The following is a 129,573-nucleotide window of genomic DNA, read 5'->3' on the forward strand; positions in this document are numbered from 1 at the left end:
AGAAACTCTTCAACTCCAACATCTTCAGAGAGTCAGGACCGGTCCACCACTTAAAAAAAATTTAACTACTTCCCTGGCCCTTATAAAGGGTCAAGAAAGTAGGGAGGCAGTATGTTAGGGATAAAAATTGGTATACATGGTACCGACCCTCAAATCCATCCTTCGTCATTCGACTAGATCCCGTTGACCTCCACAAGCAGCACTCCTTAGCGAACCACACCCATAAGACTACGCCTTCATACGGTAACGAACCTCAAAAGAAGTCAAGCGCAATCACGGGAATCTCGCCATTGTGCGACCAATCCGGACTAACGTTGCACGCCAGGCGCGATATTCAAATTTCAAACATCCCGCCCAAGCCACCATCCAAGATCTCCGCCCAGAATCATCGGAAATCATATCTCCACGATTTTATTCTCCATCCATCACGCTCTACGTGGGCTAAATTAAAGGCCTAATTGATATCTCCAAGATCGTGGATCTCCCTCCCTATAAAAAGGGGTCTACACACTCAAGCGAGGGCATTCAGTCACTTCTTCTTCTCCCCCTTTGGTCTGGTAACTTGACTTGGCTTTCCCCCATTCATCGTCTATTGTCTGTGATTGCCTATTTCTGACTTGAGTGTCGAAGTGGCCGTCCAGAGCCACAATTCCGGGTCCACTGACGCTTTTTCTGTAAGTGCAGGATTCCAGGTTCTGCCCAGCTAGTTCACGCACGCAGTCAGATTTTAAACGTCATCATGTACCAAACAATACATTAATGACTATTTTAACTACTCAACATGTGTACAAAATAATACATTAATGACTATTTTAACTACTCAACATGTGTACCAAACAATACATTAATGACTACTCAACATGTGTACCAAACTAGTAGTAGTGGCCTACAACATCATCAAATACATTACTGTATTAGTCTTGCTCGGTATATGTCTTTCTGAGGATAACTCTACAGGAACAGAGCTGCTAGGAAGGCACGCCCCCTTTGAGAAAGCTTCTTAAAAGCCCTCTATAAAAAGCCACGTACCAAACAATACATTAATGACTATTTTAATTTATTAATAGTAACACTAATTGTTAGGATTTGCTAGGCAATTTAGCGGAAAGCCGTTTCGCGGTTTGCAGATTCTGCATGAGCCTGTATGGCTATTTTCGCCTGCAAAGTGAGCCGTGAAACGACTTTCCGCGAAATTGCTTAGCAAATCCCTTTTTTGTTTGATAAAAAGGACCATGTATCAAACAAATAATTTTATTTTAACAAGAATACCCTTCTTCTTTTTAAATGGCTATTGTCGCCTGCAAAGTGACTCGTGAAATGCCTTTCAGTGAAATTGCCTAGCAAATCCATTATTTGTTTGATAAAAAGGCCATGTATCAAACAAATAATAAATAAAAAAAAGACCAATATAACCCTATTTTAGCAGATAGAAAATTTTGGGATGACTCTCTACCCTATCAACTCTCTCCCTCACCAACCCATCTCACCCAATTAGCCCCACTAATATTCCATGGAATCAGGTTTGGCAACTACAAAAAAAAAAAAAAAATCCATTGAATATCTGTGGGGCCAGTTGTGGGCCTGAGTGGAGACAAGTACTAGAATGATCCATAACTCACTTTGAAGGTCCTTGGTGGTGGTCCTTAGTGTGAGATTCTGAGTCTTCTTGTAGATATATTTTGATAAATAACGTTTGGAGTAAAATATTGTAAAAATATTTTATATATGTGTGATTAAATTTGTGTCTATGATGTGATCTATGTGATATACTGATCAGCTCCTGACCTGAGTCATCATCTCCAAGCTTCCAGAGAGAGAGAGAGAGAGAGAGAGAGAGCTAGTTTCATTGAATGGTGATACAAGTTGGTGCCATACTGCAATTATTGAGAAGGGACAAATCAAATATGGCCCATTACCTTTCCAATCTCTCTCTCTCTCTCTCTCCTTACTTTCCTCGGACATTGCATGTGTTTAATTTCAAGAAATAGAAGATTAGCTTTAGGCTCGGTTTGTTTTGGATTTTGAGAACCGACTGAGTTCAAAACTGATTCTTGGACATAAAATTTACGATAAATTTTGAGTCCAAGAATCAGTTTTGGACTCGCAGTTGGTTCTCAAAACGTAAATTTTGAGTCAATTAATCAATTACGAACTCACAATCGATTTCCAAAATCCAAAACATACAGGGCCTATAAAATATCTCAAATGTCAATGTCCCCATCACTAATAGACCATTATTTGAGGAGAATGGTAGGCGGCCCATCCATGACCAAGCATTGTGTCTCCTAGCAGCCTGACGGATCTCACTACCAAGCTTTGTTTTGAGCCATATAATAGAAAATTGATGTGTCCCATCACCAAAGCTTTATACCCCACACTTTCGAAGAACCCTTTAACACATTCGGATGAAGTCAATTAGTTTTTTAATTGACAATTATCTTATAGAAAGTTCTCAATTAGTTGCTTAAATATAAGTTTTTGGTTATTATCGTGGCTCTCATTTTTGGTAATGGTGAATTGCCCAAATTAGTATTGATTTGATTTGAAGTGGGAGGATCATCCTATGGCCCCTGTTGATTGGGTGTGGCATATGTACGGTTGTGACATTTCAATTTTCTATAGGGCACCATCAATTTCAGTGTGAAATTTCTACCTCCAAGAATACAGGACTTCCCATTGAGAACAGGACTATTATCAATTATAATGAGGCTTTCTTATCATCCACTTTTCAAAAAAAAAAACCCCAGTGTCGAAGGACTAGAACTTCCTTGAGTTCTAGTCCAAGTCTGAGTTTCGACCTACCAGATTGTTATTGGTGAAGCTTGATCTCAGTCTAATCTGGAAAGTACTGTACACTTTATCCCGACTGCGGCGGTAGTTTTGTACTTTCATGAATTAGGATTTTTTCCTTTTATTGTAACGCGTCTCTGAACGCCATATAAAAGGATATGATATCAAGAGACGCCCTACAGAGAGGCGTGAGGGTTTGTAATCTCTTCTTCAGAATAGTGGAATCGTTGGCTTGTCGCTCTGCCATGGGCGTAGCCCATACCATACTGGTTGGGTGAACCATGTAAATCTGTGTGTTCTGTGTCTGAATCTTACGTTTATCTTTTGCGTATTGTTATTCTGCTGTGTTGTTAATTCCTAATACAGATCAATCAAAAACTCTGTGACTCAACCAAATTAATGAAAAGTTGATTGTATCAATCATTGGCTCACCTAGGTCAAGTCCTTACCTTCAGCCCTCCCCTTAGTGATTTTGTCTTGCAACAATTTTTTCTAGGGTTTTGTCGAGCAAGTCATCTTTTTAATCCGATCTGAGCTTACTTCGGCCTGCAAGTTCTCATCCAAGTCCAAGTTTTTAAAAAATGATAATATTCTCAACATTGGGTTTTACAATGTGCAATGCTGGAAGTGTATTTGAATGAATCATCTACGTGGTATACTGTTGTACAACTCATTGTTACCCGAAACGCTATGAAAAAGTGGGAAATACGTTTCCTCAAAACGAAACAAATTTTAAAAAGTGGAAAACACCGGAAACATCAGGAAAATGAATGGAAAACATCCGGGAAACGCTTGAGAAATGCCAGGAAAATGAGTCGGAAAAGTGCATGAAACGTCGGGGAAACGAGTTTTCGTTTTCTTTGAATCCAGTCAACAGATTTTAAGCTATGTTCTGTCCAATTGTTTTCTGTACAATTGTAGCATGTAAACATGTACCGCCAGTTTTTTTTTTTTTTTTTTTTTGAATGATGAATGCCAGTTATGGTTATGGTAAGCTTTTAATATTAATCAATAACATTTGCACCTGATAGAAGCTTCTCTTACCTTTCATGTACAATTTCCTCTATTTTCCCGAATGTTTCATACGCACTTTCTATACTTTCCTTGTTTCTCGTTTCCTTAATTTATTTATTTTTTCACACATTTCACATTTCTGTTTCAAGTTTTGCTTGCTTCCTGAATTCGTTTTCCGACCCGACCTGGCAACTATGGTTCAACTGTTAGGAATCTAGTGGATATTCTGGGTCTTCAGATAGCTTATTTCATGATTTTTGCTCTTGCACCCTTTTTTACTCAGGTTTTCAGTGTCCAATCTACCTTTAGGGGTTCTACAAAAATTGAGTTACTCCTTGGTACTTGATTGAGTGTTTAAACGTCAGAAGTATGTTGGATGCATGCAGTGGCATTTTTTTTATCATTCCCTAAGAATGCCCAATGCTAGAATTGACTGCATTTGCACAAATCTTCTTGTTGGGCCTCAAATAACTTATTGTCTACCTCACATAGCTGGACCCTAGTGGTGATTCATGCGAATACAAAGAGTTCTCCATGTACTACAAATAACATGAGGCATTTAATACCTGTTGCTGCTCCCAATCCCACAGCAGTTGTCAATTTCTTGTGCTTTTAATATGTGTATTTCTATCAGATTGTATGGTCCACGTAAAATTGCAACATTGATGGTTTGGTTTATCCAGCTGACCTGCAGCTGGAACCTGTATGCCAACTGCTATTAAATCTAGTCGAGTTCACCTCAACCAACCTCACATACAATGAATGTATTCCATTTTATCCCAACTATAAAAGCTATACTCACAATACATAGATGTTTATATGGTGCAACTTATCATAAAAGAGTTGATTCTCTTGTTGATTAGGACTTTCAAAGTTTGATTTCATCAATTGATTAAAAATAAATAAAGGGAGAGAAACAAACTAAATATAATCAGGATTTAAAGATGCAGTTAACATCCATGGTTATAAATTAGAGGAATTACATGATGCCAATGAAGAGATGCATTAAAAAGTTACATAAAGTTAAGAAAGAAGAAAGGGGAATGCAACAATCTCATGAAACCCAACGCAGCCAATGAAATTTTGAAATGATATTCCATGTAGAACATATGTAGAGCATACAGATGTGCAACTCATGAATCCCTTGTCTTGGAACCAAAGAACTCTTTGATTACAAAATATAAAATGCATAAAATAGTAGTCAGTATAGCAGAATGCATAAGGTAAGCACCGACATTTTTGCTCTTTAGAGTCGACAGCTTAAATTGAGATTAAAGATATCAATTGATTAACAAAAAAATCACCAAGTAACCTAGCCAAGTTTCTTCCCTCGACTTTAGTAACAGCAAAGGTAAGCTCAAGTTTGGAAAGTCTAAAACTCCTCCCTCATTCTCTCAAGGTGCCTGGGGCAGTGACATTCAACATCCAGATGCACTCAAATCCTTTTCAAGTGTCTAGGGTCCACTTTGCCCTCCAACGCTCCAATTAACAACTCTCATTCCATTATTCTGCATATTGCACATCAGGGTCCTAAAGAGCTAGACATGTATCCAGTTACTAAAGAAATCATCCCAACTCCAAGCAGGTTTACAACTCAACTCCAACCAGGTTTACTGAAGAAAAAAAATAGTTCAAAGTTTTTTTTTTTCATCATTCAAAAAAAAATTCCAACATTGGCTGTTCCGAAATCTACTCTGGAATAGAATATATCTGAGGAAAATGAAAGAGAAAGGATATGTGCACCGAAAGGTGGAAAGAATTTTCCAATTAGTACCCAAGGTCCTTAAATCCAACCATTTGGAGTTTCGAAAAATCTTAGTTTTACTTATCATACAGTGCTATTTTATTGATGGACGATATAGTCATTGACTATCTTTCTAGCTGTGGGCTTGACATTTTCTTTTTTCAGCGTCAAGTGATCAACACCGAAACTTATTTGTCTGCTTCTTCTGTTGAATTATTTACTCAGATAAATAAAGACGAATGCATAAGCTTGATTTTTCCAAGTGAATGATAATCTGAATTTCATCTGAATTCCAAGTCATGTAAAATTTCAAAATGCAGAGTATGCTAACTGTTTCAATCTACTTACCTTTTCACCTGAGGGAGCATGGGATGTTTTCTGATACTCTGCGAAAAGCCTCCTCTTTTCCCCTTTGAGTATTTTCGGTGCAATTTTCCTTGTGGCATGTGGTCTTAACCAGAAATCCAGTCCATGTGGCCCTAAAGACTCAATTAAGATCTTCGGGTTATTTCATTCCCGGACTATTCATCAATCTGAAAAGATCGTCTTCTGTTATCTCCTTGTCCGCATTCACCTCCAACTTTCAAATCCCAACAAAGTGATCTTAAGTTACACAATTGTCAACAAACAATACAAACCACCAACTCCTTTCAAACTTAAATTTGATCCAAGAACTTGACTAAATATACAACCAAGAGGAAAAAGAGGGGAGGAAATAGTAGCTGTAGCCTGTATAAAACCCTTTTGTAGTTTGAAAAATACTCTGAAGAAACGATAAATATTTTTATTCAATTGACTTAAGTATCTACAACATGGCAAACAGCTCCTTGCCTAAATATACTTTTGGAGCAATTCCAGCATATTTTAGTTTCTTGATTAGCCAAATTAAATCCCTCATCAAATCATTCTATAAAAACTCAACCCCTTCTGATCTAACAAAATTTCTTCACAACAAAACTTCTATATTTTCAGGCTATTCAACCAGAGAAAATCTCCAACAAATCATAGTGACCGTAACCATGAAACAACACCTTAATAGGGCCATTCTTGTCCTTCCCATACCCCTGACCATAGCTTGCAATGGTTACCAAGCCACCTGAGCTTCTGTCTATCATGAAGACGGATATCTGTGTCCTGCAATCATGGATAAAAATAAATGTATTATATTTATGGTTCTGTGAAACCCATGAGAATTTCATTATGTGCCTAGAAGTCCAAGTGCCAAAATGAGAAAACATGAAAAGCATTTTACAGCACTTGGGTCTTAGAATCCTGTTTATTCTGAGAGGAGCGATTATTATAAGAGGAATGCTAAACCGAGGGACGCCCTTTCAAAAACAGGATGAAAGGGCGCCCCCATTGGTAAGGCTGTTCAGTATTCGGTTATAACCAAAATAACTGACCGAACCAAATTCGGTAGGTTATTTTGGTTCGGTTATGCAGTGTATCGGTTCAGTCTCGGTTCTACAATTTACATTTTTCGGTTTTTCGGTTTCGGGTTCAGTTTCCGTAAAAAAAATCTGATTAACAGAAAAACCGAAGTAGAGATGTGGGTGCGAATTATCCTATACAGGGGGTGCGCATCGCCCTTTTTATAATTTTATATGAGGGGAGCCTATCTGTATAAACTATAGTCTAAAATGACTAAATGACAACAAAACGTCAAAACCCACGGTCGCAAGTCGCAACTTTGAATAAGACTAACGAGAGAGATAACCGAAAATCAGTCCTTTTTTGTATGGGTGTTCATTAGTCGTTTTAATTGAATAACCGAATTCGTTGTTCAGTTTCGGTTATTTCGGTTTTGAGAGAATTCGATTTCGATTTCGGTTCATTAAAATAGGTAACAGAAATGTGTTCAGTTATTTCGATTCGGTTAATTTGGTTCGGTTATAACCGAATGAACACCCATTGGTGGAAAGTCCCAAAAGTGGGGGCTTTCCACCAATGGAGGCGCCCTTTCATCCTATTTTGCAAGGGCACCCTTTAGTCTAGCATTCCTCTTATTATAATCCTTACAATTTATTGTTTTCTTGTGGGAAGCTGGGAGTGGAACTTACTGAAGAACATGAGAAGCCATCAGCAACTCAGGCTCCCCTCCCCATGTAGAGGGTTGTTGGATACTTTTCACATACGTATCGAAATCTCCTTCAATGAACCTGAATACAGTAAGGAGATACTAAAGTGAATTTAGTGCTAACCATTGAAATTTCCATCCGATACTGATGTATCACCAATCCAACAAAAAGAAAACTCACCATTCAATTTCATCACGCCTCTTTAAGAGCTCGTTTGCAACCTACAAAGCATGGATAAATTGCAATGAGAATGCAATTACACATACGCCTGGTTTTTTTTGTTGCTAAATTATAAAAACTTTTTGAAGGGAATTTGAAATTTGAAGGGAATGGGGGTATAGACAGGGACTGACTTGAGCTCTTAGGTCATCAGCTAGTTCTCTCTGACGGGTTTCATCAGGAGCTTCTGCCCCACTTCTCAAGCAATCCCCATGAGCAAGAGCTCTAAACATGCATCGACCATCGGCTAGGACACCTGCAATGCCAAGACATATTTTCAGCCTTGTTCTTCACCATTTTTTCATCATAAAAAGTCTTTGAAAACCTACATAATCTTACTATTAGGGTGATGCAGCATCAGGTAAAGATAATTCTCCTATAAAAAACACAAAAGAAAAACTTCCATAGATTTTGCTTCAAAACCACCTAGCAAAATTGACATTGCAAATTCAAACATGAAAAGCCATAAAAAGGAGAGGCAAGAAAAACTTTTCTTTCCTGAGGTTCTAAAAATTGCCCAATTACTCATTAACTGCGTAGCATTATCCATAAAAATAAAGAGCGATCTTGACTTGCAGGAACAATATAAATAAAATGCTCCTGACAAAATAATAATAATTAAGGAATTAGTAGACAAGAAAGATCATAAAGAACTAGATATTATTTCAATGTTCTATGCAAAAAATAATTAATCAAGCATCTGGATTATGGAAACCCTAAAAATAGAAATTATAGAGAAAAAAATATCCAAAACCCTGTAAAGATGATAATCACCAAAGATGTACCTATACACATAAAAAGCAAAAAAGTGAAGCACTTTCTAGAAAGTAAGAAAAAAATATATTAGAAGACTATCCTAAGAAGTCTAACTAGTTTCGCTTTCGCCACTCTATGCAAAACAACATTAATCGTGAAATTCCTATACAAGAAATCAGAAGTAAAAAAGAAAAAAAATTAGGAAACACTCAAGCCATTATTAAGTTAAAAGCCACCAAAATCAAACACCACAGACGCACAACAGAGAATTCTGATTTCTAAGATAAGAATTCATCCCCATTCGCTCTTGCATAGAGGAATTCATTAATTACCAAGACCCAATTGATGATAATAGTAAGAGTCATTTGATCAAGAAATTTCGGCTGAAGACGAGGACCATAGAATATAAAGAAAGGAAATACCCAATCGGTGATATTGTTAGCTACTATCTCGGTACTTTGGAAAGAAAGAAATGCCCGCATTTTCAAAAGCACTGCCAAGAGTCCGGATTTAATCTACATGAAGGCCATATCGCTTACAATATCCTGGGTGAAGATCCATCCTGATTTTAAGTTCATATCGATCTCTGATCTTAGACAGAGATGGAGAGAGGTTTGCTTAAGGAGGGAGAGAGTCGAGGTTTCCATCCCCAAGCGGATTCCTCCTGACCCGAGTTTTTTTTTTTTTTTTTTTTTTTAGCCCGAAATTTTGCACTGAGGTCCCGGGACGGACCCGATGATTTTATTAGAAAAATCCAAAGACCAAGGCCCTAACAGGCTTATAAAACAATGAGGACATGTGCGTCTAAAGCTTATTTAAAAACAAGAAACATGATCAACCCTTAAGACGGAGACTAGGGATCCCCACACTATCACATCTCATTACTAATTTTGCCTCTTTAGGAAGATCCCTCCAGAAGAAGAATGGTTGATTGGTCTGACTTTGGCATGCTTCATTGGCCAAAGCATCTGAAACTTGATTCCCCTCTCGATATTCATGAGAAATAGTGGAGGTAAGCTCTTGCATTAGGCAAGAAATTTCTGACCAATAGTATTGAATGACCCAAGGAAATTAAGCTTTATTTAGGACCATGTCTACTAGCACTTTGCTATCAGATTCAATCTGAAGTAGATTTATATCCAAAGACTTAGCAAGTCTTAATCCATCTAAAAGGGCCCTACATTCTGCTTGCATATTGGATCCTTCACCATAAAATGTGAGAATGCCATACATCTTTGCTTTATCATTTCTAATAATGCCCCCTCCGCCTGCCTTTCCTGGATTACCTTTAGATGCTCCATCAACATTTAGCTTGAACCTTCTATTTCTGGCCTCCTCCACTGAATAAGACTGATTTTATTACTTTTGTGATATTGGGGAGTAATGTCCAACCATCTTAGAACTTCACATTCAAACCTGTTATTGGGATGTAATGTAAATTTCTTACATATGCTTGGTGAAACTAAACTTCGAAGAAATGAGCATGGTCAAAACGGGCCCTGCCAGTGTAGGGGGTTTCCTTAGGTTGTTATACTCCTTCATGACCTGATGCATACTGTTGTGCATCAGTATGACTATTGTGCTTTGTGTGGATTGTTGTGTTGTTTTATGCACTGTGATGCCTCTTTTGAGGCTGATGTTATTTTGCTTCCCAAGTTTGTGCCATTGTGTGGAGTAGCTAGTGTGTTGCGCTACCCAGTATATGTGTTGGGAAAGTTGCCTTGTTTCCCACATAAGTATTTCCTAAATCAACTAGTTACCTAGTTGTCGTAGGAGAGAAGTAGAAATAGGAAAATAGGTCTCTTTAGTTTTTTCAGAAAACCTAGATATAAAAGATACCAACTCCTACGACCAAGAGGCAAGAGGCAAGCGGCAAACAAGAGAGGGTTTTCTCTTGGTGGGGCATGAGAGAGAGAGAGAGAGAGGAAGAGAATTCTCTTGGGTTTTTTCCCGGGTCTCTTGTGTGTTTTTCTACTGGGTTTTCTCTCAGGTTGCTCCTGTGTACGGTCTTGGTTGAAAGAACAAAGGGTTGCGGCTTGCGGGTTTTTTGGTAGGTAAGCGGGGATTGAACATCTGACCTCTTGGTTGAGGAACAAAGCCTTTAACCAATGAGCTAGAGGTTCAACCCTGGATTTGCGGGTTTGCAGGTTAATCGCGTCTTAATCCTCGTATTTTGTTTTCTCATGGTAAAAGATTGTGTTCTCACTTGTGGATGTGTATCTTGGTCGAGCCAGCTAAATCTCAATGTTCATCTTGTGGCCTGTTTAATAGCAATATACAATAACTTGGTCATGTTCTTTATTCCAAGAAAATAAATACATAACAATAGGATCGACCTTGAACACAATTAACTCATACTGACTAGGAAACTCAAAGTAATTTCCTGATATCAAGGAGTCAATTGGATGTTATTTTTATTTTTTGGCAGGAGTCCATTGGAATTAAACCTCCTAAGGATAATGAGAAAAGGAAATGAGTAACCTATTGCTGGAAGATACCTTAGATAATGGACATGTTGGTTACATGTGCGTCCCATACATGGATACATGTATATGAATGTAATAGAAACGAATATAGGTCACTATAGGCCCCTTGAAAGTCACATGTACAAAATGCTCATTGAACTGCGAACTGGTGGGCACGGCAACCACAAGTCTAGCCCATTGTAGTTGGTTCTGTTTTATTTTAATGAAAAGACGTATTTCAAAATCATGTTAATTTTTGTCCTTAGTTTGTCTTTTGAGACCAAGTATTCTTGTCATTGGCTTTGTCTTTAGTGACAAACTTTAGTCTCACATTAGTTGCGCACAAGAGACACCTTGGGCATATATAGAGAATGGAAATTTGGTTGCCATAGGCTAGAAGATCATTAGCGTTTCAAACACCGCTAATCTTCCAGGCATCTTCCCAAGCATGTTTGGTTGCCAATTTGCAATGAAACTCCCTCTGACTCCCAAACATGTTTGAGACATCATGATTGGCTTTTTTCCTATGCAGCGCCTATGTTGCGGAAATGTTCCCTCCTCTAATCTTCCAACCAAATTTCACCATTTTTGAGGAATTTTGGTGGAAGAAGAGAAAATGTCATGTCTTATTCTCTTTCTCTCTCTTTTCTCTCTCTTTTCTCTCTACAAGCCTCTATATTGGTAATGACACCCCTACTCTTCCACTAATCTTCTAGAGGATTGCCGCCCAACCAAACACTAGTTACCAGTCTTCCAATAATCTTCTGTACGTCTTCCATGCTTGTTTACTTCCCTTTGACTTCTTCTTCTTCTGCTAATCTCTCAGTTACCTTTGAGCAACCAAACAGAGCATAAGGGTTGAGATTTAAAGAAGACTAGATAGCCTTAAGGAAGAAACTTTTCACATGTGCACGCATCGAGCCAAGCCGGGCCTTTGGACATGGACGTGGACGTGGTGTGGCATGGTGTGTGTGTGTGTGTGTGTTAGTTTCTACCTCAGATAATGGACATGTTGGCTGGGTTGCATGCACATCCATACATGGATACATGTGTGGGACTGTAACAAAAACAAATATAGGTGACTATAGGCCCAATGCATGTGACACGTACATAATCAACCCCATTAAACTTGTGGACAACTAAAAGTCTAGCCCTTTGTAGTTGGTCGTGTTATCTTTAATGGTTTTTAAAAGTTGTATTTCAAAATCGTGTTGACTTTTGTCCTTATTGTCTTTTGAGACCAAGTGCTCTTGTCCTTGGTTTTGTCTTTTGTGTCAAACTTTAGTCTCACATCAGTTGTGCAAAAGAGACGTCTTGGGCATATAGAGAGTGGAATTCTCTAAGAATTGGGATTTAAAGAACAGTGGAAATTCTTGGGGAAGAAACTTTCCACAAACACGAGCATGCCAAGCCGGGCCGAGTCGTGCCTGTGGATGAGGACATGGCGTGGCATGTCTGTTGTAAATCTCCTGGACGCCACTTTCCTTTATTGATTTTTTTTCCAATTTTTTTTTTTAATGGCTCCTTCCTTTATTGATTTTTATTAATCTTTTACTTTTATTAATCTATTTATTCTCCAAGTTCTCACAATCACAAAGGAATCTGGGACCGTAAACTTTACAACTTTGCAATAGCAAATGACCGTGAAACTGGTCTAATGTTTAATTCTATCTTTAATCACTTAACCATTTTGCAATGTGTTTGAAATTACGAGTGGGACGAGTGCTGATGATACATTGGTTCCCTATTTAGTGCTTGCTTTAATAGGGTGTTTAAGCATAGAAGAAGTTATCGTCGTCTTTATAAAATAAAAAAATTTTCTTATGGTGGATTACTATCATGCAACAAAGGATTTTCTTCTTCTTTATCATCTTTCAAGTGATCAAGGCACACAAGGCATGTTCTCCAAGGCTGTGTTAGACATTGGTGTGGTCTTTCAGTCAATTTTACTTGGATATGGTGAATGCTAACTATCTTAAGCATGTTAAAAATTATGATTATTTCTGCTCAATCTGTGGAAGCTTATTTTTGCTTATTATTGCATTGTTGTAGAAATAGATGTTAATGAACTAGGATAATTGGTTAGTTTAATGTGTAATTAACTGTTGATCGTCTGGTCTGCTACTCGCACAGTGAGTCCAACCCTGTTGAGCGGGATGAAGCTGCTCATGCGTAGGTGATAAGCCGCCCTGATTCCTCAAGAGATCGGGATAAATGGATGCCTGTGTATATGCCAGGATGGGGTATTGATGGGGACATCAACAATGGGCGTGGATTCAAGGTTTACAAGCGTAGATGTGGACGAGACTAGTGGCGGGAACTCTAGCATGGGTCACAGACATTGTCGTCTTTTTTTTATTATTTACTTTCTATTTTCGTCATTTTATTTGTAGCCTACTTATAGGCATCAAATCTCATCCGTTTGGCGTGTTTTTTGGTATTATTAGAAAGGTTGTTCAATTACCTATCTAACGGGCCCAAGATCACATGATTTTGATGTATTTTGAGCAAGTTATGAGTGTTTTTAGGAAGTGGTATAGGTCTATTACGGGATTACAATTTTAGGTAAGTTTTTATCTTTACTTAGTTTATTTTGGATTAGATGAATAGTTGAGATTAGTTTTTAACTTTAAGTTATCTTCTAGGGTTTCTTTTCTTATAAAGACATCTTATGAAAGCAATGTAAAAGACTTTTGAATATTGAATAGAAATGAGAATTTTGTGAGAGCTATTGTGGCTTGGACTTCTTCTTCTCTTCTCCTCTTGGTGGCTTGGAGTCATTCTTCTCTCATCTCATCTATTATCTTATATTTCTTCAATCAAATCAACACAAACAAAGTTAGTAAATCAAATTTTCTATTTTCTTTGTTCTTGAACCCTAAAACTAGAAAACCCAAAATCCATAGATCTCCCTTGTTCTCCAAGATCTTGTTATGAGATTTACTTTAAACCCCTTTCGCAGCCAATTGAAAATTCGCACCATTTTCAAGTCCGGAAACCCTTTTTAAAGATCCGTAGCCTAGACCTACATCAAATCAGAGCCTAAACCCTAGATTAACCTTTCTTTTACCTTCTAAACCTTAACCTAAGATTTGGACAGCAGTATTAAACCAAAATCCCAGATCTACCAAATTACCAAAATACCCCTACAGCCCAAAACTAGACCGTTTTGAGCCTTTTACTGCTGCTAGACATTTTTTTGTTTTTCTTCATCGGATATTATTATTTCCATGCTTGTGTTACATCTATTTCAATGGTACTTGCATTAGCTTTTAGTTATTTTAATTGGTTGCATGAGTAAAACATAATTTAGGCCTAATTTTGTCATTAGCAATTCACCTCAAAGAGCTTTACCTATTGGTTGATTTGTATAAGGTTTATTTCAGGTTAATTATATTCCTTCTAATTATTGAATGCATTCTAAGCCTCAATATTGCTGCTGCCCGTTAATCAAACCTTCATTAAATCAACTCTAGGTTAGTCCCTTTAGAAATTTTGAGTCTTTCGAGTTAACCCTAAGCCTTTCCTAAAACCATTATCCCATTAGGAGTGTAGGATTTTCCCTAGATTAGGTATTGTCCTGCATCAACTTGGTATAGAGTTATTTTTTAGGAAACCTTTTAGGGTGTTAGATTAGGAAAAAAAAAGAGTCCAAATTTGTGTTTAGTTTTCCTTTGCATGCCCACAAGGAGTGATAAGGATTACCACATAATGACAACCGATAATCAAATGTCGATTGAGGAGTTGTCCCAACTTGTTAGAGACAGCCGCGAAGAGATACAACTTAGTAAAGTGGACAGTGAAGCTCGCGGTCAGGAATTACAATTTACAAGCCATTAGCACTCAAATCCAAGCCGTGCAAGTAAGGCTTGCTGCGTTAGTAGGCCTTAGGCAGATTTATCCTGAACAACCAACTGTCCAGAATAATCAGCCTAGGCAAGGGAATCAAGGATTCTATAATCTACCACCTAATCCTGAAATTACAGTCAATCAAAATCAAGGTGGCCAGGATCGGAATAGTATAGTGGACAACTTCGAGAATGACATGCAATTTGGTCATTATAGGATGGGGAACTGGAATGCTCGAGTTGGCAGAGGAAGATACCGCTAGGTCATCACAGATATAGAGCTCCCTATCGCCAGCAGCATGGCGACGATTATGATGATGATCAAGAGTATGATCCTGAGATCGATGGACCCGATTATGTTGGAGACATTACCAAGAAGGTTAAAATTGATGTTCCAGACTTTTGATGGAAAATACAACCCTCAAGTATTTTCTGATCAGCTAGTGGCCATGGAACAATATTTTGATTAGTATAACATGTCCCAATCCCGAAGAATTAGGTTTGCTAAAATAAAGTTGACAAGTCCAACCCGAACCTATTGGATTGATTTTGAACAGCAACTTACTAGGAGAGGTGAGGATAGCATCCGGATATGGGATGAGATGAAGACCAAGCTCAAAGAAAAGTATTTCCCAATCACCTATAAACAGCAGTTGATAAGCCACATGCATAGGCTTAAACAAAACAACTTATTTGTTGGCAAATACATGAATCAATTCGATAAGGCCAAAATCCATAGCGGAGTCCGAGAAGAACCTAAGCAAACTCTCACCAGATTCCTAGATTGACTTAAACCAAAAATCAGGAGGGAAATGAGAGCGCATCTTTTGGGTGATGTTAATCAAGCTTTTCAAGAGGCTTGCGAAATTAAGAAGCACCAAAAGATGTTCTTCCCCAAAAAGTTTAGCAACCAAGCTGGGGAGGCTTCTTATAAGAAACCTCAACAATCAAATCCCAATTATCCTAAGTCCAACAACAATTACTAACCTCCAAAGGACTTTAAGGGTAAAGGAGTTATGGACATTATGCACGTGATTGTCCGAACAGTGTTGCATTTGTAGAGCCCCGACAAGATGAAGGAGAGGACTATGATGAGGAAAATTAGGTGGCCAATGGTTATATTACTGAGGAAGAAGAATTAGAAGCGGATTAAAATCCAAACAAGGTTAGCATGATGAGATGTATGAACGCGCAACCGAAAGTAAAGGAGCAGCATTTTTTTCACTTTCACTAAACATCAAGGCAAGAACTGCCCCATTATTATTAATAGTGCAAATTGCATGAATGTGGTTTCTCCTAGTGGAATTAGTAAATTGGATAGAGATAACTATTTGAAGCAAAGAAGGATAGAGATAACTAATTTTATCAAACAAGGATAGAGACTAACAGTAATCCTACCATTAACTACTAGTAATTACTCTGATAACTAATTTAAGCAAAGAGAGTACCAAATAAGGATAGTGATAACTAATTTTAGCAAACAAGGATAGAGAATAACCAGTAATCCTATAATCTTGCGCCGCACGCCTCTCCGTACCACCACTCTCTCCACCCTCCTCCTCCTCCTCCTCCTCTCCATCTACCTCAGAATTTCCCTCCAACGGTTCAAAACACCCGCAAACGCCGAACAGAAGCCAAGCCGAGTCGGAGCCGTGAAGCCACCTAGCCGGGCGTACATCCCAAGCCGCATTCCACGATCCCTCCTCCTTCATGGCCACCGCCTTGAGGAGAACATTCCGGCGAATCTCCCCCTCGCAACTCCCTGACGGCAGGGTCACGTGCCATATAGAGGCGGCCCCACCTGGGCACGTGCTGGATCCACGGTGGCAACAGCAGTGTTGTTGCCGGAGTTTTCTAATCCTTCCGTCTCCCTCTCCGGCGCCGGTTAGTGAAGTACGGCGGCTCGGCGGGAGTCGATAGGCTAAGGACACGGGCGAGCCTACACAAGGCTTGGGGCGTGCGCACTGTAGCCCAAGCATTCCCGACTCCGCTATCCTGCGCCCCCCTCCCTAAACGTGCGCACCCATGGTGGAGGTTTTGTTCACTATAGACGTTCTGTTAGTTTAGAGAATGTGAGGGAAGGAGGAGAAGAAAAATACTAAAATAGTGAGGTGAGGTGAGGTGAGGTGAGGTGGGGCCCAACGTAACAAAGCATCTGGTCTCGAGAGAATCGTATATTTATTATTCTCAAGGGTATTCCTGAGAATACTACTGATTGTCAAGGGTATTCTTGACCAAGCAAATGTAACTTGAAGCTTCTATCGGGCCAACAGCACCAGAAACCGGTATAGTGTTAATTACATAGCTATGACTCCTAATTGGAACTGATTTTTTTGGGCCCAGCCTATTTACGCTGTGGCCCATCACATGGACGGTTTGGATCATCCTATCGTGTGGTCCGTACATTACTTTTTGAAAAATACCGTATAAATTCTCAGTATGAGATGTTTTTACGGTGTATTATAAAGAGAGGAGTGTATTTATGAAAAAAAACGCTACATTGTTTGTACTCGGGACAGACGCCTCTAGTATAAAAGAGAAGTCGTAAATACGCTGGAGGGGTGTCCCAAGTAAAAAAAAGGGCGAATATATCACTTTCCTTTTGAAAAATGTTTTTGAAATAAAAAAAAGTTCTATCTTAAAAAAAGAGAATAGAGTTCCTAAGGTGTCACCTCATATAGCTTATATGAGGTGGCGCTTAAAAACATAAGGGGCCCACTTTGTCTGGATGATCCAAAGCATTCATTTGATACGCCCTCACATAGATAGGGTGTGCCCAAAAAATCAACTTCATAGGATCATCCTAACCTTTCCATTTGCGGAGGTTGAAATGGATGGGTATAAACCTCCATAAATCTGCCCATTTTTAACCTCCATAAATGAAAGGGTTAGGATGATCCTATGGACCTGATTTTTTGTAGGCACATATCCATCTAAGGGCCTTTCAAATGAGTGGTTTGGATCACCTCAAAAATGTGGGCCCTTTATGTTTTGTGAGCGCCACCTCATATAAGCTATACGAGGTGACACCTTAGGAACTCTATTCTCTTAAAAAAAATGTGGGTTGGCAAATTATTCAATATAGAAAAATGAGAAGAGCGAAGAAAAGTTAATAAGTACCCTTCCACTCCTCTCACTTGCTTCTAAAGCACATGGCATTTTGTAAGTAGTGGGGCCATAGGACAAAACGTGCACGCCCGTGATGTGGTTCAGTGGACGCTGGATGCACTTTATACTTCGCGTGTTGAGCGATTGGGAGCGTTAAATTTTCGTTCTGATTGGATATAGGCCATTGATCATGATCCGTGTTGATCTTGGTTGGATAGTGATGGGACGATGATTGGATGAGATCGATCTCAAACTAGCTGTTGTGATCAAGACTATAAGATAGCACCTAGATGTGTTCCGATGGTTAGATTCAATCGAGTGCAATATGGGCCGTAGAATTGTGTGGTAACATTCGAAAGCTGGTCGAGTGGATCTAGACCATAGGATGACGACGGGGACACGTAGTAAAGATCGAAACTCAATCAAGTGGGATTTGGATCATAGGATCATGACGATTTGCATACGAACGATCAAATCTCGATCGGAACCAATCTGGGCCACAGTTTGGCAATCGCTCAAAATCCAACGATAAAATGACTGTTACAAGACAGACTATGGTCTTACTGTAGGCAACAGTCACGATCAGAGTCGATCCAACCCATAGAATCATGATTAGGTCCGATCTAATGGTCAGATTTCAGTTGCCATTAGAAGTTGTATTTCAAACAAAAAGAACACCAGAAGCTCTATAAAAATGATTGCAGATTCACCATTTGAAAAGATATACAAAATTCCAAGTGGAGATTATCGAATTTAGAGTTTCCAAAGCACTTTAACATTCTCTCAAAGCCTCTCTTTTCGCTCTTTACCCTTCTTTATCATTTTATCTTTAGTTATTTGTTATTCTCTATAGAAACCAGTATCCCACTGACTTGCAAATTCCAAAGTTGTATTCGGTTCTACTTCGTTTTAACAGTTAATGATAGTGAATATTGTCTCAAGAAAAGCGACTATAGTAACAAGCCTTGATGTACTTTATCTCCGTTCACCAACCATATTTTTCAACTATATGTTTTATGATTAAAATTTTGCAAAATAATTATAGAAGCAAAGCCTAAAAATGAAAGGTGATTAATTTTTATAGGGAAATTTATATATATCTTTACTATATATGATGGGAAAACTTGGGTAGCCACGAAGGTTATTTTAATCCTTATGGATCTAGAGTTTTCTTTAATTATTAAATACCTTATAAATATGAGAATGTTTTCCTGCACAGCTGCTTAAATAGCTTATCTAAGCAGTTGCTTCAAAAACTCGTGTGGCCCCACATTTTTTGGGTGATCCAAAGCAATATTTTGGAAGCCCCTTTCATGGATAGGGTGTGTACCAAAAAAATGCCCTTTATGATCATCCTAACCCTGCCATTTGTGGAGGTAAAAAATGGTCAGAAATAGTGTCTGTCCATTTTCTCCTCCACCTTTGATTGGGTTATGATGATCCTGTAAGGCTGATTTTTGGCACAGACCCTATCCATGGAAGGGCCTTTCAAATGAATGCTTTGGATCACCCCAAAAACATGGGCCACATGAGATTTTTAAGCAGCTGCTCAGATAAGCTATCTAAGCAGCTGCGCAGGAACACTATTCTCTATAACTATAAATATGTAAGCTACTAAATATCTCATACATTTAAGTTTATTTTATAAACATATAAGTTTCTCTATAGCTATGAAAAGACGTATACCTACCAATTTCCTCGTAAATATTAAACACCTTACATTTTATGCTTCCTCTTTATTCTTACCCAAATAAATTTAGTCATAAAAACTAGTTGTTTTGCATGATTAATGTTTATAAGAATTTACTAGGGACCATTCCATAAGGCATTTCGCGGACCAGCTGTTACACGAGAGAGCAGCCACATAGGATGGAGTAAATGAATAAGACAAAAAGTGAGCCTATGTGGCTGCGCTCTCATGCAATAGCTGGTCCGCAAAAAAAATTCTGCGATGGTCCATAGCAGACCCCATGTCTATAAGTTTTTTAATGCTTACAAATGATAATTTTACTTGTATATATAATATATTTAATAACCTCTAGGCAATTTCGCAAATGACATATCTTAGCCCCCTCTTTTTTAGGAGGGACGAGCTACTTATGGAATGCATAAATTAAACACCTAAGACACTAGTTCACACCTAAGATTAACTAGCATACCTAACTCTCTCGGCCTTCTCTCTATCCTAGTCACACTGGGAAACAAAAATAAAAAGGGAAACTCCCCTTTCTACTTTACATAGTAAAAACAAGACACCTAACCCAGCAGTTTAAGATATGAGGAATAGTTGCATGAATCTTCTTCTTCATAATAGGGCAGTGCTGACCATGGTGTTGTTTATGACAATAGGGTTTGAGTTGGTAAAACGTCTTGGTGGTGGTAGTGTTGTTGGATGAGGATTGCATAGTCTATCTCTTTCTGTCTTTCTTTTTCTTCTTCAATTATCTTCTTTCTCCCTTTACTAGTCTTTACCAGTGCAATCAAATAGAAGAGAGGGGTGGAGTGGCTGGGAAAACTTGGTTGGCTAGAGGTTATTTAAAACCATACCAATACAAATTTCTTTTAACTATTAAATACCTTATAAATGTATTTTTTTTATAAATATATTGAATGTAGTGGGTAAACATTGGTGGCCCTTGGGGTCATTTAGAACCTTAAAAATGTAAAGATTATGAAAACTTATTTACACCTATTAAATACCTGATAGATGTAAATTTTTCCATAGCTATTAAAAACCTTATAAAAGTAAATTTCCTCGTAGTTATTACACAGCTCACATTTTAAAACTCGCTGAGGTCGTCCATGCCACAGCCAGCCAACATGAAACATGTGTTGGTTTTCATGTGTATAACGCCAGGTTCCTTGATTTTCTGCTTCCACATAACTTGTTCATTGGATCTGCCCTAACGGGCTATAATTCGAGCACGGCCCATCCGCACCTGGCGTTTGGGGTACACGTTAGTGTGGATAGGAAGTCATAGCTTTCTGTTCCTACGGACATACTATCAGAGTTTTCCAACATGACTTCATCTTTGTGGTACAAGCTCTTTGCTACTTAAATCATGGACACTTTTTTATTTGTGGGTACTGGCAGTAACTAGATCAACCATGCTCTTTGTCCATTCATAGGCTTGCAATTTTTATTCAACTAATTAGCAGTTTATTCCACTGCATCAACTAAAGAACTGTTAGACATGTTCTAATATATAAGCCCAATAGATAATGGACTAGGTGTTGTGGGCCCACATGGGCTGGAGCCCATTAGCCTTTAAAAACCCGTATTTAAACTCTTAAATAGGGACTGGGGCAGCTGTCATTCTATTCCAAACTAGATAGAATTGAGAGCAATGCTTCAAGTCTCTCTTTTTTAATTAACCGACCTTTGGTTTTCCCACCGCCCTAACAGTTCTTGAAGCATCTTGCTGAGTCTCTCGTTTATTTACGTTGAAGTGGTGGCTGATTTGGTATTTTCATCTAAATTGGTTTTTTTCCGCTCTCTCACTCTCGTTTATTTTAATTCTCCTCTAAGTGGTTGAGAAAAAAAAAACTGCTCTTGGAGTGGGAGGTGGAAGACATCTCGTCAATTTTGGCAGTGGGTTTCCTCCACTTCAAATTCATTTTGTCGTGGGTTATATTTCCCCACAAAAATAGTTAGGGTGTGGGTTTCACTCTCACAGAACATGTGTGGGTTGGATTTGCACATTAGAACCGAGTTTTCTTGTGGGTATATTTAGTGGTCGAACCCTCTTTGCACCAAATTCTTGTGGCCGGTTCTTCTTGCCGTCGGGTTCACTGTCGGTTCTTGCTATATTTCGCATTCTGGTTCGCGGTTCAGTTTGATTCTTGCGATTCGGCTTTCACAATTTGGTTCTTCAACTCAGGTGCACTCTTTCCAATTTATTTTTCATAAATAGCCTAAAAATGGACAAGACTGCAGTACCCTTTGAAATGGTCAAACTTCAATCGTTTGGAGGATCTGAGTTTAATTCCTGGAAGCGAAAGACTCAATTCGGTCTGAAATACATGAATGTTTGCTACACCTTTTTGAGTATCTTTGCTGAAGCTGATTCGATTGAAAGTGTTGAGGAATCTCAATGGATCCGAGATGAAGATTTCTGCAAAGACTATTTGTTGAACTGTCTGTCAGATCGTCTTGTAGATACTTATAGCAAATTTGAAACTACTAAAGAAATTTGGAATAATTTAAATGCTCAATTCATAAAGGATGAGGAATTTCCAAGACTCACCTGGTAGACAAATTCATGGATTTCAAGTTCCATGAGGACATGGAAATCACTCCTCAAGTAACTGATTTAGAGAATTTGAGATCTAAATTAACCAATGAGAAAATAGTAGTGTGTGATCCATTTTTTATGGGTGCAATCATATATATGTTACCATCTGCGTGGCACTCTTTCAAAACAGAAATGTATAGAAAGAAAGTGCAACTGGGACTGGATGATCTCAAACGATTCATTCGAATCGAAGATGAGAATAAAGCTAGGAATAACTTGGAGATGGTTAGACAACAACAGTCAGCTGCTAACACTGTGATATATCCCAAGAAATTTCCTAAGAAATCCAAGTCACCTAAGAGTGATATCCCCAAGTTGGAAGCCAAAAAGACTGTCTTTAAGAGAAAGAAGGGCAAGTGCTACAACTGTGGGAGATGGGGTCACTTTGCAGCATATTGCAGGCTACCTAAGAAAGTTAAAATTGACACACCACAAAAGGAAACTGCTACGTGTGGACCCCGATCCTAGAGAGGCGGGGGACGAGCCACCTAGAAAGTCTCTAGATCATCCACGTGAAGGAGAGCTCTACCAAAGAACTCTAAAAAATGTGCCTCTCACAGCATGAGTAGCGATGTAAAGTGGGATACCTCTCGATTCGGGGACTAGCCCGGATTCGAGGCGTACCTTAAACAAAGAAAGAGTCGTCATCCAAGGAAGTAGGCCCTGGATCTCATACTATGTTCTGTCACAACAGATGACCAGAGATACAAAAGGTTCCTGTCTGATGACGAATGGGGAAGGGGTTAGGCGCCCCCAATTCGCCCAAGTGAAAGCACCTGGTCTCTCATGCTATTTATTATTAACCTTGAAGAATTTTGGGCGAAAATCATGTGAAATGGGAACGAATATCCCCGAGATAACGTCTAGCTAATCATGCATGTCTCAGAGAGGAATAATAAACACACACAAAAGAAATGAAAGAAATGCCACCTAAGAATAGCTAGGTTATGAGTGTCATGCCTAACTGGTGTCTAAGTTCTAATGGGCAAATACATGCATGCTAAAGCTAAAAGTATAGGGTCTGTACATGAAAGTAAGAAAACACAACAAAACACGCAGCACGACTTGACTCCACACACAATATAACAGGACAAACCCTAAGACTCTAATATGATACTTGACTCGGACCAAGATGGCCATCCATCCCGCTGCTCTACGTATCTCGGCCTCGGGAAGAATCAGAGTCAACATAGTTCGGCGGCCTATTCTAAACTACAATGCTTAAACCTCTAGGACCGCTATCCTAGACTCGATCAACTAAACCTGACTAGTTTTTAAAGCTTCTTGCGCCATTACTTAAGTTCAAGTGAATGGTAATTTTTAGGACTCTCTATATGCCCTAACTAATGCAAGTGGACCCTACACCCTATGTATGACTGGGCTGTGAGTCCTAAGGAAAACCATGGGCTATCTAAGTGCGTTCTAGTCTAGCCATCGGATCGACTAAGTGTCTAGCCGACCACGACTCGAGGCCTCCTAACTCTAGGGACACTCACACGACCAGACACGGTAAATCAAAACATCCAGGACAGACTCCTAACCCCACACGCCTAGGACTGACTCCTAACTCTATGGGAAGATCTTTTGAAAAATGAATTTGCAAGGTTATTTTGAAGAATTTTTGTAGTTTTGGAAGGTTTGAAAGGTTTTGAAGCTTATAGAAGTTTTTGAAGTTGTGACTGAACTCAGGATGCCAGCTGCAAGCCTGAGCTGCCTACGTACCCCTCAGCTAGGGATCAAGCCATCCGTAGTTCGGAAATTTTCTAAACTACGAAACCTAGGAACATGCCAAGACCGACTCTGAAAGATGGAAGGACGGAATCCTAAACTTTATGAAGGGATAGAACAAAATCCTAAACCCTAAAACGGTAGGACAGACTCCTAACTCTATAGGTGGCAGGACAGACTCCTAAACTCTATAGGGGATAAGACAGACTCCTAAACTCAATAAGGGTAGGACAGACTCCTAAGCTTTATGAAAGCAGGACGGACTCCTAACTCTATGAGGGTAGGACAGACTCCTATTATTCTATGACGGTAGGGCAGACTCCTAACTCTTTATGACGGTAGGACAGACTCCTAATTTTCCCTAAAGAGGAAGAGACCTCTCAACCTGTGAAAACTCTAATACAGGGAGGGAAGGATTGGCTCAAGAAGCATTCCGTCATAGCCTGAGCCAAAGGGAAAGCTCCCTAAATCGGTGAAATCCCTAGAGTTGAAGAGTATCTCAAAAACGCACAAAGAGAGGATCATAACTCGAAGAAAACCTACAAATGATATCGAGAGGATCGCAAAAGAAGTCAAATTTCCACAGGTTGCCCAACGAAGAAAAGGAAACTTGAAATGAAGTTTATGAATTACTTGCAAGGTAACTGGGTTGACAATACTCCTCATGAAGTGAAAGAATAATCCTTAAAGTGAATAATATTCTATATCAACGAATGACTCTCAGCAACCCTAAGAAATACAATTCACGCCGAATTTAATTGATATAAGTCTATTGAGATTCAATTTCATATGATTCACATAGTATTCCATACAGCACAACAGGTTATTTGTAGACAGATTTATACGATTATGTGAGTACAATTCATTTTTTCAGCATTGGAATGAATAACCCTGGGCAATGAGATTATGTCTAAGAAGATAACCCCAAACATCAAGTTAAATCACATCTCCAAGTGACATTTTAGAACCTTAATAATCCCATCATTTTAATAGTCACTCTCGAAATTATTTTAATAACAAAACACAGATGATCAGAGAATATTAAAGAAGCTCTAAATTCTTAATGAATATCATTCGCGGAGACAAATATGTATAAACAAAGAACAAGTGTAATAAATCATGAAATCATTTAAACAATGCTTGTCAGAGAGCATAATAGCTAAGGTTAAATGACTTATAACAATTCAAACCTACTAGAATGAATAATGTTCTACACACGTGCAAAAGTTCCCATAAACATGCCTTCAACACCACTTTAATTCACCTTGCTTAAATTCGCCATCTCCATTATGCATGATCATTACAGTTCTCAAAATGACATTAAGCACAAGAAACTGATCATGTTAAAAGAGGTAAGCTAAGAGGTACGGTGGCAAACATGGTAGTGCGCATGTCAGAAGACCAACATCAGCACCACCCTATTCAAACAATTGTTTTCCGCTCATCTTATCCCTCTTAACAGATCATGAGAATTCTCAAAGAGAGAACGAGAAAGAAATTCGTCTAAGCAGCAAAGATAAGGCTGCTTCATACATGGTAATGCTAGCATTAAAACCTAGCAAATTGCACTACACACTTCATTTCTCATTACTAGTGAAAGGAAGATGAAATCAAATAGCCAATAGCTATTACCATTTACAAATGCTACAATGAAAAAGAAAACCAGTCAATAGCCTAAAAGAAACAAGTCAATTTCATGTAAATTTTAGAGCTTTATAATGAAAAGATCATATGCCAAAGGAAAAACATTACCTGCCTGGAAAAAATTGCCAATGCAGAGGGTTCCCTGAAATTTTAATGCCGGCACCGGAAATGATGGTCGAGCATCTCCGGGATTGCGACGGTGTTGGATCTAAGTTTGAATTGCAGAAATTTTTATTCGGTGGCAAGATCGATGAATCGATTGCCGGAATTTTTGGGGATTGCCAGAATAAATGGCAAGGTGGGTTTGATGAGTTTTGAAATGAGTTTGAAGATGAAAATCGAAGTGGGTTTTGGGAGGTGGAGATGGTGGTAGGGGTGGTAGAAAATAGTGGGAGTGGAGGTAATCGGAGCTCCGACGACGGTGCCGGAAAGAGGAGGCTAAATCCTCTCTTTCTCCCTCTATCTCTCCCCAAATGAAGATCCCTAAAATCCAGAAAATCAAATGAGAGAGTTAAGGAGGAAGAGGGATCTTGCGTTGAGATGGTGGCTGTGATGGGTGATGGAGGTCGGAGCTCTAGCGGATTTGTCGGAAAGAGGAGATTGGGGTTTGTAGGAGTGGAGATGGGTGCGGTGATGGGGATAGAAGAAGGTGGTGGAGGTGGTGGAGATGGAAGGGTGGAGAAGAAATGGAGTATGGTGGCTGATATAACCGGCTGGATTTTGGAAGTTGCAGAGATGGGGTTTTGAGAGTGGGTTTAGTATATGTTATGAAATGAGTTTGAGTGGAGAGGTGAAGAAGATGGTCGGTAGATTTTTGAAAATGGGTTTGGGGAAATGGCAGAGGATGGCCGGTGGGGGGAGGTTGGCCGGAGGAGTGGCCAGAGGTGGAAGAAAAAATGGGTTTAACAAAGGTGGGGATTCGGTGGAGGAGATAGGGATGGTGGCTGAGAAGAGGGAGAAGAAAATCTACAGAGGGTTTGAGAATGGTGATGGGGGTCGGATTCTTGCCGGATTTAATGGTGGATGGCCAGTGGAGTTGGGGTTTGGGTTTAAAGGAAGGGGTTTAAAGAGGTGGAGGTTGGAGATCGGCTGGCGGGAATGGAGTTGGCAGGAGAAGACGGCTTAAACCTCTCTCTCTCTCTCTCTCTCTGCTATTCACTCTCTAAAAATCTGACCTCTTCACCCTAATTCCCTTTGGGTTTTATAAAGGGAAATGATATATTTACCCCCCTCCTATTTACTTGGACAGCCCCCCTTAGTGTATTTAAGGTTATTCATTTAGTTAACAGGGGGTGCTCTGAGTAGAAAATAAGATAAAAATAAAGAAAGAGATTCTCTTCTCCCTACTCAATCCTAGCCCTCTGATTTGATCCAATGGTTCTTAGAAATTGCTTACAACAAAAGCAATACCAAAATTACAATATCACCCTTGTAGAGGTTGCAAATCCCCTTTTTACCAAACAAAAATATCTTGCCTTTTATAGATAAAGGGAATTAATATCAGCACACCCAAACTGGATGATTCACTCCCCTTCTGCTTCCTTTAACAAAGACAAAACAATACAACATTGATAATGGCATAAACTTGACTTGTCTTATTTTCCATTTTTCGTCCGATTGCCATGAAATTTTGCAGGGGTGTCCTTGGGGTCATCAATAATCTCCTGGGGAATTTGTACCCACAAATACGCACAATAAGATGCTCAAGAACTCAAACCTTCTTCTCATTTTGGGTCCATTCTTCAGGAATTTCTTCACCTCCGAGACCTCGACTCTATTTTAGGGGTTTTAGGGTCTGGTCAAAATGGGGTGTCTACACTATGTTGGTAGATAAGGCTGAGCCTAAAAGTTTTGTTGCTATGATGGGCAAAGATAAGGCCAGTACTTCTTTAGAGTGGTGGTTAGATACAGGTGTGACTTGTCATGTGTGCAATTCAAAGAAACTTCTCAATGATGTTACCAAAGTAAAGGAGACTGTTACAATGGCTAGTGGAGCAGATGTAGAGGTCACTCACACTGGTACTGCGAACTTGGCCCTTTCTTCAGGTAAAATACTAACTTTAAAAGCTGTTAAAGTAGTTCCTCATATTCAAAAGAATTTGATTTTCATTAATTTGCTTGATAATGCTGGTATGTGCACTTCATTTTTTATTGGTAGAGTAACTTTAACTGTTAACTCATACTATTTTGGTTGTGCCTTCTTAATCAATGGTATGTATAGATTGAGTTTAGCAAATAAGACTATTAATCAGGTTAGTTCACCACTTATTGATCCTAAGTTGTTACACAACCGATTGGGACATGTGAACTATCGGAAAATGGTCCAACTTGCTAAAACTTATAATATCCCATTAGATATGTCAATTAAGTTTGATAGGTGTGAGGTTTGTGCTCAAACTAAGATTATAAGAAAACCTTTTCTCCAGATTTTTAGGAGCACACAACTTCTTGAGTTGATACATTCTGATCTCTGTGATTTTAAAGTTTCACTACTAGAGGTGGTCAGAAGTATTTAATCACCTTTATCGATGATATGTCAAGATATTATCATATTTATTTGTTAAAATAAAAGGATGAAGCTTTTGATAAGTTTAAAGTTTTCAAGAATCGAGTTGAATTACAACTGAACATGAAAATTAAGAGATTTATGAGTGATAGAGGAGGAGAATACACAACGACAGGGTTCAAGGGCTTCTGTGCCTCTCAGGGTGTAATCCTTGAAACTACTGCTCCTTACTCGCCTCAATCTAATGGCATAGCTAAATGTAAGAACATGACGTTAACAGAAATATTAAACTCTATGTTATTGACAGCTGACATGCCTAGTTGAGTAGTTGTTATTGAGGAGAAACAACCTTGACTGCAAATTACATCCTGAATAGAATGTCAAACTCAAAATGCTCCTCAACTCTTTATGAGTTATGTCATAAGCATTCTTGTAGATATGACACTCTTAAGACTTGGGGCTGTATTGAGAGCAATGCTTCAAGTCTCTCTTTTTTAATTAACCGACCTTTGGTCTTCCCACCGCCCTAACAAGAACAACTTATTTGTATCACGGTGGCAGTGCATCTTCACGAAAACACACAATTTTGGTACGAATAATGCTCACCCATCACGCATGCGGCCTTTGAGGTTTTTTAAAACCTTATAAATGTGAACATTATAAGGACAACTTATGATGTCACCTTCCGCCACATCAACTGAAGAACAACTTATTGTATCAAGGTGACAACCCCTCCACACCAAAAGCACCTAGTTTTTACATGATCACTGTTCACACACATGCATGTGGCCTTCGAGGTTTTTTTAAAACCTTATAAATGTGAAGTTTTTTTTTTTTTTTTATAATTATTAAATGCCGTACACAGATAAATTTATTTATATACAAGAAAAAGGAGCACATTATTCATGTGAAAAATATGTGCTTCGATGATTAAATGTTTACGAGGTAGAAATAAAGACATAGCTTAAAAATAGAACATTTTTAATAGCTATAAAGCAATCTACATCTACAAGGTATTTGATAGCTCTAGAGAAATCCACTTGTATAAGATATTTAATAGCTGCGAAGGTATTTACGTTTATAAGGTATTTAATAGTTAAAGAAAACTTTACATTTATAAGGTTTTAAATAACCATACAGGCCACCCAAGTTTTATCATTATGCATAATACAGATTAAATATCTTATACATTTAATTTTTTAAATGCGAATTTCTTTGTTGCTATTAAATACTTGATTTTAAGCTTTATACTTTGACAAAATAAAATCAAGTATGCATGCGAGATTTTACATGGTGTGTGGATGTTACATAGTCCAATATTTTTTAAAAAAAGTTCTCTACGGCCCATTCCATAGGATGATCCAAACCGTCCATTTGTTGGGCCACAATGTAATTAGGTTGTATCCGAAAATCATTTCCATAGGATGATCCTTGGACGGCCCACTCCATAGGATGATCCAAACCGTCCAATTTGTTGGGCCAAAATGTTATCAGGTTGTACTCCAGAAATCATTTCCATAGGAAGATCCTTGAACGGTTTGGATCATCCTATGGAGTGGGCCCTACAGTACATTGAAAAATAATGGACAATACAGCCACACACCGTACAAAAACTCGCATGTTTTGCATGAACAAGTTCGGGGAGATGATAAATTCGCAGCCACTCCAGAATAATTCGCACCACTTGTAACGTGATTTGCCCAAAAAAACGTTTCAAGTCTGCCACAATTCATGTTATACCTTATCAGGGGTGCGAATTATCCTACAGGGAGTGCGAATTTATCATCTCGCTAATGTTCGCTATAACGCTTGCCGTTTTGACCTTTATTCCTACAAAAGATTCCGTTTTCTTGTTCATGGGGATGTAATTAGCTGAAACTGTCCCTGTAGGGCCCGCCCCTGTGGAAACGGTTAAAAAATAGATGAGAAGGTTAATCAACGGCTCAGATCATATCATTTTGCTTTTTGTCCGTACCGTTTTGCTACTTGCTAGCTGCTACTGCGTATTTGAGATAAACATAAGTAGAGAGAGAGAGAGAGAGAGAGAGAGGGAAGAGAATGGACTTGGACTCTCTTCTCCTCGCTTTAATCCCTTCATGGAGTTCGGTAAGCAAACCCTAAGATCCAAAACGCATTGGCTTTCTCTTTCTGTAAACCTAATTTCGTTTTCCTCTCTTTTATTTACATGTTGTTTACTTTCTCATTTTTCCTTGGCCTAGGTCATCTTGCTTCTATCATTCTTCGTGTACTTAGCTATAGCAGGATCTCTTCTCCCTGGCAAGATCATCCCTGGCGCGATTTTATCAGATGGCACTAGACTCCATTACCGATGCAATGGTGCGAATCTATGCATTTTGCTTCTTTTTCTTGTAATTAGTTTCAATCAGATTGCTTTGCTTTTCTGATATTTTCTCTGATTGTTTGGACATTGTAATGTCCGAAGATATTGTGGTCAAATGAATGTTCCGTTTTTCTGTATATTTCTTTGATAGTCCCTTGAGAAAAGGATAGTGTTGAGTTTGGTGATACAAAATCATCAGTTCTATTTCATTCTTGGAGCGGGTCCCACTTGGGATGTGCTCTCTCTCTCTCTCTCTCTATATATATATATATATATATATATATATATATATATATATATATATGGTTTGTATAAGAAAGAGAGGGTTTGAAGAAGAAGGGAAAATGTAGGGATGAAAGGAGAAAAGGCTAGAGCAAGGCAAGATGGTTTTCTCTTAGACCCTGTTTGGTTGCAAAAAATGTGGAAGACGGCTGGGCATTTCCCGGAATATGGAACGCATGATGTTGTTTGGTTGCCAAATTTGAGTGCAAATTCCATTTGACTACAAGACATGGAGGGGACATCATTATTAGTTTTTTTCCTATGTGGCTCCTATGTGGCGGATTTGTCCCCCCTACTAATCTTCGAACCAAAAACCTCCATTTTGGTGGATTTTAAAAGGGAGAAGAGTAGAATATGTCTTGTCATGTGTAATCATTACATTTTTCTTTCTTTCTTTCTCTCTTCTACTATCTATCTATTTTGGTAATGACACCCCTATATTTTCCACACTTCTTCTAGATGTTTGACGCCCAACCAAACACACTACCGCTCTTCCCCTATTCTCCTCTAGACAACTCTACACATCTCTCATCCTTGTCACCTTCCTGTTGACTACTATTTCCACTACTCTCCCAGCGAACCAAACAGGGCCTTGGGGGCCCTTGGAGGGCTTTTGTGGTGGAGCAAAAGCAAGGTTCTTCTTGAGGAGAAAGTTAGGGCAAGGTAAGAGAGGTTTTCTCTTGGGGGTTCTAAGAGGGCTTTTGTGGTGAAGCAAAAGCAAGTTTCTTCTACTCAAGGTTGAGGAGAAATTAAGGGCAAGAAGAGGGTTTTCTCTTGGGCTCTTGGAAGGCTTTTTGCGGTGAAGCAAAAAGAGTTTCTCCTCCTATTCTTGTTTACTCAAGATGCATTCTTCTTCTTCCATCTTTTCTATTGGATTTTGTCTATTGTAGCACAAGCATTGTGTTGGAGGATTTTCCAACTACTTCTCGAACGAGGGTTTTTCCATGTACTCGGTGTAGAGTGTCTTGGAGGTTATTTTGTGGTTACATAGAAGGTTGGAGAGAAGGGTTTTATTGGTGAATTTTACTGGTGGAGGTAACATTGTACTATTCTGGTTCTAAATAGTGGATTGAGTGTTGCCTTGTCTGTGGAGTACCCCATTGTGGTGAATCACGTATTTCCTTGTCTTCTTGTGGTTGGTTGTGATTTGCTCCCTTTGTGGTTGTATTTTGTTGGCATATATTTTCTCCATCTATTTCCATGTGTTTGCCAGTGGTAGATTGGCGGATGTTATTGGCAACGGGTTCTTGCCGCCTACAATTGGTATCAGAGTATTCAGGTTTTGCACACAAGGTGTTTGTGAAATTGCTTGAGAGATGCAACGTTTGAGAAAATGACTAGCCACATATTTAAGGTGGATCTTTTTTGATGAGAAGACGGAAGGATCCGATTGTTGACAGTGGAACCAAAGTGAATGTGGCAGGCATGCTTACTAAAACGGTTCAAGGAGAGAAGTTGGACCTGTGTTTAACTTCTCTTGGCTTCAAGAAAGAAGGCTCGACATGGCGGTGATTATGCATCAAGGTGGAGATTGTTGAGTTGGTGATACAAAACCACCGGTTCTATTTCATTCTTAGAGCGGGTCCCACTTGGCCCTTTTAAGTGGGATGTGTTTTTCTCTCTACATGTAGGATTCTATATGAAACAAAGGTTTTGAAGAAGAAGGGAAAATGCAGGGAGGAGAGGAGAAAAGGCCAGGGCAAGGCAAGAGGGTTTTCTCTTGGGGGTCATAGGAGGGCTTCTGTGGTGGAGCAAAAGCAATGTTCTTATTAAGAAGAAAGTTAGGGCAAGGCAAGAGGAGTTTTCTTTGGGGGGCTCTAAGAGGGCTTTTGGGTGAAGCAAAAACAAGGTTCTTCTACTCAAGGTTGAGGAGAAATTAAGGGCAAGAAGAAGGTTTTCTCTTGGGCTCTTTTCTGTGGTGAAGCAAAAAGGGGTTTTCCTCCTCTTGGTTAACAAGGTGTATTCTTCTTCTTCCATTATTCTTCTCCATTGGATTCTGTCTATTGTAGCACAAGCATTGTGTTGGAGGATTTTCCAACTACTTCTCGAAGGAGGGGTTTTCCATGTACTCGGTGTAGAGACTTGGAGGTTATTTTGTGGCTACATAGAAGGCTGGAGAGAAGGGTTTAATCAGTGGATTTTACTGTTGGAGGTAACATTGTACTATTTTGGTTCTAAATAGTTGATTGCGTGTTGCCTTGTCCATGGAGTATAGCCCATTGTGGTGAATCGCGTATATCCTTGACTTCTCGTGGTTGCTTGTGATTTGCTCCCTTTGTAATTGTGTTTTGTTGGCATACATTTTCTCCATCTTGTTGTGCAAGATCTTGGGTATTTTTGTGTGTTCGCCACCGGTAGATTGGCAGATGTTCTTGGTGGCGAGTTCTTGCCGCCTACAGATAGTAGCACTCAGACCACATGAATTGGTAGTCTTCCTCAATGTAAACAGTGATTGAGCTGGTCATCTGGTGGCGTTCACGGATGACCAGATGCTTAGGTTTTTTTGTTGTAGGTCACCCATGGTAGGCCCCGGGATGTGAATGTATGGCGTGGTTGTTCGGTGAATTACCAATTCAGGCAGTCCTAGGACTACTAGACTGTGCTTTGTTCTATTTTTTCTGAAAGAAAACCTAAATGTTAGGGCTTATGGGAGAGTGTTTTGTTTCTTCCAAACTTTCTATATTTGTTATGCTACATTCACATAATAAAGGAAACAAAGATTCCGAGTTATTATATTGTACCGAAATGTTTCCATTATTTTGCAAGATTTCCGCCGAAATTTCATGCCAAAACCAAAATGTTTGGTTTCGTTGATGACCGAAATCGAAATTTAAAACCTTGTCTTTAGTGCAAAAAAAAATCACGTGGGCCCACATTTTTGGGATGATCCGAAGCATTCATTTGGAAGGCACTTCCATAGATGGGGTGTGTACCAAAAATCAGATCCATAGGATCATCCTAACCCATCCAAAAGTGGAGGGAAAAAATGGGCAGACACTGTTTGTCCACAAATCTGCCCATTTTTTCCCTCCACTTTTGGATGGGTTAGGATGATCCTATGGATCTGATTTTTTGTGGACACCCTATCTAGTTAAGGGCCTTCCAAATGAATGCTTTGGATCACCCAAAAAATGTGGGTCCACCCTGTTTTCATGCACTCGAGCGCAGATAAGCTTTTTTGCGCTCTAGCGCAGGAACAATAAGCCCTATATATATTATATTATATTCTAATTCCAGTACAAAAAGTGATCAGGAATATCTGATTACTGGAAATTTAGTTTGGAAAATTTTAGTTATGTGATTATTTTGTATTAATCATGAATAAAGGAAGCTACTGTGGATACAAATTTGACAGCATTGTCCCCAGTTCTTTTGAAATTTCCATAATGCTTTGTAGTTTTTGGGTCGTTAACAATCAATCAATGTTTTTCTTTCTGAAATTATGATTGTGAGTGATAAATAAATCTTCTCTTCTAATATTTAAGTGCTAGTTGCGGAATAATGGAAATGTACACAGGTGTATTGGATAGGGAATGTTCATGTTGCATAGTGAATATACTTTTTACTCTCAGGATTGCATTTGTATCTTCATGTTTTCATCTGTTGATTCTATTGAATGGCTTTGTAACTGTAAGTTGATCTATTTCTAATACAGTATTTACCAGATTTCTCATTTCTTTCTCCCTTACCAGGTCTGGTGTCACTTCTTCTGCTGGTTACCTTGTTGGGAATTGGTGTTAGCATGAAGCTGATATCACCTACGGTACATTTCCTAGAAATTTAAATTTTAGCACCATTTTTCTCTTGTGCTATCTTTGCCCTAGATTGAAAACTATTTAATCTTGAGAAAATATGCTTCTGCTGTATTCCTTTCAAGAGCGTGCTTAGAGTTTATCTATAGGTCTTGCTATTCCTTGAAAAGATGAAGGTAAACTTATGCTTCAGAAGAATATGCTCTGGCATACATATTTGAACTGAATTTAACAAAAGCCTAAATCATTGAGGCATACTACTTAGTCTCTTGAAATTGGTTGTCTTGGTAAAATACAAGGGGAGCTGTATTTATGGTGAGGATTTATCTGCTCTGGGACTTGAATCTAGAAGATGAACATGTCCTTCATACTGTTCTCCTTCAACGGGACGTGACTTCCGTTATCGATCACCGAAGGACACATATCTCCATCATTGGTTGTACGAAACACACTGACTAGACTATTTCGTAGAGATAGAAAAGATCCTCTAGCTACAAGTGCTTTGCTTTCGTCTCTGTATGACTCATCTTCATCTTCAAATTCCCCTTCAGCCTCACCATCTTCATAATCCTCATAGTCAGTGTGGTTTCTTCAATTGGTAGTTCTTCATTCTCACCATCATAAACCCAAAAAATCGGCATATTTTCTTCCTCATCGTTAACATCATCGTCATAAGCATCTCAAATTGGCGGAGAATCATCATAATAGACTTCGTAGTAGTAGTAGGAATCATCGTCATAAGTATTAAAAACCAATATTATTTGATGGGAAAGATCTTCCATATCTTCAACCAAATCCTTTTCTTCATCCACATAGGAAAAAAGTTGTAACGAAATTTGATCTTATAGTTATAGATATTCAACTTATCGGCGTAACTCTGCTACTATTTCTCTTGAATCATACTTAGCATCTTCTTCAATTGTGGATTTTCGTTGGGTCGACATGATCTATTCCAAAGGCCTAACTCAGGCTTTGATACCAATCTTATGTAGTGCGAAAGCGGAAACGCACAAATTTGAGGATTATATTTCAGCTTGCAAGTTATGAAAACAAGAAGAATGGGTGAAATCAAGTAGAAAAACCATATCTAACTCATGTCTCTTTCAAAATAGAGTCAAAACTACATAGGCAAAATCTAGAATCAAACATAACATAATATCATCTCTCCTAAAATCCTAGAACATGTTGCTTTTATAGTAACAGAACTTTTTTTTGAATGGCGATTTATAATAACAGAACTTGCATGGAATTAGACTTCTGATTTGCTAGGGGTCAAAGAAAATAAAGAAAAGTGAAATAGAACAGACTAAAAACAATTTTTGTAGTTATTGTTCTATGTTTTCCCTCGATCGATGGATAAACACTATGATCGATGGATTGGTTCATTGGTCGACAATCTGAGCTATCAATCGATGACTTGCATTTTCATATAAACTTGTGCTCCTCTTGACGGTTTCCTCATGGCTTGATCTGGAACTTCTAGGTACTCTTGCATAATCTGGTCTGCTTCAGTTAGTGTGCAGTATGCACGGGAACCAAATGATTTGGTTTTGGCTTTGGAATGCAGGGCACTGCAAACCATTAGATTGATTGACATCCATGTTAGTTCTCATTGAATGCAACAGGATGTAAATGTGGACTCTCTTCTGATCATTTTCCAACTTTTTATTCACTTGACTCTGAAGCCTTAGATATGATAATTGAAAGTTGTTATATGGGTCGTGGAACAAATTCCCTATAAGAATAATTGTTTTTTCTGAAATTTGCGTGCAACATGAATTTAAAATGCTTGCGAAGTTAATTTTTTTGGCTTGGGAAATTTAGAGCAAGGTTAATTTTTTTTTTTTGAAGTTTTTCAAGGGACATTTTTTTCCTATTTTTGGTCTTAATATGACTTGTTATTGAAAATTGTCGTGACTTAAATAGGTGCACAGAACTTCTGAGAGACGATTTGTCCAGAAAGTTTCTCCTGGCATCTTCCCTCTTAAAAATTTTAGCTACATCAGAGTTTTTCTTTGGTGAGATAAATGGTCTATAGATGCGGAAAGGATCATAGTTCAGAGCCAATGAAATCAGTGGGATTACGAGCAGATCGCTGGGTACCTCAGTTTGGAATCTGAAGTGGTTAAACTGGTCTACCTACCTTTTTAACTGAATTTTGCGTCAGTTAGATTGTTCTCTAGTCTGATTTTTTTTTCTCACAAAGGAGTACTGATTTTCGGGATAAGAAACCCAATCTACGCTAATTTGATCTTGTACCCTAGGGGTTTTCATCAAGTTATATATATATATATATATATATATATATATATATGAGGAAACTGTTGGTGAGCTTAAACTTATGGTGAGCTAGCTTGCCCAATCACATGGGTCCCACATTTTGGGGAGTGATCCAAACCATTCATTTGCAAGGCCTTATCATAGATAGGGTGTGTACCAAAAATCAGCTCCATAGGATCATCCTAACTCCTCCATTTGTGGAGGACAAAACTGGACAGACTTGTGTCTGTCCATTTTTGTCCTCCACAAATGGAGGGGTTAGGATGATCCTATGGAGCTGATTTTTGGTACACCCCCCATCTATGTAAGGGACTTTCAAATGAATGGTTTGGATCATCCTAACAAAGTGTTCCCCCATGTGATTGGGCAAGCTAGCTCACCATAAGTTTGGTGAGCTTAAGCTCACCAACAGTTTCCTCTATATATATATATATATATATATATATATATATAGATAGAGAGAGAGAGAGAGAGAGAGAGAGAGAGAGAGAGAGAGAGAGAGAGAACGGTTCCTACACATATGTGTAGATAAGTTATCTACACACTAGCTTAAAATACAGTGGGGGCCACATTATTTGGGTGATCCAAACCATTCATTTTTAAGGTCCTCACATAGATAGGGTGTCCACAAAAAATCAGATCCATAGGATCATCCTAACCATTCGAACTGTGGAGGCAAAAAATGGACTAATTTGTGAAGGTTTAAAGACATCCATTTTACCTCCACAAATCGTAGGGTTGGGATGATCCTATGGATCTGATTTTTTGTAGACACCCTATCTATGTGAGGGCCTTTAAAATGGATGGCTTGGATCACCCAAACAATGTGGGCCCCCACTGTATTTTAAGCTAGTGTGTAGAGAACTCTCTACACATGTGTAGGAACCGTTTTCTCATATATATATATATATGAGAAAAGGGTTGTTGCGCTCGAGCGCTACTAGGCTTAGCTGCGCTCGAGCATAGAAACAGGGGGGGCCATGGGCGGGGGCTACCAAAAATCTGCTCCATTGGATCACCAATGGGTGTCCATTTGTGGGGCAAAAATGGGCAGATACTGTTTGTCCACAAATCTGTTCATTTTTGGCCCTACAAATGGACACCCTAAGGTGATCCAATGAAGCTGATTTTTGGTGGACACCCTACCCATGAAAGGGCCCATCAAATGAATGCTTTGGATCCCACCAAAAATGTGGCCCACCCCTGTCTCTGTGCTTGAGCGCAGCAACTCTACTCTCATATATATATATATATATATATATATTTTAAATTGATAATTTGGAACCTATTCTAGTTGGGACTTGGGATACACATTCTTTTGCGCCTCTTCCTGGATATTGGGTGTAGAAGCATTCGAAAACATTCTTGATATAATAAATCAGCTTCCGCTATGACATTAGCATCTAATGTATCTAGATGCTAATATCGTAGTGGAAGCTGATTTATCTAGTCTAATGTGTCTACACTGGGTACGCTAATTTTCAATTTTAGTCTTAAAAAAATGTATCTATCTGTGGCGTTCACTTTACCCATCTATATGTCGGTTCCTTTTTATGTTTTTTTTTTTTGATGACGTAGGATGTCCCCACCCCCTTCGGGAGTAGGACTAGTCCCTACGGATACACGCAACGACACACACACCACGTGTATCAGGTAAGTCGGAGGCGGGATTCAAACACTCGTCAACAGGGAGCATACCCGTGACTTTATGCCGAAGAGCCAACTGCCTCGGTGTGTCCTTTTTATGTATTCTTGGCATGATACTTATGTCCTGTTCCTAACTTAAATGTTGTTAATAACAATTTTATTATAGAAGGGAAGAAAGAATACTAAATTCCGTGTCATAGTCAACCACCTTTGGAAATCTCATTCTATCTCATGGATGTAGCTCCGGTACTGATATATTACAATATTAGAATGGATCTTATTGATATATTCCCATTTCACATCCATAGGAAGACATGGTCTTACCGGTATTGTGAGCCTTTGCTTATCCATTAGTCCCTTTACTCGCACAAACATACTTAGATTCAATCAATTAATTCTTCTGATTTTTATATTCTCAAATTCCAGAAGAATCCAGTTCTTACACTTCATAGCATTATTCCCTTCACACACACACACACACACACACACACACTTAGATTCAATTAATTAATTCTTCTGATTTTTATATTCTCAAATTACAGAAGAATCCAGTTCTTACACTTTATAGCACCCAAAATATTGCGTTAACTTTGTTTGAAGTTGAAGTAATATCTTTAAGATTGATTTCAGGTGGTAGCAGACAAGGGAGTTGAACTTCTCTCTGCTACTTTTGTGTTCAGCCTTCTTGTAAGTTCATTTGTGTATTTCAGTAGCTTGTTTAACATTCAGAAGAAATTTTTGTTGTAAAGGAATGGGGTTATTATATTAGCATTGTCTATTTCAAATGATGGATTTCTTATCACTATCTGCCTAGTTACTCTAGCTGACCACAACTATCTCTGTCTCTTTTGGATGCGATATGAATTTTTAGTCTTAGTGAAGATTTTAGATCCATGTATATATGCTTATGATGCACCTTCACTAGCAGTTTTTTATGGAAAAGATGAAATATTTTCAATTTGTTTGTGATTAGATTAAATATAACAACATGTCTATATGCCCCCTTCATGTTGTAGATCTGGCCTGTTTATGGCATGCACACATACAGTCTCATGATAATTGTTGCCTTTCAATTGTTCTTACTCTTTGCTTCTATGCCCAGGTATCTTTGGTACTATATGCTGCTGGCTGCAGGTCTCATGATCAGTGTTCATCTTTAAAGCCGCATGTCACGGGAAATTTAATCCATGACTGGTACTTTGAAGCATTCACTTACGTTTTTATTGAGATTTAAGAGTTTGCTTTTTTTGAAATAGTAAATCATAGTTGGAGAGTGATGGAGCACCCTTTTTTTCTGTTTTTCATTTTAATAACTTCCCGTTTCTACTTGATCAATATAAATGCAAAAAAGAGAATGCACTCATTTAAATTTTTCTGATTAGGTTTTCATAGGATTAATGCAAGCAACGTTTTTTTTCATTTGAGCGTTCAATATGCTGTCAATGACCTGAGAGTTTGATTGTACAATATATGTCATATATGTATTGTTGAGAGACGAGAGGAGAGGAGAATGAAGAAGAAGAGTGAGTTGGAGAGATGCTCCCCCTCACTTATGTATATGAAAAGAAAAGTACAAATACCATACACTGTAACACTCCCCCTCAAGCTGGAATGTAGATGTCATACATTCCTAGCTTGTTACAAATATCATTTATCTTGGCTTTACTCAAGGGCTTGGTAATTACATGAGCTAGTTGATCTATGGATCTAGTGAAAGTAGTGTATATGTCTCCTTTTTGGATCCTTTGGTGTATGAAATGACAATCCACCTCTATGAGCTTGGTTCGTTTATGAAACACAGGATTGGTGGCAATGTGAATCGCAGCTCTATTATCACAACAAAGCTGAGCAGGAGATAAGGAAGGGAAGTTGATCTCAGATAGAAGAGAGCGCAACCAAACAAGTTCTCCGTCTGTGTGTGACATGGCACGATATTCTGCCTCTGCACTCGACTTGGCTACCACGTCTTGTTTCTTACTTTTCCAACACACTAAGTTACCTCCAAAAAAGGTACAATATCCCGTGGTAGATCTCCTGTCTGCTGGTGACCCTGCTTATTCTGCATTACGAAATCCTTCCAACTTCTCATGTCCATGCTTCTTGAATAACAAGCCTTTGCCCGGCGCACTTCTCAAGTAGCGAATAATCTGAATCACGACAGTGCAATGGGAGGTGCGTGGTGCAGTCATGAACTAGCTAACCACCCCACTGCATATGAAATATCTGGGCGAGTAACTATAAGGTAGATCAGTTTCCCTACTAGTCGTCTATATCTGCCAGGGTCATCTAGCAAGTCTTCCTCGTCTGGATGTAGCTTTGTATTTGGGTCCATTGGGACACTGCTGGCTTCCTTTTTTTTTTTTTTTTGTACTGGTCAACTGCTGGCTTCCTACCCATAGAATCAGTCTCATCTAACAGATCTAGTACATACTTCCTCTGTGAGAGGGAGAGACTGCTCCTAGAATAACCTACCTCGATTCCCAAAAAGTATCTCAGAAGCATTAGGTCTTTTGTGGAAAATTCTTTTTGAAGAAATGCCTTTAACCTCTATATGCCATCCGTGTCACTCTCTGTAATGATAATGCCATCCACATAGACTATGAGAAGGACATGCCCATCATCAGGTCTCTGACTAAATATAGAGTGGTCAACTGCACACCGTGTCATACCAAATCGCATAATAGCATCACTGAATCTTCCAAACAATGCTCTAGGAGATTGTTTGAGCCCATATAAAGATTTGTGCAGTCGGCACTCTTAGGAGGAGATCTCCTCCCCCCCCCGGAGCAACATACCCTGGAGGTTGCTTCATATACACCTCCTCAGTCAAGTCGCCATGGAGAAAGGCATTCTTGTCATCAAGTGGAAATAAGGGCCATCCTCGGTTGACAGCAAGGAATATCAGCACTCTGACAAAAGGGATTTTGGCAACGAGGGAAAAAGTCTCGATGTAGTCAACCCTAAATATCTATGTATACCCATTTGCAACAAAGCGCGCCTTCAGGTGCTCAACTGTCCCATCCGGCAGATACTTGATCGTAAAGACCCAACGACAACCCACTGGCTGAGCACCATGAGGAATGGGAACCAAGTCCTAAGTGTGATTGGCCTGAAGAGCGGCCATCTCAAGGTGACAAGGTCCATAGTCAGGGACGGAGCCAAGGGGGGTTCCAGGGTGGGGGGGGCAATTGACCCCCCCCCTGAAATCTGGAAAATTTCCAAAATCTATGGATTAAGAGTTTTCATAAAGTTAACCCCTCTTCTATGAAAATCATGAATCTTCCCTATCTTATAGGCTTTTGCCAACTAAATTAATGCATTTTTCCACCTAGATTAACTCTATCCAGAATCTTCCACCTATTAATGCCGTTTTTCTACCTAGATTAACCCTTCTCTCTCTCTCTCAATATTAATCAATGCCCTCTCTCTCGTTTCAACTGATTTGCTGAGGGGATGGCACATTATCTGCATGATTGTATATGATGTAGGCCCGTATTTGAAAAATAGTACACCACAAGACAATCAAAACCGTCAATTTGATTAGTCATAAGATTTTACATGGCGTAAGCCCGTATCAGAAAAATTGTATTGTACGGGGTGCACCACAGGATGATCTAAACCATCCATTTGATGAGCCAAGATGAAAATAGGTCATGCCCAAAAATTCATTTATGTGGGAACATAATATGATGTACACCTCTATATATTAGAGGGCTAGGATCATTCCATTTAAATGAATTTTTGGGCATAGCCTATTAACGTTGTGGCCCATCAAATGGACGGTCTGGATCATCCTATGGCATGGCCTGTACAATACTTTTTGAAAAATGCTAGACTATACATGTGAAAACTCTCTACTAGTTAATTATGAGATTTTATATGGTGTATGAATGTAAAGTCAAGTTTTTTTTAAAAAGTAGGGCCCAATTCATATGATGATCCAATCTGTTCATTTGTTGCACACGATATAAGTAGGTTGCACACCTGCACCCCGTAAATCATCTCCATAGGATGATCCTAACCCTCCGATCTATAATGGGATTGCTAGCTATAGAAACCTCTATAGATTGAATGGTTAGGATCATCCTATGGTGATGATTTACATGATGCAACCTATTTATGTTGTGGCCCAATAAATGAACGGTTTGGACCACGTATGAAGTGGGCCCCATAGTATTTTTGAAAAATGCTTGACTTTATGTGAACGCAAAATATAAAATCTCGAATATTATTGGGATTTTCAAAGTAGAAAGTGATCCTCTTGGGGGGTCTTGGAATTTATTAAATCACCAATATTCTTGGGCAATGGATAGTGGGCCATACTACATCAAAATTTGAGGTGTAAAATGTGGGCTCCACCTTATGCATAGGTTAGGGGGAGATGGTGGGCCCTAACTATCAAACATAAAGTGTAGAATGGTAGGCCTCAACATTCTATAACAACCTTCTTTTCGACTTTGCCCCCCCTAGAGCAAATTCCTGGCTTCGTCCCTGTCCATAGTAGTACGCTAGCCTGGATGAGGAAGGGCCTCAGGCATAGACATGGGTAAGGAAATAGAGGACAAGGAAGACACAAAATTGTGAAAAGTATGAGTGAGATGATCATAAGAGACAAAGTGAGAAATAGGATGGGCAGTAGAATGGGAACGAGTCCGTGAATCAATAGGGGAGTCTACAACCACATCAAGAGAGGGAACAAGAGGTACCTGAGATGAATGGTCCGGGATCGTCGACTGAGAATATGATGCCTCTTGAGGAGGGTTGGGGGCATGTGGCCGCTGTCGTCGCTGATAAACTTGTATGGGTGCGTTTGGATCGTCGTAATCAGGAATCGGTAACGGTATATGATACCGACTTAAGTGATTCTAGCATTTGTTTGCAATTTGCAAATGGAATAGGAAAGAAAATTTGAGTCCCGGCGGAAATAATGTGGGAATATTAGGTGTAAATTGATACACGCCCTAGGGGGTGGTATTTTGATTCCTAGAATCACGAGAGGAAAAAAAGGAGTGAAAAATCTCTTGAATATTTTCCTCTCGTCTCCTCGCCTCTTCTCGAGAATAATAATTAGGTTTTCCTCTCACAAACGAACCTCTCATCTCCTCGCCTCATCTCTCCGGATCTGAATCACCACCAAGGGATAAGGTATGCATCTCTCTCTCTCTCTCTCTCTCTTCGTGCCTATGTTTTTTACAAAATCCAGAGATGGGTCTCTCTCTCTTCATGTCTATGTTTTTCACAAAACCCTAAGACGGTCTCTCTCTCTCTCTCTCTGAATTTGTGTATCTTAGATGCCAAGGCCCTCATTATTTTGGATTTTGAGATAACCTAGATGCTAAGAACCTGTTTGTTTTGGATTTTGATATCGGCCATGGATAAGAGAGTCGATGGGAAGGAGATGAGGGGAAAGGAAAGAGGAGAGGGTGGGTACAAGCTGCCAGGCTAATTCTACAGTGGGTCCCAGGTGGAAAAATGTGACTTGAGGAATAGAAAAATGAGAAGTAAAAAGGCATAAAAGAACCCTTTGCAGCCCCTAGCCTCTGTATTGCTAAATCTTTGGCTTTATTGAATTCAAGCAAAATAAAAAATATATATCCTTCATTGAATCTTAGGAAAAATATCCATCAAAAAATCATTACTCCTGGTAGAATAGAAGCGTCATTATTGTTGATGTATTTTTTTATATTACCAAATGCTAGAATGGGAATAATGATTGATACCCTAGATAAATTCCAAAGTGTACACAAACACTAGAATTGGAATCATTATCCATTTACGGGGGGAATTGGAATTGGATTGGAACGTGATACCGTTACCGATTCCGGCGATCCAAACGCGTCCTATAGGAGTTGAAAGAGGAGGAAGAGGAGTAGGAGAACCCGAAGGTAGTGGCAATGGTACGGAGGGTGAACATACATGATCAGGTAGAACAGGAAGAGAAAGAGGAACTCGAGGGTCGGATACAATGGGACTACTCTCAGTAGGAGCAGTAAAGTAGGAGAAGAACTCAAAGAATGTGACATCGGCAGAAACAATCAAGCGCAGTAGTCGAGGACTATTACAACGATAACCTTTCTAGGTGCGATAATACCCCAAAGAAACAAATTGCTCCGCCTGAGGGGCCAACTTATCCAAGCTGGGGGAGAGGTTTTGAATAAAGCAAACACAACTGAAAATCCGCGGAGTGAGGGGAAATGGGTCCCCCCCCTGAGGATGCAAGACCGAGAAGGGGGAGGAGCCATCTAAGACAGAAGAGGGGAGGCGAGTAGCCAGGAAACAGAATGTAAGGATGGCATCGCTCCAATAGATTTGAGAAACCCGCATTTGAAAGAGAAGAGTGTGGGCCATATCAACTAAGAAGCGGAGTTTCCTCTCGGCAATATCATTTTGCTGGGAGGTGTAGGCGCAAGAGGACTGATGAATAATGCCATGGGTGGATAAGAAATCCCGAAAATCAGTAGAGAAGTATTCCCTAGCATTAGCAGTGCGCAAACACTTAAGAGGGCAATCATACTGGGTAGTAATCTCTGCATGAAACGTGCAAAAGACCTCAGAGCGGTCTTTAAAGAGAAACACCAAAGTCGCATGAGAGAAATCATTCACAAAGATGACAAAATAGCGAGAACGAGAGAGAGAGATGTGGTCATGGCAGGACCCCATATATTAGAATGTACTAGCTCAAAAGGAGCAGAGGCACGACTAATGAACCAGGAGGGGAAGGACACACGATGGAGTTTTCCGAGCTGACAGGACTCGCACTGAAAGGGCTGAAGTGGGCTATAAACAACAGAGGACTGTTGAAGACGCGAAAGAGAGGGATGGCCGAGACGACAATGCCACTGGTAGGCATCAACAGAAGCACGCACCATAGCAGGGGGGGGGCAATCAAGGCGATAGCGGCCATCCACCACACGCCCCAAACCAATTGTCTTCCCAATCGACAATCCTGAAAAACACAATAAGAAGGAAAGAAATAGACAGAACAGTTAAGAGTCTTAGTGATTTGGTTAACCGAAAGTAAATTGAATGGGGATTGAGAAACACAAAAGTACTGAGGATAACAGAAGACTAGAGTGGGGAGAAATAGTACTGATACCGGAAATAGGGGTAGTGGCCCCATTGGCCAAAATAACTGTATGAGAGGCGGAGGGAAAGGGCGTGAAAGAATGAAGAGAGGCAGAGTCACCCATCATGTGGTTGTAGGCCCTCGAATCAATAATCCAATTGCCGGAGGTGGTGAGGAGAGAAGCTGGCGAACCACTAGGCTGGGCAAAAGGTGCAGTGGGTGCTCGGTGGTGCATACGCAGGCGCAAAAACTCACCATACTCGGCCCTAGAGATAAGTAAACAATCATCATGGGCAACTGGTCCAGCGGAGGGGATGTAGAGGCATAGTATGTAGGCACTGAATTTCCCGCGGCCGGATAAGGGGTGTAGGAAGGGCGCCCACACCCATCAGCAACACGGCTACTTGTAGAAGCATGGCCACGAACACGGCCCCGATGGCCTTGACCTCTGGCAAAGAGACCACTGTCATGGCCAGAATGGTCACCACCATCATATTGCGCCAAGAATAGAAGTAACAGGAGAAGAGGCACTAGGCCCATGTAGCCAAATACAGCGCTGTGCACAAACGAGGGTCCCTGGGAGGCAAGGAATGGACCCGTCAAGAGGGACATAAGCCATGAGGACAGGAATATAGATGCACGCTCAACCACACAACAATAGAGGAGAAATGAGAGGGGTGGAATCAAACGACGGGCCCAGCCAGGATACCGTAGCTCCGATGAAGAGTGAAAGTAGAAGAAGACATAAGGCCACTAGCCAGGATGAGAAGAGAGGCTACGAGATGAAGACGGAGGCACAATAGGTCACTCGGTCATTTCATCAAACACGTGGCGTGCACCTTTGATACCTCGACTCCGAAGAAGCCGAAGAGCAAATGTAGACATAGGGCTAGTAGCCAGAGAAGAGAGATAAAGGAGCCAAGGAGATCGGAGCCACAGAGAAGAAGAGAAATGAAGACAGAGAGGATTTAGACCATGTTGGAGAGCGTAGAGAAAGGGATTAAGAAGGCAAGAAAGGGAAAGGAGAGAGGGGTGAAGGGGTGGCGGAAATACATGGAGGAGGAGGTGGAAGGGTGTGAGAGGGAGTGAGTTACGGCAAGGGAAAAGGGGGTGGTGGGGTCGGGAGGTCGGGGGGGGGAGGGGGGGGGGGGAGGGGGAGGAAGGGTAGGGCTAGGGTTAGGTTGAGGAAAATGGGGAGGAAGAAGGAGGTGGTGCAATGGGGTCTCCCTAAAGGATCAAAGCCCTAGGGCTATGATACCATGTTGAGACTTGAGAGACAAGAGAGGAGAGGAGAATGAAGAAGAAGAGTGAGTTGGAGAGACGCTCCCCCTCACTTATGTATTTATATAAAGAGAAAAGTACAAAGACCAAAGAGCCCTTAGGCATATATACACTCTAACATGTGTGTGTGTGTGTGTATATGTATGCACAATATTAAATTCTCATTACAAGTTTTGGTAAAATTGTAGAGCATAGATGGGGATTCTACTTATTTAATGATGCTAGATTACACGATGTTGATCCATTCACAGTTGAGCTTCTTAGACTGAGTCATTGGGGTATTTTGTCCTTTGTATGCGTACAGATGTATGTTAGGATTGCCTCCTCCCAATTATAAATTTGGCCTTTTATATCTTATAAATCTGTCTTCTCATATGAGGATATTTGTTGCTGAAAACACTAGGGAAGGAATGCGATTTGCACAACATTATCATCATGTCGATCTTGTTTACACTCATATTTATCAACTATGAAGCACGGGTACTTTAAAAAAGCCCTCGTACCCGTGTCGGGTGCGTATCCGGTACGGGTATGCTCAGGTACATTCCGGGTACGCACCCAACTGTGGATTAAAAAAAAAAAATCAATTTTGGGACTTGGGTGCGTGTCGGGTGCGTTTGGGGTGCGCACCCCGACGCACCCGACTTGTTTCACTTGTTTTTTTTTTTTATGTAAGTTACGGGGGGCTGTGTGGGGTAAACGTGGGGGGTTAAATGAGACATACAATGTAATGGGTGGGTTGTGTGGAGTAAAGGTTGGGGTGGGGGGGGGGGGTGTTTAAAAAACACTTAAAAGAAAGAATTAGGGTTTCTCTCGCTCTCTCTCTCTCTCTCTCTCTCTCTCTCTCTCTCTCTCTCTCTCTCTCTCGCCCGACTCCCTCTCCCGACGGAAAATCTCTCTCCGGCTCTCCCTCCCTCTCTCACAATGGTATTTATCTCTCTCTCTCACCCTCCCTCTCTACAACTCTCTCTCTCTCTCTATTCCTCTCTCTCTCTCTTTCTCCCATTTTTTTTTCTTTTTTCTTGAGATTATGCCAACTGATTGTGTTCCCCAAACCTATTTTGTCCAATAATAGGTTTAGGGCTGACAATCAGTTGTCATAATCTACAAATAGGTTTTGGGAGAACAATCGGTTGTCAAAATCTGAAACGAACAGGGCCTTAAACCCTAGATCTTTACTGTTGTACATGGGATTTGCTAGACCCATAATAAGTTTTACTGTTGTATATGGGATTTGCTAGGCAATTTTGCAAAACACATTTCGCGGCTCATTTTCTCAGGAGAGAACATACACCTCAGATAAATTAAATGAATAGGAAAAAATATGCTGCTAGTTGGTTGTTCTCTTGTGAAAAAGTGAGCTACAAAATGGCTTTATGTAATTTGTAATTTTGTTCCCTTGTTAGGTACTTGTTTGTTTGTATTTTCATTGTTTGAGATTGTGGCTACCAATTGAGAGCCCAAAACTGATTATTTGATTGCTCTCCTATTGTTTTTTTATTTTTTTTGTAATTTTTATAAATATATAATAAAATATTAAAATATATTATTATATTCGGCGTACCCGAACGTACCCGCACCCGGGTTTTTTGGAAAATCGCGTACCCGTGTACCCGTGTCGTGTTGTACCTGTACCCGTACCCGTGCTTCTTAGTTTATCAACAAAGGAAGACAAACACCATTCAAAAAAAAAAAAAAACAAACAACCAAAGAAACACAAATGATTAATTTATTTGTAAGTGGTCAAACAACACTTCTTCATATAATATGCCAAATTATTCTTGTAAATGTACAATGTGCCCTTTTGCAGGTTGAGAAATAGTCATGTAGATATGACTACCAACTAACTTTTTATATACAATGAGATCTGGTTACAACATTGTTTATAGTCAAGTAATCCTGAGCTTAATATTAAGCTTGATGGGTGCATTATCTGTTTGTCGTGCATGACTGGTACGGCCTGAGGGATACTTCAGCTAAGACAAAAGCTAGCCCTAAGGAGAATACACAGCTTCAAGATTAAGAAAATAGCGGAGAAATCCAAACTCCGAAGTCAAAGTCTGTCTCAGACTACTGCTGTGGTTGTTTACCAAAAAAAAAAAAAAAAAACAGAGAAAAAGATGAAGTTGCTGCTTAATTGGGTTACATTTTGTTGGCCGAAAGGTGGATGTTTGGATATTAAGAATGTGAAGATCCTTAATTGTAGCTTCGTCAATGATGATAGTGAGCTATGGGTCAAATTTTGAGAGATATATGTGAAAAGTGAAATGGTTTTCTTCATCACGAGGGTTGGAAATCTAGTGCATCTCATGTATGGAGTAAATATTAAAGAGGATTTTTGTACGTAAGGTTTGAGTTTGGGGATGGAATGGATTTGGAGTAGTATTAAAGAGGAATTTCTGTATGTAAGCTTTGATATCGTCTGGAGTTTACGATACTGATGTTTAGACGACGGAGATGCGCCATGCATTATTTCACTGGAGATACCTTGTTCGTTGGAGAGGACGTTTTCTGATCTAGTGTTCTTGAGTGGTTGCAGTGCAATTGCAACTACTTTACGAGGATATATTTCAACATATGATTGACTTCTACTCCCACATGGAGGGAGCTGGTGTGATTCAGCCATCATTTTAGCCATTAGATTTAGTTTTTTACTATTGGACTATTGGACATGTGTTATTTTCATGTTAGGTAGTATTTTGTTTGATTTATTAGTAATTTTATTTAGCTTAAGATGTGAGGGATGTCCACATCAGCCTATTACCCAACTTACCCCTTTTACATGGCCCATTTATCCTTTTAAACCCATCTTTCATAGCCTTTTAAACTTCCTATTAGTTAAAGTGTTAAACTCCTACAAATTCACTTAAAACCCTTTATTACCTTTTCTTTTAACTATTGGTTAAAGGCTTAAATAATTCAATCCCTTCATATAAAGAGAAATTATATGGTGTAAGGCCTTTGTACGGTAGAGGTACCACCCTTGATATTTGATCCAACAGCAGCTTCTCAAAAAGTGAGCTGCTTTTGAATCAAATATCAAGGGTGGTACCCCTACCGTATTGTTGTAAGGCCTTACACCATATAAAAACTCTCATATAAATGCACGGAATACCCACTTAAAAAAGAGCTAACTTTGAAAAACGTGAAGAAACTCTTCCATCTCTTCCTTCTTGTCTCTTCTCTCCTCCCTCACTTTCTCTCTATAATCGACCTTCCCCTTGGTCGACTTCTTGCCCCTTCTCTTCTCCCTTTCACCTCCGCTCTTCTATTACACACCCTCCCTTTTCTTCATTCTTAATGCATTTATTTTTCTCCCCATTCCACTTCATCATTCCCTGTCGGATTTTTAAATTGTTCCCCCTTTTCTCATTTTCTTTCGTCTTACTTCCTACTTTCATATTTCCCCTTTCCTCCTCACCCTTCCCGATTGGGTTTATGAACCCTTCCCCATTTTCTCCTTATCTTTCTCCCCCTTGATCCTCTTTTCCCATTTTCTTGATTTTGATCTTTCTTGGATCTTGATCTCATTTTCTTTTCTTGATATTGATCTTGCTCTTTACTAGATCATGATCTTTTCTTGATTTTATTTTTTTGGATCTTGATCTTCCTTGCCCTTCCTGATCTTGATACTTCATTTCTTCATCTCTTATTATATTGGCTGAGATCTGCCCTACTTTCCGCCACTTTAGCTTTCTCTCCTTCTCCTCTCGACCATTACCCGCAGTGGATGATCAAGGACGAAGCCAGGCACGTTACTCGCTGGTACGGATCGTTTTCTATTCATTTTAGCAGCCTACCCTCGTATTCCCTACCTCTAAACATTCTCCCATCAGATTTACACCTTTATTTTCCCTGATCAGCCATACCAATATCATATTATTATCAACTATTTTCTTATCATTGTTGGATATCATTTGGGCCAGATTTTTTTAGATCTGATTGTTATAACAGATTTTCAGTTGAGATCTGATTTTATATCCCGCTAGTTGTTGTCTTCCTTTTGGACTTATTGTCTGAGACTTGCTTGGGTTGTTTAATTTCTGTTTGATGTATGAAATCCAAAGTGGCTGATTTAATTATTATGACTCGGCTGATTTGATTATTATGACTTTGCTGATTTGATTATTATGACTTTTTTGAGCTGATTTTGCACTGCATGTTGCTGATTTACTGAAATTAGAACTTATGCTCTGAAGTTCCCAGAAATCAATATGCAAGCTCTAGGTTTTGCACTAGTGGAACTTGAGAACCAACCCCACGTCTTCATAGAGATATGGGCTTGAAGAGTTACATAAAGTGCCTTTAGGTAAATCCAATGGTGGTCCTCATCCTATAAACATAAAAGTAACTGAAAGAATTGCGCCAAAACATACATGTAAATAAACCTATACCATTTTAACTCTTAAACAATATTATCAAAAATTTACTTTCACTTATTCAAAATATACCAAGTAATATAAAAGGGAAAAAATATGACTTCTTCAATATATAGCAGTAAATAACTTGGCCGTGTGGTGATGAAGAAACAGTCATCGCAGATCATGAGCATTGTAAATAACTCTGAATGACTGCTAAATTGGACTTGTTTTTGGGGCCTATTTGTCACCATATAAGGCTCTTTGAAGTCGGAAAACCTACTTTTTAGAATGAGTCAGTACAAGAGGTGTTTGCATGTAATCCTCCATTAAAAAAGGCATTCTTCACTTCCCTTCGAAAAATCTGCCATCGATAAACTACAGCTACCACAATAAATGTCCTCACTAGTGCCATTTTGGATGCAAGAACTCCTAATGGTCTACATCGTACTCCCAGTTCAAAACCTTATCCAATAAAGAAGCTTTATACTGCTCAAGGTACCATATTACCATCAGAGTGGGTTTCTGCATGTACACCCACTTACACTTGCTAACTGTGTTACTCTGATGAAGATGTGCTAATATGTGTTTTGCTGTAAATTTTATATTTCTCCCAGCATTTGCAAGAGCATTTGTATTGTGCAGGAAAGGTCTAGTAAGATAAGCATTCAAGTGACTTGTGTTCCCTCACACAATGATTGTTGATTTTTATTTGTGCCCTTGTTCCCTGAAAAGGCTTTGTATTCATTGCTTGTCTCAACTTCGAATTAGTTTTTCTTGAGCAGATGGTGTGACCTCTATATTGTTGATTGTTTTCTCCCTATAGATGGACTTGGAGCAATTATCTTGATTTCTACATCCTATTATTTTTTTCCTTGGGATAATAGGTGGTTTGGAATACAGCTGAACCCTCAGTTTATGGGAGTTGATCTAAAGTATGTGAACCTATCTTCTGGTTTCTTTGAATTTCCATTCTGTTGTCAATTGATTAGAATTATGAACTAGCAATCATATTTAACTTAATGTTGAATGCTGCTCATCATGCATTTCAATTATTTTTTGAGAAAAATAATTTCTTCTGAAACAGCATATTTGCAACACTTCTGAAAAAGCATATTTGGCTATAGCCCGACCTCCAATGTCTAGGGATGCTATGGGTGCCAACTCAGTTTCTGCATCACACTTGTGTCTAGTCCTCATTTCCAATCTGTGGAACAACCAATCATTCCAAAAGCTTAAGCTAATGGAGAAGGCGTTATTTGATCTTTTATAATTTAACATTCCTCATGTGTGGCCCCTCTCTTTTTTAGGGTTGGCTTACACGTGGTGGCACACATGGCCCCTCTTTTGGGTTGGCCATTAGATTTGGATTTTTTAATATCAAGGAGTTTTGAACCCAAAACCTTGGCTCTGATACCATGTGAAACAACAAATTACGCCAAAAGCTTAAGCTGTTGAACAAGGTGTTATTTAATCTTTTATACTGTAACACAATCTTTAAAATCTCCCCGCGTCATCGTGGCCTCCCCTTGAGTCGACTCCATTTTACCTTGGCCGTGTTCTTGTCCAAGTCCGCATTTTGCCCTTCAAAGTCAATCAAAACTCCTTCGACTCTCCTGAGTTATGACCCCGTCAACCGAGAACTCGACTGCATCATGCCGAGTTGACTAGGATTTTCTTTGATCGCATTTGACCCGCCCGCATCCGCGTTTTAAAGCACTGTTTACAACGGTCTGTTCATATATTAACCACAACCCCATCAATCTAACTTATTACTTTTGAATGTACTAGGTAGTTCAAACTGCCTAAATTAGTTATCCCATGTTAGTGGATTATTAGCCTTGCCAATGCAAGGAGAGATTTCTGCTTAGGTTTCTTCTAACAAACAAATTTGGCTGTTTTTTTTCTCATGTAGATTTTTCTTTGTTAGAGCTGGGATGATGGGATGGCTACTTATCAATCTGTCTGTTTTAGCAAGAAGTATTCAAGATGGCAACGCTCACCGTTCAATGATCCTTTACCAGCTCTTTTGTGTGGTACAGTGGATATTGTAATTCTATATTGTCAATTTCGTGGTGGCAGATATCAACTTCAATTACCTAAGTTTCGCATTGTTCCTCTCTATTTTCAGTTTTACATTCTGGACTATTTCTTTTATGAGGAGTACATGACTTCTACGTAAGTATATCATTAATGGCTATTCTGCAAACTTATCTGGATCTTTTGGAACTGAAATGCTTCTTTTTGTGTATTATCTGGGTCTAGGCATTGTTATTCCATTCTGCTAGACAATGATCTTCTATTATTGTGTATTATTTCATGGGTATTTACTCATTTCCTTTTGTTGTTTTGCATGTTCAATATCTTATAAATGGGGTGAGTAACTTTAGGTTCCCAGACTAGGGTGTTGGGTCTTTTGAGGCCTGTCAGGTGTAGTCTGTAAGATATATTGGTATTCACATCTTCAAGACCTTACCTCGATCTCCATTTTTTTTAATGTTTCATCTCTTGAATGTACCTCTTTCACAATGATGAAGGGTCATTTGCCTAAAACCCTATGATTTGTGGACACGGACACGGAGTGTCGGACACGGCAAACTCCCAAAATTTAGAAACGGGGATACGGCTAAAATAGAAAGTATATATAATGCTGATTTGTGGATATCTATTTGTGTGCCGAGTTTCAACATAGATATGGGGTGTTTGACATGGCAACCCCTAAAAATCTAGAAATAGTGGCACGCCCGTACACATACATACATATAAAGTTACCAACCCTTCTAGCAGACAACTAAAAGTGTCGAAAAGAGTGTCGACACATGTCGACAATAAATTCAAAGTGTCGGCCAAATCATAGCTAAAACCTAATTTGCATGGCATTCTTAAGGGTGTCTGTTCCATGTTTACATGGAGGCATTCACCATTATCCCATTGATTTTGACACCTTTTTATACCAATATTTAGGATGGAATCTACAAAACCCAATTAGGTCCACTTGTATTCATCAAACTTAATAGTTTGAACTTCGATATTCAAGCTTTTTCAGAAAAGACAAGTGTTGATGGCTAAAGCCAAAATCTTATTGGGATGGATCCCCATTTTACTGTTGATCAAAAGCAACTCCCAAGACATCATTATCAATTTTGATTGCCCCTCGGACAAAAGATCAACTCTATGGATCAATGCAACCCGAGCTTTGGTGGTTAGCACGACATTTCCTATTTCTTTTTTTTCCCTTTTTTTTTTTGCAAAATAATAACTTTACTAAAACAGCAAGAATTAACAGCAAAAAAGGGGGTTCGTCAAAACATCAACTAATTGCACTACAACACCCTTGCTAAACACCTCCTTATCAACACCTTCCCTCACTTGACCATCAGTCGCATCCTTGGAACTACATAGAATATGGAACAAGGATGGTTAAAGATCCCTATTCAAATAATGAATTTCCAATATGAAATTGACTAATGTCAAAGGGACTGTGGTCTTCTTTGAGGCCCAAGCTATGGTATGAGGCATATGACCTTCACCCTAAAGAGAACCAGAGTGATTCACGTTAACATATGAAGCCCCTCAAGCAAATCTAGAACTAACTTCATTGTAGTTTATACTCTAGTTCCAAATGGTTCAGAGAATATTTTAGCAATTGCACTGTCATCTCTAATCACGCCCCCAATTCTTGTAGATCTCATATTATCCATAAAACTACGATAAAATGGAGTATGGCAATTTCTGGCAAGAACTACCATCTCCTCCCTCCAACATCCTTTACTTTTTTATTATCTTTTCTACCTCCCCTTCTGCACCCTTTTTGTCGTTCTCCTCACCATTTCTTCTCGAAACCTGTAAGAAATTTGAAAAATGACAGAAGACACCCATGAAAGTTAACAAAAATTGGGGGTCCTTTTCATCCAACTAATGAGTATCACCAATGGGTAATATTTTTGGTTGTGCAGGTGCCATCTTTTGGCGGGTTTGCACATGTACGGATATCGTCAAATTCAACTTTTTGTGATGAAAACTGGAAACCATGGATTTCTCTCCCTTTCCTTATCTCAGTTCTCCATCGTGCAATCAGTGAAGCACATCGAGAGTTTCTTCTTGTCTTGTTAAAGTTAATTCATATCATGGAAGGGGCATTCTGGTAAAAGTTTTAGGGGTGCGCATATCTTCTTCCTGTTTTCTCCCAAATTTTGGGATTATAATTTCTTTTTCCTTCTCTTTTATTAGATGAGCCTCATATCCAACATGGGTTGTAATAGAGTTTTGGTGGATGAAAGAATAAAATCTAAAAGCTCACTGGACTTCCTAACAGCGTTACATGTATAGCCATATTGGTTGGAAAGTGTTTGTTGAGGCATATGCATCTTTTTTATTAAAAAATCCTCACAGTGGGGCTATGGATTTTTAACTTCAATATAGTTGTGTTCAAACAAAGGTACTTGTTAGTAATAAAATTTTTAGTCCCGTCTGTTTATAGATAGGTATTTGTATTATCATGTACTCAGTATGTGGCTCTTTTGTTCCATGTCTTCTCATTTGGTCGCTATCAGAATATCTAATATAATTTTGATATTTTGATTTCAGTTCACTGACCAGTTTTATATGGTTATTTTTTATAGATGGGACATTATAGCGGAGAGGTTGGGCTTCATGTTGGTATTTGGAGATTTAGTCTGGATTCCTTTCACCTTTAGTATACAGGCATGATACAATGGTCTTAGTTAAATAACTGATATGTTCTTGTTTATTATCTATTTTCCCTTAAAGTAAATAAACATGGCTCTCATATCCTATTCTTTTAATATCTATATTCTGGATTATACTTCCTATTCACTTGCAAAAACTTCTACTTAGGGGCCGTTTGGAAACACAGATTTTAGAATCTTGGATTTCATCAAAATCGTACATGGGAGACGAGAGAAGGAGACCAGCCATCGTTTTCTGATTTCTCGCCCATCTTTCCATCAGCAAGAGAGTAGATCATCCCTCGTTTCCAGGTTTTAGAAATCTCAGTATGGGAGAGAGATTTCTAAAACCTGGATTTCTTACTTAAAATCCAAGATTCTAAAGAGAAGCGAAACGGATGGTCTCCTTCTTCTCTTGTCTGAGTGTCTCCCATCCAGGATTTTGAGGAAATCAAAGATTCTAAAATCCGCGTATCCAAACGGCCCCTTAATGTTTTTTTTTTTTTTTTTTTTGGGGGGGGCGGGGGGGGGGGGGAAATTTGTAAGGAAGTGAGTACCAATGTCCCATGTTGATGTATGCCTAAGAACATTTTGTTTGCTATGTTTCTTTCTCAATACCGTCCGTCTCTGCTAAGGTGGTATATTCTGTAGAATATCAAAAGCAATGTACGCCCATCTTACATTAGCTATACCTCAAGTTAGACATCAGATTTTATCTCACTCTACAAGAATGAGGTATTAACATTCTTGTAATACAACTATGGATACATCTTCAGAAATAATATGTAAAGCTCGTCTCAGTAATTAGCAGAAAATTCTTGCTACCTGTTACTGTTACTAGTTCATTTCCTTATGTACTTATATTGGCTTCTATGTTAATTGGAATAATTTTAAAATTTGAGTTACTTACGGGATAATACCAGAAAAATGTTGGAAAATAGTTATAAAAATATAAATTTTAAAAAGAAATAAAGGTTATTAAACTTCAGTTCTGTGTTTATGACTTTATATATAAGAGACAACGGGTGTCAACGGATCCACTTCGGGTCGGATCCACCTATGTCACAGTCACGATCCATTCAAATTCCTTATCGATCGGGTCGGAGTCGGATTGTTCTTTGGATCCTACTTTCCACGTCATGATCATGATCCATTTTAATTCGGACTGTCCATCAGAGTGTCCTATTATGTCCCACTAAGCTAAGTAAACAATTTTTTTTAAAAAAAAGAGATAGAATGCAGTCCAGTATTAGTGTGTCCCTATGCATTTTCTTCAACTAAATTAAAAATTTATCTATGTTTAATCTATGTGTATAATAATGCTTGTAAACAATAAAACTAATTAAAATTACATACACAAATATAATGTATAACTATTATCAAAGAATATGATGCATAAAGAACAAAACCCCTCTCTCTTTTCCTTCATGAAAGTATGGAATGAAATGACTGAATTGAGTAAAATCACATTCCCATCCGATTCATTAAGTGATAAGAGAGGTTTTGACCAAAATACCCTTCATAGAACGGTAGCATTAACAAAATTTGTAGGGTATTTTTGTAAACCATTTCGGATCGTGACTATCCAATGGGCATTTGTGGCGTGCCCATACACAATCCAAAAATTTTCGGATCCTAGATTTGATGATCCGAAATATGCCCATGGATCCTATTCATATGTTTAGATCCCGTTCATTAACATTCGGATTCGGACGATCCATCGGACCATCTGGATCCATTGACATCCCTTGTCAACAGATATCCATGTAATAATATATGTATTTTTTTTACAAAAGAACCTTCATCAGTACTTAATTAAGATTTTTGGAAGAAACTCAAATATTCTTGCAACAAGTAACTATAGAAAAGGCATATGTGGCGATTGTTATGACCCTACTAATTGATTTTAGTGTCACTGTCAAATGAATCACCTTCATGAAACTAAATGGAGTCTTAGGATACTTCCACAACATGTTTCGTGATGTTTGAGATGAACTAATTTTTGAAACCCAAGATCTCTTTTAACTAAGGATACACTCTACCTTTGAAGTACCCAAAAAAACTTGAATTTGCATTGATAGCCACTCAACTCTTCTTGCAACAGAACACACGCACGCACGCAAGTACGCATGCGCGCGTGAAACCAATCCTGTCAGTTTCACTCTTTACTGGGCCAGAAATCTATGCTTCTTCAGAAAATAAATTACTTTTTATGTTTTAATAATTTTTATATAATGGGTGGTAGAGAATTGCATAATTAGTTTCATAAATCTATACTTCATTTTCTTCCATGTATATTTTGTAGTTCTTCCAGCCGATTAACAGTTTTGTCTTTGGTCCAGGGTTGGTGGCTTTTGGGAAATAAAGTCGAGATAACAAAAGCAGCTGTTATTGCCAATTGCTTAGTTTTTCTAATTGGGTAAACTTATCTCATCACTTCTAATTTAACAATCATGATATTTATTTCCATTGAGAACACCTGCGTGAAATAACAAACTTGTTTGGAATCTGGAAGCGATGTATACAGCTGTGTTTTGCTCAACTTATCATAAATGTTGCAGCTACCGAGTTTTTAGAGGAGCTAACAAGCAAAAGCATATATTTAAGAAGAACCCTAAAGCTCATATATGGGGTATGCCTCCAAAAGTTATTGGAGGAAAGTTGCTTGCTTCCGGTTACTGGTAAGTTTCCTGAGTATGTCTCTTGCCTTCAAGAGTAGTTTTGAAGTACCATTAAAAAAAAGATCAGTTTTGAAGTAACGTCTGCATCTAGCTTGATTAATAACCCCATATGTATTTGTTCAATTGGACAATAAATTCAGGAACGCCAAATGACTGAAACTTAAAAATAAAGCTTGAAAACAAAATTAATGCCAAAACGCAAGATTCCTTCTGGTCTTGTTCAATCTGAGAATACATATTTAACTTATTCCTTCTGTTCTTGTTCAATCTGAGAATACGTATTAAACCTTGAAATCCATTCTAACTTTTTTCCATTGAAAGTCATTACTGTTCTGTGCTAGGTTGTGAAGATGAACCCTTATTATTATAACAGTTTTAGAACACCCCATGTCAGTCATTGACTTGCCTGAGCTGACTCCCTTTTACCTTAACCAAGTTCTTGTCCGAGTCCGCATTTCGCCCTACTAATTCAATAAAAAACTCTTACTCTCCTTAGTTATGACTGCATCAATGGTGACCACCATTCAAGCATCCGTAAGCCAGGGGATGGAATTGGTAGTCAGAATGTGGCCAAACTGAGTTGACTCAGACTGACCTCCAAGTTGATCATCAGGTTTTTAAAATTGAACACTTAAACACCATCAGAAAACAGAAGAAAAAATATATTAGGATCTTATGCTCGTAGTGATATCAATAAGCATGCAACACGCATGTTTGTTGTGTCATTTTAAAAAACGGGTGTTCTTATTATGAAATTTAAAATACTGCATTATGGTTATACAAGTTCTTACATTTTTTCTTATCGAGTCTCTAACCCTTCCTCATGTTCCTACTCTAAAATGTACGTGTATTTTGTTGCAGGGGAGTTGCCAGGCACTGTAATTACCTCGGGGACTTGTTATTGGCACTGTCGTTTAGTTTACCATGTGGAGTAAGGTAATTTTGACTAGTATTAACCATATGCCATGTCTGTTTCAAATTTCAAAGAAATAAGAAGCCATATAAATGTAACAATTCTCATTCACCTCTCTTGCAGCTCTGTACTTCCATACTTCTACCCCATTTATCTTCTTATCCTGCTGATATGGAGAGAGAGAAGAGACGAAGCTCGGTGTGCACTCAAGTATAAAGAAGTGTGGGCAGAATACTGCAAACTTGTTCCATGGAGGATACTGCCATACGTGTACTAGAAATGATCACCTGCACGTGCCCGTCAAATATAGCTCTTTCCTTTTGTCTCAGGGATTAGATATTATTAACAACATGGATATCCTTCCAAGAGGGGATTGAAGCTGTAGGAAAAATAGTGTGGTTCTTCATGTTAAGCCACTTTTTGTTACTGTTGCTTTGATGTATCTATAGATTCATCACTGTTTTGGTCATCTGTGAGGCTTTTGTGTCTGTTTCCACAGCTAATGATGATCTTCTTTGTAGGTTTGTAGCTGTATTATGTTGACGTAGTTGTCATGTGTAATGCAGTGTATGATCATATATTGATCTAAGGCCCTGTTTGTTTTGGATTTTGGGAATTGATTTCGAGTAGTCTCAAACTGATTATTGGACTCAACATTAAGGCCCTGTTTGGTTGCTTGAAGTTGGCTAGGAGAAGAAGCAGTCAAAGGGAATTAGACAAGCATGGAAGATGGGGAGAAGATTAGAGGAAGAGTGATAAAGCTTTTAAAGTTGAGCAGTTGTGTTAACGTGATTGATCTTCTTCGAGGGAAAATCAGCCTCTTGATCCACTTCGAGGGAAGGATCAATCCTCCTTTGTGCAAAAAGACACAATTTCTAAGATGGGTTCTTCATTGATTTCCATTAAATGTAATATGTGCTTATATAAAGCACTTACAGATAAAGATAGAAAGATCTAGAAAGATCTTATGATAATAAGAGAAACAACTAAATAAAGATTATTTTAATCTAAATTAGCATCCTAATATATCCTAACTATTAAATATATAGCATCCTAAAATATCCTAAGTACTAAATATATTAGATGCGGTAAGATCTAATCTTATTCTCTAAAATACGAAAGTAATTTATTCCACCCCAAGTGGGACCGTCTAGGCACGTAACAGGCTGGTTCTATTTCACAAGATTTAAAAGAGAAAACTATCCCAGCACCTTTAAGTTAGACAAGGAAGTAGTTGTTCTCTCACCTTTAAAAGTTGGAAATATAACGACCTTAAGACACTTTTGACAACATTATCTCTATTGCTAACTTACAAAAGAGTAGAGTCTGGGTGATTTTTTATTTTATTTTTTAACATAGGGTATCCCCACCCAATTACACTAACCCCTACGGATGCACGTGGTTTACGGGTGATTGAGAGCATCCGTAGGGATTAGTCCTGCCCTAAATGTGGCGGGGATACCCTATGTCATCACAAAAAAAAAACCCAAACTCTACTCTTTTGTAAGCTAGCAATAGCAAATTTATATTTAAAGCCCTGTTTGAAATCTCACTGTTGGATTGGGTTGAGATCTCACCTTCGTCTTGGCAGAAGAAATTAAGCAAGAAGGTTAAATGAGATAACCTAAACATATTAGACAAATTATGGAAATTTTCCATAATTAAAGTTAGGGTCCCTCACTGATTAACCCTAGCCATTTATTTGAAACTTTTGGAGGTTAGGTTAGATGATTGAAGTGATTTTTAGGTTAGACGGTTCAGATCAATCGATGGTGGGACCTACTAATCCGGCCGCACCCTGCTCTGGGCCATAGGTTCCAAAGCAAAAGATGGACGTTTCAGATCAATCAAAGTTGGGACCCACTTTGTTGTATTTGGCTTGCCTACCAAAAGTTGTATCCCAAAAAGTGGACGGTTTGGATCATCCTATTGAGTGGCCCGACAGTACTTTTAAAAGAATACCGGACCATACGCTCCACACCACCATATTAACTCTCGTTTATTCTAAACCTTCTTGCTCTCTAAGAAATCACTCTCGTTTATTCTAGCCCTTCTTGCGCTCTAAGAAATCAAAATTCCTCCCTCTCTCTCTCCCTCTCTCTCTCTGAAAAAATGGCAGCGGCCATGGTTTTGGACTCGAAACCTTCATCTGACCCACCGCCCTATTTTCCGTCCACGTACTCCGACCTAAAACCTACCGCCGACCACTTTCCGGCCGGCGACGACGACGATCTATACGGGCGTCTAAAATCTCTTCAAAGGCAGATCGAATTGATCGATCTTCAAGAAGAATATGTGAAGGACGAACAGAAAAACCTAAAACGAGAACTCCTCCGAGCACAAGAGGAAGTGAAGCGGATCCAATCGGTGCCGCTCGTAATCGGCCAATTCATGGAGATGGTAGACCAGAACAATGGCATTGTCGGATCCACTACCGGATCCAATTACTATGTCCGGATCTTGAGCACCATAAATAGAGAGCTTCTGAAGCCCTCGGCATCCGTTGCGCTTCATCGTCACTCCAATGCCCTAGTTGATGTGTTACCGCCTGAGGCTGATTCGAGTATTTCGCTTCTCAGTCAGTCCGAGAAGCCCGATGTCACATACAATGTAAGATACCTTTTTGTTCTCTCTCTGTCTCTCAATGTTTTTGTTTGTTTTAGGGTTTTTAGGTTTGAAGAGTTAGGGTTTTGTTTTAGGTGTGGCTGGTTTTGTGGAATTGGGAACTAGTTTTGATGATTGCGGTTAGGCCCCGTTTGGATTCCAAGAATTCTCTGGAAACGAAAAATATTTCTAAATTTTGGTACTTTTTTACACACAAAAATGATGACTTAAACCAAACCTATTCTATGATTACTTAGGAGCTTCAATGTATGATAATATCCCTCTAGCTTAACCATAATCATATCATTTCCCTCTAAATTGTAGAAAGAAGAATAATCTTAAGAATTTTTTTTCTTCTGTCAGATAGGTTTTCTTGCAATCCAAACAGGGCGTTATAGATTGTTTTTTTGGTGGGGGCAGTGGCGGAGCGAGGATTTATACATAATGGGGGCAAAATAAGATAATATATTTAATCCAAAAAAACATTACATTGTTAATGAAAAACTCATTACAGCTGTCCTCGAGGAGTCTTCATGATGCTACAAAATATATCTTTTTTAATGTAAGTAATCAAACTATCAATCATCCATCGATATGCCATCTGATTCCGTAATCAACTCTTTACTATTTTCATACCAGAAAAAGACTCTCGATTGTAGCCGTTGCAACTGGTAGAATTAAAGTCAAAGTAACAAGTTTATAAATTAGTGGGTACAAAACATCTCTTCTTGTCTCAACCATTCTCTTCACAAGATCACTAATTCCTTTCAATTCTGAGAAACTCAATGTTGTCTTTCATATCCATGATATATGTTTCCAGCTGATTATCAATAAATAAAAGTTGTATTGGAGAAAACTCAACTGGGTAGAATTTAGCAAGACGAACTCTTTTGTACTTATCTAGTGCAGAGAATGAATCACTTGATTTAAGGATGCCATACACGAAAGCAACTCGGTGTTTCCCACAGTGAAATGATCATTAAGCTCATTAAGTTGCTTATCAATAACATGATAAAACAACTTGATACGGTAATGATGTATGCTCTTCTTTTCTTCCACATTTCGTCGAGATAACCCTCGAGCAATAAGCATATCATCCATATTTGGGGCAATTATATTCTGTTTGTCACAAAATATGGACACCTCTTTCAATAAAGTATCAAATGCTTCCTCAGTTCGCATAGCCTCCAGTCGCCGAATAACTATTTTAATCAAGATCATAGCATTCACAATTTCTTGATCTCTTTTCTGCAATGCTTGAGATAATTCATTTGTAATTCCCAATATATTTTTCATCATGTGAATATTAAATATGAAACCAAAAGACTGCTATGAATCTAATAGTATGCCAGCATCACCTCTTTGATCATTTCTTACACTACTTTTTACGACAATGTCAAGCACATCAATAATAGAAAAGAACATACTAATCAAGCTTAATAAGGTATACTAATATAAGCCCCATCATGAATCACCTGGTCGTTTGAGAGTAGTTTCTTGATTTTGACCTCGATCACTTGAAAGTTCACCATTTTCAAGTGCAGTAAATAATTTGGTGGCTTGTTTCTCTTGAAGAAGATAACGATGTTTGCATGAGACTCCAATAGCATTAGCAGAATTAGTGACCAAAGTGAAGAGAGTATAAATGTCCCATTATATTTAGCAGTAGTAACAATAAGAGCCAATTAGAGTTGATGTGCAAAGCAATGAATATAAAAGGCATATGTATTTTCTTTTAAAATCAATGCTTTGAGACTATTAAACTCACCCCTCATATTACTAGCTCCATCTTAACCTTGGCCACGTAGTCTTGAAATACCGAATCCATGCTTGACAAATAGTTATTCAAGTGTCGCCTTAAGTGATAAAGTACTAGTATCGACAATATGCACAATGTCTAAAAGACGCTCAACAACATTCCTTTTTTTAATCCGCATAACGTATTATAACAGTCATCTGCTCTTTAATTGATACATCTCGAGCTTCGTCAATTAAGATATAGAATAATGCATCTCCAAGATCTCTAATAATGACATTGGTGGTTTCGAGTGCACAAACATGAACAGTATATTTTTAAATATCTGGTGCTGTCGATTTGAGATTTTCAGGAGCATTATCTGAAGTCACCCTTCTAAATATCTCATTATTGTCCCGAAGAAATTTAAGAATCTTTATGAAATTTTCCAGATTAATAGAATCATTAGACTCATGATGACTACGAAAAGCTAAGCTCTACCGTAGAAGAAATCTAACACCATCAATAGAACAATTCAGACGGACTTTGTAGTCAATTTGACATTGATTTGTTTGCTTCTGCAAGACTGTTTGGACTTGTTGTCATTGATTCATTAAACATTGACAATTTCTCCAACCTTGATTATGACACTGTTAGGACCTCCAATGTGTTCATTAAATTTTCTTTTTTCTTCCAATTGGTAAATCATTCAACAACAAAAGCATCAAAACTACCGGCATGTTGTTTACTGTCTGATTTGAAAAGATAACAACGCAAACAAAATGTTGCATCTTTGATAATGCTATATTCTAACCATGTGGAATACTCTGTAAGCAAGTATAAACAAACCGTCTTGAAGATTTTCCAAATGATCTTTGCGGAAAAGCATCCAAACGAGGTTGACAGGCCCCTCTATGCAAATATGCTCGTCAAACTTCATCCCTTATATTAGGGTGACAGTTCATGATTGGCTTCCGTAAGCCTGGGTCCGCAGGAAGATTTATCAAATCTAGGTCCGAAGAACTTTCTTTCAAACTATCTCTTACTTTGGCAAGGTTTTCTTTCTTTTGAGTAGAGGGCATTGGTTCTACGACATCCGTAGTTGATTTTTTTTTTAAGTACCTATCCATAACTGGTTCAAAAATAGAAGTTAATTTCTAAGAAACGAATATGATCTCACAATAATATAATTTCTAAGAAACAAATATGATCTCACAATTGTCCATACCGTCTGAAAACCCTAAATCAGACATAAATCCAAAGTATTTTATCTTTCCTCTTTACATTTATCAATGCCCTGGCCTCTAAGCCTCTACTCAAAAAGCACAAAAAATAGTAAAAATGTATCTAGGGTTTTACCAGACATAAATAAGATGCTTTAGAAATATCTAGGGTTTGAATAAATCTAGGGTTTTACTTTTATTAGACATAAATCAGACATAAATGATAAATCTAAAGCATAGAAATACTATAAAGAGGTAACTAGGGAAAAATAAATCTCATTAATCAGACAAAATTTCTAGGGTTATATCAGAAAAATATAGGGCAAATCTCATCAATCACATGCTTTATAGATACAAAAAAGAAAAAGGGAACAAATATAAATATAAAATCTACCCTTACCTTCCCCTTCTCCTTCTTCTTAAACGGAGAACGGCGTGTGAGGGTCGAGTAGTGGGAAAAATGGTTTCTCGTGTGATTTGCACAAAAAGGTAACTAGGGCTTTATTTTTATGTTTTTAACCTTTTAAGTTTTAACTGTTGGAAATTGTTTTCCTAGAAAAGCTTAGAAAAACTTTTCCCAAACTAGTTAGAACTTATGTTTTCTAGTTTTTTTCCCCCAACTCAACTCATCAGGGGCAGCTTCCCCCTTATGCCATACGTGGCTCCACCCCTGGGTGGGGGTTGGTAATAGGGTTTATGGTGTTTGTAGTTTTGGGGCAAGTAAAAGATAGAAATTAGGGTTTTAAAATTTTCTTTTTATGCGTGTGTGAATGCAATGGAATTTTGTTTCCAAGATGTAATTAGGTTTTGGGAATTTTTTTTTTATATATTTTATTATCTTTAACATTTCTTAATATTTTGTATGCAGAGTTGAATTCATCTCCTTGATGTTATTTATTTAGGTGTTTATCGGTTGTATAACTGTTGAGTTCAATCTTCAATAAAAATTGTAATCTATCTAAGTTCCATACAATAGATCTGTGATAATTCAAGAGATTGTTTTTAATGATACCAACCATAGTTTCAAAACTCCCCCAAGTCATCATGGACATCTTTACAATGTCTGCTAGGAATGGGCAAATGAGTGTAAAGACCTATGTTTAATGATTGGCCTTTAAAAGACTGACATGTCTAGTACTGACGCATGTAATGGGTGACATCATGTTTTAACCTAGGCCAAAAGTACATTTTTGCGCTAGGATAATGGTCTTAGCTTACCCAAAATGACCTGCCAAGCCTCCCCTATGAAGCTCATGGACAAGATTCTCACATACACAATGTTTGGGAATACACATGAGTATCGTGGAATAAAAACCAATCATGAATGACATTGAATGTGTTCGGATTAGCACTTGTCGACTCACAAGATTCTCAAATAGGACTAAAAAAATGTATGGTCCTTAAGAGAGTCAAAAGAAATGACCATTGGACTCGTTGTGCCAAGCAAACAGGATCTCCTACTCAGCATTTTTCTCGTCATTCAAAATCCCAAATTTGTGCCTAAGACGGTGCATTCTTGTAAAAATGTGACCCACTTTGCATGACGCTTATTCAAGATGTATTGTGAATTAATGTAGACCAAATCTCCATGGTCAAAGTTCAGCATGAACTCTCCCTAGATCTAGTAGTGCCTCCAATGTTTGAGAGCTTGAACAACGACATAAAATTTAACGTTGTATGTCGTGTACCTCAAGTACGTCTCGCTTAGCTTTTCACTAAAGGGGGCTATATGATGTCCTTCCTGACTAAGGACATCTCTTATTCCTATGTGAGGCATCACAATCAACCTCAAAGGCTTTACTAAAGGCTGTAAGTGTTAGAATTTGAGCAATTGCCATCTTAATCTTAATGAGGTAGAAATATCATTTCCCAAATATGTGTGTGTGTTTGTGTGTGGATGGGTGGGTGGGAAATGATGTTTCTACATCCTTTTGTAGCCTTTCAACCCCCTTTCCTTCTCTTTCTTCATGTTTTATAAACTGATAAGAAAAAATTTCACTTTTGACTACACACGCGCGCGCACACATATATTTATATATATGGGAGATGATATTTCCACCACCTTTTGTAGCCATTCCACCCCATAGTCTTCTTTTTATTTAAATTTTTTTATAAACTGACGAGAAAACCCTTCACTTTTGATCACATTTCCTCGCTTCATCGCATGGTAAGAGGGAGGGAGGATCTAGAGTAGAATCTTCACTGCCATCCCCAGTGGTGTCAGGTTGAAGTCGAGCCACGATAATAGGGCTTGCCATGGTTGCCACCATCTTGATGATTTTTGTCGTCTATTTCAAGGATGATAGGATGAGGGTTTGGACCATATTGCTGTCCCGGACTCCCGGTTTGTTTTGCGGGGAATTTTGGGTGTGGGGTTGAAATGCGGAGTTGCTGCTGCTGTTGCTTTTTTGCGGTGGTTTTTATTTTTGGGGCGTGGATTGGGGCGGGGGTCTGGGTGTAGCTTTTGTTGTTCCAGGTAGGATTTTGGTGGAGGCGGCCATGAGAACGCTGGCCATCTTTCTTTATTTTTGTGAAATGGATAGCCTACAAATGGCACAATGGGGACTTTGATCATCATGACAGTGGCAACAATGGCGACTTCAACCTGAGTGGCTTGCTAGGAGATTTTTGGTTTAGGGTTTCAACTTTCAAGGGGAAGTCATGTGTTGGTTTGGAGGTGGGTGAACTTCAGAAGATGAAGCATTATCTGGGAGAGCCTACAAATGGCACAATGGGGACTTTGATCATCATGACAGTGGCAACAATGGGGACTTCAACCCGAGTGGCTTGCTAGGAGATTTTTGGTTTAGGGTTTCAAATTTCAAGGGGAAGTCATGTGTTGGTTTGGAGGTGGGTGAACTTCAGAAGAGGAAGCATTATCTGGGAGGGCAAGAGTTGGAGGATAGATGAGGATGAGTGACGCAATGGAATGCTCTGATACCAAATGACGTAGGGGCGGATATCGGGGCATGCATCTGCATCAAAGAGCCATTCATTCATTCATAAAACAGGGGAGCTCTTTGCAAGATAAAAGGAGAGAAAAAAGGAGGGACATCAAAAAATAGGGAGATGATTTTTTCACCCCCCGGTAGGATAATTCGCCTCCCTTTTAACGTGAATTGTGGGCAGACTTTTAACTCTTTTTGACATCAGATCACGTTAAGAGGGGGGTGGTGGGCGGTGGGTTTGAAAAAATCATCTCCCCCAAAAATAAGATGATGATGATGATGATGATGATGATGCTGTTTTGGGTTGGTAAGCTTGGACTAAACTGGACCTCTAAATTTTTGACCATTATGGCCCTAACTACTACCTTTAGGGCACAAGTCTCCAATCTTTAATTGAATACAATAGTTATGGTTTACAGTACTAAGTTACTAGCTTTTTAATTACATGGCATATGACGCTATTCGTCTTGAATATTCCCATCTATTGTTCCTGGAATGTGTAGTTAGTGTTTTTAATATATATTGTGATCACAAACTTTGACAAATTAGCAAATATTAGAGAATTTTTTTTTTCTATTATGATTTAGAATTTAATGCATTAGTTGTAATATCACACCATGAAGCTTTGGGAGAGGGTAATTGAGCGTAGACTAAGAAAATAGATATAGGTGTCAAAGAATCAGTTTGGCTTCATGCTCGGACGATCGAATTGGAAGCTATCTTCTTGATTAGGCAGTTGATGGAGAGATTTAGAGAATAAAAAGGGCCTTCATATTCATTGATTTGGAGAAAGTGTATGATAGGGTTCCCAGGAGTGTTATGTGGTGGGTCCTTGAGAGGAAAAAAGTGCCTACTCAATATGTTGATATGATAAGGGATATGTACGATGGTGCAATAACTAGTGTCAGAACTATGGATGTCACGTCTAGTGAGTTTCCAATTACAATAGGACTGCACCAAGGATTAGCTCTAAGCCCTTATCTTTTTACGCTAGTTATGGATGAACTTACTGAGGGTATCCAGGACGAAGCGCCGTGGTGTATGTTATTTGCAAATGACAGAGTATTAATTGACGAAACCAAAGCAGGAGTTAATGCCAAGTTAGAGTTATGGAGAACTACTTTGGAATCCAAAGGTTTTAGACTGAGCAGGACTAAGACAAAGTACATGGAGTGCAACTTTAGTAATGTAAGGAGGCGGGATGAGGATGTAGTAAATATGACTGGACAAGAGGTACGTAAGAGGAATATGTAACGACCCGATTTCCGTGACCGGATCGCTACGGGCAAGCACCTGTCAAAATACTCATAAGTAATTGCAGACCATCTTGATTCTGAGCCTAAGTTGGGCCCTGAGTATTGTTGTTAGGTGCAAGAGCTTGATTAGCATTGCCTGCCCTGCCAGTTCTCTTCCTTCTTGGATACATCTATAAATATAAAAACAACTTGGAATGAGAAGGAAATTATGGGTTAGAATTTAATCTCTTGATTGCTCTACTAGAATTTCAAGGTACCACAAAATCTCTAATTGTGTGCTTACCAAAGTTTTTAGGGTAGTTCTCTCGTTTCGTTCAAAATTTCCGGCTGACCCTGGAAGTGTGACACATCATATGTCACCTATTAGCTATCTAACCCTACTTAACGACTCAACCCATAAGCACCAAGTTCTCCGTAAACCCGGGCTCTGATACCACAACTGTAACGACCCGATTTCCGTGACCGGATCGTTACGGGCAAACATCTGTCAAAATACTCATAAAATTTTTTTTTATAGGAAAATTAAACAACCATCGCTCTTATTCCATTTCCAAAATGTTTCCTTACTAACATAGACATTTCAATAATTTATTCAACCAAATAAAGTTCAAACTAGGCCATCTAAAATAAAACCTAGACATCGACGAAAAGTATCGTCTTCTTTGTTTATTCGCTCCTACCATCCTATCTTCTAGACATCCTCGTGCGCAAACGCACTCTCGTTAGCATCCTCTAGTCCTGGGGAGAAAAATAGGGTCAGCAGGATGATATAAACTAAACAAACATGAAGATCCAAATCGAATAATAGATTGAGATCAATATTTATAAAACAACTAAAATAAGTTGACCAATTAAACAGATTAATGCTTTACAAGAACTTATATAACAGAATGAGAGAAACCATTTTAAATCGCAAAATGTACTTACAACAAAAATGAAAGAATCAACTACAATATAAGAGAGCACAAACCCATTCATTCTTCTTATTACAAAATTTTATTTAACCCAGGGCACTCCGACTCCCATTTAGCCTGTTGCCCTTGCAAACACGGCCGATTCCGCGTGGACTTATTACGATAGACCATACCGCCTAGGGACTCTTGGTCTCCGTAGAATTCTGACATCAACAAGGGGTTGCGCGGTTCTTCCAAGTTGTATAATATATTGGGGATGACTCAATGGTCTCCCATTACCCTTCCCTATTTTTCTTTAAATATTTTTCTTTTTATTTTACTATATGTCTTTCCACTATCTCCATACGATTGAAAACAAGAACAAATAACTTACAGTCTTAAATTTATAATTACAATTTTTTATTCTAATCATCAGCGATAAGAAATCATAACTCATTTGACAAGATAAAATTTAGAAAGATAGCACAATTAAAATACATCACTGTCTCTATTGCAAGATTTGAAAGATCATATAAGTATAGTTTAGCTATCACGAATGCGGTAGGATGAGATGGCTCCTGTTAGAGAGTGGAGTGCAACGATCCTGAAGTCACATAGTTGAGTGTAGAGAATGACAGTTTAGGCTAGGTTCAAGTTGCTAAAAATAATAATTGTACACTACTTAATCTTGATCCTATCCCGTAGTGGGACTTACACATACTCTTAATTACACCATATTGCTGCCTTGTTCGAGCATACAATCACAGTCATAAAAACTAATAGCTGCCCTGTTTAAGGGCATAAAACATGTACAAAAAAAATTGTTAGTTTGCTATTTTTTTCTTGGGTACAAAGAACAACACACAATTAAAACACTTATTCAGAACTCAAGGTCATTAAAACAGTTAAGTATTCGTACTCTTGTTATTTACATGCCACCCCCAAAATATACATACGTAATAGCATGCAAGAAACCCACTATATTGAAAATAAAGGGGTTGTTTTGAGAAAATAACTCAATAGCTATTATACCCTGCCTGCACACATGAACTGCTTTTAAGGAAAATAATTACATATATAATATATGTCATAAGTAATGACTATTTTGAAAGAGAAGGCCATCCAAATTTTTTTATAAATAGGCATAGGGTCTGTTTCAAGAGAAACCATTACATACTCTTAAGATTCATACTTATGATCATTGGGTCATAAGAACTGACATAACATAAAAAAAAAATTCATTTGTTCTAGGTGTGAAATCATTTATGAGAAAATTGAAAGAAAACCATTCAACCCACCTTAATACAATTGTTGGAAAAGGGCTCATGTAATAGATCGTCTTATCGCTGTACATATCATTAGCACTGTTTGGGCAAAATTATACATGTGCGAGGTTGTTCTTATGTACAATAGGTACATATGTCTGTTGAAAATCAAGGCCTACATAAAATAAAATTTTAGTAGTTTTATTTCTACATACAGATATTATTTTGGAAATAAAAGAATCACTTTATTTAACAAATGACCTGGAACTGTTTGAATAAAATTCATGTACCAAAATTATTCCACTTAAAATTGTTCATAGATAGATAACCAAAAGAATCATTTTATTTGTGTAACCAGACCTGATAGAATAGAGTATACATTCGTAGTATAACTATATATATAATAAATTCGGAATACAAACGCTACCATCCTCTCATTTATTTTATGTACATAAATCCGACAGAATCGATTTTATTTATTTATTTACTTGAATTGGTTTGACTTCATTCCTATGTAACAATATCACCTTATTTATTTCACCAGTAAAGACTGAAAATTAGAAGATTATAAGATTTTTAAGAGAAAATAAACTACTAGCCTCGAACAAGCCTTTCTTCTCCTCTCTTTTCTTATTATATATTGTTTTTTCTCAGTTCTCTCTCACTTGGGTGTCCAGAAATTTGGACGTGGGAGAGAGCCCAAGTTTCTTATATTCTTCTCTTCTTTGTTGTAGTTTTGGTTGCTTTCCCTAATTTTGAATTTTATGATCCCTTGAATCTCTTAACTAATCTATTCAATATGGTTACTTAACCTTTAAGTAACCCAATCTCTTTCTTGATTTCCTACCACAAGATCTTATCTTTTAAGTAATTTGCTACAACTTGGGATTTAGAATTTCAAATGAGTAAATCTCACAGATTTTTCCTATCTTTTGGGCACCATCCATATCTAAAACCTTCTTTATTTATTTCTCCTTCTTCTTATGGGCTTCTATCTAAGCATATTTGGGGATTTTCTAATCCACCAAATCCCCACTAATTTAGGCGTGTAACAAAAGGGAAGAGATTACAATTTTTGTTTTTAAAATTTGTAATGCCTATTTAGTTGAGCAGTATTACACGCCCCACTTGTTGTAGCTAAAAGTGAATTTCTTAGTTAATTTTATTTCTTCCTAATTTGCCCCTAATTAACAGTTGTTTTAATTATATAATAATAGCTTAGTCACACCCTTTAACGTTTGGGATAGAGGTGGGTCCATAAAATCATGTTCAAAAAAATGTTGGGTGTTACAGGATATCTTTCGCTATCTTGGTTCAATTCTACGTAAGGAAGGAGAGATTGAAGTGGAGCAGGTTGGTTGAAGTGGAAGCATGCTTCAGGAGTTATGTGCGATCGTAAAATACCTACCAAGTTGAAGGGAAGTTTTATAAGACAACTGTGAGGCTACCTATGCTGTACGACTCAGAATGTTGGACCATCAAGAAGCAGTATGTGCATAAGATGAGTGTAGCGGAGATACAAATGCTTAGATAGATGTGTGGCCACACAAGGTTAGATAGAATTAAAAATGAAGGCATCCGTAAAAAGATGGGGGTAGCACCAATTGAGGAGAAGATGAGAGAGCATCGCTTAAGATGGTTTGGGCATATCCAACGTAAGCCTTTGGATGCTCCAGTGAGAAGAAGTGACTTGTGCCAAGTTGATGGAGTAAAAAGAGGCAGGGGCAGACCGAAAACAACTTGGGTAGAAACAGTGAGGAAAGACTTGATGGCTAGGAACATAATAGAGAACATGACCTTGGATAGGAGAGAATGTAAGAAAATGATCCATATAGACGAACCCAACTAGTGTCAGGATTAGACTTAGTCAATTTGAGCCGGGTAGATCCTTTCTCCTTCTTCATGAAAATTTTCTAAAGGATTCATTAGCCGACCCCAACTAGTTTGGGACAAAGGCTTAGTTGAGTTGGGTTGAGCTGAGAGTTGTAATGTCTTTTGTTATTTTCTTTTTCATTTTTACTATGTTTTATCCAATTTACTGAAAAAATGGAAGTTTTTTTATCCAATTTAGTCACTAATTCACGACAAGATTCCTTCCGGCTAATATCAGATTTTGAGTTCAATCACTCTTTTCATACTTCTTTATTCTGCCATCTTAAAGCATGTGTGCTACTCTGTTTGCTTCAATTTTGCTTCTTTTGGATTTGAATTCTCTTCTCTCTCTTTTCATCATAGTTCTTTTTTTGTTTGGTTTAGGATATCGGAGGATGTGACATTCAAAAGCAAGAAATTCGGGAAGCTGTGGAGTTACCCTTGACACACCATGAGCTTTACAAACAGATTGGTATAGATCCTCCTCGTGGTGTGCTGCTTTATGGCCCACCTGGTACGGGAAAAACCATGCTTGCAAAAGCTGTTGCTAATCATACAACTGCGGCATTTATACGTGTGGTTGGTTCAGAGTTTGTTCAGAAGTATTTGGGCGAGGTATGTTGGGGGATTGCCTTTTCCTAATTCTATGTTCTCTACTGTACATTTTTTTTCAATTCTTTTCTTCCATCAACACTTCTCTTGTAGTAGTGGAAACTTTTCGCCACTTATGTGATAATACAGTTTTATTTTGGGAAATGATATCAACACAACCATGTTTTAATAAATGCACAAACCCAGCTTGCCTTTTCTTTTTAATTGGCTTGTGAGAGTTTTTTGGGAACTGTAATAACCTTTGACAGATCTTAATTGCACAAACCCAACCATGTTTTGAACTGATTGTTATGTGCAGGGTCCAAGAATGGTCCGAGATGTTTTCCGTCTAGCAAAAGAGAATGCTCCTGCAATTATATTTATTGATGAGGTGGATGCTATTGCTACCGCACGTTTTGATGCTCAAACTGGAGCAGACAGAGAAGTTCAGCGAATCCTCATGGAACTCTTGAACCAGGTACTATTAGAAAGAGAACAAAAAATGGAGTAAAATCCTTTATGAACTGACGTGAACTGAACTGTGAATCAAGTTGCACGATCAGATTTATAGTTCATAAGGGAGTTAATAAATAGTGAGTTTGTACCATTCAAAAAAATAAAAAAAAATAAAAATAAAGAGTGAGTTTGCAATTATGGAGGATGAACGTACTTGTCCAACTGGACATGTCCGCATGCCTGTTCAGGGATATGAAAAAATCGATGTAGGATTACATGTCAGACACACCGACACAACTCATAGAAATTTTGTCATCTTCTTTAGTTTTGGTAGTATATAAATATAAGAAAATTTTTGTTTTATAGTATTCTTTATGTAGTGTGCAAAAACTATTATTGTAGGATTTGGGCTTTGTCCTAGTGATTATGGGTTAGCTGTAGACCATTTCTCAGTTCCGTCCCGAATAAAAAGAACAGATACACATATATCTGGATAATTTTCAAAAATATTTATCTGGTTACATGTTCCATTATCATGCTTACATGAACTAATATTTGTATGTCAAATAACATATACTATCATCATATAGCTGGATGGGCATGTCAGCGTGTTGTATTTCCAAGATCACTGTGTCTTATTTCGTCTGATTCTGTGGCATGTGTTTGCCTTTAACAAGTGCAGATACACATGTATATCTAGATAATTTTCTAAAATATTTATCTGATTACATGTTCCAAGTTCATGCTTTTATGAACAAATATTTGTATGTTAAATATCATATAACTGGATGGGCATCTCAGCGTGCTGCATTTCCAGGATCACTGTGTCTTATTTTCTTCTTTCAGTGTCTGATTCTGATGCCTTCAAGTTTCCCAGGCAGAGACACACATGCCTACACACATTCTTGCCACACTTTGTTTTCATGGTTAGTTTTTGAGTGTATGCTCCAAATGGAGCTTTTTGCAGATGGATGGTTTTGATCAAACAGTGAATGTAAAAGTTATAATGGCAACTAATCGGGCGGACACTCTGGACCCGGCACTTATTCGTCCTGGCAGACTTGACCGTAAGATTGAATTCCCTTTACCAGATAGGAGACAGAAGAGGCTCATTTTCCAGGTGAGTCATACTTGCACTTCCGTCTAATATATTTAACCTAAAACATCTTTAAGTAGGAATACCCAACTTTCTTAGTCTCTGCACTGAAACACCTTGCTATCACAGCCTCTTGATATCATCCTAATTTAATATCTCATCTTGTCATAGAGACCTAGCTACAGGCTTGTTACAAGTAACTAAAAACCCCAAATTTTTTATCAGATTATTGGAATTGCCATTAGGTGTTGAAATAAAGAAATGCTTTGGATTCTTGGATATTGCAATTAACTTCTTAGTGTTAGTATGCCTTCATGACACTGCAACTTTTTGCTACATTGTTGATTTATCACTTCTTCATCTGTCACTTTCATTGGAACTTTTAGTAATAAAGCTGATTTATAGTAGGACTGGAGTTATTTATCTAATTAAAAGCCAGGACTGTAATCTGATGTTCAGAAACTAAGAAATTTTGGAAACTGTAGGAGATTACTTAAAACATCCTTCTTTTGGTTTGGTTAATTAAAAGCACACTTTCTTTTGGTTACTTCGAAAAACAAGCATGCCTTGTGACCTTGATTTGACCATTCCTCTCATTATATTCTCACCATTCTGTTCCTGTGTTGGTGGTAGAAATTTCATGAAGTCATCATAGGTAACATTGTGTATGTTGTGTGATTGTCCTTTTGTGCAGGTGTGCACAGCAAAAATGAACTTAGGCGATGAGGTTGACTTGGAAGACTATGTTTCGCGACCGGATAAAATTAGTGCTGCCGAGGTAAGTGGATTTTACATTTGAACTCTCTGCTGCTTTGAATTGGAAATTAATATTTCTGATGCAATCTGTTTCAAAAAAATATATGTATTTCTGATGCAGTTATTTATTGTTGTATTGTTTCCATCATTTAAATGATAGATCAATGACCTGAAAATAATTGATTGTCCATGGTTTATTCCATCTAGTTGAGGTTGTTAGTTTGTTCACTGTTGATCCTCTTGGTGAAAAAAATTATCAGTGGATTGAATCTATAAAGGGGGAAAACAGGTACTCTGTGGGAGGTTGTCCTCCACCTGAACCAATTGGCAGGAGTGGTCGAACCCCTCTGACATGAGATGTGGCACACCCTTGTACTGCCATAGGTCCTCTCGATCCCAAAAAATTCCTTCTGGTTGAGATTATTAGTTTGTTCACTATTGATCCTCTAGGTGCCCATATTTTATCAATGGCTTGAATTTATAAAAGCAACATGTTGTGGGGGGGGGGGGGGGGGGGGGTGTTCTCCTCCACCCAAACCAGTTGGTAGTACTGACGAGACCTTTCTGGCATGAGATGGGGCACTCCCTTTATACTCATAGGCAGTACTCAGTCAAGGTAAAAGGAGGTCAACTTGGGTGAGCTCAATGATTGACGCGTTCATTTTTCCATGAACTCGAGTAAAAGGGAGTTGACTCGAGTGAGTCGACGATTCAGTCGGTGAGTGTTTTTAAACAGTGGTAGCAGATCCCATTGATCCCACAAATGCGCATTATCAGAGAACACCAAATTATCCTCCTGCAGAGTGTAGAAGACTAAGCAGGGATGGGATAGGATCATTTTAGAGGTTTGGATTTTTACTATACTATTTCAATATCTTTGGAATTTTTTTTGATATCTTTTAACTATGAGTAGCATGGAGAGGATATGTATGAGTAGTGGGGTGGGGATTTGTGGTTGTAGCCCTTTGTCTCATGGTATCAAAAGGTTATTTGTACCTTCCGTATCCTATTGGACCTGTTACAATTCTGGGATTATTTGCTTAGTTCAGATAATGACTAGCATCTTTTTGGAAGAGCGCGAGAAGATCCTAGTCAAGGCCTTATCGATTGCCATTGACACGACCCACTGAGCCTATCATTATAAGGATGAAAAAGCAAGCCTATTATGTCAACCGGCAAGATGGACTGAACCCCTTCGGAGTCGGTTTGAGCAATAGAAGAGCAAATTGTTGAATTAGGAGTAGGTTGCTCAACAAGTGAGTGCTTCAGCCCCGGGGATTGGCCATCAATCGAAGTATTGTCGTGTGGATAACCAAAATGACGCAAACAAAATGGAGGGCAAAGCATTTTTTGGAAGGCTAAAAAACTTCATTTCAAGATTTAAAGGTTATGGGGCGTCATCCAATATGCCATGAAGAATAAGGAATTTAGAAGATTTGGCTCATCGTTGATGTTGCAAGTGTTTTATGTAGTTTTTAGAGAGTTATTTGAGTCTTTTTAAGTCATAGGGGGTATTAGAGCCTTTTCCCCATCAAAATCACTTGAGTTCTTTGAGTTATGGGTGTTTTGAATAGGCCCCACACATGAATTACAAATTTTTAAATAACAAGACGTTAAGTCATTAGAGGGTATTTTGGTCCAAAGGTGTTAGTTTTTTTCCCGGATTTTAAAACTTTCTAGTTCTCTTCTTTTTCGTGTATATTGTAAGCCCCAAGGCACTTTTCTATTATTTTTTGTTTAGTCATGATGATGAATGATAAATGAGAAACGATTTGAAGCTTCTTCTCTTGTGTGGATGTGATGTCGACTCCTTGCCAAGGTGTGATGCCTTGATCTTCCCTAAGGTACGACGCCTAGGAACCCCTTGGTGCAATGCCTTGAGATTTTATTTAGCGAGATTCCGACTTTGCTATCATCTCTTTCATATTTCTCTTCTCTTTTTTTTAAGTTTTTCTTTCATAAACCATCTTCCCGAGAACGCCAAACCTCCATTAAATCTCATCCAAAACCTCTCTTGCATGATTTTTCACCTATTTTCTAAACAAAACCCCTAAACTACTCATTATAAAAAAAATTTCCTTGCCTTAGAAACATCATTTAAATTCAACCCTATCCCGCGTCTCTCGTTTTGTCCCAAAACTCATTTTACACCCTCCTAGCATCCTTTAACAGCTTCCCGGCATATGTCGGCACCACTCCAAACCTATCCTAATCCCAGTAGAAATATTTTTCTAATCTCATTACATATTTTAGGAACCAAAACCTAATTTTTACCCATCCTTGTCACCTCTAACCTCCCTTCAATAGATCCACTCTACATCAGATTAGAATAAATAAGTGGGCTCTACACCTCTCTAGTTATCCTGGAGTGAATAAATAAGTGGGCTATTCTGCTATTCTCTCACCCTCATGTCGCATCTGAGTACAACACACAATGATCAATGATACCTCAAATGTAATACGATCATGGTTCTTAGCCGAGGATAACTCTATTCTTTCCACCTCACCATCAACATAACCAATATCCATAAAAACGCTCAACATCTTTAAACTAATATCCCATGGCTTTAGCATTGGATTTCTATTTCTTTTCTTTGAGCAACCTTAGTTATCCTCATAAACTTGAACCCCGCGGCGTTGTTCAGGAGTTCCAACATTCTTTGACAAAATTATGCAAACCTAGAACCTTCGACACCTCTTGTTTTCAAACCCTTCTGCCTAATTTGTAATAAAATAAGAACCTGATCAGATTCAACCCTGGCAAAGTCCCTTTCTAATTGATTCTGGAAAAATAGCTTCCCAATAACTAGAGCTGATGAAACACTGCTTTTTGTAAATAATTAACCCAGATACTAAATTCCTATGCCCATTTCTTCTACAATATTGAAGTTTGGACTCTCGAGTAATTGCTTGTGAGTCCAGTCATACCAAAGTCCTGCTGAGTCGGAAATGGATTAGCAAGTTGCTGAACTTTGTCCCTCTCTTGCACATGCCCATTCACAATGCTTGTCTTTAGTTTCTGTTCTTTCAATTACGCTTATGTTTCTATTGTGTCTAAAATCCAGACTATACAATATCCCTTTTTGACGTTGAGTTTTCGTTTTTGCAAAATCACTGCAGATTGCAGCTATCTGTCAGGAAGCAGGAATGCATGCTATCCGCAAGAATCGTTATGTCATTCTTCCAAAGGATTTTGAGAAAGGCTACAGAACAAATGTGAAGAAGCCCGATACGGATTTTGATTTCTACAAGTAAGACCTGAACCTGATTAAGACAGATTAATGTGGTTAATGAACATTTAACATTTCACCATGTGGGAAAAAAAGAAAGAAAGAAAGAAAAGTATCATGTTGAAGCTGTATGGCATCACACCCTTTTGTTGGCTGTAAATTCAACATTTGATTGTATTTGCCAAATTTGCCAAATGACCGTTAACACTTGTGTTTATTAATATGATGGGAAATATGCCCACACCTTAAACTGGTGGGGCTTCCTTTGGGCACGGATATGATAATGAAGATTAGCAGCCTTACAATTGATCTAATGGTTAGGATCATCATCTGCCTGTCCGAATTTTGGAGGGTTTTTGGGTTCCCTTCGGGCCGTTTGGGTACGCGGATTTTCTTCAAAATCATAGTTGGGAGATGAGAGGAGGAGACCGACTGCTTCACTTCTCCTTAGAATCTTGGGTTTAAAGTAAGAAATCCAGGTTTTAGCTCTCAAATCTTGAGATTTCTAAAACCCGGAAACATGGGATGATCACCTGCTCTGCGCTCTTGCGAACGGAAAGAACGGGTAGAAAACAGAAGACGACGGCCGGTCTCCTTCTCTTGTCTCCCAAATACAAGTTGGCGTATCCAAACGGCCCCTTCATTAAAAACGAACAAGAAGTCAGCTCAAGCCATTGATTTTGCAAATTAAAGAGCCTAAAAATTGATCTAATGGTCATCGTCCCAATTTTGGACCGGTTGTCTCTTTCCTTTCGGTGAACCCTTGCCTGCTCCCTAAGAGAAAAAAGGAAATACAAAAGAGTGCTGCTATGGAGACTGATTTCTAGGTCCCCATATCAATTATTCAAGTACAAAATTTCAGTGAACATGGTCGGCCGACAGAACATGAGATGTAAAATGATGTGCCCCACGCATTCAAAACATGAAATGCAAAATGGTGTGGCCCACTGCTGCAGTTGGAAACCCAGAGGTTTTTCTGCCTGCCGAACAGCAAAGGCAAAATAGATAAAATAAAGAAGAAAATGAGTTCTTTGATCACCGTCGTTGGGAATTCAATACTTTGATTGACATTGAAGGGGGTTATATTTACTTCGATCCCATAGAAATCGAGTTTTTTAGAGCAAAAGTGGAAAATAATTATTTAAAGGTTAATCCTAGCAACTCACAAGTTTCAGAGAACTCAAAAACCTAAATGCCAATTTTCATTTAATAATTCAAAGAATTCTGTTGCACTGTTTTGATAACATCTATTTATAAGAAAACAATATCCTAAGAAAACAATATCCTAAAAGCTAAGTTAAGACCTAGCAATTAATTTCATCATCCATCTCAAGATTAAAGTAACATAAATAAAAGTTAAAAACATTGACAAAATTATAGTACAATAGAAATTCTGTATTTCTTTTAGGGTGGAAATTCCGAAGTATACATGTACCATGTACGTATATTACTCGTAATTTCCTCAAATTACATCTAAATTGTGTGATCTTGGACTTGTTAGATAGGTCTTTGAATAATGTTTCTAATTATACCAAATCAAGCCAAATGAACAAGATTTAATGCGAGTAGGCTACAAATATGATGACGAAAATAAAGCTTGAAGAACACAGAACTTGTTTTACACTTTGTAGTTAATGACAAACTACACGTTTTTGGTGGTTTTTGCTTGCGTCACTATCGCTTGGTAAAAAAAAAAAAAGTCATCCTCGAGTTTTGACGTATTGAAAACATTTATCAACCAAAACTCTCGAGGATCGAACTATGTTACATAATCTCCAAAACAAAATTTAATCTGTCTTGATCTTGAACATGCTTAAATTCATGAATATCTCTTGTAGCTTTTAATGTAAGATCAAATAAAAACGGATCAATATAAGTTGATGAAAAAAATTGATGTAATGCTTTTCCACTTACTCATCTCGTTCTCCATTGATTCACCTAATATGTTGTTAAATTCTTCATTTTGGTTCTTCGTTCATGATTTTGTAGCGCACATCAATCGCATCAGTTGATTTATTAATTACTTTGTCACCATCAAAAGTTAACGACTCATTATCTTGACTTTAAGCAATGATTAAATATTCATCAAATACTGGCAGTGATTCCCAATTTATGATTTCTTGCTCTATGTGTTGAAGTCTTGTGTTACCTCTCATTCTTCTCTATTAGCAACCTTTTTTGTAAGTCTATGCCCCTCATCATTCAAATATTAAAAACAAGGGATTTGGTAGGGACCATGCAGAAGGCTTGTTGCACAAACATAGGCTCACTTTTCAACAGATTTTGTCTTTATTCATGATGTGGCTGCTCTCTCATGCAACAGACAGTCCGTGAAATGCCTTCTGCGATGGTCGCAAAAGGCATTTCGCGGATGGTTTGTTGCACCAGAGAGCAACTACATAGGCTCACTTTTCAACAGATTTTTTCTTAATTCATGATGCGGCTGCTCTCTCATGCAACATACTGTCTGCGAAATGCCTTCTGCAAGATGAGGCTGTTCCAAGTAAAAAAGTGGGGGTGAATATATAATTTCCCGATCTGAGCCATTCATTTGTTGATCCCCACTTTGGATTGGACATGCCTCAAAGACGATCCAAGCCATTCATTTAGGTAAATATTATCAGCACAACCATATTTTGATATTTGCACAAACAGATATTGTTTGTGTAACCAGTAATTGAAGATGTCACTGACACGCTACGAGCCTACAAGGTCTTTAAAGAGAAAAGTTATATAAAAGCCAAGGGTATTGGAAGTCATTTTATCTGAAGGCGTAGTACGGTTAAAGTATAAAGAATCAGCCTCAAATGGAGTACGCATTCACCCCACTGATAACGTGAACAGTGGGCAACTTTAACGCTTTCGACGTCGGATCACGTTACAAGGGGGGCGAATGCGTACTGGAGGGGGTTGAAAATATCATCGCCCTTTTCAGTACAATGAGATAACGACAACACCAGGAAATAAGAAGATTCGATCACGTGAGGAAGTACGTGAATCGTGATGATGGAAAAGCTTGTATTCTTAGTTCTGTTTTCAACCTTGAATGACACAAGGTGACAAGGTTTTGTTTTAAATCATGACTCGAGGCTCTCGTACTATCATGACTCGAGGCTCTCGTACTGGCTACACATCGCCGATAAGGCAATGAACCGGTGTAGTGGGCTTACATGGGCTAGAGTCTATTAATCATTCAATAACTCTAGTGTATGTCTATATATAGGGGCCAGAGGCAACAAACTAGGTATTCCAAACTAGATACCTATGGTGTAATGCTTCAAGCAATCCTTGCTTGTCCTAACATTAAGAACAGGGAAATCATAGTTCCACCCCACGTATCTTGAATACAGTAGTTTTTATTTTGTTTTATAGAAACAAAAAATAATAATACATATAACACAAACTTCCAATTCATAAAAAAGGAGTTGCAACTTTCTCCAGATCCTAGACAAACTTTTTTTCCCAAAAAAATGGTCCAGATCTCAGACATACCATTTTTCCTTAGAAAAAAAAAATCTCTCTCTCTCTCTCTCTCAAGCACACTTCTGCAGTCTTTTATGTTTATGACACAGGTGCGTCTCACCGTATCATGCAGATCTTATATTCTAGCTTCCGCCATCTGTGCCCCTGCATTAGTTTCTTACTTAGATTATGTCTAACCTAAAAACACAAATGACACAATTTATAGGGTAATCCTAAAAACAAATACTTATACTTTCATATGGCATAGCACCTCAACTAAGATAAGTGCAATTTGGGATTAAATATCTAATAGAATTTGTTTATGTTTCTTCGCAAAAGGCTTTTCGCAGATGGTCTGTTGCATGTCAGACCAGCCACCTCGTGAATGAAGACAAAAGCTGCTGAAGAGTGAGCCTGTGTGGCTAGTCTGACATGACCATCCACGAAAAGCCTTTTGTGAGTTTTTATATATGTTGAGATTTTAGAATTAGTTACGAATGCCTTTTCTTTTAGGCACTGTTGAGATTCTAAGAAAAATATTTCTGGGAAATTTTTTTCTCAACAAATTTTTTTCCTTTATACAATTTAGAGAGAAATGATAGGATTATGGTTAATTTAGACAGATATCATCTTAAATTGGTTCGAGTTATCTTTTTCATGTGTGAAAAAGTAGAAATTTTTACAAATATTTTTCGTTTTCTTGCAATCCAAACATAGGGAAAAAATAGCTTCTTCTTGACTTCATAGGAAAGCTTTTCTTCCATTTTTTTTCTGTTTTTTTAATCTGGTAAAAAAGAAATTCGATCTAGTATCTTGTTACTGATAAAGCAAAATGACTTTTAATTTTTCAGTATAAATAAAATAATTGTTGATTTCCATATTAAATGTTTATAAATCAAATCTAACTTAGCCAAGAGACACACTTAATCTCTTTTCCTCTCTTTCTTTAGGGGGTTTTGCGTTATTAAAATAATAAAATAAGGGCACTGATATTCCCACCATTTGATCGGTCTCTCTCTCTCTCTCTCTCTCTCTCTCTCTCTCTCTCTCTCTCTCTCTCTCTCTCTCTCTCTCCACACACAGGAACAGTTGGTGGGCCCAACAGAAACCGTTGGTGGAATGGTGGGCCCATATTTGAACAACGTAGGCCCCGCCCATACGACACCATAGGATAATCCAAACCGTCCATTTGATGGGCCATAAATGTAAATAGGTTAATATCATTTCCATAGCTGATCCTAGCCCTCCGATCTAAATAGAAACTACATCTTATGCAACCTCTATTGATTGTAGGGTTGTGATCATCCTATGGAAATGATTTTTGGGGCACAACCTATTTACATTGTGGCCCATCAGATGAATGGTTTGGATCATTCTATGGAGTTGGTCGTAAAGTAAAATTAAGGCCCGTCCACAACATAGGACGATCCAAGCCGTCCATGGTTTAGATAATCCTATGGAGTTGGTCGTACAGTAACATTAAGGCCCAATCGTAGGCCCCACCAATATTTTTTCAAATTGAAGCGTACCGTCCACAACATAGGATGATCCAAGCCGTCCATGGTTTGGATCATCCTATGGTGTGGTTCGTACAGTAACATTAAGGCCCAATTTAGGCCCCACCCATATTTTTGAAAATGAAGTGTACCGTCCAGACCATAGGATGATCCGAGCCGTCCATTTGATGGGCCATAACGTAAATGTGTTGTGCCCCCAAAAGGGTTGGCCCATGTCGTCGTACAGTAACATTAAGGCCCGTCCACAACATAGGATGATCCAAGCCGTCCATGATTTGGATAATCCTATGGAGTTGGTCGTACACTAACATCCAGGCCCAATCGTAGGCCCCACTGATATTTTTCAAATTGAAGCGAACCGTCCACAACATAGGATGATCCAAGCCGTCCATGGTTTGGATCATCCTATGATGTGGTTCGTACCAATTTAGGCCCCACCCATATTTTAAAATGAAGTGTACCGTCCAGACCATCGGATGATCCGAGCCGTCCATTTGATGGGCCACAATGTAAATAGGTTGTGCCCCAAAAATCATTTCCGTGGGATGATCACAACCCTACAATTTATAGAGGTTGCATAAGATGTAGTTTCTATTTAGATCGGAGGGCTAGGATCAGTCTATGGAAATAATATTTTGGGACGCAACCTATTTACGTTTATGGCCCATCAAATGGACGGTTTGGATTATCCTATGGTGTGGTATGGGCGGGGCCTTCGTTGTTCAAAGATGGGCCCACCATTCCACCAACGGTTTCTGTTGGGCCCACCAACTGTTCCTGTTGTGTGTGTGGAGAGAGAGAGAGAGAGAGAGAGAGAGAGAGAGGTCAAATGGTGGGAAAAAGTTAGCCAGCCGTCCGAGGGGGGTGGGGCGCGGGGAATATCAGCGCCCTAAAATAATCAAAACTGTTAATTTTATATTAGAAAAAAAAAAAGGCCCCTCTAAAGGAGGTTATGTGGTAGACTTCAACGCTGTTTTAACGTTCAAAGTGGTGCGAATTATCCTGCAGGGGTGCGAATTTATCATTGTCCAAAGAAAACGCCAATTTTTCTCGACTCGTTTTGTGGGAGTTGAGTCGGGAATCGTCCGAGTGACCAGGCGATTTGGGTATCACCAAGGACGTCTTAATAAGAGATCTCCACGTGAAGGCTCTAAAATGATACGTGTCAAGCTCTCAAATGATACGTGTCAGGAGAGTGTTGCCACCGATTATTATCAAATCCAAATTCCAAAAAAATGCGCCACTAAAAAACTAAATATTTACTTTTTACTATTGTGAGATGATAAATTAGCACTCCCTGTAGGATAATTCGCACCACTCTATTTGCCACATACCCTACTTTACAGGCCTGCGAATTATCCTACGGGGGTGCGAATTTACAAACCTTTACTATTTTATAGATTTACAATTGCTCATTCTCTTCCTTTCTCTTCTCTGCTTATTCTCCTGTTCTGCTATTCTGCTTTTCTGCTATTCCTCTGGTACGTAACTGGTTCTTTTATTTTCTTATTTATTTATCTTAGGCCATCTTGAGAAAAATGAGAGAGAGGGAAGAGTTACAGCTACCCAGATTGCAGTATTATGTGTGTTTTTTTTTTTTTTTTTGGGGGTTTGATTTTTTTAACACTCCTCATCCCCTCTTTATTATTTGCCAAATACATGATTTTTTTGAGTCAAGCTCTGGTTTAATTTCTGGCCATAAATCTCGACCCTTCACAAAAATGGGGTTTTTGAGAGATTTGGTGTGTTTCTTTTTTCTTACATTTTCTTTATATATACTTTTTTCTTTTGCTGACCAGGATCTTTTTCTTCTTCTTGTTCTTCTTTTGCATAAAGAACTGTATGATTTTGGAATTATGCAAGTAGAACAGCTTTGGGTAATTGGGTTTGAAGTAGAGAAGCGCGAAATTTGAAAGCAAATTTACCTTGGAGAGGAAATATAAGCCTGTTTGAAGGAGTTTTTTTTTAGTTCTGATTGAGCTGAACAACAACAACAACAACAACAACAAAACAGAGGGAAAAGAAATCAAATTTTTACTTGGATATTGTGAAGTAACATTGAGATGGAGTTGAGAAAAGACTTCACACAGTCAGAAGAGAACAGCATTCCGGCTTCGGGTTCTTGGATTCCGGTCACGCCGTCAAAGCCCGAACAAGTGGCGGGCGGTCTTGAGTCCATGGGTTTGGAAGATGGGGTGAGAGATCCTGATAATTTGAAGAAAAGTTTTGTTGGTCAGAACAAACCTTCTGGTAAGATATTCTAACTTAGCTTTCTGTTTTCCCTTGTATTTTTTTCTCTTAACCCCAAGAAAAACATTTTTGATAGATTTTTTTTTTCTTGGGAATATTTTTTCTTTCTACAATGTAGAGAGGGAAATGATACGATTATGGTTAATTTAGAGGGATTTATCATAAATTGAAGCTCCTTCTAAGTAATCATGGAATAGGGTTGGTCAGGTCCATGTCATCTTTTTTGTGTGTAAAAAGGTAAGAAAATTTAGAAATATTTTTCCTTTCCAAACTTTTCTACAAAATTCTTGGAATCCAAACAGGGCATTAAGGGCTTGATTCTACAGTTTATAGACTTAAGGAAGATAAATCTTCGACCAGCATGGATCATTTTTGCTGTTCAGTAAGAAATGAAAATTATTCAAATTCTTCAGGTAGATTTCACATACCTTATGATCTTAATTCCTCCCCAAAATCAGTAGCTGTTGTGGCCCCAAATGGAACTATATCATTTCAGATAGCCCCAGTAACACCAAATCCAACGAGGAGGCTTCAGAATGTCCAATCTCCAGTATCTGTTCATTTATTTGCAGATGAAAGAGTAAATCAGGAAACAAACCAGGAAGATATTGCAGATGAAAGAGTAAATCAGGAAAGAAAGCAGGAGGATAGCCTCCCACATACTTTGAACGCTCAGCAGCAGGAGCCTACAGAGGTCAACAGTGACCAAGGTCTTTCGCAACCGGTGGAGCAGTCATCCACTGTCCCTTCTACCCCTTTGAAGGAAAACAAGAAATCTGACAGAGGAGAAGAACAAGGCATAGAACTGAACAAGACGCCACAAAAGAAGCCGAAAAGGAAAAAGCACAGGCCAAAGGTTGTAAGAGATGGCAAACCGAAAACAACTCCAAAGCCCGTGACCCCCAAGCAAGCTAGTGACAGAGAAAATCCGTCAAGGAAGAGGAACTACGTGCAATATGTGCGGAGGAGTGGCCCCAAAGTATCAGCCACTCCTCGAGCTGATGTAGAAGTTGTTAATCCCGCTACCACATCGAGTGAGAAATGTTGCAAACGGGCTTTGAATTTCGCCTCAGAAGGTCAGGCAGGAGATGAATGCCCAGACACAGCGCTGGTTCGTCAGGATGGGCTAAACAGCAGTGGCTGTGATGCTGCCAGTGATGTTTCACGCGTGTGGGGTTTTAGTTTGAATGTGGAATCTTTGGCTGAAGATAGATGTGAAGTCATTAGTCATAGTTCTGGATCCGAATCAACCCTGCAGTTTGCCCATGGATTGGAACTAGAAGTAGAGAACTTGCCGGCGGGACTTGACCTCAATCATTCGATGAAGCAGCAGCTAGATGATTACAATACGCTGACTGAAATTTCTAAGGGTGAAAATTCAAACCTTTTGAATTTTCAGGCAACGCATTGCAATCATCTAAGTGATTACAATGTTTCAAGAAAAGAACCATCAAAGGAAAATATGAAAGTCCTTGCTAGGAAGAAAATCAACTTGGAAACCAATGGTGCTTGTGCCAATGGCGGAGAAGGAGATGAGACTCCCATGCATCAAGGTGTCCACACATCCTCCAATGCTTCACGTGAGAACCATGAAAGCACTGCCGCATCCAAATTTCAGATTTGCGTTCCATATGCAACTAAAACTCAGCACAATTCAAATATCAGCTTGCATGTACTGTTAGGTGATAACAACTGCACGAGAAAAAGATCAAAGAGGGAGTACAGTCACACTATCTGTGATTCTAAGCCCCACTCCATGAATCGGAACGAGTCCCATTTGTTTTCAAATGCATCATCGTCTCTGACAACAACGTTGGATAATGGCAAAAGACAAGAAACAGAAGGTAGTGCAAATCAAATTGTTCTCGCCATCCCTTGCACACTACAAACCAGCGATGCAAGGCATTTCCCTCAATGCAATATCATGGATGTAAGCGGAACGAGTAACACTTTTTGTGAAGTGTATGTGAATGGAGAACATCAGAGTGTTTATCAGGAAGTGCTTTCATGCATGAGTGCCCAAAAGGAAATCAACCCAAATGAACTCCCACTTCCTAAGGGTGTGTTGGGTATTGGCCAAATGAGAATAAAGACAAAGAGGAGGTCGAAGGGATCGTTTCGGGTTCGCAACTTGGCCTCCATAATTGTATCATCAGAGTGTAGCCAATTGCCACCAACTCCTCTTAAAGCAGCAATAGCATCTTATGATAGGCAAGAAAGCAATATCTCCCAAAGTCCTCAAGTCTGCATGGAAGCCCTGGCAGCATACAACCATGCAAAAATGAAAAGAAAGAGGCGTACAAAGAGAGGACGAGTTCACCTTCCAAAATTTGACTACTGTTCTAGCGCAAATCCAGTCCGTTTGCAAGAACATGGGACTACTGCATATGCCTATCACCAATCCTTGGTAGAATCAAGAGGCATTCTTCTTGGGCAGAAATCTATTGGACTAGCCACATCTTTGTCCAAACAAGGTCAACTGAGAAATGAACGCAGCTCCTTCAGTGGTTTTCTAGCTAGCAATTTCCACAAAATATTGGATGAAAGCTTTCAGTCGCAAGTAATTACAAAATACTCAGATCCTATAGATGAAATTGTCCAAATGTTGAAATTTTTAAATATCAATGGGAGTAGCAAATTCCTCATAGCTCAAGCACAAAACGCTCTAGTTCGTTATGGTGGAGATGGCAAGATGGTTCCTTACGAGGGCCCATATTATTCTACTAAAAAACGGCGCCCTAGATCTAAAGTCGACCTGGATCTAGAGACAGACAGAGTATGGAAGCTTCTTATGTGGAAGGAGGGCTATGAGGATACAGAAGGAATGGATGCAACCAAAGAAAAATGGTGGGAAGAAGAAAGGCGACTTTTTCACGGCCGTGCAAACTCGTTCATTGCTCGCATGCATCTTGTACAAGGTATATTTTTCTTTTGCAAGATGAGAAAATAAAATGGAACCCTTGACCTCAACATTGTTAATCTCATTCATATTTGCCTATTTAGATTTTCCATGTTTATATTCTGTATGTCTTATTGCACAATTCTTGCATCTGGATTGGTGCATGTCTATTGTAGGATCATATGGAATTCCACCCCCATCCACCAAACTTTACATAGTTCTTTCTACTGAACTACAAACTCTTGTCTACTTTTGAGTGCACTGGCAATGAGTTTTCATTTCTTTCTACTGAACTACAAACTCTTTTCTACTTTGAGTGCACTGGCAACGAGTTCTAGTTTTGTAGTTTCACGAGATCTAACTTAACCATGAGGCCTCCACTTACCATGCATTAATACAATTAAGAATCTTAATAATGACCAAGTGACTAGAGATTTAATATTCCATAGCAAAAAAGTATTGGAAACAGCTCACTGATTAAATACATAAAAAAGTATTAGATTCATTTATTGACATCTAAAAAAGAATTAATGGAACAGATCCGAACATCGAATAAGTACTTTAACATTGAAACTAGCCAGCAGGTGCATGTGAAAGGACATTGCAAAGGTTCCCATCCTGCTTCAACATTGCTTCAACATTGCTATCAGTGTGAGGTGACAAGGTACATTTGAAAACAAATGATCTACTCTTTTTTTGGTCTCCTGAAACAAGAGTTTTTGTAAAACTAATGACCTTAAACAAGCAAGGACTCATTGTATATGGCTCCAAAATAGGCTTGGGGAGATCACCTTTTGTTAGAGACTTATCATGCCAATGTTCTGGCCATGCATTGATCCTACCAACTCCTCATTTGTATAACTCAATTGAGAACCACTTAGGAGCTAAATAAGTAATCAAGAGTCTTTTTCTCAGAACATCGAGTGATATAGAGCGACTGTGAACCACTTCTAGAATTAACAGCCTCAATTTTGGAAAATACCATCAAGACTTTATCTAGGACTACTTGGATAGAGACTGCAATAAAATGCCTATCCATTCATCATAACAATAAAATGATTTGATTAGAAAGTCAAGGAAAAAATTTCCCAGACGGGAGAAACAAAGGCTGTTTGGATAGGAAGTGCAATAGAATGCCAATCCATTCAACATAACAATAAAATGATTTGATTAGAGAGTAGACCTCAGACCCAGTACTGTTTATAAACAGTCTAACTGCACTCAAACATACAGTGACATTTTCTGAAATAAGATTTATGCCTTTTAGGTCAATTCCAAGGCAGGAAACTCTCAAATGCTCCGGCATTCCTTGGGTACTCCCAAGAACAAGTATCAAATAGCAGCATTTCTCCTAGACCTTATCCAAGAAGGATAATACATGAAAGAACAATATCTTGCAAGAAAGCTTCAAGATGTAGCCGTCATCACTATATGCGCATCTATATCATAAAACAAGATGACCTGCATAATTGTCTCTCTCAGTATGTCAATGCAAGGGCTAAAGTTCTTCTTTTTTTTTTGATGGGTAAGCTGGGGTTAGGCAGACCCCTACCAGATATATTAATAAAAAAGAGAGATACAGCATGAAAAGCCAAAAGGCAAACCCACAACAGTAAAGGGAAAACAAAAAAGAACTCCAAAATGAGAACCAAAAGCACAAAGGAGGGCAAGGGGCCTCCACAACCAAAGAAAAACACGATAGCCCAAATGGGGAATAAAACAAACACCTCGATACAAGACCCAATGACCCAAAATTATCCTAATTTTAGAGTGGGTCTTGAAATGGAGGGAAGCACACACGTAGGAGATGGTCGTAGGAGCGAAGCTAGGGATTTCCCTTTCTTATCCTTCTTTTTCTGAACTGTTTGCCATGGACCATCTGTGAAAGGAGAGTCCGAAGAGGAAGGAGCTATTGAATTTGAGGTCTCCGCAAGAGTATCAGAATCAAGGCCTTCAAGGGCTGAGAATTTGTTTCCAGATTGAATAATATTCCTATGATGAGGCACAGATGGTCTAGAGCTCATCGGAAGAGGAGAAGTGCTTGCCAAATTCTGATTTGGAGCTTCATATTGATGGAGGACTGGACCTGAAATCCCAGTATCAATTTCAGAATGGATTTTGCTGACTGGTCTCCATTCTTTCTTTGGCTGAGGTTGAGCATGGTTTGAATGAAGGTGGCAAGCTTTGGTACTGTGACTAAAATCCTTACAAAATGAACAGGAACTGGGTTTCCAATCATAGTCTATTTTCTGAATAATCTCACCCGAGGAGGTACGAAGCTTTATAGAATCTGGGAGGGTTTGCTCAGCACTCACTAGTACACATAGTCTAGCATAATAAGCCTAGATGTCTCAGCTGTTTGAGTGTCCATGTAGAGGGGCTTACCAATCAAACTAGCAATTCTACTAAGGCAATGATGGTTCCAAAACTTTTGATGGAGCCCATGAAGCCTGATCCATATCGGAATTTCCATGAGCTTTTTCTTTTCCATGGAGATATTCGGATCCCATCTTTGAAGAATCAATGGCCTTCCCCCATAATTTTGATCATTCTCCTCTAGGACTCGAGAACAATCTTCCTCACACGAGAACTTAAAAAGATAGAAACCATGGTCCATGGTAAACATTTGAAGAGTACCTTGCAGCTTCCATTTGCGACTAAGAGCGTCTCGAAGGGAGACAAAATAGGGTCTCTTCCCAATGAAATACCCGACGACGCAGTTAGACCATTTTTTTTCCATGTTCTTCAATTACTGAGTCTTCAAAAGTTAATTCCATATTCTCTTTCTCTGAAACAGCAGGGTTACTGTGTTCAAGATTTGTTGAGGTAGGAGAGGTAGGTGGTTCTGCAAAAAGGTTCTTCCAAGGGGTGATAGAATTTGGAATCTTGGCTTCCATCGCCTTGGCATCCTTTGAGTAGCTGTTGTGGCCCTGCTTGAGAGAGACAGAATGTGGGGCAACCCCAGCAATTGGAGAGGCAGGGGCAGCCTGAGTGTTTGAACAAATTCCCAGAAGAAAAGCATTTTGGATAGGGGTATTGAGATGAGAAGAAGTGCAGATTTGAGAGTGAGCCTTTTCTGTTGGCTTCCCAAGATCAGGAGAATGGAGGAGATGGCTATTGGGAGACTGATTACAAGGATCTTCTGATTTTGAATATGAGGCCCCCTGTTTGCTTTTCACATTTTCAGGGGGAGAATTTGCATTAAGGGGCTGGTCTGCAGGTTCCAAGGAGTATTCAATAAAGGGATTTGCACTGCTAACTATTGAGGTGGGCTTCTCGAGATGAAGGACTCCAAGGGGGAAGGTTCTTTCTGCCCATTAAAGTCACTGGAACAGTTTGGAGGGTCTGGATTCACAGTTTGACCCACTTTTGCATTTAATGCTCCAGTAATTTTCCAAAAAGGCATTAAAACAGAATCTGCAGTAGGACAGGATAAAGAGCTGTTTCTTCTAAGATCCTGCAAGTAATCTGAAGAAGAGCCCAAGATGGTGCAGTCTGCATTTAATGCAAGGTCTAAATCAGTCGGAGAGCGAGGGGGAGAGTGGGTCTTATGATTTGAAACCTGAACTAAAGAGGGAAAACTGGACTTTTCAAGGTTCAAGGTGGTAATGGGATCTACAATGGTGGTATTAGGTTCAGTAGAGGTATTTTCTTCAACAATGGATAGCTCTTCATCTGGAAAAGTAAAGTTGGAGGGAGGGTTATTCATAAGATCCAGCAAAGATAGGTTATCCTCCTCCTCGGCAATGAGGTTTTGTTTTAATTTTTTCCTGAGTTTCTTGGCCTTTTTCTTCTTCTTGGACGAGGTGGAGCTCTCTTGGGGGTTAATTTCTTTATCAACTTCTTTCAGAAATTTCATCTTTTCTTGGACGGTGGCCTGGACCCTATGAAAAAGGAAAGTTGGAGGGAGGGCTAAAGTTCATGTTGAAGTAGAAAGTCATTTCAAGTCATGAACCTAAAGAGTGAAATGAAGTTACCTTATAAAACAAGGCAGTCCTGCCAGATTTTCTGCTTGTGCGTAAATGTAATTGATTCTCAACAAAGACAAGTTAGCAAACCCCTATTTTTTTCTTCCCCTTTTTCTAATGACTTGTGTGATTATCATTGAAGAATCATATCTGGTTTGATTCTTCAGGCCTTTTTTAACAGAAAAACTCACTCTTCATATAAAATACAGCAGGAACTTCTTAAGCATGTATTTCCTAAAAGGCTAGCATAGTCCAGCATCATAATTTAGTTACTTAGATTTGTAAATTTCTACGACTACTAAATAAAATGATGTACTTTACAGGGGATAGACGCTTCTCACAGTGGAAAGGATCCGTTCTGGACTCAGTTGTTGGTGTGTTTCTTACTCAGAATGTCTCGGACCATCTTTCAAGGTAAACTAAGTTTTTGTGATAGCTGTTAATTCAGGTCGTTCTTTACCACACACACTCTCTCACACACACGCACACACTCTTTTATTTTGGGAGCTGATATTTCCGCTCCACTTTTAGACTAATCCACTCCAACTTGGAGTGGATTTAGTTGGAGTGGATTAGTCTAAAAGTGGAGCGGAAATATCCAAAGCATAGGGGAGTTGATATTTCCGCTCCCCTTTTAGACCAATCCACTCCAAGTTGGAGTGGATTGGTCTAAAAGGGGAGCGGAAATATCAATTTCCTTTATTTTTTATTTTGTAATCACATTTCTGTTTTGTTTTCAGCTCTGCCTTCATGGCTCTTGCTGCAAGATTCCCTCTCCGGACAAGAAGCAACGACACAGCACCTCATGCAGAAAAGACACCCACACCCATATTTGTAGAAGAGGATGGCACCATAAAATGGCCAGATATCAGGTTGAGTCAACAGGCGTGTGGGCAAGGTTCTTTGACACTACATGAATCTGAACCAATAGAAGAGAAGGAAATAGAAAATGGCAATGAGTCATTTAAAAGCCACTCAGCTGTCTGCAAGATTTGGCAAGAAACCTGTCAAGAATCGCAGGAAAACAGAAAGGGCATGCCAGTCACAATGATGGAAGGTGCCGATTCAGCTGAAGTCGAGGATAGGAGAGCACCGAAAGATGTAATTTCATCTCAAAACTCTACAGACTCACCCATTCAGGTAGCTGATCGAATTGGATCAAACTCCGAGTCCAACTCAGAAGCAGAGAATCTGATAACTGTGTTTAATTGTACTGGTTTGGATGGTTCTATTTCATTTACGGAGCTTCTACAAATGACAGAGAGTAAAATGTTCCAGGACCTCTACACTCATGGAAATGGGTGCATACCATCTATAGAAAACTTTGAAGTCAAAGAGATAAGAACTGAGGCTCGATCAGGCAATGGCACTTCTCTTGTATGCTCAGAATTAAAAGTTGATGATACAGCCACTTACAAAGCAAGGGAGAGAGATATCCAATCTGAAAGCACCAAGGCTTCAGAACCTAGGAACCATTCAAATTTTCTCAGTCATTTAGGAGAGACTTTAGATCTCGGTGAATGCTCAAACTTAGTGGATAAACAAGAACCTCTAGAGAGTAAGGTAGTTGATTTGAATTCAAGAGAAGAAGTTTGTAGTTCGAAAAAGGCGCCTATTGAAACAACTAACAATACTTCTAAAACAAATAAGGGCAAACGCAATGCAGAAAAAAAGCGAGATTTTGACTGGGATAGTTTAAGAAGAGAGGCCTGTGGCAAAGGTGCAAAAAAAGAACGAAGCAATAACGCAATGGACTCACTGGATTGGGAAGCAGTTAGATGTGCCGAAGTTGATGAAATTTCCAATACCATCAGGGGACGGGGAATGAACAACAGGCTTGCAGAGCGAATCAAGGTACATTATGGTGTTCCCATGAAGTATGAATATCTCCGCTATTTTCAAAATATCGTGTTTTTATCGCGACATCTTGATAAAATGACAAAATCCCGAAATAATCCCGAGATTTTGAAAATATAGCGTTATTTTCATTTTTACAATAAAATATCGCGATATTATCCTGAAATTTTAACGATATTATTTTTATTTTAATGATATTTCTATTTTATATTTTTTTCTTAAATTTTATTTTTTATATTTTTTTAAATAATTTTATTTTTTATATTTTTTTAAATAATTTTATTTGTATCGTTTCTTTGCCGGTATAAACCAGAAAAAAATAAAACAAATTTAATACATCCCAAGATTTTCCCTTGCTGAGAAATTCCCGAGAACGATATTCGTGACATACTTCCATCTTGGTAACAGCTTTTTTGTGCGTTCTTGGTTTTAATCACCCTCCATTGTTATCAAAGTTCAAAATAGCTCGACATGTTAATGGACTTGTGCCAGAAAAAAATAAAAAAAATTTAAGACATCCCAAGATTTTCCCTTGCTGAGAAATTCCCGAGAACAATATTTGTGACATACTTCCATCTTGGTAACAGCTTTTCTGTGCGTTCTTGGTTTTAATCACCCTCCATTGTTATCAAAGTTCAAAATAGCTCGACATGTTAATGGACTTGTGGAACATATAGCCAGGTCAGAAAAGTTTTAATAGATATTATTTATTATTAACGATACCTATATTACTTTACACAGATCATATCTTATAAAAAAACTATAGCTCGCAATAACCCTAATTTCCTTTTCCATGTCGATAGCATCTTTATGTTGGCTGTAGATCTTCGATAAGAAAATGATAAGTTGAGACAGTTCTACAAGTTCAAACAGCATAACATCACTAGAAGCAAGTGATGATTATAACACCTTTTTCCCTTTTCCTTTTCTTCTTTATTTTTCCTTTTTTTGAAATATCAAATCACCCTATTGTTTTGGCCTAATATTTTGCAGGATTTCCTCAACCGTCTGTTAAGAGAACATGGAAGCCTTGACCTGGAATGGCTTAGAGACGTGCCACCTGGCAAAGCAAAGTAAGAGGCAATGCATATTTGCATCAATTTCCCACAATCATGGTCTAAAATATTAGCCAATATGTCAGTGTAATGCCAATTGATGGCATCTGTTAGGTTGTTAACATGCTGGATGTTATATCCAAAACTTCTGTGGAAAAGAATCATAATGTCCATACTCCATAGACTATTTTACCATTGCTTATAATTAATTATATTTTGCAATTCTAAAATGTTTTTTCTCTTTCAGGGAGTACCTGTTAAGCATATGGGGATTGGGACTGAAAAGTGTTGAGTGTGTGCGTCTTTTGACACTTCACCATCATGCTTTTCCGGTAAGATTTATAATGGAATGATATTGCTCATTGAAAAAAGAAATTGAAAGGAAATTAAAACATAAATTTGACGATGTATCTTGACAAGGTTGACACAAATGTGGGTCGCATATGTGTAAGACTAGGATGGGTTCCCCTTCAGCCACTGCCCGAGTCCCTTCAGTTGCACCTTCTGGAAATGTAAGTGTTTAATGCTAGCATTTTGACCCAATCAAACTTTTTCATTATGAGAAACCTCCTGAAAAACAGGTTCCTCTGCATACCTTACTCTCGTTCAACACAACCATTCTAATCCATTTTTCTCTTTCAAAGGTACCCGATGCAGGCGACAATTCAGAAGTACCTTTGGCCTCGGTTATGTAAACTGGATCAACGAACACTGTAAACTCAGAAATGCCCCTTGAATTTTATTCATATTCGTTAAATTCTGCATGCATTTACCGTATAAAATCATTTTACTAATTATCGTATTCTAACATTATGCATAACCACAGGTACGAGCTGCATTATCAAATGATTACATTTGGAAAGGTACATTCAAAAATGTGAAGGCATACATTCTATTTGGTACTGATTAAATGTGAGCTGAATGTTTTGAATGTCATGCAGGTTTTTTGTACAAAGAGTAAGCCTAATTGCAATGCATGCCCAATGAGAGCAGAGTGCAAACACTTCGCAAGTGCATTTGCAAGGTTTATAATTCATTACGCCAATTGAATCATTTATAGGTTCCATATAACCAGTACATATGCATGATCCAAAGCATTCATTTGAAAGGCCCTTTATATATATATATATATATATATATATATATATATATATATATATATATATATATATATATATATGAGGAAAAGGATTGTACGCTCGAGCATACCAAGCTTATGGTACGCTCGAGTGCCCCAATCACATGGGCCCACATTTTTTGTGGTGATCCAAAGCATTCATTTGCAAGGCCCTATCATAGATAGCGTGTGTACCAAAAATCAGCTCCATTGAATCATCCTAACCCCTCCAAAAGTAGAGGGCAAAAATGGGCAGATTTGTGGTCTGTCCATTTTGCCCTCCACAAATGGATGGGTTAGGATGATCCTATGGAGCTGATTTTTGGTACACACCCCATCTATGTAAGGGCCTTTAGAATGAATGCTTTGGATCATCCTAACAAAGTGGGCCCACATGTGATTGGGCACTCGCGCGTACCATAAGCTTGGTACGCTCGAGCTTACAATCCTTTTCCTCTCTCTCTCTCTCTCTCTCTCTCTCTCTCTATATATATATATATATATATATATATATATATATATATAAACCCGTGCGATGCACGGGCCGACAAAGAACTGTACGGACCACATCATAGGTTGATCCAAACCGTCCATGTGATGGAATATTGCCCGTAAAATCATTTCCATAGGCTGATCCTAGCCCTCCAATCTATAGAGGTTTCCATAATTAAAAAAGCATAAAGGAGGGGGGTAGGATTGAAATTATGTGGCTTTAATGGGTGCCTTTGTTAAAAAGCATAAAGGAGGGGGTAGGATTGAAAATATGTAGGTTGAATGGGTGCCTTTGTTAATGTGTAATTCTCATAGAATTTTGGGAGAAATTCAAATAATTCTCTCATTTTCTCTTCTGATATATATATATATATATATATATATATATATATATATGAGGAAAGTGTTGGTGAGCTTAAGCTCACCAAACTTATGGTGAGCTTAAGCGCCCCAATCACATGGGTCTCACATTTTCTGTGGTGATCCAAACCATTCATTTGCAAGGCCCTATCATAGATAGGGTGTGTACCAAAAATCAGCTCCATAGGATCATCCTAACCCCACCATTTGTGGAGGACAAAAATGGGCAGATTTGTGGACAAATAATGTCTGTCCATTTTGACCTCCACAAATGGATGGGTTAGGATGATCTTATGGAGCTGATTTTTGGTACACGCCCCATCTATGTAAGGGCCTTTCAAATGAATGCTTTGGATCATCCTAACAAAGTAGGCCCCAATGTGATTGGGCGCTTAAGCTCACCAACACTTTCCTCTATATATATATATATATATATATATATATATATATATATATAATCTAAACAAGCAAGCATGGATGAGGTTAACAATGTTGAGGTCAAGAGTTCCATTCCATTTTAGCTCATCTTGCAAAAGAAAAATATCTATAGGATTCCTGTTTGTACCTTGTATAAGATGCATGCGGGAAAATCTAAACAAGCAAACATGAATGAGATTAACAATGTTGAGGTCAAGGGTTCCATTCCATTTTTAGCTCATCTTGCAAAAGAAAAATATGTATACAATTTCTGTTAGTACCTTGTACAAGATGAATGCGGGCAATGAACGAGTATGCTCGTCCGTGAAAAACTCGCCTTCCTTCTTCCCACCATTTATCTTTGGTTGCATCCATTCCTTCTGTATCCTCATAGTCTTCCTTCCACATCAGAAACTTCCATACTCTATTTGTCTCTCGATCCGGGTCGACTTTGGTTCGAGGGCGCCGTTTTTTAGTAAAATCAAATGGGCCTCATAAGGAACCGTCTTGCCATCTCCACCATAACAAACTAGAGCATTTTGTACTCGAGCTGTGACGAATGTGACGAATTTGCTGCTCCCGTTGATGTTTAAAAATTTCAACATCTAGACAATTTCATCTATAGGATCTGAATACTTTGTAATTACTTTCGATTGAATTACCTGGAACATTGTGTTCATTTCTCAGTTGACCTTGTTTGGACGAAGATGCAGCTAGTCCAATAGATTTCTGCCCAAGAAGAATGCCTCTTGATTCATTTCCAAAAAAAAAGAAAAAAGAATGCCTCTTAATTCTACCAAGGATTGGCAATAGGCATATGTGGCATTTCCATTTTCTTGCCAACGAAGTTGATTTGCCTCAGAGCAGTTGTCAGAGTTGGGAAGGTGAACTGGTCGTCTCTTTGTACGCCTCTTTCTTTTCATTTTTGCATAGTTGTCTGCCGTTAGGGCTTCCATGCATGCTTGAGGACTTTGGGAGATATTACTTTCTTGCCTATCAGAAGATGCTAGTGCCTCTTTGAGAGGAGTTGGTGGCAATTGGATACACTCCGGTGATACATATATGGAGGCCAATTCGCGGACTCGAATTGATCCCTTCGACCTCCTCTTTATCTTCATTCTCATTTGGCCAATACCCAACAATGCCAGCATACTCTTAGGAATTTACACTTTTGGGCTGATTTTCCTTTGGGCACCCATGTATGAAAGCCCTTCTTGATAGACACTTTATCCCGTCTGATGGTATCCTCATACACTTCACATAAAGAGTTACTAGTTCCGTTCCACGCTTTCTTTTTTGCATCCATGACATTGCATTGAGGGAAAGGTCACATCATTAGTTTGTAGTCGACTATGCATTTGATATGAGATCATTATGACTTGTATCCGTCCTCTTTTTCTTATACATGTTAGTAAAATGTATGCTTTGATTGATGTTGTTTTCACAGTATACATTTCTTTTCATAGTATACATTGCCCTGAATTATATCCTTGCAAGTGAGCATGGAAAAGGAATGGGACTCGTTCAAATTCATGGAGTGGGGCATAGCATCACTGACAGTACATGCGAGCTAATATTTGAATCATGTTGGGTTTCAGTTGCATATGGAGGATCAATCTTAAATTTGGATGGGGCAGTGGTTTCATGGTTCTCAAGTGTAGCACGGGAGAGACCGACCATGCAATCTATTTCCTGTGCACACATAATAAAATCCAGTCCTAAGCATTAACCAATGCATGTTTAATGTTTACATGGAAGTTATATATATATATATATATATATATATAGAAACTGTTGGTGCACTTAAGCTCACCAAGCTTATTGTGCGCTTAAGCGCCCAATCACATGGGTCCCACATTTTCTGTGGTCATCCAAACCATTCATTTGCAAGGCCCTATCGTAGATAGGGGGTGTCCCAAAAATCAGCTCCATAGGATCATCCTAACCCCTCCATTTGTGGAGGACAAAAATGGGCAGATTTGTGGACAAACAATGTCTGTCCATTTTGACCTCCACAAATGGATGGGTTAGGATGATTCTATGGAACTGATTTTTGGTACATCCCCCATCTATGTAAGGGCCTTTCAAATGAATGCTTTGGATCATCCTAACAAAGTGGGCCCCCATGTGATTGGGCGCTTAAGCGCACCATAAGCTTGGTGAGCTTAAGCGCACCAACAGTTTCCTCTCTCTCTCTCTCTCTCTCTCTCTCTCTATATATATATATATATATATATATATATATATATATATATATATGAGGAAACGGTTTGTGTGCAGCTGCACAGATAAGCTATCTGTGCATGGCTGCACAAACCATGGTGGGGGCCACATTTTTTGGGGGATCCTAAGCATTCATTTGGAAGGCCCTTCCATGGATAGTTGTGCACCAAAAATCAGCCCTATAGGATCATCCTAACCCAATCAAAGTTGTAGGGGAAAATGGACAGATGCTGATTCTGCCCATTTTTTCCCTCCACAATTGGCAGGGTTAGGATGATCCTAAAGGGCTGATTTTTCGTAAACACGCTATCCATGGAAGGGCCTTCTAAATGAATGCTTTGGATCCCCCAAAAAATGTGGCCCCCACCATGGTTTGTGCAGCCATGCACAGATAGCTTATCTGTGCAGCTGCACACAAACCATCTCTCTCTCTCTCTCTCTCTCTCTCTCTCTCTCTATATATATATATATATATATATATATATATATATATATATATATAGAGAGAGAGAGAGAGAGAGAAAAGTGTTTCTAAGCACGTGCTTAGGGAGCTCTCTAAGCACAAGTGGCTTAAAAAGCCACCGATTGGTTTGTATGGCGGGTCCACCTCTGCGGGGTCCACAAAAAGCGACCAATTAGTGGCTTTTTAAGCCACTCGTGCTTAGGGAGCTCCCTAAGCACGAGCTTAGAAACATTTTTCTCATATATATACACTCAAGTCGTTTTAACACCTCCCATTGGTTCCTTTATGTGGGACCCAAACATTTAAACCAATGGGAGGCGTTATAACGACTTGAGTGCACCATTTTTTTGGAGCGCTCAAGCGCACCAACACTTTTTTGATATATATATATATATATATATATATATATATATATTGAATAGAAAATATTTTAATCAATGCATGAACAGTGTATTTAATGTTTACATGGAAGTTATATGTATCTTGAAAAGCAAATATTTAAAAGAATAGATGACTGACACAAAACAAATAGTTAATGCTTAGGACTGCCTAAGCATTAACCAATGCATGCACAATGTATTTAATATTTAAATGGAAGTTATATATATCTTGAAAAGAAAATATTTTTTGAGAATAGATGACTGACACACCTATGTTGTATGCAGTGCAAGGCTTGCCTTGCCAGGTCCAGAAGAGAAAAGTCTGGCGACCTCAGCTGTACCTAAAACCGCTGAACGAGGCCATAGAGTCTTCATCAATCCAATTCCACTGCTGCCACCTGAAGAGAACCCACGCCCTCAAGCAGACTCCAGAATCAATGAACAACCCGAGTCCCGAATAAAAAGATGTGAACCTATCATTGAAGAACCAGCTACGCCAGAACCTGAAAGAATAGATACCTCAGAAAGGGCAATTGAGGATGCTTTCTGGCAGGAGGATCCTGATGAAATTCCTACAATTAAACTGAACTTTGAAGAGTTTACATTGAATATACAAAATTATATGCAAGAAAACAACATGGAACTCCGGGATGGTGATATGTCAAACGCCTTGGTTGCTTTAACTCAAGAAGCTGCTTCTATCCCTATGCCTAAGCTTAAGAATGTGAGCAGACTGCGAACAGAGCACCAAGTGTAAGTATACCCTACCTATATTTTAAGCTGTTTTGGAACTAGGTTTTAATGGAGAATTATCTCATTATCTTATTCATAATGATATATAACAACTACATTTCCTCTATGACTGTATCTCATTATCTTATTCATAATGATATATAACAACTACATTTCCTCTATGACTGCAGCTATGAACTTCCAGACTCACACCACCTTCTGGCAGGGGTATACTACATCCCAAGCATTTCAATAAAACATGTCTTCCAGCTCATATACAGTCAAATTTATTTTCCTAATTTGTTTAAATTCTGCAAAAAATACAGTTGGACCGAAGGGGGCCCGATGATCCATGTTCATACCTTCTTGCTATATGGACACCAGGTGAGCAAAAAACATTATAGATCAAAGGAAAAGCTATCAGCACAACCATATTTTGATATTTGCACAGGCCCAGCTGTCTTTCTTCTTTAATTGGCTTCTGAGAGCATTTTGGGAAACGTAATAACCTTTTAACTGCACTTTAAATACTAAAAGACAAGATGGTTTGTAAAAATATCAAAATATAGTTGTGCTGATATCATTTCCCTAAATCAAACATGGTTAGAAATGTACATTGTCTGATGTTTTATGATGTATCTTGCTCAATAGTTATGAGTTTTCAATATTAGGTGAAACCGAACAATCGACACAACCACCTGATATCTGCTGCAATTTGAGAGAGTCGGGTAAATTATGCGACAAGAAGACATGCTTTGCATGTAGTAGCATACGAGAAGCAAATTCCCAAACAGTCAGAGGAACACTTCTGGTGAGGAACACCAGCAACTTGAACAACAAGGCTGCCTATCTATCATAGAGATTGACTACAAACTGCCCTGGATTTAAAATATTTATTTCAAAGGAGTAGACTGCTTTCTAGTGCTGCATTAATGTTTAAAATGTGTACTTGAACAGATACCGTGCCGAACAGCAATGAGGGGAAGCTTTCCACTCAATGGCACTTATTTTCAAGTTAACGAGGTAAGTTCATATTCCCCAAAATACGATACTGTGTCAAAGCAGGCATGGCAGTTTGAGCTTCCTTAAGAAAAATTAACCAAGCAAAATCAATCTTATGCAGGTGTTTGCGGATCATGACTCTAGCCTTGTCCCAATTGATGTTCCTAGGGCATGGATATGGAATCTGCCAAGACGGACCGTGTATTTTGGAACCTCCATACCAACAATATTTAAAGGTAAAGTGTGGGTAGCATGATGATATCCTTAATTTCTACTTATGAGAAGTATACACGGGTAAAAGAGGTTGGCTGACCTCCAAAGGTGTGTCTGTTATTTTAGGTCTAACGACAGAGGGAATTCAACACTGCTTCTGGAGAGGTACGAATTGACAACCCCTGAATGTTAAATAGCATCCTAGGGACCTAGACATGCGATTATTAGGACATGTGAATGTGTAAACCTTTACTAGGTGCCTATGTGAAAAAGCTTCACTTGGGGAAAGAACCAGTGACAATAGGGACAAGAAATCTAATGAAGAGAGGAATCTTCTTTTTGTAATTGCAAAAAAACGAAAACCATGACCCCACCCAGTTGAGAAGATTCATAGACTAAGGTGTAACATGTTAGTATATATGGTTATCTTACTGCCACCCATGGTCTAATGTGTTATAGTCCAATGTGGATTTGAGCCTTTTGTCCTATCTTCTAGACAAAAGGGTAAGACGATTCATCAGTGATTCAGTCCCATTTTCCAGCAACCCAAGAGAGGCTCACCCCATGGTTACTTTTTTAAGATTTCTTTAAACTGTTTTGCAGGATATGTTTGTGTTAGGGGATTCGACCAAAAAACACGAGCACCTCGTCCTCTTATTGCCAGATTGCACTTCCCGGCAAGCAAGTTAGTTAGGACACGGAGACAAAAGGATTCAACAAAGTCGGAGGAGTAGCCCATGCAGAAAACAGGCAACATGGAGTCCTAACCAGGATCTGTCGAGAAACAGATCACTGACTAGCTGAGTGACAAATTAATGGCGCAACTGTAACATGAGGCATCCATCAACACTACTAACACTGCGGGGTGAATAGCCTTCAGTTGATTTGTAAGATCCCACAGAACAAGTGTCTTTGTAGTTTGTACAGTACTAAAAGAATGATTATGTCATTTTTCATGCTAGAACAAGAGTCTTTGTAGTTTGTAGTTTGTACAGTATTAACATAATGATTATTTCATTTTTCATGCTCGACATCCAGACATTCTTCAAAACTGTTTCGATTTTGAATATAAAATATATTTGAGGACATGGACAAGAAATTCTAATCATTTCTGACTTATACACCACTATCTTCTTTCAGTAGTCAAGCAATTAGAGACTGACACACATTGGTGACTATACTCCAATTTGTACATGAAGCAAACAAAATCATTCCTATCAGTTTAAAAATGCAAGCCCTGTACCACTTTATTGTCATGAAGTAATCTTTCACCAACAATTACTAAACACCAAGAAACTTCTACAGGCCAGGGAGTTAGAATGAATGGTGTTTCTCATATTATAAGCTAAACAACATAAAAGAATGAAAGCGACGCAGGCTCAGTCTCATAAGTATGTAAGGTCTCATTATCATAAGCATGAAAGGTCTCACCTAAGGCTCGGTCCCATAAGTATGTAAGGTCTCATATCGGGACAATTCTAAATAAAACTAATGAAAATCACGTATCTCATGAACTTCATTCTTATAATTTCTCGATAAATTAAAATAAATGATGAGATTTCAATTCAGGAAGTTACAATGTGTACCGTCAACCGCAATAACAGACGAAGTTTTTCAACTTCCATTTGAACATCAAAACCGAAGCAAAATTCAAATTCCCAGTGATACAAATCAAATATAATTGATCCGAGTAATTTATTCAAAACAAATTGCATTAACCAAATAAGATTGAATGATAGGGTTATTTTTTAAAGATCAAACAGAGTTCAATGATAAATATCTCTTTTTCAAAGATTTCACTTTAAAGGCATTATCACTTTTCAAAATAATTTTTACATCAAACTATTTCATTTATCAAATATTAAGGTTGCAACTTGGGTCGAGGTCGGGTTTTACCCGACCCGCATTGACCGGGCCCAAAAATAACCTGGGTTTGGTTTAGTAATCATGGGTCTTGGGTTAGGTCAATATAAAGAAAATCCGAAACCCGACTCGTCTCTTATAGGTGTATTATGACTTTCTTGAATATCTCTTGAATAACATAGCAAATTATTTTGCAATATATTGATATAATTCTTTTCATTGGGGTGATTATGTTTGTGATGTGAAAAATTAGTTTCCTTATATTTATACACTTAGATGACTTACATTTAGAGATTTTTAGTGTGAAAATTTGTTGTTTTCTATCAATAAAATTCGCTACCATTTTTCAAAAAAAAATGTTGTTTTCTACAATCTTTGAAATTAGTCACTATCTTGCACTAAAAAAAGAAAACTCGACTCGAGAGACTATCTCGGATAGGGTCAGGTTTATGAATCTCGGGTTTTCCCATAAAAATTAGACCTGGCCCGGGTAGCGTAGGGTTTTGGAAAACCTGACCAGCCGACCCAAGTCGCAACCCTATCGAATATGATTTAAAAGTAGGAGTGTTATTCAAAACCATCTTAAAATCTCATGTTCAAATAAACTAGAAAAAGGTGGCATTCTACACTTCACCTAAATACTCAAACCCCACTTCTGAATCCTTTTTTTCAAAATTCTTCCTCCTACCCTAAAATACATAGAATTTCAGCATCCACTTTACAAAATTCAATCCCTAAATAGCAAAATTATTAAATTTATACAATTCCCACAATCCAAAATCAAAACTCCACCCATCAGCCAAACACGAATAAATCACCATTTAAATTAAACCTAAAATTCATCCACTGATCATCAATATACTACCCATTAAATTTTAGGTATTTGTGGTAGAAAATAAACAACAATAGAAACTATGTAACATATATCTTACCTGAGGAAAATGACAGTTTGCCGACGAGGGTGTGGATGGTAGGATTTTTGGTTAAAATACACGGAAGAAAAGGTGTAGAAATAGGCTGAAAAGAAATCGCGAATGCTTGTAGAACATAAACAAATTTGGTCTCAGGGAAACCCTGTATCTCATTTGCTCTTATAACAAATGGCAAGATTGTAATTAATAACAACTTCAAGACTTCTTTCCTAATGGCTATATAAAAAAAACCAAAATGGACTTACCCATGTGTTTTCTTTAAGCTTCTTGAAGTTTCTCTCGCATGAAATCTAAAGGCTTTTGCCTCATCTCCCAAACATCTAGACAAATCATCCAAAGATTCAACCTCAGCTCAATCCAAGGATGAGACTTCCAAAGATGATGAGATCGAGCCAGGTCGGGCAAGATTGAAGGCCACAACTCTCTCTGGGAGTTTCCTTATACTTACAGTATATTAATCTAGATGGTTCGAAAGATCAGAACATGTGGGAATAACAAATATATAGGGATATAGCAGAAAAAATTGACTCTTGGACGACCCACCAAAGCACGAAAGCCAGGATCTTTCAGAAAATAGGTTCCTATTCGAAGAGTGCATAACCGCATGGATAAGCTCACACCAACCCGTCAATTTTGGATCCAATTCGGAATTTTCCTTGGGAGGTATCGGGAAGCGTTTCACGGAGTTTCAGTAGTTCTTCCGCTTCCAGGATAAATTCTCATGTGGGTGCCTCATAAAAAGAACTAGCAGGTTGGTGGATCATAACCCTGATGATATAACATAATGAATGGTTCCTCTATCTCTCATGATCAGTCGAAGGGAAGGGAGATCGATAGAAGTCACTAATGGAACTTTGCCCTTTCCAACCAAGGAACAAGCAACAACGGTTTGCTCCTAGGGCTCGTCTCCACCACATCGACCTAGAGCTTACGTTTATCTTTATGTTTCAATGATTCGTGAACCTGAGGGCTTCCTCTCTCCTCTTTTAGACCATTAGGTCTAAGGGTTGTCAGTATCTCATGTACTTTTATAACAAATGGCAAGATTGTAATTAACACCAACTTCAAGACTTCCTTCCTAACGGTAAAACCGACTTACCCATGTGTTTTCTTTATGCTCAGTTCTCTCGTCGGGTAAGGAAAGGAAAGGGAAGTGAAGGGAAGGAAACTGATGTGGCAGAAAGGAAAGTGAAGGAAAAGAAACCTGACAGAAACCTGTCAGATGAGCGTTTCGTTGCACAGAAACCTCACAGAAACTAACAGAAACTACAGAAATATGCGTTTCGTTGCAGGGAAACTCAATAGAAACCTGTTACATAGAAACTGTGACAAACTGATATGCAGAATGATGCCAACATAGAATCTAGTCTAAAATAAGTGTGCCTAACCCTCTGAAGTCAATCAAAATAAGAAAACCATGACAAACAGAAGTTGAACAATAACAATGCCAATCAAATTGTCACAAATATAGAGCTGCCAAGATATAAATCAGGCAACCAACATAGACTTGACAAAAAATTGTCACAAATATAGAGTTGCCAAGAAGAAGCAGACCGTAATACTAAAAAGACCAAGCCAAGTCCTTACATCTATAAGTCCAAGCCAACTAACAAAAATAGTACATAAACATGTTCACCAAAAAGAACAGACAAGCCAACCAAAAAAAAGATCATGTCCAAATGAAGTCCACATCCAGAATCATCCAACAACCACATGTTTATGTACGTCCACATCCACAATCACTCAGAATTCAAGGTTTTCCATCTTCCTCCACATGTAGCGCTCCCTCCTTTCTACCGTGTACTTCATAAAAGCACGAACCTCCGTAGGGTTACGGTTGAGGTACTCATAAGCCTTCTCCAAGATTTCCTCCTCGAATCCTTGTAACCCAAACACGGCATCATGAAGCTCGTCATTGTCAAAAGGTTCCTTCGATAGATCCTTGATTGCATCTGCAACCTTCTCCAAAGTTGAAGTAAACCCTTCCATCAAATTCATATATTTTGCTGCACTACGCTTCGTCCCCCTCTGACCTTCATCGCTTCTTGCAAAATCTCTAACCGGAGATGAAGTTCTAGGCCCAGGTCCCCTACTGCTCTCACCCACCATAGGGGACTCTGGAATTGTTTCATTCTCAGGGGTATCGTCAATATGCGGAGCTGAACTCTGCACCTCCTGACTAGGGGCAACGTCATCCCTACTCCACCCACCCGTGGCATAGTCTTCGCCAAAAATGTGACGAAAATCATCTATCAACACATGTTTCTCTTTAAAATATTTCTTATGTTCAGGGTGAACCTACAAGATATTCGGAAAAATAGTTATAAATATTACAAGCCAGAGTAATTAATAAATGAAACAAAGATGTCACTTTGTACTCACAGCGACCCAAGCATTGTAGACATCTTCCGTCACTTCGATCTTCTTATTGACGTCATCCTAGCCAAATCTGCTTGTGTTTATTATAGTGTTGACAGCCACGAATTTCTTTTTTAGGGTCTTGACTCGATTTTTTATATGCTCTTTCCTCATATCTTTCCCATATCGACTATTCATTGCTCTGCTTGCCGCCGTGTATGCGACATCTTTAAAGCCATTGGGTATCTTGTGCCCTTCCGATACTTGTTCCAATAACGCATCCACCAGAATCTTGAAAGGTTAAAATATATCAGTCGGTCTCTTGAAATAAGGCCAGGATCTTAGTATTTGAGGTTACCTTGAAATAAGGCCAGAATCTTGGATTAGTGCGAATGACTTCTGGTATCTCACTCGTCGGAGGTTTTATAAACTTGGATTTCAAGCTTAGAATAGTTTTCAAGACCTTGTTGAAATAACGAGAAACCGTGGAACCTGATCGTTGTGTGAAGGCTCTAATTGACCGGTTCCGTTGATTGTGAGATACAATATGTAAGAACATTGCAACCTGCTCGTCAATGTTACAATGTATTATATCTTTAAGTTCGCCGGTGCTTCTAAGCAGTCGAACAAATCGTCCGAAGCACCTGACGTTCATCCTAAGTAAGTGCTTGCAATGTTCGTCTGACGTCATGGCACGCGTAATAAATTCCCGATCTGTGAAGTAGTTGTTTTCGTATGGAGCTCTTCGTAGGTATTCGTCGTAATACTGTTGGAAGAATACGAGTGCAGTGGTTGCTGCGCTCACTATTGTCGCAACAGCACTCACAATCAACTTTGCCCTCTTTGTGGGGCGACCATCCTCGGTTCTAAGTCTCCTATCGTCCATCTAACAACAAGTGGATAGTACTCAAAAACAAATCATGAGTTAACAATAACAATTAAAACGTGAACAGTCAAAACCCAATTAAAACATGAATCATGAGTTAACAATTATGTGGTTTAACACAGCCAAAACACAGAGTACACGACAGAAGAGTGCTATAACATAAAGAAAATAAATGCCATAACACTCTATAATACCCTATGTACTTAAGTCTTTTTTCTGTATCATTCACCTATCTCCAACTCATGAAGCCCATTAAAACTGATTTCATAACATGGCAATTCAGAGCAACCCTAGATTTATTACCTTGAATCAAAGATTATCAAAGGGATAAAGAGGAAACACTTGTTTTTACCAAAACATCTCGAAACCAGCTTTTTGGTAGGCACTCTGGGAGGTTGAAGAACAAAGCCTTGACCATTGAGCTAGAGGCTCAAACCCTCTCTCAAAAGTCAAAACCAGTTTAATCCTTTGAATTGATGTTTATTCATAAAAAGCAAATGGGGCATCAGTAAGTGTAGAATGACAGTATCAAAACCAAAAAAACTCATCAATGTAGTGATCACACACATCAGATCCAGAACCCAAAAAAAAAAAAAAAAATCCAGAACTATAACAGACCTAGGCATTTATGTTCAGATCCCATCAAGACATGAAATAGTCTCAATTCAAATCATGAAAAATCAAAGTAGAGAAATTTGAACAGAGAAAACCCTAGATTCTTCAAAAATCGACTCAGATCAAGAGAGTACAAAAAATCAAAATCAACAGAAACCAACATGAACAATTCACATTACAAAAAAAAGAAAAAGAAAAGACGACGATGAGAATTTGGGATAGCATTACCTTGGGTATAGATCTACAAAATAGGAGCAGAAACTAGATTTTCTTGTGTAGCAAAACCAGGTGAGCTCAGCTTCTTAAATACCCAAACTCATCTCAAATCTAACAACAATTGAAAATGGGAAAAAAATCGATTATTATAAAGAAAATAAAAGGATGAGAGACGAATAATAATCTGAAAAATCAAACAGTAAAATCAACATCAAGAACATGGATGTAGCAATAAAAAAAAGGAAAAAAATAAAACACACACACACACAGAGAGAGAGAGAGAGAGAGAGAGAGAGAGAGGGAAAGGAAACTCATCTTCATCCTTAGAAAACCCTAAAAACGTCAGCTACCATTAATATCATCACTAGAAAACCCAACTCATTAGAAACCCCTATTTCCACCGACCCTAAACCCATTAAACCCATTTAATGTCTGTAAAAAAAAAAGAAAACCAAGCTTCAAAACCCTTAAACCCATTTAATGTCTTTGCCTTTCATGTTTGAAAAAAACCCCATTTACGCCATTGACAGATCATCTAATCTTCTCCATTAACACCTACAAAAACAACCTATTTCTGCCATTAGGAGTCCCTTCTCACATGTTCTTATCTCCAACCTGGAGAGAGAGAGAGAGAGAGAGAGAGAGAGAATACCTGGTTTGGGAATGGCTGAACCAAATGGAAGATGTGGAGAGACGATGGAGGCGACGATTGAAAAAACTTCTTCTTCTTCTCGCGGAAAGGGAAGGGAAAGCTAGGGTTTCCGATAGTTTATATCGGAAACTAAAGAGAAGAAAAGTCGAGGGAACCCATTTTCCACGTAATTAATTTTATTTTCCACGTTTGAAAAAAAGTTTCCGAGGAAAGTCAAAAGAACACTTTAATTTTTAGTTTCCCTGGAAAATAAGGCTGGTTTCTGCGGAAACCAGCGTAAGAGAACAGAGCATTAAGCTTCATGAAGTTTCTCTCCCATGCTCAAGAGCAGGTGTTACAGATTTTGGATCTAAAGAGATCAAAACAGGCACATTCTTGATTATTGCAAATGTATTCACTCTGATATTGATTAGATTCATGACTAAAAGTATTCAGCATGCATGTAGCATAGACCTATATTTACTTATTCAGTAAAAAAAGTCCAATTCTTCAATTGGTTTTTTGTCTTGTTTGTTTCTTCAAGTGTAAAGGTCTACATCACATGCATACTTCATATTATGAAAGCACAAGATACAGCCAGTGAAAGACGTATATTTTGATCTATCCTTGTTTCATTTCCATTCACTCATTTCCGGGTATCATCTGTTTCATCTATTGACCCCTTATCTAGGGGTCTTAGGCCCTTTTTTTTAATAAATTGTGAAACCCCCATTCTTGACTGGAAGGGACACTACCTTTCCATCCCTTGGGTTGATAGATAAGGAATGCTAAACAAAAAACTGCCACGTATGTTTTAACAAATCAAATCTACTAACTCAATGAATTGGAGACATCTAGTGTAGGAATTAATGAATAATCATCATGAACCAAAGTTGAGAAAATGGATTTCATCAGGCACTCGTAATTGCAATCGAAATATTTTATCCTCTTCTTTTTGTAGGAACTTAGTCTCATGGTTACAACTCAAAGCACCTTCCAACTCTCACGGTTACAACACTGAGAACCTTCCAACTGAGATATGGGCCCAAGCCTCTAGCATTTGGACTGTAAACCCTACAAAGTGGTCTCTTTAGGCATCAATTCCATTGAAAGGACTTGAACCCGGCTCTCTGGGTGGGAGCTGAGTTTCCCAACTAACTAGACTACCATGTATTAGTAGAAGCATATCAAATACAGATGGACTGTAGACCAGAAACCTACAAAATAGTCTCACTAGGCACCTCGGGAATTACACACTACAAACAGAACAAGAAGTAAATCAACTTGAGGGCTGTAAGTAGGGTTGTGACTTGGTTTTTGTTTTAAAAAAAAACGAGAAATACCTTCTCAAATAGGATCAAACACAATTTGCAGCAAACATAAAAAAAATGCAAGAAACACAATCACACAACATAAGATAATATTTATATGGTTCGGGCGGTTGCCTACGTCCATGGGTGAAGAGTTTCATTATTTTGGTTTATGGTTACAAAACTCTCCTTGGCCAAGAAAACTCAAAGAAAGGAAAAACCTTACCACATGTAGCTCTAATATGCGGCTTATATATCAATGCCACTGTATCAAGAAAATTATCGAAATACTGTTTAGCACAAAACTAAAAATTAAATTTACCTTCCGGGGCATGCTGCCTCTGCACCTCTGGCGAGCTGACCACACAGTTCAACCTGCATGTATGTCATCACACATTAGTCCGTCGAGGTACTAAATAATACCATAATACAAGACATCTGCAGAACAATCTCCCTCTTAGCTTGAATTTTGCAAACACCTAAAGATCAATCAACTCCATTGTGTACTCTCTGGAACACAACTTCGCACCTCCTACATATGAGGTGGGACTCAATGGGGTACCTCGCCAATCATTAACAGCTGCTGATATTGGTCAAGTCCAAGCAATGCTTGAACTTGGTCGTTGTAACTGACTTTGTCAACATATCCACTGCATTGTCATCTGTATGTATTTTCTATAAGTCGATACTTCCATCTGACACACATTCTCTTATCTTATGGTGTTTCACGTCTATATGTTTTGTCTTGGCGTTATATACTTGATTCTTCGAGAAATGCATGACATTTTGACTGTCACAGTGTAACGACTTCTCCCTGCTCAAGCCTCATATCACGAACCAATCCAGCTGGCCAAATAGCCTCACATTCCTCATCATGAATGAATTGAACAGTAGATATTATTGCCCAGGTGATTGTTTCAACCCGAGAGATACTGATTCAGTAGAGACATGATCCTCTTTGCCTTTTTCAACAAAATCCATCTCGTGGCTATATGTAAATTTGCTCCTCTAAGTCACCACGAAGGAACGTCATTTTAACATCCATCTAGTCTAATTCTAGATTGTGCCATGTGACCTAACTCAATAATACACGGATTGAGGTGTGTTTTACCATAGGTGAGAATATTTTGTTGTAATCAATGTCTTCTAGGCGACTACTTCATCCGACAAACACAGACGAATCACACTAACCGCCTTCATATCTAGCTGTTCCCAATCCTCACCACTCATCATTTTCCGTTTCTTGTCTTCTACTGACAATGCCTCCACCAGACCTTGTTGAACCAAGAGATCTCTCACTCTTGTTTGTCACAGGCTGAAGTTGCTTGTCCCATTGAATTTCTCCACCTCGAGCGCGTTCATCATCGATGCAATCGCTCTGATACCAATTCCTAGAAAAACTGAGAAATACCTTCTCAAATGGAATCAAACACGATTTGCAGCAAACGTTAACAAAGATGTGAGAAACACAATCACTCGACGCAAGAAGACAAGATTTACGTGGTTCGTCAGTGTGCCTACATCCGTAGAAGAGTTTCACTATTTTGATTTAGGGTTACAAAACTCTACTTCTTGGCCAAGAAAACCCAAAGGAAAAAAAACTGACCACTTGTAGCCTTAATATGTGGCTAAGTGGGTTATATATCATCAAGAAAATTACTGAAATACCCTCAAGCACAAAACCGAAAATTGAATTGACCTTTTGGGGCGTTAGGAAACCCGGCAGGGGCTCCCATCTCCCTACACCCCCAATGAGCTAACCTAACAGTGTAGGTCGACCCGCGTGTGCGTCGCACACATTTGTCCGTCAAGGTACTGAATAATGCCACGTCGCACACATTTGTCCGTCAAGATACTGAATAATGCCAAAATACAAGACATCTGCACAACAGTTTTCTAAAACCGGTGTCACTCAATCAAGGGTCCGTTCGTTTGTTTTACTTGTGTCTCTGGTTAAATGGTCTTCAAGTAGTCTTCTAGTAGAGTTCAAAGGTGTTGTTTGTTTGCCCTGTACAAGGCTAGTAGAATACACAAAAAAGTGAAAGATGTTGTTGCATTTGGTTGCATGCAATGGACTGGTAGAATGACAGATAAAGGCATATGATCAGTTTGATTACTTCAGGTAGCATATTTCTAAATTAACAAAAAATGTTTGATAGGTACAAAATGTTTCATATGTACAACCATAACAATCATAAAATTTTGTTGATAGTGTCCATTCATGTGCAAATAATTTATAAACAGCCCATATGCCAAAAAAAAAAAAAAAACTCCTAAAATCAAACCCAAACTTCCGTTGCCTTCCTAAATCTAACTTTGATTTCTATGTTGAACTCAAACAGATAGCACCACTACTCATGTTATATGGATAGTTATTAAAAGAAGAAAGACAACTTGAGAAGCCCAAGGATCAGTTAAGAAAAGAAAAACAGAACTTACATTGATCTCTCTAAAAACATATTGAAAGGTCGTAGCCTATGGACTGCTCCAAATTTGGTTGTTCAGGCCTACTGATCATTCTCTAATAGGGGTCCTTTGAAACCCATCTAAACGACCTCCAAACCAACCTAAACGAACTCCACAAACAGAAAATAACCATTTGTGCATGAAAACACGATGGTTTGGTCTGAAAAGTTTCACCTCTTTCTGACCTGGGTGAACTCTAAAATCCAAAAACAATATTTCCAAAACCAGCCAAACAGCTTAAGTGATGACACAACCACAAAATTTGTCAATATAGAAATCGAATCAAAACTAGGGTAAAAAAGAAGTGCAAGAATGCAATCCAAATTGAAGAGAGAATCCAAGATAAAACAATTCATCAAATTCTTAGAGACAGTGACAGTGTAAGAAATCATGTCCAAACCTTGAGATGGATGTGCGCTAAACTCTCATCATCTTTTAGATATCGGATCAAAGCTTGCTTCGATGCTAGATAAGCATGTGAAGTTTTCTTCATTATTGGCAATGGCAAGAACAGACCACAGCAGAAGAGACAGTGTGTGTGAGAGATAGAGAGAGAGAGAGAGAGAGAGCTTCTCGTTTCGGAGATTTTATATGGTGCCCGAGGGTCTAGGACTTCACACCCTTGATATTTGATCCAACAATAGCCCGCTTTTTAAGAGGCTGCTGTTGGATCAAATATCAAAGGTGATACTTTTGTTGTACCGCCTTACATTTGATTTCACACTCAGCCTACGTCGGATTGCTCACACAGGCACCATATTTCTCTCTCATTATATGAGCAGTGGGCTTTACCCAAAATAAATAAATAAACTCTGTTTTCTCAAGTTACTTGATGGAGGCCAGTAGAGGCGTCATGTGGATAGACAAGCATACAAGCATCCAACGCAACTAGTCTCTTCATGTAATACGGTTAATCTACCACCAACGAATACACAGAAAAATCTAAGATCTCGCACAAATAAGATTGAGAAAATATATACCAAATAACTGCAACTACAAAAGGAGCAAAGAAAACAACCACAAGCAACTACAAGAAGATAAGAATGTATGTGGGTTCACCACAATGCTACATACAAACAAGGCAACACAAATCCACTATTTAAAATTGACTAGTACAATATTACCTCTTACATCCCGATAGAATCCACCAAAAAACCTTCTCTCCAAGCTTCTATGTATCTACAAAAGAACCACTAAATCCCTTTGGAAAACCCCCCAACACTATTCTTGAGTTGCAAGAAAGAAAAACAAATTAAGAAGAACGGAACAAGAAGATCACACCTTGAGTGGCCAAGAAGAAGAACGTTTTTGTTTCACCAAAAAAGCCCTCCTACAGCCCTTAAGAGAAAACCCCTCTTTCTTTCCATAGTTTTTTTTTTTTTTTCGCTCGAAACATCTCACCTTTTCACCTTCTTACATGTTCTCTTGCTTTTACAAAACTGCATAAGAGAGGAAAGAAGACACACCACTTAACTACTTAAGTACCAAGTGGGACCTGCCCAAAATAAAGGAAATAAAAAAGGAAGGTGACTATGTTGACTTTTTATGCGAAAAAAGTCTTTTTCTAATTCAAACTTATAATGGGGTGTTCTTAGTCATTATATGTTTGTCCTTCTTTGGGACTTGCTTTATGCTTGTGGGCTTCTCATCTAAAGTATTTGGGCTTCCCTCCAAAAGGACTAAAGTCATGAGGTGGCCATATATATACTTTCACTCTCTTAGACTTGTGAATGAGCAAGAGTTCATGGGGATCCTACGCGCACGGATCGCCCACTTGGGTCCGGCGGGCTTTTGGTCTTACCACACACGCACACTGCCCGGCCCGGCTCTCTTTTAAAGGTTTAAATATTCTTTATTTTTTTAAACTCTTTGTTACCATTTAAGATTCCGTATCGACGTGGTTTAGTGGCCGTTTAGGAAACGTCTCTCACGCATTAGATGGTGCGATGTTTCGCTAATACGTGCCTCTTGTTTTTCTATAAAATCGGATTTAGAGATAACAGAAAGGTATCCTTAGCAGAAAAACCTTCCTGATTCTCTTTCTTCTCTACGTCTCTTTCTGTTTCTGGAATTTCTGATTTTTGCCAAGATTATCTGATCAAGGCTTTCTGGCACATATAAGTGAGTTTGATAGGCATCCGGGCTGCGTAAGTGCACACCCCTGGAGCAAGAGTTGTTATATCCTGGAGACATACGCCGTGAAGCCCATTTGCACCGTTGATTTGTCATAGTGGAGGCGAGATTTGTCTTAAGGACAGCGAAGATCATGCGTGCCTCAACTCGATAAGTGATCTAACGACTTTGTTTATTTCCTTACCTTTAATTCTTGCAGTAAATAGCTACTGTCAATTTCTGATTCTAAAGTTGCGAGATTAAAAGGTTACAAGGTAATCTTGAATCCTAAATTATAGATTTACACATCGATTTTTCTAACAGATTATACATCACGGTTCAATACTTCTGGTTTTTCAGTAGTTTTGGGCAACCAAATGCGGGTAAAGCATAGCTTTACTAAAAAAAACTCTCTTTTCTCAAGTTATTTGATGGAGGGTAGCAGAGGTGCCACATGGGCGGACAAGCATCCAACATCGCAAGTAGTCTCCTTACCTTTTCAGTGGTTTTTGGAAACCAAACACGTTGCAGACGTTACACCCCTAAACCCCCTTAGTATTGGGCATCCAGGACTAAATAGTTTTTTTCTCGACCATAAATTGTTACAAACACACCAAATCAGGATGGCCTTTTTCACAAGAAAACGGGCAAATCGGAGTCACTTTGCTCATCGTGAATCAACTTTTAACAAATAAAAAAACGTTTCCTTCTCGTTTTGTATCTACTAGTAAAAAGGCACGTGCACCGCACGTGTGGCGTCTTAATGAACTATTCTAATTGACAATATGAATTTAATAATAATCTTTAAGCAACAAAGACAAGTATGGAGCTTATACAATTTTTGAAATGTATGCTATAGAAAAAGCATAAGATATGAGGAGCCACAAAAGTGCAGTGCAGTCTAAAAAATACATCTATCAAAAGCATGTGCAAAACTAATTAATTTGTTTTAGCACATCCAATCCAACATCACATAAAGGATTTTAGCCCTACATATGTGTGGCTTTACAAGTCCAACAACCTCCTCGTCAATCATGACATCATAAATTATTTCATCTACAACGCAAAATGGCCACCAATTTAAATTCAACATATGAAGAAAGGGAAGAGAACCCCTCCTCAAAGAAAGAAGTAGCCTAACAATACCAATTTTTATTCGTCGAGGACAAGCAAATTAAATCATCCGTCCATCAAGATTTGATAGTTCTTAATAAATTTGCATCTCATCTTACATGGAGCTTGAATCCTGAACAAAAAGGTAGTTTTTGAGGTGGATGGAGATTTCTTAGCCAATAGCAGGATTTTCTGCATAATCGAAAATATTAGCCCAAGTAATAGGTTCAACTGATATTCAGATTAGGACTACATTATGGCTTGCATTAGTAAAATGAGTGAACCTACTCTAATTATCTCTATTACCATTCTCTCTAATTCTATTTGTTGTGATTGAGTCAAGCGAACCGTTAGATGTGTACTCTAATTGGATAGATATGTTTCTTGCCACCGAAACAACTTTGACATTGCCAAAAGTGCATCTTTGCACTCCATTATCTATTTTACTTTCATACGTTTCTAGAAGTCCATGAAGCAAATGTAGTTGAAGCTGCAAGATGCTAAGATAAAACACTTTCTAAATGAATATGGTCAAAGACTGCTAAGTTTGCTTATGGCAACGACTGATGGTGGAATTACCATCTAATACATGAGAGATTTTAAAAGAAACCGCTATTTGTTAAATATTCCCCATTATTAGCACCTGACAACTACAAATTTCATTGGTCGCATTAGGTGCTTGTAATCACCAAATAACATATTGGAACAAATTACCATCTTTCATATTTGTCTTTCAACAATTTGGTGATGAGAAATATTTTAACAGTTTCATGCATACAATTATACTTTTCTCAATGTATGTCACATCAAAGAGTCATTTTCTTAGTCATCTTTTGTTGTTCATTATCAGCTTGGAACTTAATTATAGCTTCAGCACCAAAATTGATCGACAGTTATTGCATCAATCACTAAAACCAATGGCTATGCACCAGTTTACTCTTTAATTTAGATTATTGCTCCTCTATTAAATCAATACTCTTATAACTTGAAAGATTTTGGATTTTGTTGCATATAAATGAAAGAAGTCTTTTTATATAACGGAGGAACATGAGAAACCCACTAAGTCTTTTTATTTAACAGAGAAAGGATAGCTAAAAAATCAGGAGTACCAGAAGAAAGCTTCAATATAAGGAAGCTAATCAAAACTCCTTGTAAAATTCGAGGAACTCATAACAAACATAACAAACCCATTAAGCTACTTTATATATTGAATGAAATATGATAATCAAACGAAGGATGTTTCTAGAAATTGAAGCCTCAAAAGTTTGAACCAAGGCTATTGGTTTCAATGTTGTTCAGAGCTTCATAGGGTTCATTGTACTGAGTAAATTAAAAAAAAATAACAAGCTAGGTCTGTGTAATTATTAAATATGAGAGAAGTAAAATATGCTTTAGTAACCTCTATAGTATTGTCAATAAAACCCATAAAAATCAGCTTCCTTTTGTAGAGATCCTCATCTCCGATCAAACCCCGATCAAACCCCCAAATGGGGTTTCTCTCAATCTCATGCTGCTACAACAAAGGACCCCTATACATATCCTTAACTCATGAAACCAATGGTGCCTAGTAAAAAAGAAACGAAAAAATTAAAATGAAATTCAATGGTTAACATAAAGGAACATCCTATGGAAATGATTTCATTCTATTTACATTGTGGCCCAACAAATGAACGGTTTAGATTAGCTTATGAAGGGGCACTACAATACTTTTTATAAAATATTTTTATAATGTTTTTTGATCATTTCATGAGATAAGGGTATTTTTTACTACAAAAAAGATAATAGAAAAAATTAGTTGTTACTTTAAGAAAACTTATTTTTGAAATCTATAAAAATCAACTTATTTTTCAAATCTATAATTTATTTTCATTGCGATTTATGGTAAATTTTAGTGTTTTTTATTAGATTTTTGGATAACGTTTTATATTTTAGTTAGTGACGTGAAAGGAATACATGAGAGCTACTAAATAGCCTTTTTTTAGGGAAATGATATCAGCACAACTATTCTTTAAAATTGCACAAATGCAGCTCGTCTTTTCCCTTTTATTTTAATTGGTTTGTAAGAGCATTTTTTGAGAACTGTAATAAGCCTCCACAGCTCTCCAAACAGTAAACGACAAGGTAGATGACAACTGTCGTTTTGTTTGGACGCATGTACAAAAAGTAAATATATGTTGCAATGACCAAAAAAGCCTGCTGGAATTGGATATAAGAGGAATTGCAATGACCAAAAAAGGACGAAAGTTTGAACAAAAAATGTACAGAACGCAGAAGGAATTAATGGAAAAGGGAAGAAGAAATTAACCCATGGTTCACACTTTATATATAGTATAAGGATTGTCATTTTGATTCTACATTCTCCTGGAAAAATGGACAGACACTGTTTGTCGACAAATCTGCCGATTTTTGCACTCCACTTTTGGAGGGGTTAGGATGATCTAATGGACCTGATTTTTGGTACACACCCTATCTATGATGGGGCCTCGCATATGAATGGTTTGGATCACCCCAAAAAATGTGGGACCCATGTGTTTGAGCACTCTAGCTCATATAAGCTTATATGAACTCTAGCTCACGAACCGTTTCTCCTATATATATATATATATATATATATATATATATATATATATGAGAAAAGTGTTTCTAAGCACGTACTTAGATAAACTTATCTAAGCACATGCTCAAAAACACATGTGGCCGACCCACATTTTTTTGGGGATCCAAAGCATTCATTTGGAAGGCCCTTCCATGGATAGGGTGTGTACAAAAAATCAGCCCTATAGGATCAACCTAACCCAATCCAAGTTGGAGTGGAGAATGGACAGACACTGTGTGTCCATGTTTCTGCCCATTTTCCCCTCAACAAATGGCAGGGTTAGGATGATCCAATAGGGCTGATTTTTGGTACACACCCTATCCATGGAAGGGCCTTTCAAATGAATACTTTGGATCCCCCAAAAAATGTGGGGCACATGTGTTTTTGAGCATAGTAGATAAGTTATCTACACACTAGCTTAAAATACAGTGGGGGCCACATTATTTGGGTGATCCAAACCATTCATTTTTAAGGCCCTCTCATAGATAGGGTGTCCACAAAAAATTAGATCCATAGGATCATCCTAACTATTCGAACTTTGGAGGCAAAAAATGAACTAATTTGTGAAGGTTTAAAGACATCCATTTTACCTCCACAAATCGTAGGGATGGGATGATCCTATGGATCTGATTTTTTGTAGATACCCTATCTATGTGAGGGCCTTTAAATGGATGGCTTGGATCACCCAAACAATGTGGGCCCCCAATGTATTTTAAGCTAGTGTGTAGAGAACTCTCTACACATATGTGTAGGAACCGTTTTCTGTGTGTGTGTGTGTGTGTGTCTATATATATATATGAGGAATAAGATTGTACGCTCGACCGTACCTAAAGTTAGGTACGGTAGAGTGCCAAATCACATGGGTCCCACATTTTTGGTGAGCATCTAAACCATTCATTTGCAAGGCCCCATCATAGATAGGGTGCATACCAAAAATCAGCTCCATAGGATCATCCTAACCCATCCATTTGTGGAGGCCAAAATGGACAGACAGTGTTTGTCCACAAATCTGCCCATTTTGGCCTCCAGTTTTGGAGGAGTTAGGATGATTCAATGGTGCTGATTTTTGGTATGCACCCTATCTATGATGGGGCCTTGCAAATGAATGGTTTAGATGCCCACCAAAAATGGGGGACCCATGTGATTTGGCACTCTACCGTACCTAACTTTAGGTACGGTCGAGTGTACAATCCTTTTCCTCTCTCTCTATATATATATATATATATATATATAGAGAGAGAGAGAGAGAGAGAGAGAAAAGAGAAGGTACTCCCTGGTGTAGATAACTTATCTACTCCCTACCTTAAAATAACAGTTGGGGCTAGACCTGGCAAACGGGTGGGTCGGGCCGGGTCAACCCGCGGGTGGTGCGGGTGCGGGTCCACGGGTCGGGTGAGAAAATGACCCGCATTTTTGCGGGTCAGAATTTAGGTGACCCGCGCGGCCCGCAGGTGGGCCGGGTCGACCCGCGGGTCACCCGCAAATATATGGGATTGTAATAATTATCCGATTTGACCGCATCTGTTTTTCTTCGTAATTGTCATAACCTTTTATATTTTATTTGTATTTTTTTCGTAATTTTAGAACTTTATAATCTAGGTAATTTTTCATTTAAAACTTTATAATTTAGCTATTTTACTTTTTTGGGTGTAATGATTACTTTTTTTTGTTTTTTTTATTTGCTAGAAACATTTGCCATGTGCGCATCGTTGCACGACGATGGCCACATGCCGAAAAGTTGCCATAGGAGAAGTTTGGTAGCAAATTCTTGTAAAATAAAAAACCGAAGGAAATGTTATCCACAATACTGTTTTCTTATAAGCGCACTCTCACTTTATTAAAAGTATGGTATGGCCCATACCATAGGATGATCCAAACCGTCCATTAGATGGGCCATAGCCTAAATAGGTTATGCTCCAAAAATCATTTTCATAGGATGATCCTAACCTTCCAATCTGAATGTTAGAGGGTTGATCCTAACCCTCTATAGATCGGAGGGTTAGAATCAACCAAATGGAAATAATTTTGGGGCATAACCTATTTAGGCTATGGCCCATCTAATGGACGGTTTGGATAATCCTATGGTGCGGGCCATACCATACTTTTTATAAAGTGAGGAGTTCCCTCGGAAAAAACAGTAGTGCTGATAACATTCTGAAGAAAAATTAAAAAATACGTAAAAATGCGGGTGCCCGCGGGTTGACCCGACCCGTGTTTTTGCGGGTTGGGTCACCCGCGGGTTAGTTTTTCACGGGTCACTAAAACTTAGACCTGTGCCCGCAAATTTGCGAGTGGGTCGGGTCGACCCGCGGGCACAGGTCGCTTTTGCCAGGTCTAGTTGGGGCCACATTGTTTGGGTGATCCAAAGCATTCATTTGATGGGCCCTCACATAGATAGGGTGTGCCCAAAAAATCAGCTCGATAGGATCATCCTAACCCTATGAACTATGGAGGCAAAAATGGACGTGTATAAACCTGCACAAATATGTCCATTTTTTGCCCCCACAGTTCATAGGGTTAGGATGATCTTATCGAGCTCTTATCGAGCTGATTTTTTGGGCACACCCTATCTATGTGAGGGTGCATCAAATGAATGCTTTGGATCATCCAAACAATGTGGCCCCAACTGTTATTTTAAGGTAGGGAGTAGATAAGTTATCTACTCTAGGGAGTACCTTCTATATATATATATATGAGAGAACGGTTCCTACACACATGTGTAGATAAGTTATCTACACACTACCTTAAAATACAGTGGGGGCCACATTATTTGGGTGATCCAAACCATTCATTTTTAAGGCCCTCACATAGATAGGGTGTCCACAAAAAATCAGATCCATAGGATCATCCTAACCATTCAAACTGTGGAGGCAAAAAATGGACTAATTTGTGAAGGTTTAAAGACATCCATTTTACCTCCACAAATTGTAGGGTTGGGATGATCCTATGGATCTGATTTTTTGTAGACACCTATCTAAGTGAGGGCCTTTAAAATGGATGGCTTGGATCACCCAAACAATGTGGGCCCCCACTGTATTTTAAGCTAGTGTGTAGAGAGTTGTGTAGAGAACTCTCTACACATATGTGTAGGAACCGTTTTCTCTCTCTCTCTATATATATATATGATTTACACGAACCTATATTAATCTCATCCTTTAATTTCAAATTTAAATAGACCAACAATAACACAAAAAGATGATGTATGATTTACACCACTTTTCTGAAGTTTAATCATACAAAAAGATAAAAATCCACCAGCAAAAAAATGACATTTCCCAATCTTAAAACCTAAATAAGCAGAGAAACAAAACAGAAGAAATTGCATTGTCCCTCGATTTACAGAGAAATACCACAGAATAGGCAGAGAAATACCACAATAACCAGCTTAAACCCTCGATTTAGGGTTTAAGAAACGCATGAACTTCGCTCGTTTCCTTGAGTACGAGGGGAAGAAGACGAGCTCGAGATTTAAGGTTTCTTCTTTCCGTGAGTTTCTTCTCCTCACCTCAACATATTTAGGGTTTTTTCTTCGCGGAATTGAAACCCGAAGGAGAGGAGGCAAAATCGAAGGAGATGAGGAGCTGCAAGAGAGAAGAGCATACCTATGTGGTGGTTTGTTTCGGCAAAACCACTTGTGCACATCGAAGCGAAGGAGAGGAGGCAAAATCATTTTCCGCTCGCCCATGTGGGTTTCCCAAGAAGGAGACGAGATAGGGATAAGATATTGCGCCTGGAAAGATCGACTTTGTTTTTCTCGATAGTTGTGTTATAACGGGGGACCCACATCTCATAGCCAATGGGAGCTCATATAAAAACAAGCCCAGCTAACTAAAAAAAAGCACAATCGCAGGTCCCACTCTCTCTCTCTCTCTCTCTCTATATATATATATATATATATATAGAGAGAGAGAGAGAGAGAGAGAAAACGGTTCCTACAAAAAAATAAAAATCAGATCCATAGGATCATCCCAACCCTACGATTTGTGGAGGTAAAATGGATGTCTTTAAACCTTCACAAATTAGTTCATTTTTTGCCTCAAAAGTTCGAATGGTTAGGATGATCCTATGGATCTGATTTTTTGTGGACACCCTATCTATGAGAGGGCCTTAAAAATGAATGGTTTGGATCACCCAAATAATGTGGCCCCCACTGTATTTAAGCTAGTGTGTAGATAACTTATCAACGAACCGTTTTCTCATATATATATATACTAGTAAAAAACCCCGTGCGATGCACGGGCCGACAAAGAACTGTACAGACTACATCATAGGTTGATCCAAACCGTCCATGTGATGGAACACAACATCAATAGGTTGTGCCCGTAAAATCATTTCCATAGGCTGATCCTAGCCCTCCAATCTATAGAGGTTTCCATAATTAAAAAAGCATAAAGGAGGGGGGTAGGATTGAAATTATGTGGCTTTAATGGGTGCCTTTGTTAAAAAGCATAAAGGAGGGGGTAGGGTTGAAAATATGTGGGTTGAATGAGTGCCTTTGTTAAAAAAAAGTCAAAAAAGTGATGTGTAATTCTCATAGAATTTTGAGAGAAATTCAAACAATTCTCTCATTTTCTCTTCTGCTATATATATATATATGAGGAAAGTGTTTCTAGTCCGGCCGACTAGAGATCATTCTCTAGTCCGCCACCCAAAAACACATGGGTCCCACATATTTGGGTGATCTAAAGCATTCATTTGATAGGCCTCATCATAGATAGGATGTCCACAAAAATTCAGCTTCATAGGATCTTCTTAACCCTTAGATTTGTGGAGTTAAAAAATGGACAGATTTGTGGCGATTTATAGCCGTCCATTTTAAGCTCCACAAATCATAGGGTTGGGATGATCCTATGAAGCTAATTTCTTGTGGACACCATCTCTATGTCAGGGCCCATCAAATGAATGCTTTGCATCACCCAAATATGTGGGACCCATGTGTTTTTGGGTGGCGGACTAGAGAATGATCTCTAGTCGGCCGGACTAGAAACACTTTCCTCAATATATATATATATATATATATATATATATATATATATATATATATATATATATATATATATATATGCCCCCTTTCTTCCCTTGGCCACCCCCATGTAGTGTAAAAACAATAGACATAAACTCATAATACACTAGAGGGCTGGCCTGGGGAAGAAAAGTAGGTGAATGTATCACTTCCCTTAGTAAAAACAAGGTTAATTCAAGATTTTAAGAACTTACTACAGTCGATCGCAGTGTAAAATATCCTCATGGGTCAAACATGTATCAAAAGGATACCCAATCTAAACCCAATTTGCAGCCTTTTCTAATACGAAACTAATTTTTTATTTGTCTTGGGCAGTATACCTAATAGTTTATTACCAATGCGTTAAGCACAATTACTAATTGCAGTGGATGGAAACAAAATAACAGAGGCATTAGAAATATTTTCATCATTAATACATCAAAATATCTCACAAGTACAAAAGAGAGGATATGGAAATTTGTTGTGAATTTTCTGACTAAGTTGGGCTTTAATATTCCCCTTAAATCAAGATTAGCGAAAATCTCATCAAAAGAAGATGTTTAATGCTATGGATAAGCCCAACTCTTCTTTTTGTGACTTTTTTGTAATCATTTTCATGAAGGCAAGACAAGTTAGTCTTAGGGCCCATGTTGTCTTTGGCTGATTTGGAAAGGTGGATGCCCTTGACATCTTATCCACTTGAATAGGATGGCAGCCCAAACTTCCATGCCCATCAACAAGATAAAAAATCAAGGATCAAAGAAAAAAAAAAACCTTTATATCATGAGGAATGCTAAATTTAAGGGCACCCTTGTAAGAAATCAGCCCCAAGGGCACCCCCGTTAAGTAATGAACTCTGGTGACATGGATCCAACCGGGGGGAGCCCTTGCAGCTGATTTTTTGCGAGGGTGCCCTTTAGCCTAGCATTCCTCTTACATTATTTGCCTCAAAACCCTTCTAAATAGCAAAAGTGCAGTGACAGAAATATTTAAAACCTGTACAACACACTACTTTTATGCCTGGCTAAATTATCAAAGTGCAGTGACAGAATTAAATAGAAAAAGTGCACTGTAATTTCTTTTATTTTTCTTGTTTTGTACTCTGGTAGGGGTCTCAGGTCTGCCTAACCCCAGCTTTTCAATAAAAGAAAAGAATTATATTTCCACCCCCTTTTGTTTGTCTTTTCCTTTAAAACGACGTGACACCTTAAACTCACCTTATATAAAAATTTGTTGAAGCTGTTACAAACTTACAATTATCCTTCCTAGATGCTAGTGTCACCCGCCCGTATAAAGAGACATTGGCATGAGTGATGAGGTCTCTTCTCACATAAGAGTCCCACCGCGTGTGTAAGAAACACATTTATTTCTTTATTTTCACACTGTGAGTGAAGTTAGTATTGCTCTTGTTTAGTCCAAGCAGTACTTTTAGGCCATGTTTGACAACCATGATTTTTTTTTTTCCGTGGAATATTAGCTTACTAAGCTTACTAAGTGTTGAGAGAAGGGCAGGGAGAGTGGGAGAAGGGGGAGACTTCTCACCCTTTCGTCACTTGTGCCCTCTCAATTGTCTTCATTTTCCACCCTTCTTGCCTTTCTCCCTCCACATGATAAACCAAATTAGATTTTTTGTTTTATAATTTTTTTATGCATTTCGCATCATCTCCTCACGCAAAGGGCAATGATAAATCGACTCCCAAATATCTTAAATCGACTCCCTATGTGTCTTTCTCTCTCCTCTGGGCTAGAGAGAGAAAGAGGAGAGAGAAAGACGCATGGGGAGTAGATTTAAGATATATGGGAGTCGATTTATTACTCCCCCACGCAAATCCTCTCAATTCTCCCCTTCTCTATTTCTCCATATCTTTCTCCCAATACTTGGTAAGCTAAGATTCCATGAAAAAAAATCATGTGTGCCGAACGTGGCCTTATCAACAATATTCTTTACAAATAGGGATTAGGTCTAGCTCAATGCTCAAGGCTTGGTGAAGGCTTTGCTCTTCAACCTAGAGGTAGGAGATTCAATCCCAGCTTACCTGCCAAAAAAATTCTTTGCAAATACAGATTACAAATATACACTATATGAGTCAATGGATTTTAGACTTTATGATATGATAAATTGGGGGTTGTCAAGGCATTTATGCAAAAACTAGTTTGCAGCCTCTCTTTTTCAAGAGAGAAGTGCCATCTTATATGAATTAAATGAATAAGAAAATTTTAGATACGAGGTCGCTCTCCTCTCCTGAGGAAGAGGGGCGGCCTCAAATGGCTTCCTGCAAATTTGCCTAGGACATTCCCTCAAAAAAATAGTGCCAGATTACTAATTACCAAGGAAGCAGGATTCTTCCCTGGGAGCCTTCTATTCCCACTTTGATTCCCGTTATGGCAACCTTGAGTAGGATTTTTTCCTGGGAACCTTCGATTCCCGCTCTGGCAACCTTGCTAATTACCCTAGCTTGAATGTCCTCTCTCTTGTTCTAACGATGTCTTTTAGAATCTCTTGTTCTAACGATGTCTTTTAGAATTTGATGCTTGCACGCCTAGCCCACTAGAACATTTGAACTTGTACTGCATGATAGGCTCCACGATGCCACAAAAATCTCATCAATCAGGAGATTTTGGTGTCTACTCATAAGCTTATGGCAGTTGAATGAGAATTGTTGGCTGTCCATTTTAACCGTCCATCTGATGGTTATAGACCGAAAAATTAGGTTTATCTGGTCATGAACTCCATTATGAAATGGAAGGGTTTTTGTGGGGCTTATCCATGGCACATCATCAGCATCTTGTTTGGTTTCGATGCTCATTTAAAAGTAGAACTTTACTCTCTCCTGTCTGTTCACTGTCTGCTGAGGTGACATGGCTAGAGCTTCACAAAAACTTTCTTAAATGATGGGTTTTAAGGTAAAGGTTGTGTTTTAATTATTTTTTATTTTTTTTGTACTTGGATTTTTAATATTTGACACCCATTTATACCTCTCTTTTCCGAGAAATTATATGATGTAAGGGCTTACAACAATAAGGCTTTTGTACGGTGGAAGTACCATCCTTAATATATGATCCAACAGCAGCTCATTTTTTTGGGATCAAATATCAAGAGCGGTACCCCTACCGTACTATTGTAAGCACTTACACCATATAAAATCTCCTCTTTTCCATAGTTTTACTCAATTTTACGGTGCTTCACTTTGGCAACATCTTTACAGCTAAACACACCCGACTGAAGTTCACTTCCAATTACTCCACTTCTACTTCACTTTCACTGTGACAACACTATAGTTTTCTCTCCTACGCTGTAAAACAAAACAATCATATTTTTGCTGTTGAATCTAAACCGTTGTTTATATATAGTTTTTACGCCAGCAAAAAATTACACATTATTGGATGTTAGAATTGGATTTTTGGCCTGTAAGAGATCCAAAACAAGGCCTATCAAGTGGATTGTTCGGATCTTGGATTGGCCAGCCAAGATAAGACGATCATGACCATTTGTTGGATGAGCACAAGTGCTGAATACTTTGTAGCAAAACCCTAAATAGGCGCCTTTAGATCAACCGACTAGCTCTCATCTCTACGTGTAGGATCCATCATGAATTGGCCACCCAAGATCATATGATCCTGATCATTCATAGAATGAACATGGAGAGATGAATAGTC

At 38.5% G+C, this 129,573-nt stretch overlaps 4 protein-coding genes and 1 long non-coding RNA gene across 10 annotated transcripts; 3 read left to right on the forward strand and 2 right to left on the reverse strand.

The window, feature by feature from the left end:
- Window positions 1–6,307: 6,307 nt before the first annotated feature.
- LOC143863747 (uncharacterized) lies at window positions 6,308–16,995 on the reverse strand. Its single transcript, XM_077374507.1, has 5 exons — window positions 16,413–16,995; window positions 7,980–8,101; window positions 7,807–7,847; window positions 7,609–7,707; window positions 6,308–6,682 (listed from the first exon to the last, which is right to left on the reverse strand). Exons 1-5 carry the CDS (start codon window positions 16,891–16,893, stop codon window positions 6,526–6,528), a joined length of 900 nt encoding a protein of 299 aa, XP_077230622.1. The 5' UTR covers window positions 16,894–16,995; the 3' UTR covers window positions 6,308–6,525.
- A 13,177-nt stretch (window positions 16,996–30,172) lies between these two features.
- FK (Ergosterol biosynthesis ERG4/ERG24 family) lies at window positions 30,173–60,100 on the forward strand. Its single transcript, XM_077374578.1, has 13 exons — window positions 30,173–30,301; window positions 30,415–30,532; window positions 34,511–34,581; window positions 39,128–39,184; window positions 39,600–39,691; window positions 52,090–52,137; window positions 53,118–53,238; window positions 53,334–53,380; window positions 55,825–55,906; window positions 58,233–58,309; window positions 58,452–58,571; window positions 59,433–59,507; window positions 59,608–60,100. Exons 1-13 carry the CDS (start codon window positions 30,254–30,256, stop codon window positions 59,759–59,761), a joined length of 1,110 nt encoding a protein of 369 aa, XP_077230693.1. The 5' UTR covers window positions 30,173–30,253; the 3' UTR covers window positions 59,762–60,100.
- A 1,384-nt stretch (window positions 60,101–61,484) lies between these two features.
- LOC143863690 (26S proteasome regulatory subunit 6B homolog) lies at window positions 61,485–79,685 on the forward strand. The gene is made up of 6 exons (XM_077374444.1): window positions 61,485–62,094; window positions 73,665–73,895; window positions 74,191–74,349; window positions 75,295–75,447; window positions 76,118–76,201; window positions 79,300–79,685. Exons 1-6 carry the CDS (start codon window positions 61,597–61,599, stop codon window positions 79,432–79,434), a joined length of 1,260 nt encoding a protein of 419 aa, XP_077230559.1. The 5' UTR covers window positions 61,485–61,596; the 3' UTR covers window positions 79,435–79,685.
- Window positions 79,686–85,755: 6,070 nt separating this feature from the next.
- On the forward strand, window positions 85,756–104,847 carry LOC143863521 (DNA glycosylase/AP lyase ROS1-like). 2 transcript variants are annotated; one of them, XM_077374206.1, is made up of 19 exons: window positions 85,756–85,869; window positions 86,225–86,638; window positions 87,052–89,556; window positions 93,829–93,919; window positions 94,246–95,359; window positions 96,356–96,435; window positions 96,665–96,749; window positions 96,838–96,929; window positions 97,062–97,130; window positions 97,244–97,280; window positions 97,359–97,441; window positions 102,155–102,622; window positions 102,793–102,829; window positions 102,928–102,985; window positions 103,273–103,412; window positions 103,559–103,624; window positions 103,725–103,839; window positions 103,943–103,981; window positions 104,420–104,847. In XM_077374206.1, the coding sequence occupies exons 2-19, from the start codon at window positions 86,452–86,454 to the stop codon at window positions 104,548–104,550; spliced, it is 5,397 nt and encodes a 1,798-aa protein (XP_077230321.1). In that variant the 5' UTR covers window positions 85,756–85,869; window positions 86,225–86,451; the 3' UTR covers window positions 104,551–104,847. The 2 variants fall into 2 exon arrangements, with proteins under 2 accessions (XP_077230321.1, XP_077230322.1); XM_077374207.1 differs by having other exon boundaries at window positions 87,211–89,556.
- On the reverse strand, window positions 86,315–115,673 carry LOC143863522 (uncharacterized). Of its 5 annotated transcripts, none has more exons than XR_013240889.1 (7): window positions 115,494–115,673; window positions 112,950–113,002; window positions 102,140–102,372; window positions 87,514–93,421; window positions 87,302–87,414; window positions 87,067–87,192; window positions 86,315–86,593 (listed from the first exon to the last, which is right to left on the reverse strand). It is a non-coding gene; the product is annotated as an uncharacterized LOC143863522 (long non-coding RNA). The 5 variants fall into 5 exon arrangements; XR_013240890.1 differs by adding an exon at window positions 110,699–110,797 and having other exon boundaries at window positions 87,302–93,421; XR_013240888.1 differs by having other exon boundaries at window positions 87,302–93,421; window positions 115,494–115,671.
- Window positions 115,674–129,573: the final 13,900 nt, after the last annotated feature.

The sequence above is a fragment of the Tasmannia lanceolata genome, unplaced genomic scaffold (genome assembly GCF_043159265.1).
Source record: "Tasmannia lanceolata isolate RefF3 unplaced genomic scaffold, GAP_Taslan_0.1 ptg000044l, whole genome shotgun sequence".
NCBI lineage: Eukaryota > Viridiplantae > Streptophyta > Magnoliopsida > Canellales > Winteraceae > Tasmannia > Tasmannia lanceolata.

Coding starts and splice junctions, on each gene's coding strand:
- LOC143863521 (XM_077374206.1), top strand. CDS start 86,452: ATGGAGTTGAGAAAAGACTTCACACAGTCAGAAGAGAACAGCATTCCG. Junction 97,131..97,243: donor AAACTGGATCAACGAACACT/GTAAACTCAGAA, acceptor GCATAACCACAG/GTACGAGCTGCATTATCAAA. Junction 103,840..103,942: donor CATACCAACAATATTTAAAG/GTAAAGTGTGGG, acceptor CTGTTATTTTAG/GTCTAACGACAGAGGGAATT.
- FK (XM_077374578.1), top strand. CDS start 30,254: ATGGACTTGGACTCTCTTCTCCTCGCTTTAATCCCTTCATGGAGTTCG. Junction 30,533..34,510: donor ACTCCATTACCGATGCAATG/GTGCGAATCTAT, acceptor CTCCCTTACCAG/GTCTGGTGTCACTTCTTCTG. Junction 58,310..58,451: donor TGCTTAGTTTTTCTAATTGG/GTAAACTTATCT, acceptor TAAATGTTGCAG/CTACCGAGTTTTTAGAGGAG.
- LOC143863747 (XM_077374507.1), bottom strand. CDS start 16,893: ATGCTTGGGCTACAGTGCGCACGCCCCAAGCCTTGTGTAGGCTCGCCC. Junction 7,708..7,806: donor AGGCGTGATGAAATTGAATG/GTGAGTTTTCTT, acceptor TACTGTATTCAG/GTTCATTGAAGGAGATTTCG. Junction 6,683..7,608: donor ATGGCTTCTCATGTTCTTCA/GTAAGTTCCACT, acceptor CCATGATTGCAG/GACACAGATATCCGTCTTCA.
- LOC143863690 (XM_077374444.1), top strand. CDS start 61,597: ATGGCAGCGGCCATGGTTTTGGACTCGAAACCTTCATCTGACCCACCG. Junction 62,095..73,664: donor AGCCCGATGTCACATACAAT/GTAAGATACCTT, acceptor TGTTTGGTTTAG/GATATCGGAGGATGTGACAT. Junction 75,448..76,117: donor AGAAGAGGCTCATTTTCCAG/GTGAGTCATACT, acceptor CCTTTTGTGCAG/GTGTGCACAGCAAAAATGAA.